This window comes from Pteronotus mesoamericanus, unplaced genomic scaffold (genome assembly GCF_021234165.1).
Source record: "Pteronotus mesoamericanus isolate MK-2021 breed Mesoamerican mustached bat unplaced genomic scaffold, CSHL_Meso_final contig_22, whole genome shotgun sequence".
Taxonomy (NCBI): Eukaryota; Metazoa; Chordata; class Mammalia; order Chiroptera; family Mormoopidae; genus Pteronotus; species Pteronotus mesoamericanus.
In genome coordinates this window covers 1,880,772-1,988,181 of record NW_026555090.1, presented here as the reverse complement: position 1 = coordinate 1,988,181, position 107,410 = coordinate 1,880,772, and the positions used below count along the sequence as shown (strand labels likewise).

Genomic DNA, 107,410 nt, shown 5'->3' with positions numbered 1-107,410 from the left:
GCCCCGCCCCCACGCCCCCACCAGCCTGGGATCCGAGCTCCTCTGCTGCCACAATGAAGTGACCACGGGTAAGAAAGTCCAGGTCCTGCACAGGCAGAACAGGGGACATCGCATCCATAAGAGGCTGCTGTGTCCTCCGAAAAGCAGTAGAAGAGAAAACTTAATCAAGGTGATGAATATTTCAACATCTACAGCACATACATTTGGTTTTCATTTTATTTTAGTTATAAAACAATTGACAAAACACTAAATGTAAAAAATCACACACAAACACAGTTTTTATTCCTTCTTTTGTTGCAGAAAATAAATAATGGTCACATATTCCTACGCTTATCTATAAAAGCATTGCTAAAAATGTCATTACCTGGATTCAACAGTATAGTTTTTTTGGCTTTTCAATTGCAAGTATCATACAGTAGACCATTTTATTTTATTAAATTTTTTAAGCACTTGGGCTCCAACAATTTTGGAAAAAGGCTGTTTGTGAGCTGAAAAATCTCACTCTAAATTATATTTTAAACAGTTAAACCAAAACAATAAGGTCTTTATTTAAGAGAACATAGATTTTTTTCATAAAAATTGCCCAAAAACCTCACAAACACCCCCATCAACATAAAAGGTTGGTCTGTCTCATAGTGATTACCAAGAAAGGAACAAAACAAAGCACGCAGGGCCCCTGGGAAATCCATCGGATTGGCGCGGCCTCTCCCAGTGCTGCTCCTCACGCTTCCAGTTTGGCCCTTGGGAGTTTCAGGAAGGAAAGCTCTTCAGTCATCCAGGCCTATGTTTCTGAAAAGGTAGGACATGGACTCCCCATTGTGAATCCGACGGATGGCCTCTGAAAGGATCATGCTGATATCCACCGTTTTAATTTTGGGGCACTGGAGCTTCTGGATTTCATGTGGAATTGTATTGGTCACCACCACCTTCGAATCAAGAGAGGAAAACCAAGAGCACCATGAAACCAAGCCACTTCCTGGTGTGATCTGAAAATCTGATCTATCCTCAAATCTCTGAGGAGGGACGTGGGTCCTCCCTTCAACGTGACTGCTACCTTTCGCTTCTTGGGTTAAGATGTGATGAACCTACACCCACCAGGGCAGCTATAGGTAAAAAGACAGACAATGACCAGTGCCGACAAGGCTGCGGAGGAACCAGAACCCTCCCGCACTGCTGGCAGGAACGTACAGTGGTCCCGCTGTGCTGGAAAGCGCTCCGGCAGTTCCTTCAGAGTTTAAATGTAGGGGTGCCGTATGACCCAGCAAGTCCACTCCCAGAGAAATGGAAACATACGTTCATACAAAAGCTTGTACGAGAAGGTTCCTAATAGCATTGTTCACAATAGTCAGGAAGTAGAAATAACCCAAATTTCCATGAACAAAGAGATAAAAATGAGTTTTTTTCATACAATTCAGCAAAAAGAAATGAAGGACTGATACACGCTACAACAGGGATAAACATTATGCTAAGTGAAAAAGCCAGGCATAAAAGAACAATATGGCATGATTCCATTCATATAAAACGTCCAGATTAGGTAAATCTATGGAGACAGAAAGTAGACAAGTAAAGTGGTTGCCCAGGGCTGAGTGGATTGAGAAGAAATGGGAAGTGGCTGCTAGTGGGCATGAGGTTTCTTTCTCGAGGGATGAAATGTTCTAAAATTGATTGTGATGATGGTTGCACAATTCTTAGAAGGTACTAAAAACCACTGAATTATATACTTTATATGGGTGAATGGTACAGTATGTGAATTATATCTCCATAAAGTTGTTATTTCCGGGTAACTCAATTGGTTGTTCCAATGCACCAAGGTTGTGAGTTCAATCCCTGGTCAGGACACATACAAGAATCAAGCAATGTATGTATAATAAATAAAACAACAAATCCATGTTTTCTTTCTCTCAAAGGTCACTAAATTAAAAATAAATAAAATAAAAAATCCCTTCCTGATAATTCTATTTTTAAAAGGCTGTGATTTTCAAAATACTTAATAAAAATGGAAACAAAAAGGAGAAAACAACCACTTTTCAACAGCTACAAATGGAAAAACATTAAAATACTCAGACTTCTTTAAAAAACAGGGAATGGGAATAATCTTTATTATTATTTATAATGTATATTCCCTACTTCCAAAATAAGGCTCAAGACAGTCTTTAAGAAAGAAGCACATGCAGAAGGAGACTGTTGAAACAGAGAGAGACGATCAGGAATCATGAGAACCAGCAGCACTAGGGACAGGAAAACCTAGCCTAACATAATTATTATGACTCATCATTTGACATTTGATCTTCCAGGTGCTGGGAAAGAATGGGAACATAAAAGGTTATGCAAGTCTCATTACCGGTAAAGGGGAGAACAGTTCCCCACCCCCACCCCCACCCCAGAAAGAAAGATCCCCCCACTGGTACCAAACAGAATTTACCGCGCCATCCACAGGGGATGAACCGCACGGCCCCCGGGGGGCAAAGCCTGCGCTGCACGCACAGCGCCTCCTGGAGGGCGCTGGGGGGTGGCCGGTGGGCTCGGCCTTTCTCACTAAATAACCATCCTCCTTGGGAAATGAAGTTTTTTAAAAATAACACTTACTGAGATATAATCACATACCATACAATTCACCCATTTTTAAAAGGTGGACAAATTATTTTGTGCAGGTAAACCAAGTACTGCCTACTTTTTCCATCAATTTTCTCTCAAACACTGAAAACATGATGCCATATTCTGCGAACAGCCCAACAGAACCATTAAAGTCTTGGGGACGTTCAGAGTTGTGTTTAAGATCCCCCCAAAGAAGCCTCTGAGCCTTAGCTCTCGCCCTTCCCCACACCCTGCTAACCACTAATGACCTCTCTGTAGGGATGCCTATTCTGGGACTTTCACTTAACTACTTTCAATTTTAAAAAGGGGAAAAAAACCCCACTTTAAACCGCGACTTTTCAACCCCAAGCACTATCTAGTGGCTCCTGCTCTGAGAGGGGAAATCAGCCTCCCTCCCCCAACTCCTCTCAACGCCCGCCGCCTAACGTGCCCCTCCTGCCGTTACTTGTTACAGGGCTCACAACTTTCTAATCCACTGCGCAACTACGTTTTGTGTGTAAGTTTATATGAAAAACCTTGCTTCCTAACCAGAGTGAACACAGGAACCCGGCGTGGCCATCGGTTACTCGCCCCAAGTGCGGTTATGCTCGTGGTGACAGAGTGCTCTCGGGGTCGCCGCACCCGCCTCAGGGGCGGCCCCCTCGCTGAAGTGCGCCTGCTGTTACACGCGCGTCTGCCGCTGCTGGGGTTACGCCTTCCCTCCAAAGGCCACTCCACTCGCAGAGGCCTGGCCCCAGCTGTGTCCTCTCCACCTCCCTCTGCTCTGCGGTCTCTAAGTGGCCCGCACACAGCACCGTGAGAGGTGCGGGGTGGACAGACCGGCGAGAGTGGCCCTGGGCCGGAAGTCTTCTCGCTCTACTTAACATGGGAATCCTGTGTTGCTAATTTTGCCTCCTGGAGTGCCTGTAATGCCATTCTAGGTGCTCAGTCCATTCTGTCCAGCTGAGAGGGGTGGTTGGACTGAGCAGAGCTATGCAAGTCTGGCCTTTGGGCTGTACTAAGGCATCCTGAACCCATCCAAGATGATGAACACAGTGCCAGGCTCCAGGAGATAAAATGCAAAGAGTAAAAATGTGAGACTTGGAAAAGTAAAAGGAGTTTAATTAATTGAAGACTGAATACCCAGGAATCTACAGAAGACACCACCTTTATTTACAGGATAATAAAAAGGTGATCTATACAACCGAGCCCCGGTACCTGGTTGGCCTCTAGAACAAGGGAGGCGCACAGAGCAGGGCTGGCCAGCCCGGGCAGCCCCCTCGGCCACGCTGGGAGCTGCAGGCAGCTTAGGAAAACCGCCCTGTGGGCTGTCCTCTCCCCGTCTCACATCACAGGCAGCCAGCTATACTAGAGAGAGAGGGGTTTGGCAGGAGGCAAACTAAGGCCTGAACCCAAATGTTCAGCCTAGTAGCTGCCTGGCCTGAAGTCACTTAACTTTTCTGGTGCACAATATCTCGTCTCTCTAAAAGGGGTGCCGAGCCCTGACCGGTGTGGCTCAGTGCCTTGGGTGTTGTCCCACGGAACAAAAGGTCACTGGCTCAATTCCCAGTCAGGGCACATGCCTGGGTTGCGAGCCAGGTCCGCGGCTGGGGGCGTGCAAGAGGCAACTGATCAATGTTTCTCTCTCATATCGATGTTTCTCTCCCTCTTTCGCCCTTCCTTCCCTTTCTCTAAGAATAAATAAAATCTTTAAAAATAAAAAATAAACGAGGTGCTGACGTGGGCCTTGCAGGGCTGTGCGGGAGCTCAGGGAGGGCACGTGCACAGTGCCGGGCGGCGCCGGCACAGGCTGCACGCCCAGCTTACGAGAGTCATTAGGCCCACTAACTATTACTACACGCAGGCTGATAGTCAATGAAACACAAATACAGTGTAACCTGCGTTTTTAGTCCACTTGTAACTGCAAGGCAGCTCCTTCTTCACCTAGGGTCTACAACTACAGATCGGGGTGCTGGCGGACAGGGCAGGGACGCCCGCCCATGGGCTGGCTGTTACCTCATCAATGGCGGACTCCTCGATCAGCCGGGGAGCATCTGAAGATAACAAGCCGTGAGTCGCCATCACGAAGATCTTGTAGGCTCCTCTTTCCTTCAGGGTCTCTGCTGCAGCCAGAAAGCTGTCAACATCATCGATGATGTCATCCTGTCAAATTATACATGGAGCAAAATGCACATAAACACTTCTGGTACAAGGCAAAAGAACTAACCTTCCGTGACACCTGCAGGCACCGCGGCCCTGCCGCCGCTCCCGCGGCGCTCCCTCCAGGCCTGCGGCAGCGAGCCGCCTGCACCCGCCACTCACAGGCGGCCTCGTCTCCGCCACGCGCGATGCTCCTGGGGCTGCCAGCTCTACATCCCTACGCCCAGCAGTGGGCCTGTACCAGGCAGGTGCTCCAAATACACCTGCGGAACGGTTTTTGCTTTTTTTTTAACCATTTTTTTTTAAAACAACATAATAAAACTGTTAGAAGATGCTTTGACTCTGGGTGTTTTTTTTCTCTTTTCTTGCTACTTGTTTTCCTTATTTTCTCCATTGTCTATATGGGAAATACTGTTTTTACATGTTTTTATAATGGGATAACACTGTTATTTTTAACAGTAAGCCCAGTTCAGTGGTTTCTGATCTAGAGACCACAGATTCCCAGTGTGCGGTCATCCCAGTCTATATTCTATGGTCTATTATACATCTGCCTGCCTGTGGCCCCTGGGGCAGGACTGCTGAAGCCCCGGGGGACGGCCAAGGGGTAAGAGCAATAGGAGCACCTCTTGTTCTAATATTTGTCTTTGACCCCATCCCTGACACAGGACTCCAAGACCCTTTTAATTTCTTGGGTGAGAGAAAGGTTTTTTGTTCTAACGAGGAGACCCTGGGTGGCCCCTGGGTAGCTCCTGAGTGGGCTGGTCCCCAGAGAGACCAAGGCCTGGTTAGAAGCTTGGGAGTTCCAGCCCCGCCCCCACTTCTCCCCAGAGGCGAGAGGGGCTGGAAATGGGTTCCTCATCCGCCAGGCCCACGTGAGGGGCTCCATGAAATCCCACCAGTAGGGGGTTCGCAGAGCTTCCAGGTGGGTAAACACAGCCACACACCGGGAGCTGACGCACCCCAGCTCCAGGGGGACAGAAGCTCCTGTGCTGGGTACCCTCCCTGACCTCATCCTGTGCCTCTTCATCTGGCCGGTCATCTGTGTCCTTTATCACAGCCTTTAACAAACCGGTAAATGCAGTAAGTGTCTCCTGACTTCTGTGAGCTGCTCTAGCACATTAATCCAACCGAGGCAGGGGCCATGCGAACCTCCGACTGGGAGGCGAGTCGTACTGAAGCTGTGGGTAACCTATAACCTGGGAAGAGCATCTGAAGTGGGGTAGGAGCAGTCTCGTGGGGCTGAGCCCTCCCCTGTGGGATCTGGTGCTTTCTCCAGGTAGACAGTGTCTAAGTTAAAGGGCAGGAGCCCAGCTGGCACTGCAGAGAACTGTCTGGAGTGGAGAGAAACGTCCCCACATCTGGCGACCGGAAGCGAAGTGCGTTGCGAGAGTCGTGAAGGGGACGCGCGGGAGGAAGAACACTGAGTCTTTCCTATGACGCCCAGGCTACCAACGGTTCCAGCCCATTAGGGTGTCAACCGCTGTCTAGGGTTGAATAAATATTCATGTATTTATGTATTTCATGTAGTAGTGAGAACATGAAACACAGCGTTTATTCTTTTATTATTATTATATTGTTTTCCATACTAACAACTGTAAACCTACTTTTGTCCCACCCTGTGTATATGTATATACATAAAATTCTTCAAATATATACTAAATATTACTATGATCAAAAAAATATACATCTATATTACTTTAAAAACACTGCTGGTAAAATGGTGCAACTACTCTGAAAAATAGTGTCACAGGTTCTTATAAAACTAAACTTGTAATTACCACAAAATGCAACACCTGCACTTCTGGTCGCTTATCCCAGAAAAATTAACTCTGTTCACACAAAAACCCACACACAAGTGTGCAGGGCGCTTTTATTTCTAACAGCAGAAAAATGGGAACAATCCAAATTTCCCTCACAGGTGAGCGGATAAAAACACCGTGGTCCTACATCCACGGAATACTGTTCAGTGTAATAAAAGGATATACTATCGATACACATAATTTGGGTGGGTCTCCAGGGAACTGTGCTAAGTGAAAAAAATCAACCTCAAAAGGCTACACAGTGTAAATTCCATTTATGAGACATCACAACTATAGAGACAGAGGACAGCTTAGTGACCACCGCAGAGTTAGGGATCAGGTGGGGAGGAGGAGGTGTGGCTCCAAAGGGGCAGCAGGAGGCGCCCCGGGATGGAGCATTTGGGCACCTGTCAACAGCGGTGGCCACTCAAAGCTGCACCCGCGGCACAGCTGCGTCCGTCTACACACATACAACCACTGGAGCAGCCGCAGGCAACTCTGTGGGGAGCGGCAATATGAACTTCTAGACCGTGTTACTACTATACTACAGTGAAGCAAGAATAAGGAAACTGGATAAAGAATATGCAAAATCTCCCTGTATTTTTTTTTGGCTACTTACTATGAATCTATAATTACTTCAAAATAAAATTTTTAAAAAATGCAGTTGCAGTAGAAAGGGGGAAAAGTGCTATTGAATTTTGTTACAACAGGTTCTGTTACTACATCTTGTTACTACAGATTTTGCTAATTAAGCAATAAATTAATAGACAGCTATTAGCCTACAGGGTAACATAGAGATTTTCTACCAAAGCTCCAAACACTGGGGCTTGGTAAACGGGTGCGACCACTTTGGGAACAATGTGGCACTAGCCAGTCATGTTGGAAACGTGGGTACTTTCAGACTGAACAAGTCCACTCACAGGCACATAGAAAGTCCCGCACATATGCAACAGAAAAAGGGTGCAAGAATGTTCAAAGCAGTATTATTTGGAAATAGAAAAAACTGTATGTTCAATACCCAGAGAACACAGAAATAAGTTATGCAACACCATACATGAAAGAGAATAATAGAGCACACAGAGAAATCTCAAAACAGTGAGAACACAGTCCAGTGTTTAGGGACACGTACTCATGGCAGAATGTAAGGGCAAGGAAGGGCATGAAAGGCAACAGTCAGGGCAGTGACGACGTCGGGGAGACGAGGGAGGAGCTAGGGGGCAGCCCGGAGTGGCCGGGCCGCGCGCTCTGTTCCGAAGCCGAGTAGTGAGTACCCGTGCGTTCCCCGTATTCTTATTTACACCGTGTAGGCATTAAATGCACTCCTCCTGGGTACCGGTTTTGTGAAGTGTGAGAGGATGCATGTCTTCAACAGTTATAACCGATTTTGTATCCCATTTTGATCACAAAACAGTTTCTCATGTTATGACAAACAGCTGCACAATAGTTCATTAACTAAGTAGTTAGCAATTTCACGATAAACTGACAATAGCAATTTTCAGTTTTTGGACCAACATAAACATTTAGTGCAAGGCACCAACTTCGATGAGACTTACCTGCCATACCACTAACTGCACACAATTAAAAAGCAAGGTTACAAAACAGAGTTGACAAACAGAACAATTAATATTAAAAGAGGGTTACATACCACAATGATGGCGATCCTGCCTCCCACGTCGCCGACCACTGTGATTGGGGGCTTTTCTTTAGGAATCAGCACTGGTCAGAATAAAGCACATGCACAGAAGTTTCTATATTAAAATGCCAAAGCCTTTAAAAAGCCAATGTCTCGTGATAAAAAGACCCAAGAAACTAGACACATGGAGGGAGCCTCCTCACTGATAAAGGGCAACCGTGAAAAGCCCAGAGCCGCCACCAAGCACTTGGCACAGAAGCAAACTCCCCCGCCCCCACGGTCAGGAGCACGGCCGGCGCTCGCATCGCTGCTCTTCAGCGCTGGGCTGCACGTGTTGCCCGGCCACGACCCAAGAAAAGGAGTAGAAGGGAGTAAAATTACTTCAGTTAGCAAATGACATGATCCTACACATGGGAAACACCAAAGAATCTACCAAAAAAACAACCGAAGCTAATATACAAATTCACCAAAGTTGCAAGGTACAAGGTCAACACACAAAAATCAATTATTTTTATATACCAACCATGAACCATCTGAAGAGGAAACTTAAAAACCAACTCATTTAAAAAGCATCAAAAAAAAAAAAAAAATGAAGTACCTAGGAATGAATTTAACCAAAGAGGTGAAAGACTTGTACATTGAAAACTATAAAACATCGTTGAATTTAAACATAAACGGAGAGACACCCCACATTTACGCATCAGAAAACTCAGGATGGGGCAGATGGCAGCGCCCCCCAGCGTGACCCAGAGAGCCGGTGCCCTCCCGACCAGAACCCCAACAGCTTCTTCTGCAGAAATGAACTGACAATAAAGTTCACGTGGAAATGCAGGAGACCCCAAATAGCCAAAATCTTTAAAAAAATGGAAGAATAAAGGTAGAGGACTCACACTTCCCCTACTTTGAAACCTATTACAAAACTTTATTATTTTTTATTTTTCAATTAACAGTTGACATTAAGCTTTATTAATCAAAACAATGTGGTACTGGCATAAAGACAGATATACACCAGTGCAACAGGATTGAGAGTCTAGACATAAACTCAAACACCTATGGTCAACTGACTTCCCCCAGCTTCACAAGCTACAATTGACATATAACACTGTGTGAATTCAATGTGTAGTCTGAGGTATTGATACAAACATACACCGCAAAACGATTACCACAGAGAGATGTGTCAACACATCCATCACCTCACACGATCATTACAATTTGTGTGTGTGTGGTAAGAATATTTAAGATCTACTCCCTTAGAAGCTTTTAAGTATATACCACAGTCTTGTTAAGTACAGTCACACTGGACCCCCAGAACTTACTCATCTTCTAACTGGAGGTCTGTACCCGTTGACCACCATCCCCCCATCTCCTCCATTCCCCAACCCCTGGCACCCACCCTGCTACTCTGTTCTGTGAGTTTGGTAGGGTTTTTTCCTTCAGATTCCACATATAAGTGAGATCATACAGTACATGTCTCTCTCTGACTTACGTCACTGAGTAGAATACCCTCTAGGTCTGTCCATGTTGTCACAAATGGCAGGCTGTCCTGTTGTGTGTGTGTTTGTTTTATGGCTGAATAACACACATTTGCTCTATCCATTCATCCATCAATGGACACTGAGAGGTGATTTTTCACAAGGGTGTCAGGACCATCCAGTGGGAAAGAAAAGTCCTTTGAACAAATGGTGCTGGAAAAATTGAATATCCACATGCAACAGAATGAAGCTGGACTCCTACTTTACACCATATACAAAAATTAACTCAAAATGGATCGAAGACCTACAAATGATAGCTCAAACTCTAAAACTCTAAGTAGAAAACATGGGAGCAAATCGTCATGACCTTGAATTGGGCAACGGATTCTTAAATACAGCACAAAAAGACAACCAATAAGTATAAAATTAAGTAAACTGAACTTCATCAAAATTAAACCCTCTTTGGGCATCAAAGCACACTATTAAGAAAGTAAAAAGACAACCTACAAAATAAGAGAAAATATTTCTACGTTATGTCTGATGTCTGGTCCAGAATATACAAAGAACTCTTACAACACAACAATGAAAAGACAAACAACCCAATTTAAAATTGACAAAGGATTGGAATAAATATTTCTTCAAAAAAGATAAACTGACAACACATGAAAAGACACTCAACGTCATTAGCCATTAGGGAAATACAAATCAAAACTACAATGAAGTACTGGTTCAAACGCACTAGGATGACGGTAAAGACTGAGCAGTGCTTTAAGCGACGTAAATCGGGTCTGCGGGAGGAGCTAGGGCTTATAGAGGTTCTTGCACTTGATGGAATGTGTAAGCACCAAAAGCCCTACGGGAAGAACTCTATGTTCATAATAAAGCTCTGTAGTTCCAGTTTCCCCTTCCCTTTAACTCCTTTTTCCCTTTTACTCCTCCGTCTCTGCTCACAGGCCAGAGGGTGCATACGTGACTTGCCACATCTGCATGCGCTGGGATTGAAACTCTTTCTTTTTCCTGAATAAAATCTTTTTGGTGATGGAACACCATATTGATACTATTTTTCAGTCAACAATGACTAATACAAAATCAGAAAATAAGCGTTGGTAAGGATATGGAGAAATTGGCACCTTTGTACACTGTTGGTAGGAATGTAAAATGGTACAGCTGCTATGAAAACTAGTTTGGTGGTTCCTCAAAAAGTTAACATAAAATTACCATATGAACCAGCAATTCTAAGCCTAGGTCCAGACCCTGGAGAAATGAAAGTATGTGTCTGCAAGAAGCCTGTATATGAATGCGCACTGCAGCGTTGCAGCCCAAAGTTAGAAACGACTCAAGTACCTGTCAACGAATGAAGGTATACACAAATTGTGGCATATCCATGCAATGAAATATCCTGCCATCAAAAGGTACGTGCATCTTTGGATGAACTTCAAAGATGCTGTAGTAAGTGAAATAAACTGGACTCAAAAGGTCACATCTCGTATGATTTCGCTTATAGTCCAGAACAGGCAAATTTATAGGGACAACGAGCGGATGAGTGGCTTCCCGGGGATGGGGGAAGGGCACACAGGGGTTGGCGACCACTTCATGGGTGGGGTGCTCTTCTGGGGTGATGAAAAGTTTGAAACTGGAAAGCAACGGAAGTTGCGCAACACTCTGAGTGTACTAAGTGCCAGTGATCGGTGCACGTCAAAACGGTTAATCCTACGTGAAGTGACTTTCACTGCTATTTTATAAAAAAAGGCCGATGTCACTGCATGGGAGACAATGGGCGAGCCTTCATAACTTAAATACCTTCCTCTAAAAAAGTAGGACTGCTCTTGATCAGGGCTTCTCAGTCCCTGCACCACTGAAACGTGGGGACAGACAACTGGCTGTGGGAACTGTCCTGTGTGTTGCAGGACGTTTTAGCAGCATCCTTGGCCTCTATTCACTAGATGCGAGTAGTGACAGCCACAACTGTGACCAAAAAAATGTCTTCAGATATTTCCAAGTGTTTTCTAGGGGACAAAATCCAAACTCACCCAGGCCCCAGCTGAGAATCACTCTTCTAAATTAAAAGGGACTAAAAACAAATGACAATTAAATGCAGTATGTGAACCTAGGCTGGTGCGGGGAGTGGGGACCGAAATGTAAAGCCGAACAAAGCAAGCTAAATCCCAACACTGAAGTAATTTTTTTCCATTTTCAACACACCGTTTCCCAAGCACTTGACCCCAACGCTGGTGACGGAGTATAATGAATGTTACAGGCCTTTAGGGAGTGAATTTGATGAAGAGCCATATAAATAGCCGTACCTCTAACTCATCAATCTCACTTTTAGAAACTCGTAATGACATAACCCAAAATATGGAAAAAGTTTTTTATCTACATGTTAATTGCAACATTACACTGGCAAAGACCAGGAGAAAACACACATACCCAGTTATACCCTGCTTGGGCAGTCTAAGCCATATTCATAAGATGGGATGTCAGTCAATAAAAACAAAAGTTTTTAATGACTTAGGGGAAAGATATGTTATAAAGCTGGGAGATGACAACAATATGCACAATTACGTAATCAGGATGAATCACAGCTCAATCGAAACAAGACAGGGAAAGACTGAAGAGGCCGACTAAAATATAACAGTGGTGTCTCTGAGTTTAGAACTGATTAATTCAGTGAATTAAGCACTGATTAGGCTTTTTATTAAAATAAAAGTGATTAAACATAAAAAATTGTTTAAAAAAGCATTCAGTTCAGTGTGAAATAAGCTGGACTAGAACAAAGACTACCTTCTTGGCCAAAGTTGGGTCAGGCTCCTGTGAGCCCCTGGCTCCGCCTGGACTAGGCCGTGGGCTTTGTCCTCAGGCTGGCCGAGCGGGGTTTCAGCGAGATTCCTGCCCTGATCTGAGCGCCCAGGCCTTCCTTCAGCGAGGACTTTGTTAGGCCAGTTTAGCGAGAATCCCCCTGCCCTGGATGTCTTCCCTCCTCTAGTGATTTCCCACCCACTGACCCCTCCCCCAACTGCTTCTTGGCTACCAGTCCCCGCCTGTCCTTGCTATATTGAGAGTTGAGCCCAGTTCTATAGTGAGATCTCCTTCCCCTCAATGTAACATTTCCTAAATAAAATCTGTTTTTACCACTTTAAAAAAATCTGTCTTTTCTCTTGCTACAACACATTCAGACCCTTAAGCATAAGGGTAGAAAAAGCTTTCCCTCACCAACACTCAAAAGCAGTATTTTTTCTAAATTGAAAAGATGTTATTAAAGCATAAGGCAAGTTCTCAAAAACAAAAACCAATTCACCCAGAAATCTTATTACCCCATTATAACGATTTCACCTTCACAGTTCTTCCTGGTCCTTGCACAAAGGTAGGTTATACACTCTCGTATTCTGCCTTATTCACATACTCTCCACAGATTACCTCGTTTCCAGACAGCCTAACTATTACAAAGGGCCGCATCATTAGATGTACTGATACAAAATCCTTTACTAAGCCCTACCCTCTGGTAAACCATTCAGACCCTTCTAATATCTTGCAATGAAAATAACACTACAGTAAATAACGTGCTTTTGTTAAACTACAAGATATGTAACTGAATGAATGAATGAATGCAGTCCTCTCAAGTGCCACAACCGAGTCTAAATAGCTGAGCACTTTCATGGCTTGACGATGATCAGACAGATGCTTCTGAAAGGCTCTACAGTCCCCAGGGCCATCGGAAGTGCGCTGGTTACCACCAGGCCAGGGAAGGCATTTTGCCAAATTCAAAAACAAAAAAGAGGTCATTCACATTTCAAAAAAAATTAAGTCAGCCTTAAAATCAAAGGGGAAAGCAAAGATGAGAGGTAGCACGCTTACTGGGGATCTCCAGGCTGGGGTGGATGGCTGCCACACTCCGGACCATGGGCGGGGAATGCCGTCCATCCACCAAGTCCGACTCGGCGTCCTGGGCTTCTCCGTGAATCACCGCAATGCCCAGGCGAAGGCGCTCTGCAAAGGACTGGGCCCTGAGGGAGAGCATGAAGACAGTTCAAAATCACATAGCACCTACCTTCTGTTAATGCTGATGGAAGAAATATTACAAGAACATAAATGAAATGTAGTTTCCAAAAGATTAATGGAAAGAAGAGAATAAAATAATCTGAGTCTTAGACTCCAGGACAAAGTGTGGATAAATACGTCCCTCTCGCCATGGGCACATCTGGGAAGCACCAGCTGCCCCTGGTCTGCTCTCACTCAACTGAGTGAGCCTGCATAGGTTAATTAACTTCCTCTAAGCCTCAGTTCCTCACTTGTAACTGCTAATTCTCTACTTAACAGCGAGAGCAAAGCACACAAGACAAAATGCATTAAAAACTCAAAGCATCTGATACTATGGAACTTCCGGCAAAGATGGAGGTTTAAGTAGATACGTTGTGCCTCCTCGTACAACCCAAAGAAGGACAACAACAAATTTAAAAACAAAAAATGAGAACTGCCAGAAAATAAAACTGTATCGAAGTCCGACAACCAAGGAATTAAAGAAGAAACATTCATCCAGACTAGTAGGAGGGCAGAGTCCAGCAGGCAGGGCGAAGAGGACGCGTGGCAAGGCGGCAGCTGGCAGACTGGGCAGGCTGCGCAACCCAGGGCTCCAGCAAGGGAACAAAGCCTCAAAACCTCTGACTGTAAACACCTCTAGGGGTTGCAGTGGTGGGAGAAACTTCCAGCCTCACAGGAGAGTCTCCGAGAGAGACCCTTGGGGTCCTAGAACATATACAAACCCACCCACAAAGGAATCAGCACCAGAAGGGCCCAATTTGCTTGTGAGTAGTGGGGGGAGTGACTGAAAGCCGGCAGAGAGAGCCAAGCAAGTGGCATTGCTCCCCCTCGGGCCCCTCCCCCACAAAGTGTCACAATGCAGTGAGCTGGGTTGCCCCGCCCTGGTGAATACCTAAGGCTCCGCCCCTTACGTCATAGCAGGAGCGCACAAAGAAATATGGCTCAAATGAAAGAGCAGATCAAAACTCCAGAAAAAGAACTACGCAACAAGGATATAACCAACCTATCAGATGTACAGTTCAAAACACTGGTAATCAGGGTCCTCACAGAAATGGTTGAGTCCGGACACAAAGTAGAGGAAGATGTGAAGGCTACACAAAGTAAAACAAAAAAAATATACAGGGAACCAACAGTGAAAGGAAGGAAACCGGGACTCAATCAACAATTTGGAGCAGAGGGAAAAAATAAACATCCAACCAGAATGGAATGAAGAAACAAGAATTCAAAAAAAATGAGGAGAGACTTAGGAACCTCTGGGATAACTTTAAATGTTTCAACATCCGAATTGTAGCGGTGCCAGAAGAAGAGGAAGAGCAAGAAATTGAAAACTTATTTGAAAAAATAATGGAGAACTTCCCCAATCTGGCCAAGGAAATAGACTTCCAGGAGATCCAGGAAGCTCAGAGAGTCCCAAAGAAGTTGGACCCAAGGAAGCACACACCAGGGCACATCCTAATTACGTTCCCCAAGATTACGGATAAGGGGGAAATCTTAAAAGCAGCAAGAGAAAAGGAGAGAGTTACCTGCAAAGGATTTCCCATAAGACTATCAGCTGATTTCTCAAAAGAAACCTTGCAGGCAAGAAGGGGCTGGAAAGAAGTATTCTAAGTCATGAAAGGCAAGGACCTACATCCAAGATTTCCCTATCCAGCAAAGCCATCATTTAGAATGGAAGGGCAGATAAAGTGCTTCCCAGGTAAGGTCAAGTTCAAGGAGTTCGTCATCACCAAGCCCTTATTATATGAAATGTTAAAGGAATGTATCTAAGAAAAAGATCAAAACTGTTAACAGTAAAATGACAACAAAATCACAAGTATCAACAACTGAACCTAAAAAACAAAAACAAAGCAAACAACTAATACAGGAACAGAATCACAGAAATGGAAGGTTATCAGCGGAGAGGGGAAGCAGGGAGAACAGGGGAAAAGCTACGGGGAATAAGAAGCATAAATGATAGGTACAACATAGACAAGGAGAGGTTAAGAATAGCATAGGAAATGCAGAAGCCAAAGAACTTATATGTACTACCCATGGGCATGCACTGGGGGGCGGGGCACGATGGAGGGAGATGGGTGCAGGGTGGAGGGGGAGAAAGGACAGGAAAACAATGAGACAACTGTAATAACATAATTAACAAAATATACTTAAAAAAACTCAAAGTATCTTGATTGATTGATTTTAGAGAGAGAGGAATGGGGGGAGAGAGACAGAAACACTGATTTGTCGATTCTTTGTATGTGCCCTGGCTGGGGACTGAACCCGCAATCTTGATGTACTGGGACAATACCCTAACCAACTTAGGGTTAGGCCAGGGCTAAAAATTTAAAGCATTAAGCATCGATTTTTAACAACTTCATTAAGGTATAACTGAGATACAATGAACATAAGTACATATTTAAACTAATTTCATAAACTCTAATATATGTACATACCTGTATAAACATTAGCAAAGCCAAGACAATGAAGTATTCATCACGGCCAACGTCTCCTGTACCCTCTGTAATTTCTCCTTGCAGCAGCCTTCTCCCATCATTCTCTTAATGTCTTCTGAAGAGCAATCCTCAATTTTGACAACACCTAACTTAACAATTTCTTCTTATGAACTGTGCCTTTGGTGTCATTTAATTTTAATAAATCTTTGCCCAAACCCAGGTCACAAAGATTTTTCTCCTGTTTCCCTCTAGGTCTTTTATAGCTCTAGGTTTTACATTTAGGTGTATGATTCATTTTTAGCTGATTTTTATATGTGCAGTGAGATAGTGCTCAAGATTCATTTTATTTTCCACCAATTATTCTAAATCATTTGTTCAAAAGACTGTTCTTTCTCCATTGAATTGTCTTTGCACCTCTGTTGAAAGTCAGTATTACAGATACATATGGGTCTATTTTTTGATTCTCTATTCTGTTCCACTGGCCTATTTTTCTATTTTTTTCCCAATACTACATACTCGTGATAGAAGTCTTAAATTTGGGTAGTATTAGACCTTCAACTTTGTTCTTTTTCGGTTGTCTTTGCCCACTGTAGGTTCTTTGCATTTCCATATGAATTTTGGAATCAGCCTGTCAGTTGCTACAAAAAAGCCTGCTGAAATTTTGATTGGGAGCTTTCAATTTTATAGACCAATGTGGGGAGAAATAGTATCTTAATATTGAGCCTTTTGACCCATGAACACAGTATTTTCCTCCATTTAGGTTTTTAATTTCTCTCAGTAATGTTTTACATCTTTCAGTGTACAATCCTTGAACATCTTAAGATTTATCCCTAAATGTTTCCCTTAAGTTGATGCTTTTTGGTTTTATTTTTCAATTCAATTTTTGACTGTTCATTGCCCGTATACAGATATATAACTGAAATTTATTTAACTTGCTAAACTGATTAGTCCTAATAGCATCTTTATAAATTTCATGTTTTTCTACATAAATAATCATACCACCTGTAAATTAGGACAGTTTTACTCCTCCCTTCCCACGTTAGATTTCTCTCTTTTGCTTTCTGTTGCTAACTGCAGCACTGCCCAGCATCTCCAGCACAGTGCTGAAGCGAGGTCAGGGGAGCAGACATCCCGTCTTGTCCCTGATCTTGGGGGAGAGCTTGCACTCTTCCGCCACTGAGTGTGAGGTTAGCTGTGGGCTTTTCATAGATGCCCTTTATCAGATAAAGTCCCCTTCTATTCTTAGTTTGCATAAAGCTGTTGTTTTTTTTTAAACCAGGAAGAGAAAGTGAATTTTGTCAAAGGCTTTTTGAGTCTACTGAGATAATCATGTGGTTATATAAGATATAGTATGTGCGTAACTTTAAATGTGTCCTTTTAAAAACTTCAAAGTAATTTATATATTTTTAGAGAGAGGAAGGGCAAGAGCAAGAGAGGGAGAGAAACATAGATGTGAGAGAGAAACATCAATTGGTTGCTTACTGTACACACCCCAACTAGGGACCGAACCCACAACCCAGGTATGTGCCCTGACCAGGAACTGAACCAGCAACTTTCCATTTTGCAGGATGATACCCAACCGGCTGAGCTACACTGGTCAAGGCAAAAAATTTCTAAGGAATTTTTAAGGAAATTTTCAGACAAAAAAAGCAGTCAAGTACAAGACAGAGACTCTCCACTGGCTTCTGCCCCATCCTAATCTCATGGAGATTGGCACCATAGAGATTAGTTCCTCCTTCACATTAAAGGTTGGCTTTGCAAACAAGCTTGTTGTCAAAAGAATCAACCTTACTCATCTTCTAAGGAAGTCTTTTCCAACTGGGATCCAGAGGTCTGCCAATTCCTAGAATAATGTTTCAATACTACTAACCTCTCCTAGAGGCCAATGCCACTGACTCTTGAACAACTCAGGTTTTAAATATGGATCCACTTATATGTGGATTTTTTTTCAATAAGCATGGTATTTTCTCTTCCTGAGGATATTCTTAATAACATTCTTTTCTCTAGCTTATTTTATTGCAACAATACAGTATATAATATACATAACATACAAAGTATGTTAATCGACTGTTTACATTATTGGTAAGCCTTCCAGTCACCAGTAGGCTACTAGCAGTTAAGTTCTGGGAGGGAGTCAAAAGTTCTATGTGGATTTTCAACTGTGCACGTGGTCAGTGTCCCTAACGCCTGTGTTGTTCAAGGACAACTGTACTTTCACGATAAATAAAATCATTATACGCACACCGATTAGTTTTTGGATACTTTATATAACTTAGTCATGTGACTTGAATTCCCACCTGAATCCAAAAAGAATCAGGACGACTCCTCCAGGTCACACTGTCTGATATGCTAACAGCTACAGAGCAATTCCAAAGCACCTCAATCTTGCTATACTGGTGGTACCATGATGAGCGTTAGTTTACATCATGGGTTAGAACACAACACAGGATTTCAGATTTTTTTCCCTACTCACTCAGTTATATTAAGAAAAGAATTTTATTGATAAGGAAACGGAGGCTTGAAGAGACTGCCTAACCTTGGTTCTTACGACTGTCACAAAGACTGGCTAAGCCCCAGGTCATGTCTATTGACTCCTAGTTTAATGATCTTCCTGCTACTCTAGAGTGTCTTTTAAAGGAACTACAACAGTTTTCTAAGGTTAGGTGCTACATGAAAAACTTGGAGGGTCCTCGCTCGTGGGGCTCAGTTGGTTGGAGTGTCATCCCCTAACCTAACGACTGTGAGATCGATTCCTGGTCAGGGCACATACCCAGGCACGTACGGAGGCAACCATTTGAAGTTTCTCTCTTACATTAATATTTCTCTTTCCCTCCCTTTCTCCCTTCCTCTCTAAAAAAAGCAATGAAAAAATGTCCTCAGATAAGGAAAAAAAATTTAAAGAATTTGGAGGAAGACACTAGAAACAATAGATAAAGAAATGGCATGTCACTTCCAGTCAAGATGGAGGTGTAGGTAAACACGCTTGCCTCTTCGCACAATCATGGCAAAAATTACAACTGAACTACAAAACAACTATCACTCAAAATCATCAGAAAATCGAACTGTACAGAAGTTCAACAACCATGGAATTAAAGAAGTCACATTCATTCATGCGGGTAGGAGGGGCAGAGACACAGAGACACAAAACAGGCAGACCTACACCCATGTGTCGTGGATAAAAATCGGGAGGGAAATCTCATGAGTGAGAGATCCCAGCCCCAGACCAGACCAGACCACCCAGCCCAGGGTTCCAGTGCCAGGAAGTTAAGTCCCCATAACTTCTGGCTGCAAAAACCAGTGAGGGGTGGGGTGACAGAATAAACTGCAGGATTCTCAGCTGTCTCCTCTTAAAGGGTCCGCAAGGGACTTAGGACTTACACAGACTCACTCCCTCTGGGCTCTAGCACCAGGGCAGCAGCTTGAAAGGCACCAGTGGCAAATGGGGAGAAAGTGAAGGGACTGGCATCAGGGCTAGTGCTGGGAGACAGCTTCCTCCCAAACAAAACTCCAGATGCCAGGCAGCGGTCACTGTCCCTTTCTGAGCCCTCCCCACACAGAGCAGCAACGCCCTGTCTGAGACTATCCCCCTGGCTGACACAGGTTACCCCACACAGGTGATTCCCCTAAGGCTCTGCCCCATCCAACTCACGGCGCACTTTTCTGCATCAGGCCACACCACCAAGACAGGGGGTCAAAAGAGCTTACCTAACACACAGAAACACACACAGGGCGCCTGCCACAATGAGGAGACAAAGAAATATGGCCCAAATGAAAGAACAGAACAAAACTCCAGAAAAAGGACTAAACGAAATGGAGATAAGCAATCTATCAGATTCAGAGTTCAAAACACTGGTTATTAGGATGCTCAAGGACCTCACGGGGTACTTCAACAGCATAAAAAAGAGCAAGGCAGAAATAAAGGTTACAGTAAGTGAAATAAATAAAAATTTACAGGGAATGAACAGTGGAAGGGATGAAACAGCATCAAATCAAAGATTTGGAACACAAGGAAGAAGAAAAATTCCATCAGAACAGCAAGAAGAAAATAGAATCTGCCCTGGGTGGTATGGCTCAGTGGACTGAGTGCTGATCTGCGAACCAAAGGGTCACCAGTTTGTTTCCTGGTCAGGGCACATGCCTGAGTTGTGCGCCAAGTCCTCAATTAGGGGTGTGTGAGAGGCAACCAATCAATGCATCTCTTGCACACCAATGTTTTTCTCCCTCTCTTTTTCCCTTCCTTCCCTTATCTCTTAAATAAATAAGTAAATAAAATCTTTAAAAGAAAATAGAATAAAAAAAAAAAAAAACAAGGATAGAGTAAGGAGCTTCTGGGTCAACTTGAAATGTACCAGCATTCAAATCATAGGGGTGCCAGAAGAAGAAGAGAGAAAGGGCAAGAAATTGAAAAGTTGAAAAAAATAATGCAAGAAAACTTCCTAATTTAGTGAATGAAACAGATGTACAAGTCAAGGAAGCACAGAAAGTCCCAAAGAAGTTGGACCCAAAGAAGGTCACCCCAAGACACATCATAATGAAAATGCCAAAGGTTAAAGATAAACAGAGAATCTTAAAAGCAGCAAGAGAAAAGCAGAGAGTTGCCTACAAAGGAGTTCCCATAAGACTATCAGCTGATTTCTCAAAAGAAACTCTGCAGGCTAGAAGGGACTGGCAGTAAGTATTCAAAGCCATGAAAACGAAGGACCTACAACCTAGATTACTCTGTCCAGCAAAGCATTTAGAATCGGAGGGCAGACAAAGTGCTTTCCAGACAAAGTAAAACTAAAGGAGTTCATTATCACCAAGCCCTTATTATATGAAATGTTAAAGGAACCTATTCAAGAAAAAGAAGATCAAAATTAGGAACATTAAAATGGCAATAAATTCACATCAACAGTTGAATCTAAAAAACAAGCTAAGCAAACAAGCAGAACAGAAACAGAATCATAGGTACAGAGATCATTTGGAGGGTTATCAGCTTGGAGGGGGAAGATGAAGAATAGGGGGAGAATAGGGGGAAAAGGTACACAGATTAAGAAGCACAAATTGTTAGGTACAAAATAGACAGCGGGATATATAATACAGTATAGGAAATGGAGAAGCCGAAGAATTTATATGCATGACCCACGGACATGAACAATGATGTGGGGACTGCTGGAAGGAATGGGGGGTACTTGGCGGAGGGGGGCAAAGGGAGAAAAACTGGGACAACTGTAATAGCATAATGAATAAAATTTTTTAAAAAAAATGCCATGTCACTGAGCCAGATAGTGCTATCTCAAACTCTGACTCTGGATGAATGCACAAATCAGGACATGAGAATAAAAGAAAACCACTGCTCCACAGCTGTGGGAGAGAGCCAGCCATGAAGCCAACTTCACTACGGTAGATGCAACTGACCACAGAGCTCTCCCCACACTTCTAATGAGGGGAGCAAACCCCCAAGCCTTAATTACATTATTTTATAACCTCATCTCTACAAAATAGCCTTTTGTAGCAAATATCTCCATCTTAAAATACTTCTTTAATGCAGTGTAACTTATGTGGACAAAATTACAGAAGGTAGGGGGGAAAAAAAAGATCGGATCCTTCACTCCAACCTACTTCATGACCTACAGGCCATAGAGGGCAACCAGCAAGCTCCAGGGGACAGGAGCAATGACTATACTGCTCACCACCTTAGAAAACTGTTGTAGGAATTTTGTCTGCCAAGCCAGGCGCAGCACCCAGCATGCAGTGGAACTCACATATGTATTAAGTGAGGACCATGTAAATGGTCAAATCAATTTCAGTCATATTGGACCAACACCCAGATCCCATAATCACGGGCACGGAAAACACTCTCAGAAGTAATTAGTTGTGCCACGACCTGCCCGCGAACGACGTGGTGCTGAGTCACCTTGGGTAAGTTTCCTTGTCTCCCTAGGTGTGCTTCCTCATCTCTGCAGAGAGATGCTGACCTCCTAGGTAGAGCAGGTCAAATGAGAAAATCTCTATGTCATAGTTCCAGCTACTATAACAGAATACCACAGACTAGGTGGCTTAAACAACAGAAATTTATTTCTCAGCTCTAGAGGCTGAAAGTCCAAAATCAAGGCGTCATCAGACCTGGTCTGCAGGTGGCCATCTTCTCACATCCTCAGAAGGTGGAGGGCACAGAGCCGGCCAGCGGCTCTCTCTGTCTCTTCTTATGAGGGCACCGGTCCCACCCCCGAGGGCTCTACCTTCATGACCTAATGACCTCCCAAAGGCCTTACCTCCTTACCATCACAGTGGCTAGGATTAGAATTTCAACCTATGAACTTTGGGTCGGGGTGCAAACATTCGGTCTACCATAGTAACACTGGACATACCACATAAGCTCCCTGAGGGCATCTTCCTAGGCCTACCCGTGGCTTAGCACAACAGTTTCTCAATAAACATCTGAATGGATAAATGACAAACATCACTGTTGTACTAGTAAATGCCAAGTAAGCCAAACAAAGGGCTACTACAATAAAAAAAAACCCACTACATCCATGCATCCACCTCAGCACCTGATGTTAGATGTGAAATGAGATTTACGGAAGTTACCAAAAGCCTGCCCAGATGGGTGAGTCAAAAGAAGAGTCATCACAGTACTTAACGGAGAAAAATGATCGAAATACACTGCTGCCACTCCTGCTTCCACCGGGGTGGAGTACTCCTCCCACAAAGAACTACTGAAGCCCTGGTTATTATATGAGGGGGCCCCCCAAATGGAATATATTGAAAAAAGTTGTGTATTTATTCTTACATATTTAAACTTCAGTCACTTTCAAAGCACCCTCCACTTGACGCCTATCGAGACTTTTTCTGCACTGCTTAAAACAGTTTTGAGCTTGTCAATTTGGATGTCTTTTAGTGCTTCTGCCATTTTTTGTTTCATCTCTTCCGCACGGGCAAAAACGTTTCCCTTTGAGGACTTTTTTTCTTCCAGGGAAGCAAAAAATGGTCTCTCGGGTGAGATCGTGCCATAGGGAAGGCGGGCGCAGCAGAGGCCGTACGGTCTTGGTCAAACACTCTCCGGCACTCAGCGTGGTGCGGACAGAGGCACTCACAAACCGCCCGTCGTGAAATGGGCAGACACAATGAGAGAGTCTTCAGTCTTCAAAAAAAAAAGTTCACTGAAGCCCAGCGCAGACTCTCCCAACAGCGCCAGCTGGTGCACTGATACAGATGGGTTTCTAGAACACTCACCTAGTGGAGGAAGCCTGTACTGCCAGAGGCCTGCCCTCCAGAACATAGTTCAGTCTTTTGGGGCTCTCCCCTAGCATATAGGAAACACACACAAGAAGACTCTAATGGTGGAGAGGAGAGGGCAGACTGGCCAGGAGCCCCAGAACTGAGGGAGTGACATGGTGGCGCGTCCTCTGGGCTTTATCTGGCATTACCCCAGACTTGGCGGGCTGGAGAAGCAAGCAACCCAGACACGGCAGTGGGCAAAACCCCAAAGAGCCTCCTCTCTCTGTCCAAAGGACCAAGAAAGGAACAACCTTGCATGTAGAAAACTTGAAGACAGTAACATCCCTACTCCAAACATCACAGAAAAAACTGCAGCTGCATCCCTTCCCCACGTGAGTAAAGACCAAGTAGAGGGTCTACACTTCCTCCCTGGCCAAGCTAGGAGGCACCACAAACCCTCAATGGGTGGTTCAAGAGAAGATCAGGTAGGGAGATGGGGCTCTCATCCCTACTCAGCAATGAAGCGCCCCACTGGCCAGGGCCAGTGGCAAGTGCCACCTGGACTTCCGGCCCCTCAGCAGTGAGGCGGTGCCTTCCTCTCGCCCCCATGGGTGGTGTCCAGGGAGGCCAGTGGAGTCACGGCTGTCACCCACCCGGTGGCAGCAACGCCGCTCTGCTCTTGGCGTTCAGGAGGAGCATGGAAGAAGTCTATACTCCCGCTTCCACCCACTTCTGATTATCTTGGTCTAATTATCACTAACGAGCTATAGTAATCAAAACAAAGCAGTACTGGCATACAGACAACAGAACAGAACTGAGGGTCCAGAAATAAATGTGAACATCTATGGTCAACTGATTTTTAACATGGTGCCAAAGCCATTGAAGGGGGAAGGAAAAGTCTTTTCAACAAGTGGCGCTGGACGACCACACTGAATAGTCACATGGAAAAGAAAGAAGCCAAACCTCTACCCACTCTGTATAAAAAATAAACTCAAAACAGCTCCACGACCTAAATATAAGAGCTAAAACTAAAACTATTAAGAGAGAACATAGGGGCAATGCATCCTTAGATATGATGCCGAAGCACAAGCAACAACACAAAAGCTAAACTGGACTTCATAAAAACTAAAATATTTTTACATCAAAGAACACTATAAAGAAAGGGGAAAGAAAACAACCTACAGGATGGGGTAAAACACTTGCCGAGCATGTATCTGATAATGGTCTAATATCTACAATATATAAATAAGTTCCACAATTCAACAATAAAAAGGCAAACAACCCAATTAAAAAAATGAGCAAAGGACTTGAGTAGACATTTCCTCAATGACACACTAACACCACAAGCACATGAAAAAATGCTCAACAACATTACTCGCTAGGGAAATCTACATCAAAACCACAATGAGATACTACTTCATACCTGTTAGGATGGCTATAATCGAAAACCAGAAAATAGTGTTGAGAATGATATGGAAAAATTAGGACCCTTGTATAATGCTGGTCAGAGTGTAAAATGGAAAACAGCTGCTCTGGAAGAGTTTGGTGGTCCCTCTTAAATGTAAATATAGAATTTCAATCCTGGGTATACGTCCACAAGAAATAAAAACATTTGTCAATGTAGAAACTTATAAATGAATAAGCATTCATAGCAGCATTATGCAAAATAGCCAAAAGGTGAAAACAACCCGAATGTCCATCAACAGATAATAAAGTATAGTATATCCATACAGTAGAGTATCATTCAGCTCTAAAAAGAAGTGAAAAGCTAACACAGGCTACAACATAAATGGCCCTCAAAAACATTACGCTAAGTGAAAGAAACCAGACACAAAAGGCCATATATGGTATGATTCCATTTATATGAAATAACCAGAATAAGCAAGTGCAGATACAGAGAGCAGACTGCTAGCTGCCAGGGGCTGGGGGAGGAGGGATGGAGGGATTCTGCAGCGCGCACAGGGTGCTCTGGAGCGAGATGGTGGCTGCACAGCACTGGGGATGCACTCAATGCCGGTGAATTGTACACTTTAAAGGGGTTAATTGCATGTTATATGATTTTTACCATAATTTTTCCTAAAGCCTATACATCAGAGAAAAATAAATTCTACATTAAATGAATTCAGCCTTTTTGTTTGAAAAAGTTGTTTGAAATGTTCATCTTCCAAAACGAGTCACGGTTTACAACGTGTTCACCAAAGGGACAGCGTGAGGCTGGCGGAGCCCCTCGGAGGACGTGCGCGAGGGCACAGCCCCGGCCGCACCAGGAGGGCGGCGCTAAGAACAGGGCAACTTCGCGGTTTACCGCAAGTGCCAACCCAATTAACGTACTAACTGTCATTCTTAATTTACCATGGGAGACTACGCATCTGTAACCCTTCCAACCCAGCGGCTCGCGGTGCGCAAGCCTTCCCCCACCTGAAAACAGTAAGAGCCCCTGGGCCCAGGCCGGAGGCGCCTCTGTCTTTCATTCCGCAGGACTCAACGATCCAGTGAGCAAAGTTATCCAATTGTGGAAAATAACGTTAAAAGAGCTTTTTTAGGAAAAAGACTTCATTTCTTCCTACATTTGATTTTGTTCTTTCCCTCCACAACAAGTGTCTTCTCCAAAAATCACTGGCATACGAAACCCTCTCAGCCCAAACACAGCAAGGACTATGGTACTGACTCATCAGTTACTCCAGGCTACATGTGACTCTCTCAGCATCGCCCCATTTGAACTCCTCAGGGTGTTTTATATTTGTAAAGTGTCACCTTTTAACACATACCAATAGGTGGTCACTGGGCTGGATACAATCCTGTTAATAAATTACTGAGTTCAAGGCAGTACACAACTACAAAGTATATTTGCCAGTGTTATAAATGCCAGATTTGAAGATGAACAACAAGCAGCCGCCAATCTGGGAGTGAGGGAAGCACTGGGCTGGGAATCCCCAGGCCTGGGTGGCTTTGGTGAAGAAATGTGACTGGTGGTCACAGATGGGGGTTGAAACAAGGGCAAAATTAATCATCACTTAACAAACGGAGTCAGCAGACAATCTTTTAAACTATCAATCCACAAAATAAAAATAAGGGACACCAGTGGGCACCGCTGAGGCTTGAGGCTGGACCCTGGACGTGGACCGGGGAGCACTCGGTCGTGAGCGCCCACCTACCTCTTTGCTGAGGCTGGAGACTTGGCTACGATCACCGCATTCCTGTAATCCGGGATCTGCGACAGACGAGAGAGGGGTCAGGGGTTACTGCTGTGACTCCACAAGGTCATTCACACCAACGCCCAACAATCAGTAAAAAAGAACAGCGCAACGGACTCCAAACTGTCACCTGGTTATCTGAAAGTTTTCCAAAAAGAGGAAAGTTCAAAGGAAGTTTCTCCTTTGGAAAATGAAGAAATGCCTATGTAGGAAAAAATACTCTCAAGGTACGAGCCTCACAGACCTCTCTCGGGAAAACGCCCGGGCTAACCGGTGACGAGCTCTTTGCTCTGTGCCAGCAGATGCTGGTGAAGGGGCATAAGAGCATTTTTACGTCATCAGGATGCTGTCATGTCATAGTGTAAAGAGCGGGTCATGCAATCTGAGCCCAAGGTAGTTGTTAAGTTCCAAATCAGTATGTCCAAACGAACGACTACTTATGTACCTCAGTCATGTAATAAAGGAACCAGCTTGAATGACGGTCAGCCGAGTGCTGTTCTCTAAGGATATTAAGAGCCCCTAAGAAAATGACTGAGCATCAGTCTGCTCTAGAGTCAATGAGGTTGAACACTTGAAGTGATCTATGCTAGTGATAATTATAACTGAAGATACATCCATAATCCACTGCTGAGAGTTTAGAAGACAGTTATTTTTAAACTGAGCAACAGTATGTTTCTGAGTTCATCTTGGCAATATTTTCAATATCTTATGTTCTTGAAATTTAATCACATCATTCAATTATATTATTTCATTCAAATATATCCCCAATTGCTTTTTTTCTCACAGTTATAAGCACTTAAAATAAGAGCCAGCACCATGTATACAATGCCTAGCCCATAGGAAGCACTAAACAGTACATACTTAGTAAACAAACAAAAAACTGATTAACCACATAGATCAGATGCTCGTATATAAAGCCCTAACTTATCCAACACTGCCAATGGGTTGGATAAAATATTTACATTTAGGCAATTTCCTTATTTTTCCTGAAAATCTTTCTAAACTGTTTTATATACTTTCTTGCCTTATCGAATGTCATCAAACAGCACCAAACCCAGCCAAGAGAAGTAATAACTGAGGAAACAGTTTTATCTTCAATAAAAACAGTTCTATTTTTCCCTCAAAAGTTAAAAGGAGAAGTTCCTTCTTTCTTTCTGCTGCATAGTATTCCATTGTGTAAAGGTACCACTCACTTACTGATGGGCACTTAGAAACGAACAAATGCACAAAAAAGAACCAGAGACATGGAAATAAAGAACAAACTGATAGGGACCAGAGGGGAGCGGGAGGGGGATAACAGAGGAAAGAAGGGGAACATGTACAAAGTACACATGGACAAGGACCATTGGGAGGGAGGGCACTGTCTCTGGGAGTGCAGGCTGGATGGGGCAGGGAGGGCAATGGCGGGGGTGGGGATGGGGACAGCCGTAACTGAACAACAATAAAAAAAAAAGTTAAAGCAGAAAAATACGTGTAAACAGAGAACAAGTTATTATGAAAAAGAACCAAAAAGAAGTCCAGGAGGTGGAAGTGGTTATGGTCCAAGTAAGAAAGGCAGTAGCTGGCTGGCTACAGACACAGCAAAGAACCAATCAGGGAGAGCAGCCAGGAAATTTTCCCACGGCAAGGGGTGTAAGAACGCAAGACTTAAAAACATTTCTTTAAAGTTAAACAATATACAGACTACATCCAAAATTTTCATGTAACAGTTCTCAAGGGGACAGGGGGTGATAGAAGGAATGAAATACCAAATTACAGGTAAAAAAATTCACAGAGAATGAAAGAGACCCACTGAGTATCTAGAGAGATGAATGGAAAAAAGATACACCCCAGGCACATACTGCTGAAATTCCAAAACCACAGCAAAAATATAGAAAGAACACTGTTTTAGATGGGGAGAATCCCCCCGAAAAAATCCCCACACGATAAGATGCTCCATCACACTGGAAATCAAGGGAGTAAAAAAATTCAAACAATGTAGTGTTGCTTTATCCATTAAATTAGCAAAGTCAAGACATGAGGAAACAGGTACTATCATAAGCACTGCTACTGCAAGTGTAAATTAATACAGACCGTTTGGATAACTGCAATTTTTATGATATCTATTAAATATTAAGTTTTCACAAAACTGCAATTTTTGCATTGTCTATTTTAAAATTTTTATATGTACATATTTTTCAATCAAGCAATTCCACTTTTTAATTATCTCACAAAAACATTCATATAAGTATTCAGAAAGATTAATACAAAAATTTCCAATGCAGCATTACTTAAAATAAATGTTTTGAAAATAAAATATTTCAATTTAAACAGTGAAAAATTAAAATAACTTAATCAAGAGGGAAATGGTAGAAAAAATGAGTTCATTTAAATTTGTGCTTTAAACATCTAAACATGTAACTATTTAAATTAATTAAGCCTCAATAAAATGAAAGATTCCTTTCTCCACTCACACAAGGCACATTTCAAGAGCTCAACAGTCACTAGCCAGGTGGTAAGTGGCCACCACACTGAAGAGCAGATAAGGCATTTCCATTGTCACAGAAAGTTCTACTGGACATAACTGTTCTAAACTAAGGAACACATACTATGTAGAAATTATAAAGAAGAGGTACACCTTTGTATTTTAACATGGAAAGGCCTCTAGATGCCAGCATGGGAAAGAAAGGAAAGATCAAGAGACCCCAAATCAATGCCCACGACTCCGTGCATACAGCAGCGCCTTTCACCCGGAGCGCCGCAGCACGCGGGCGCGCCCCGAGTCCGTGAGTCATGCGCTACCTGACTCCGGCCAGGGCCACCGACCTCTTTTCCCTTAGATTGTCAAATAAAACATGACCACAGCCACACAACAACAGCTATCCAGTGTGAATGAATCAAAAGTGAACCTATTTTTTTTTTTGTCAGATCAGCAAAAAATAGAACATTTTCTGGTGTGCCTATGAACTTCGGTAATTAGTTCATGTGCGCCATGAGATGAAAAGGCTGAAAGTCACTGATACGTACAGACAAGGAGGGGGACGCAAAGAGAAAGCTGGGAGGACGGCGGACACAGAGCGAGCTAGTACCAAGGCCTACCTCTGCAGGGGGCCGGGGACCGCGGTGGCGGTGCAGGGAGGCTGGGCCTTTATCGCTGCTGTCGGAATTACTGCACAGAAATGCAGTTCCCTACACTGCCAATGTAAACAGAAATTTTCACTTTTAGAAAAAGATTACTTATTATCAAGGGGCGAGGGAAAACACACCACATCAAGGAAGTCTGACGTCCAAACTCTGCCAGAAGTTCTTTCTGAACCATTCAGGGGAGGCATCATCGGGCCACTCGGGGAACCACAAAGAACCCCACTGGCCTACACCCCACCCTCCTTTGCAAATACCCCCCGGTCCCTGGTTTGCCATGGCCTGCCGTACCTCATTTCTGTGTTAATGAGAGTGGCCTGATATAAAAACAGTGAGAATATGTGCGGGTCTGGGGGCGGGGGGGCGGAATGTAACTCAATCAGTAACAGAACTCCAGAGGTTCCTATTTTAAAAATTGATGAGATAGGATGAGATTTCTTCACGCACAGTAAAAATACACTTGCAGCCCTCCTCTTCACAATTTCCTTAAAAAACCATGGTATATACAGGCTAATTAAGTCCTGGTACAAGCTGTAATGTTAGTGAACCTCAAAAGCATAATGTTAAGTGGAAGGTGCCAAACACAAAGTCACAGACTTGATGATTCCACTTAAATGAGCTGCCCAGAAGAGACAAATCCACCAAGACAGAAAGCAGACTAGCGGTTGCCAGGGGCTTGTCGAAGGGAAGAATGGGGACTGAGTACTTACTTAAATGAGCACGGGGTGCTCTGGAGTAGGAAGTGTTAGACCTAGACAGAGCCGCAGGTTGCACAACATTGTGACTGTACTAAATGCCTAACAGTTTGTGTTAAAATGATGAATTTTATGTTATGTGAATTTAGAAAATGAGAGAGATATGTGAAACAAATACTAATCTATGGCTAGAACTGAGAATTAAAAAACAATGCCTACAGCTCACAAAGAAACAAACAAAACCACTAAAGACAAAACCACTTTTGCAAAGAAAAAAACACTTAAGGGATATTCAACTTCGGAAGTCATCAGAGATATATCCATCAAAGTGACAAGATACCATATCATAGTCATTCAACTGGCAAAAAATTTTAATACTGATAATATAAGTATTGAAGCAAAAATGGATCCACCAGATATCTAACTGTTGGTGGGAATGTAAGTTGGCAACTGCTTTGGAAAAATTAAACATTCACGCACCATACAACCTCGCAATCCAGCCCTGGGTACAGAACCTATATCCCATCCGCTAACGAAGCACAGGAGTGAAGCGCTCACAGTAGTGCTCTCAGGAGCTCTAGTTCAACAGCACAAACCTTATGGGTCAACTGTGAAAAGGGCTGCACTGCAAGTACCTCTCAGCAGTCAAAACGGATGAACCGGGACGCACACAATATGGACGAATCTTACTAATGTTAACATCAAACGAAAAACTCCCCAAAGGCTACACAGTTTGATTCTCTTTGATAAAGTTTAAAAATATGTATTTTGTGTGTTTTTATCTTTGAACAACATATACCATTTATATCTATCTATCTATATATATGAATGAGATAACTATATAAAAAGGAAATTGGTTAACTGCTGAGACTTTATAATGGATTTAAATTTTTTAATATTTTATAATGGATTTTGACATTTAAAAAAATAGATAAATAAAATAAATCTGAATTTTTTTTAAAAAAAGGGAAATTGGGAGAAAGATTCAGGACGATGTTTCCCCAGGAGGGAGGAGGCAGGGAGGGAACAGACGAGGACCACACAAGTGACTGTAAGTTACGACGATGACTCTAGTTTACTTGCTGGGTGGCAGGATCACGGATGCTGACTACGACATATGGACAGACAGGGAGTTACGGTAGGTAGATGGGTACATAAAAGAAGGCCAGGACCACACATGGACCAGTGATGAGAGTGAGTTGTCATGATCATGACTAGTTCACTTCAGGTGCCTGAGGTCCAAAAGGAAGAAAAGCAATCTTAAGAGCTTGGCAAATGAAGTTAAGTTAAAGACTGGGAATTTTAAAATATAGTGAGTTACATTTCTAAAGTAAGTAGTATTTGAAGCAGAATATATCAAGTTTTAATCCTTTATGGACAGCCCAAGGACATGGAAATGTCTTTTAACCTTAGACCGAATGTTAAGTACAAAAGTTTGAGCCAGCTCACCTCTTCTTGTATATACTGTAATAAGAAAGGAGATGCTCTTAAATTATCAACAGGAATGTTGAAGAAGCCCTGAATTTCCTTCTGGTGTAAGTCCATAGTAATTAGATGAGTTAGACCTTTGAAAATAAAGCAGAGACAAACACATAGTTTAATAACCAGTTGCACTGTATGAAGTACTATATAAAATAGGATACTATATATAATAAATTACTATTAAAAATTGCTCTCCGCATAAAAATTCAGAATCTGTGTATCTCAGGTATTTCAGTATGAGATTATGAAGTAACAGACAATTTGTGTGTCGGTCCCAGCCCCTGGCATCTGGCACAGAGCTCCTACAGCCCTGGTGACTTCCTGAGTGACAAGAGCATGAGGAGCATCTCTTGTTCTAACGGGGAAACTGTGTGTGCGACTGTGCGTGCTCCTGGGTGGCTCCTGGGAGGGCCGGTCCCCAGAGAGACCAAGCCCTGATTAGAGGCTTGGGCGTTTCAGCCCCTCTGCCTCTCTCCGGAGAGGGGAGAAGGGTTAGAAACGGTCAATTATGTCTATGAGGAAGCCTCCCTAAAACCCCGACAGCAACAGTTTGGGAGGCCTTCCCAGCTGGTGAGCAGGTGGAGGCGCCGGCAAGAGCGGCACGGGCACACCGCCAGGGCAGGGAAGCTCCGTGCCCCTTAGAGCCACACAGCTGGCCCTGCCCATCTCTGCCGTCCGGATGTTCATCCGTATCATGTACCCTATCTTTTTATAATAAACTGGTTTTCTCAAGTTCTATGAGCTGCTCTAGCAAATTGATCAAGCCCGAGAAGGGGATAGTGGGAACTTCAGGTCTATAGCCAACTGGTCAGAAGCACCGGTGGCAACCTAAACTTGCAACTGGCACCTGAGGGGGGGAGGCGGCAGATTTGTGAGACTGAGCCCTGAATCTGGGGAATTTGCCTCTATCTCTAGGTAGATAGTGTCAGAATTAAATTACAGGCCAGCCAGCTGATGTCATGGAGAACTGCTAGGTTTAGGGAAAAGCTACACATTTGGTGACCAAAAGTGTCAGAAGTGAAGTGTTCTGCATGAGTAGTAAAGGAGACACATAGGGAACTAGAGGACGGGGTTTTGCCCAACTCAAGAGGGAAAGACTGGGTCGTTCTTCTTACACAGAAATGCATGATTTTCACATCAGTTTAAAGTCTTAAAATAGCTAAGGTAACAGTAACAGAGAAATAACTCTGATAATTACTTTACAGCAAATTATATCTCCTTGAAGTTTCCCTAATAGGCATGGCAAAGCCACATTAAGACAAATACTGTCTTAAGATATTAAGGCCAACTATACAGGCCTGTAATTGGAAAAAATGAAGAACGTTCACCCATTGGTTCAGTAAAGGATATTTGAAACAATCACTATAAAAGCATAAAAAATTTCAATGGGAAAAATTTAAAAAGCAAAACTTTCCCAAAAGAACAGGAAAGTAAGCCTAATGTTAGGCCCAGGAGCACAGCTGGAAGGGATGCGCAGAGCCTTCTGGAGGTACAGCGGGCGGCCGGCCCCCCTCAGCGTGCTGCCCGCCACCATTCTCAGTGGGCCGTGCTCATGAGGTCGCAGGGGTGTGGGTTTTGTCCAACTTTTTTATTTTTGCCTTCACTGAAATGCTGCAGTAGAAAATTTATTCTACAGTAAGTGTCTACTAAAATGTAGTGATGATGAGGACTTTTTATTCTTTTCTTTCTGTGCAGATGCTGTGGTATGTGCCTTGTATAATCATAGACACACATGCGCACACACAATAACAACTCTGAAGATGATTTAGAAACAAGAGGGAGACACTTACAATGTTACCTGAAAAGACACAACACAAAATAATACACATGGTTCACAAAATATGCCAACCTGTCTGGGGAAAGGGAAAAGGCTAAAATAAAAGTAGATGCTGTGTTAAACGTCAGTTCCAAATGACTCTTCCCTCTTTAAAAAAATGACTTAATATGATTATAATTTGTAATTTCAATATAATTTTGGAAAAGATTTTATTTATTTATTTTTAGAGCGAGGGGAAGAGAGGGAGAAAGACAGGCAGAGAAAGATCAATCAGTGGCCTCTCACATGCCACCATACAGGGACCTGGTCTACAACCCAGGCATGTGCCCCAACTGGGAATCAAACCTGCGACCTTTCGGTTTGCAGGACAACACCCAGCCCATTGAGCCACACCAGTCAGGGCTTCAGTATAATTTTTAAACAAAGAATTTAGGAAAAAAAATAAGTCATTCTCGATATCTTTGTGTTTTGGGGAGCTGGGAACAGGAGAGAATTCTATATATTCTTCTCTCATAAATTAGTTAACTTTAAACACTGTATCACTATTTTTACTCTGTTCAGCATTCTGATTTAGTTTTTTAAATGCTTTACAATTTCTAAGGTAAAAATAAAACTCCCAGGTTCCTAATCATTAAATCTGCCATTCTTACCAGCTTTGCACATCATTGAAGCCAGTAGCTTAGAAACAATGGAGCCTCTTTTTCTCATCTTGCACTGTTTGCTGTAAGGGAAGTAGGGAATCACGCCGATAATGCTTTTGGCACAAGAGGTTTTACACGCGTACACCATAATCAGGAGCTCCATGATGGTGGTGTTCACATCCCTGTAATGCAAGAGACAGAAACCCCAGCGAAGAATGTAAGACACTTGATAGCGTCTCTGTTCCAACAAAGTGTCAGCCACGTGGTACCCATGCCTCTACCAAGACTTAGGGCTCAAGGCACAACAAACAAGCAGTAAGTTCTTCTGTCCTCCACCAGCTCCCCCAACGTCCCCTCCCAGCCAGCGGCCCTTCCTCCTTTCCCGGTGAGAAGAGAGCGGCCGTGTGCGCGCGCACCTGAGGAGGCCTCCTGCCCTCAGCCGCCAGTGAGAGATGAATTTTCCACACCAAAGTTACTCTAAAATTAGCCCCCAGTTACACACGAGTCCTCTCCCCTCTTGCTTTCTGGAAGCTGTTACTCTAGCAAGTCTCCCTCTGTTGCCTCCGTTACCAATTTTTTACTACATTCCCCAGGCTCATATCCATCAGGCTTCACTGCATATACTGTTATTTCTTCCATTAAAAGTAAGGGCCATGGCCGCCTCCTCCCTGCCCCATTTCCTCCATGTGGCTGAATCACAGGCCCACTCCCAGGCCCTCCCCCCAGAGCCATCGGCGGCGGCACATGCGGCTGCTCGGCCGGCCCCGCTGCCCTGGGCTCGCCCGCAGCCGGGGCGCCCGTGTCCCCCTCCTGCACTGCTTGGCTTCTTGTGCTGGTTGTTCCTCTCCCCAGCTTCGGCCCTAACACGCGTTCACCGGTCCCCTTCTTCTATCTCCCTCACCCTTTGGGCTTCTCCTCCAATTTCATAGCTTTATAAATACTGGAGACTCTCACATTCATAGCTCCAGTCCAAGCTCCTCAACCCCAGCCTAACAAACTCAACCACCACTTGACAATTCCACCGGGATGTCCACTGAGACATCTCAGAACTTAACATACTCCGATCTAAACTGCTCTCTGCCCCGAGAGCCTACTTCCACATAAAAGCCTTTGCTGTCATCTCAGCTGTGGCAACGCTCTTCCTGTCATTTACTCAGGACAAACGCCTCAGAGGCCCCCTTCACTGCTCTCCTAGCCAGAAGGCTACAGCACCTCATCAGGCCGCTACCGCGCCCGGGCTTTGCCACTCTCGCCCCTCCGCCAGGGGCCTGTGACAGCCTGCCAGCACAGGTCTCCCTGTCCCGCACCCACAGAGTCCCCCTGAAGTCCCCTCTCCACACGGTATCCATCTGGATATTAAAATGACAGTCAGTTCATGCACCACTCCGCTCAAGTCCAGAAGTGGTCCCCCATTTTGCCCACGGCTGTCACAGCTCCCCAGACCCTCACGATGGCCTGCACTGCTCTGCCGCCCACGCCCCCTCCACGCCCCCTCCGGCCCCCCTCAGTGCGGCCAGGCCCGAAGATGCCCGAGCTGCCTCCCGCCCCGGGGCCTGCCCCCGGCGGCTCCTGGCTCTCCGCCCCAGCGGCCGCCGGGCACCCCCCGACCTGCCCCCAGGCTTTGTCAACTGTCAGCTTTGAATGAGGCCACCCTGGCCACCCGCTCTCCCATCACCACCGTCACTCCTTGCCGCGCGGCTGGGTTCTGTTTTCCCCATAGCACTCATCGCCTCTGACAAACTAGATAATCTACTTATTTATTATGTAACTTGCAAGTCTTAGATGTAGAGGGTGGGGCAAAAGTGGGTTTATAGTTGTGAGTACATGAAACACAGAACTTATTCTTGTATTATTACCTATTAATGACTGTATTAGTTTCCATACAAACTGTAAACCTACTTTTGCCCACTCTGTATACTCCATGAGAACAAGGGTCTTTATGTTTTAATCTTTAATGTATCTCACACACCTGTAACAGTGACTAGCATATTCAATAAATATCTGTTAATCAGTGAATGAGTAGGAAGACAGATCATTTGGGTGAGTAGGTGTTCTGTTAAGATCTAACACCAAGCCTGACATCTGAAGAGTTAAGGATGACTTTCAGAAAAGTGTTCTACGTGAAAGGGTGAGAATAGAGAAACCAACTGTGAGTACTGTTACACCCGAGTTCCTAAGCTATGCTCCCAGCAGCGCCATTTTTCTATGAGCTGGTACAAAGCCTTCCATCACCAAATTCAAATGATGAACTTGTGTGGATTACTGGAAAAGTTAACAAACAGAATTTTCTTAATTTAAAAATGTTCTTACACTTTCAGTGCCTACCACTGCTCTGGGCTAAAATCAAGTACAAGATGTATCTGATAATACCAAATCTCAATGTTAACTATCTCACAGTATTTATTCTTTTTTAAAGGTTTTACTTATTTTTAGAGAGAGGAGAAGGGAGGAAGAAAGACAGGGAGAGAAACATCGATGTGCAAGAGAGACACGTGATCAGTTGCCTCTCATACGTGCCCCTGACTAGGAACTGAATCGGCAACCTTTTGCTTTGAAGGACAATGCCCAGCCCACTGGGCCACATCGGTCAGAGCTCTTACAGGGTTTTCTGAAGAGCCCATGGACGCCCAGGCTTTCTGCAACCTGGACAAGAGTAGGAATGGCTGACTCAGCACAAGCCTGCCTCACAGCTCAGAACAGTGCAAACTGAGACATGCACAGAAAATTAGAGAGATGATTTTGGCTAGACGAATAAAAAATGGGCAAAAGGCAGGAAAAGAATGGTAAGTGTTAAACAAAAATAAATAAAAGGAGATAAACAGATGGACTAAAAAATGGGAAGGGTTACGAGAGTCATCCTCCTGAAGCCCTGAATTCTAAGTCTGGTTTGGCCTTTGGTGTCTACTTATCCCCTTGGGTAACATATACCACCTCTGTGCATTTATCTAAATGGACTCACACTTAGGTCTGGGGAGGTAAAAGTAGTGCAAACACCCAGGAGCCGGAAGCGACATAAGTTGTTCTGTGCTCTGCAATTTCCCTACCGCGATGCTGGAGAGTGAGTGGATTCCATCATCAAGAGCCTCTGCTCTGATACAGAAGCCCCATGCCCCTATCTCAGTTTCTCTCTCTGTGGTTTGTTACCTGCAGCCAACCATGGTAGGAAAATATTAAATGGAAAATTCTAGAAACAGACAATTCCTAAGTTTTAAATTGTGCACCATTCTGCAGAGCATGATGAAATCTCTTGCTGTCCTGCTCCATCCCACCTGGGACATTAATCCTCCCTTGCCTGGCACATCCGTGCTCTATAAGACATCTGCCCATTAGTCACCTAGTAAGCCATCGTGGTCATCAGATAAGTTAAGGCAGGGGGCGGGGAGGGAGAGGGAGAGAGAGGTCCACGACATCACAGAACTTTTATTACAGTTTTATAATTAATTATTCTATTTTATTATTGTTGTTGCTAATCTCTTATTGTGCCTAATTTAACTTTTTCACAGATATGTGTGTATGTAAAAGAAAGACACAGTGTATAAAGGATTCGGTACTACCCGCAGCTTTAGGTATCCACTGGGGGCCTTGGAGTGGGTCCCCATGGACTCCTAGGGGTCTGCTGTACCTGGTTACTGGTGCCCTTCAAGAGCACTAACACATAGAAGTCAGCAGTCAAGTCAGAAAAATTAGCAGAGTAAGATACCAATTTTACAACTATCTTAATTCTTTCTGTCTAGCCAACTATTATTCTAAACACTCATGCCCAAATAGAAACCCAGAAAGCAACACTCTCCTGTTAGATTAGGACCTACTTTGAAACAGTTTGAATGATGAAAACATCTTTTCCCCTCACGGACTCTTGAATTTGTACTCTTGTTTCTGGAAAGAAAAGGAAAAGGAGGTGAAGTGTGAAGTAGGTATATAATTTATGTCTTTAAAAATACATAAAAAATTTGCAACATTTTTCAATGTTATAAAATATGGAAAAAGAAACTGTTATAAAATAGATCAGTTTTAGATGCTACAAAAGGAAAATAAACATACTATCATTAGTCACACTTTTTTAACATGGTTACATATCTTTAAGACGGAACTACATTTCTGATTTGAAACCAGTAAACCTACCTTTCTCCCCTCTTGTATATAAAAGCAGTTAAGTGCTGTACCACTCTGAGCTTAGTATCTTTATAGGAAATTATACAGTCATTCACTCAACCAGCAACTATTAAAAAAATATTAGGCACAAAATGTTATAATAAAGCTGTAAGAGTAATGATAAATAAGGTCCAATATTCCCACTCAAAAAATTTGTGATCAGCCACAAGGAAACAATTAGACAAACCCAGAAGAGAACAAGACAGCCTCTTCTAAAAGTCAATGTCATGGGAACAAAAAGGAGGAGAGGTTGTTGGAGGAGGGGTTAGAAGAAACTGAAGAGATACAGAAACATAGTGCTTAACTCATGAATTACAAAAAAAAAAAAAAAAAAAAGCTATAAAAGGCTCTTCAGGACAACCCGGGGATTTTAAATAAAAACTGGATATTAAATGAGTACAGAATTATCAAGTATCTTTACATGTGGCACTGGCAGTGTATTTACATACTGTCAAGTCCTTACTCTTCGGAGATGCGCCACTCACACAGCAAGATGCTGCCTGTTGGATCTTGGTGGCAGACAGTATACACTGGGGCTCACTGTGCTATTCTTTCAACTTTTAATGTTTGAACATTTTCATTTAAAATATTGGAAAAATAAAATAGATTCTTATAAAGGAGCATGGTACCATGGAGTCAGAGATCTGGAATCGAGTCTTGCCCCTGCCACTTCTGAGATCTCCTACCTAACATCATCCCTTAACTCACTTCTTCAAAATCTGATAACAGGAGGGAATGCACAAATGCTTGTTCCCTCCTTCCTTTACAACAGGCACCAAGTATTTTCCATCCTATCAGTCATGGACCCACAGCATGGACCAACCTCTTCCAGAATATTCCACCACTAGCTCTTCCCTTAACCCTCCCTTCCAGACTAAACAAAGGACAATATTCCATTCCCTTTAGCAACAGAATCTTCTCCAAACTCTCTCTGCTTATTTTCTTCAATTACACTTTTTTCCTACTGAAGCCACATGAGGGCAACTTGGAGGACACAAAAGAGGAGGCAGTAACAGAGAAATAAATAGGGGAAGAGCAAAGTTGTGCCTATTCATCAGTCTATTTTAAGTTCCATAATATTTAAGTACTTGACAAAATCCTACAGTGGAAAATGAGAAGGAACTAATATTTACTGAGGACCTACTTTGTACCAAGAACTGTGTTAAGCACACAAATTACCCATTTAATCCTCAAACAGCCCTAATTATTTGCAGTTTAGAAAGACTAAATAACTTGCCGAGGATAAGTTGTCTGACTCTCAAGTCCATGCAAGCTGCCCATCGCCCCACTAGAATACTGAAATCACAAAGGTTAAATAATACATGCTTTTTTCCAACTTGAGATGTTTATGCAATGGCATAAATCAATGAGCAAGATGCGCGTCTATCTAACCCATGGCAGCTTACATAGAGGTAAAGATAACCACCAGTGGTAGTATTGTGGACACACAGGATTTACTCATCCTGTCTAAGGTGATTTAAATTCATCCAACTGAGATAATGTTTCCATTCATTTGACCAGCGGTTCATATATCCATGTTGTTTTCAGTAAATGAGGTCTAAGAACCGGCACCCCAGCCCCCAGACATGCCTTGCTCCCGGGTTCTGTACCGAGCTGGCATTTGTGGGGCCTGAAACACCACTCACCGCCCACCTAGTTTTCTTGACTTCCTGCTGATATAACCAACTGAACACTTAGTCTAATTTTTTCAATATGACACTGAGTCTAATTTTTTCAATAAGGAAGATGAAGGACTGAGCCAATATGTCATATTCGACGCAAAGATCAATGTTACGCACGTCAAAGAGAGCTCACCTCGGTTAGGTTCCTGGTAAACCAGCACTTTGCCCATTTCCACCCCCAGCCGCCTAGAGAAGAGAAAGGGGGGGAAAGGCTGAAAAGGTAATAGAATAGACTCAACATCTTTACTATTTAAGGATGACTCATAAATTGATTAAAATAAAAGAGAGGTATTCTCATCATAAAAGTTAAAGTCGGTATTAAATTATACTGTCACTCCGTGCCCTAACCCCTCACCCTCACCACGGGCCTCCCTAGGGAGGCCCTCACAGGCCTGCTCTGCCCGCCTCACACCCTGCTCCTTGCGCCCTCCACCGCCCCGCCACCTTCCTGAGATGCGCCAAGGGCACCTGCTGCACAGTTGGGGGCTCTGAGCCTGCGGTTCCCCCGGCCTGGACGGCTCTGCCCCGGGATCTTCTTTCAGTGACTCATTCCAGTTTCTCCGTTCACCCACCACCCCCTTAGTAAAAGGCACCTGAGCATCCAAGCTAAAACAGAACCTACCCCATCGTTCCTTTCTTTGTTTTTTTCATAGCACTGATCACTATCTGAAATTATCTTGCTCATTTTGTTGACTTGCTTCTTGTTTGGATCCCTACTCGATGTAAGAAGGAAGGATTTTGACTAGCTGTTCACTGCTAATCCCCAATGTCTAAGTCAAGACCTAAAATAACTAAAATTATGTTGAGCTATAATCTATAAACTATTTCTATATAGCATCCTCTTCACTGTTCTGTATATGCGAATATTCTATACATATGCAGCACTTAACACCACCCCGGCACTCACGGGACACTCGTAACGTCAGCTGGAAGAATGCAACGCATAGGGCGTCACAACAGTTTACACAAAGGTTGGCCCTTAATATATACAGATGATATGCAGATTAACTATCTGCTTGCAAGTCTAACAATCAGTGCTAATCTGATTATCAAATTAAAACATCACGTAATACAGATTTTAACAGTATGATTACAACTCACTCAGCAATTTTCTTTGAAAGTTCCATACATGATGAATTAGAATTTGCTGAAAACAACACCAGACCTCCTTTGGTTATGTTCATCTTGGTTTCTAATTCAGCGGGCGCCACACAAAACATCAAAACCTTCTTGGTTTTCCAATTCTCAGAACCTAGAGGGATATAAAATACATCAAGAACTGCCACATGATATTAAATACACCTGAATGGAATGAATGGATTTCTTTTACATAGCAAATGACTTCAGAGGAAGGAAATTAGTTTTTATCATAATGGAGTCTTTTATATTAAATATATATGAACAAATAAAAAGTCCATTTAGACTTTAGGGTTCCAAATTCATGGAAGTATGTTATCACATGATTGAATTAGTTGTCATGAGCACTGGGAATAAACAATAAACTTACAAGAAAGGTGGAGCGGAAGAGCTCAGAGTTTACTTTGTGCTGCTTAAAGTCAATTATGGACAACCTCCTTTTATTCTCTGACAACCAAATTCCTCCTGGATCAACACACAGAAAAATGGCAGAGCCATTAGCAAGGACATGGACTGACCCTTAAACAGTAAGTAAATGACCCATCTATGCCCAGCTTTGCCTGTCATATCTGTTTACCATAAAAGCAACCTCCCCCTGGCCTCGCAGCGGCCTCTCACATCATGTCTAGGTCATGATCTAAAGGTCATGTCTAAAACTGACCTTGTAACCTGCATGTTCCTCAACAGGAACACAAGGTTGACTATATAATCCCTTTGCAGGAAAGTGAAGTGACCGTGCAAACAACAGGCAACAGTGCCCAAACACACACCCAGGGAGCTGAGGTTCTAATCCCACTGGCCATCAGCGTGCCTTCTTCCTTACTCTCTCGGGGCCGAGTGGATGTGACAGTGACAATCCAGTGAGCCATGGGGGTGGGAGCCCTTTCGCAGCAAACCCCTGCATCTGGGCAGCCACTTGTTCCCTAGGGATGGCTCTGGGGAGGCTGATGGAGATTATCAAAGGGATGAAGCTGCGCAGATCTTTTTGGTTATTCTTAAATTTTAATTACACAAATAATATACAAACACATTCTCCTTGGAAAAAAACAGAAATGTGATAGTTAAAGCCACAGTCACCAGCCCCAACCCCAGGTTCCTCCCCACCTTCCTCCCCAGTTCTTTACTTAAAGTTTGGTAGAGACATCATCAGGCCTTTTTTACACATTCACACACATGACCCTCATAAAATTATATGAATAAAAAATACATTTCTAACAGAAAAAGGTGTACAAATCTACCTATAACATGTTTTTCATTAAAAACAACTTCTGACAAGCCCGGTTAGGAGCTAGAGACCCCTCGTGTTCCTTGGAACTGCCACCAGCACTCTAGGGCGCACGTCTGCCAAATTTTGCAGGCCACTGTCCTGAACAGGCCTCCCTGAACCCGCGTGCATGTCTCTGCAGTGACTGCAAGAAGGGAACCACTGAGTCACAGGGCTGGTGCAACGTATGGTCCCGCCAGAGGCTGGGGGGTGCATCTCCACACAGAGCGCACCTCTTCAGGGATATTCCACCCTGGGAAATGTGCGGCATTACAATGGATTTACCTGAAGCCCGTGAATTACAAACACAAATGTGTGCACAACTGACCAAAGCCCTAAAGAGACCAAGGAGGACCGATGGTGTCTACCATGGCAAATAGCTTTGGGCTCTCAGGGCCTCGCTTCCCTAATGACCATGAAAAGGAACAGCGGCCATAGCAAAAGGGCCATGGCCACGTGCAGCCTATCTGCTGCACGAGCTGTGCCCGATGCACGCCCAGGGACGAGGTCATGAGGAGGCTGTCATTCAAAACACAGTAGAGACCGCAGAAACGAAGGACATTTCTGAAGTCTTTCCAAGCTGCATGTGAAACCGCACAACTGCGTGAGCTGGGCCATTCACAACAAGGTGGTCAGGAACTGGGCTCGTGAAGCCCGGAAGGACCAAACTCCCCCACCTCGATTCAGACCTGTGGATGCTGCCCCGCAACCTCCACCAAAGCCCAGGTGAGAAGCTAAGTCCATAAGGACTGAAGAAAAATTCTCTGGAAAAAAATTAAGTGGAAATTATACAGAGAGAAGAGAAGGAAGGAAGGAAAGGGGCGGAGGGGAAAAGCGTTGAAGCAGGATCAGCACACCATAGCCTGCAGGCCACATCAGGTTCCTCCAAAGATTATTTCTGTAAATAAAACTGGAATGGAACACAGTTGCACTCACGGTTTACAAGTTGTCTATGGATACAGTGGTAGAGTTGAGTACTGGCTAAATTATTTATTACCTGGCCCTCTACAGAAAAAGTTTGCTCACCCTTGCTTTACAGCATAGTGTAGGGCAGAGCGGCTGTTACAAAGAACAGAAATAACCTATTTAATTACCAACACTAAAGAGTTGGAAGAGACCTTAGGTGTGTTCTAATACCACCTCCCAACCAATATGCATCTGTATTTACAAACAGATGGTACAAGTCTGGAAAGGAAACAAAAACAAAACTCATTCTCCTATACTTATAAAGACAGGCTTTGGAATCAAAGGTGTGTGGGCACTTTGGCTACCACTTCCCTAACTCACTGTGCCCTGCACTAAGTTACTTAACTTCTCTAGCCTCTTAACCTCTCAGCCTCACGTCTTTCATACATACACCTGCAGATATTGGCCTTACCCAGTTACTGTAAAACTCATCTCTACGTAGCACCTGACACAGTGCCCCGCACATATAATAGGCTTGGTAAATGGGAGCTATGTATGAATCAACTTACAATATTTCAGGTACCTACCAAACAAGTACAGTAATGTGCATGAGGTCACCATCTTTTTACATTCCCCCAACCTTCAAATAAAAGCTTCTTAAAGTTTGATAGTGTTTTTAAGAGGACTTGGGACACTTAGAACAAGAGTATCTAAGGGGTAGGACGGGATCTTAGAGGTAGTTTGACCCAATTACAGTCTCTGGCCAAGGAGCTACTCCAAAGATGCATGAAGAACCCCAGAAATCCGCTGCCCACATCCTGAGGGGCCCATCCACTTCAAGTTCTTCCTTCAAACACACTCATATTCCTCTCCCTGCAGCCTCCACCCATGGGTCCTGTCCTTTCCTTGAAGACTTACAGGAAACCTCAAATTCCTTCGCCACAGGACAGTCCTCACCCTATCTCAAGGCCGCGCTCTAGTCTCTGCATATTCCTTCCCAGCAGCTCCTTGCCTCAGCCCTTCCTTACCCGCTCTGGTCGCCACGCCCTTCATCGCTCTGACTGTGGTCTCTGAGCTTCCGGCCTTCACACTTTAGGTTTCTATTATAGAAACCTAACGTAACCTACCCCACCCACCCTCAAAGTGGCACAGGCAGGGAATCCAACTGGAAATGTTTATCAGTGGTTTTTTTCTGTGACTATTCATTTCATAAGCTGTTCAAACATAAGGGCTGTACCTAGTTTTAGTTCTTTCTCCTGCTAGAAATTCAAGTTGTGCTCTTTAACCAAGCCTCAAAAAAGGGGAGTTTTAAAAGTTATCCCCAGAAACATGACAGTCACCAGGCTGGGGCAAGCAAAAGTTCATCAGAATGGGCTTTAGTGTGAAATGGGCTGTAAAGCGAACGCTCCCAGACTTCTGGCCAAAGTGGCAGAGTAGGTAAACTCTGCTCCTCTCCTCTCACGACCACATCAACATTACAACTGAATTACAGAACGGCCATCAGTGAGAGCCACTAGATTAACTTAACAGAATTCCTATAACAAAGGTTATAAAGAAAAAGCCACATGGAGACTGGTAGGAGTGGGGGAAGACACAGACGGCGCATGTCCCAAACCCACAAGGTGGCGAGTAAGAATCTGGAGGGCTCTCTTAACTGTGGAGGTGCCCCCTGCGGAGCACCGGGTCCCAGCTCCACACTCAACCTGAGGCACAGGCGCTGGGAAGAGAAGCTACCAAAACATCTGGCTGAAAACCAGCGGGGACTGCATCCAGGAAAAAGAAATGGCTGCTAGAGATCAAGGTGCTTCTCTAAAAGGGAATGCACACAGGCTCACTTGCTTACAAACCTACTCTAAGCTTCAGTGCAAGGGCAGCAATTTGAAAAGCTCTGGGAACAAATATGGGAAGGAACTAAATTGACTAACATCAAGGTGGGTGCTGGAGGGGCAGGGGTGGAGGCAGCAGGGAAGTGCTGGCAAACACCATTGTTTCTTTGTTAACTTCTCTTCCAGCGGAGCCAGTAGGCGCAGGCTGGCACCAAATCAGTGCTTTCCATTAACCAGGCTACCATCATTCCCTACCCACTGGTGATTCCCTGAGACCCCGTCCCGCCCAAATCACTAGCCCAGCCCTGGTCTCTTTCAGCAGCTCCTCCACACAAGTGGCTGGCTCAGCTCCCACCATGGACCCCCTCAAAATCTTTGAAAGAGCCACAAACCTCAAAGCAGCAGCAACAAACCTTGGTGTGCCTTTCAGTACTTGCTAAAGCAGCCCCAAAGCTAACACAAGCAGCAACAGGTCTGAACTTTCATTGTAGCTCCCATCCGGGGGTCCCAAGCCAAGCACAAGCTGTGGCCAGTCTTCACCTAGAATGTAGCCTCAACTACGTATGCACTGAAAGAGTCTTCAAAAAAAATTCACTGAAGCCAAACACAGCCTCTTACAACAATGCCAGCTGGTACACCAATTTTTAAAAAAGAAACAGATGGGTTCCTAGAACACTCACTCAGCAGGGGAACCCTGTGCTACAAGGGGCCCACTCTCCAGCAGCTAATTCTGGGTTCTTTTGGATCCCCCACCCCCATATGTATACAATTACTGGCCTATGCTTTAAAACATAATGCTTTGTTACAGACCCAACCTGTCCATTTCTCTGATGGGTTGAGTAAGTATTCCCTGTCTTAAATGGAAAAACAAAACAAAACAACACCTCCCAACAAACAAAAGCCCTGGAACAGAAGGCATCACAGGTGAAATTTACCAAACATTCAAAGAAGTAATACCTATCCTTCTCAAACTATTCAAAACAATTTAAGAGGGAAGACTCCCAAACTTATTTTACATTGCAAGTATTATCCTGAAACCAAAACCAGACAGACACACTACAAAAGAAGAAAATTATAAGCTACTATCTCTGACGAACACAGATGCAAATATCCTCAATGAAGTATTAGCAAACCAAATTTAGCAATAAATTAAAAAGATCATACACCACGATCAAGTGGGATTAACTCTCAGAATGCAAGACTGGTTCAATATCCACAAATGAGTTAACATAATATGCCATATGAACAAAATGATGGATAAAAATCATATGAATGTATCAATAGATGCAGAAAAAGCATCTGACAGAATCCAGCATCCATTTATAACCAAAACTCTCAGCAGGCTAGGGGTAGAGAAAACATATCTCAACCTAATAAAAGCAATAGACAACCCCACAGCTAGTATCATACTCAACACTGAAAAACTGAAAGCTTTTTCTTTAAGGTCAGGAACAAGACACTTTTATTGAACACAGTATAGAAAGTCCTAGCCACAGCCAACAGACAAAAAGAAAGAAAAGGCTTCTAAACTGGAAAGAAGTAAAATTGTCATTTGCAGATGATACAACACTGTAGAGAGAACCCTAAATATTCCACCGGAACACTATTAGAACTAATAAATAAATTCAGTAAAGTAGCAGAATACAAAATTAACATTCAGAAATCAGTTGCATTCTTTTAATACACCAATAATGAATCGTCACAAAGAGAAGTTAAGAAAATAATCCTTTCGGCAATTGCATCAAAAAGAACAAAATACTTAAAAATAAATTCAAACAACCAGGTAAAAGACCTGGACTTGGAAAACTGTAAGACACTGAAGTAGATACAAATAAATGAAATGAATATACCATGTTCATAGGTAGAAAGAATATCATTAAAATGTCCACATTACCCAAAGCAATAGGATTCAATGCAATCCCTTTCAAAACACCAATGGCATTTTTCACAGAACTAGGACAGATAATCCTGAATTTATATGGAACCACAAAAGACCCCAAATAGCCACAACAATATTGAGAAAGAAGAACAAAGTTGGATGTATCACACTACTTGATACCAAATTATACTACAAGGCTACAGTAATCAAACAGCATGGTACTGGCATAAAAACAGGCACATATAAATCAATGGAACTGAATAAAGAGCTCAGAAATAAAACCCACACCTATATGGTCAACTAATATAAGACAAAGGAGGCAAGAACATACAATGGGGGTAAAGACAGTCTCTTCAATAAATGGTGTTGGGAAAACTGGACAAAAATGAAACTAGACCACTTTCTTACACCATATACAAAAATAAACTCAAAATGGATTAATGACTTAAATATAAGACCTGAAACCATAAAATTCCTAGAAACCCTCTGACATCACTCTTGGTGATATTTTTTGGATGTCTCCTAAGCAAGCGAAACAAAAGAAAGTACAAATGGGACTATTAAACAGTTTTTGAAATAAAAACCATCAACAACATGAAGACAACCTACTTGAATGGGAGAAGGTATTTACATCCAATAATGGGTTAATATACAAATATGGAACTTAGACAACAACAACAACAAAAATCCAATTTAAAAAATGGACACAGGGCCTCAGTAGATATTTCTACAAAGAGAACATACAGATGGCCAATATGAAAAGGTGTTCAATGTCTCCAATTATCAGAGAAATACAAATTAAAACTAATATAAGATATCATCTCACACTTATCAGAATGGCTATCGACAATAAATCAATAAACAAGTGTTGGCAAAGATGTGGAGAAAAGGGAAACTCTGTGCACTGTTGTTGGGATTGTAAATTGGGGCAGACACTAGGGAAAACAGTTTGGAGGTTGCTCGAAAAATTTTAGAAGTCAGGTCCTGGCTGGTGTGGCTCAGTGGATCGAGTGCTGACCTGTGAACCAAAGGGTCACCGGACTGATTCCCAGTCAGGGCACAGGCCAGATCCCAAGCAGGGGAAGCATGAGAGGCAACCACACATTGGTGTTTCTCTCCCTCTCTTTCTCCCTCCCTTCCCCTCTCTTGAAAAATAAATAAAATCTTTTTTTAACTCTTATTATTTTAAGATTTTTTAATCACGTTTATTGTCACAGTTGTCTCAATTTTCCCCCTTTACCACCCTCCACCCATTCCCCCCACCCTAAAATCTTTAAAAAAAAAAAATTAAAAGGTCAGAGAGAAAAACCAACACCGTATGATTCACTTATATGTGAAATCTAAAAAAAACAAAACAAACAAACTCACAGATGCAAAGAACGAATCAATGGGTACCGGATGGGAAGAGGTTAAGGGGAGGAGGGTGGAAAAGGTGAAAGGGATTAAGATGTACAAACTGCCAGTTATTCAAACGGTCACAGGGATGTAAAGTGCAACACAGAAAATATAGTCAACAATATTAGAACAACTGTGTCAGATGGGTACTAGACTATGGGCAAGATCTCTGTGTGAGGATATGTCTAATCACTACAGTGCACACCTTAAACTAATATAAAATTATAAGTCAACTGTAATTAAAAAATGAATTTTTAAAAAAGAATCACACACAAAAAAGAGAACACTCCCATTTTTCTCATAAACTAGAATTACTTTGACATTTTTCTAAATTTACTTTTTAAAAAATGTTTATTTATTTATTTTTAGACAGAGGGGAAGGGAGAAAGGGAGGAAAAGAAGCATCACTGTGTGGCTGCCTCTCATGTGCCCCACTACAGGGGACCTGGGGCAACCCAGGCGTGTGCCCTGAGAACTGAACTGGTGACCCTTTGGTTCACAGGCGAGCACTCAATCCACTGAGCCACATCAGCCAGGGCTAAATTTACTTTACTTTAAAAAAAATTTTTTTTACTGATTTTTGAGAGAGAGGGATAAAAGGAGACACATCGCTTTGCTATTCCACTTATTTATGCATGCATGGGTTGACTCTCGTACCCTGACCAGGGATGGAACCCACAACCTTGGTGTTTCGGGACAATGCTCTCTAATCAGCTGGGCTACGTGGACAGGGCCTAAATTTACTTTAGAATGTGAGAGTTATAACACATGTGAAAACACAGAAAATTTCAGCACCTTTCAAAAAGCTAATCATACTCCTGTTTGAATGAGATTTGACAATCTGTTAGGTCTACAATGAAAAACTACTTGCTTTTGGACATGCTAACAAATTCAGAACATGTCATCCATATTTCAATAAAGGGAAGCTATTATTAAAGTGTGTTGCTGTTGGAGGAACCCAAGAGTTAAAAATTTTTGGCTTTAAGTTACAGTTAACAGGCTTAGTGATTAATGCTAGGTAGAACGCTGTTGTTCCAGGAACTAAAGTGTGTGACCGGACCTACCCTGACTCCAGGAGGCCTACAAGCAATTCAACCTTCGTGCCGGGAGGACCGCAAGCCATCAGGATGCAATCTAAGCCACTGTGCTCCAGGGAGGGAAAGTCTGCTCACCAGGACTCGGATAAAGAATCGCGCTGGTCAGGTGAAGGGATGCTGGGAAAATCGCAGACTGCAGCTTTTACCTGATTAACCATTTTCCCTGAATCCCAAACCCCTTACCTACTTTCTTCCTGAATTGCAAACCCCTTTTTATAAAAAAGGGGCAGCTTGAGATGAAAGAGTTTTTTAGGTCATAATCTACGGTCTTCACAGATCACCGGCCATATGAATAAACTGTCGATAAAGATTCGATCCTCATCTCTACTTATTGGTTCTGGTAGTGACGTCAGCACGAATGCTGACTTTGCTGGTTCCGTATTCAGGCGCCTCCTTCCAGGACAGCTTCAGGACGCTCTGGTAAGTCGGGGTACTTGGCAGGGAGTCCCCCTGGCTGCCCAGACTGGGGGGCCCCAGGGTGCAGACCTAGAGACTCCCCAGCAGCTGCCAAGTGATTTCACTTGGGGACTCTACTTCTTTGACTCCTGGCAATCCCCAGCACCTTCCCTGTCACACCAAATCACTGGCTTCTGGTTCAGGAATCCAGTCTCAGGTTACAATTTAGAACAGTCATCAGGAATGAAGGTGCAATCTGGTTTATGTGATACTACAGAGCTCTGTCTGGAAGAATGGGGTGGGGGAGATCGTCCTGGGAAAACAGCCCTTTGGGGCAAATTTAGGCTGACTAGTTGACCTGTGCCTATAAACGTGACTAAAAAGAAAATTATTTTTTATCGTAATACCTCTTGGCTTATGTATAAGCTGGACTCAGGAGGACGCTGGCCACTGAACAGGTCTTTAAATTACTATACTATACTGCAATTAGAGTTTTGTCAATTATCCGGGAAATGGAATGAAATACCTTATGTACAGGCCCTTATGACTTTGCATAATAAAGATGTAGGATTAAAAGGAACAGATTAATGTCCAAGAGAAAAAGATATTTGCCTGCGGCAGGTGGCAGCAGCTCAGGAGAGGGACCAGGAATGTCAGGGTGTTCGGCTGCTGTGAGCACCGTCAGGGTTCCCACTGCCCCTCCAGCCCTGGGGGGCATCTTCCTTACTCAGCTGAGGGAGCCAGAGCAGGTCAGCCTGAACTAGTCTCCCTGTCCCAACAAATTCAGTGGAGGACAAGCCTCTACAGGGGCAGGACAATCATATTGCAAGGGAAAAGGGCACTGGAAAAATTAGTATCCCAAGTGAGGGAAAAGGAGGTCAGAGCCGGAGAACTCAAAAAACTAACAGTGGGGGGACAAACAGACCTTTTTGATTGATAGCAGAACAACATATTCTGTGGTCAATAGACCTCTAGCTGAACTGTAACTAAAATTTCGGGAAGCCCTGAAAGCCAGTTTTCTTTGAAGCCATTAGAATGTGCTCTAGGAGATGTGGATTTCCTCTTCTGGGAAGGGATTTGTTATCAACTCTGTGCTCAAATCACTTTCTTGAATAACAACAGCTCCACCTAAGGTCCCTCCAGAGCATGCCCAGCAGTTCCTTAGGTAACCGCAGGAAGGAGGAGGAAAGCAGCGCTGGCTAGAAGAAATTGAGAATCAGGTAAACCCCGCTGCGTGGGCTGCTGGAAGGCCGGGGCTAAGCGAGCCTCCGCCGTGAAAGCCGACCTCAGACCAGGGACAGGGACTCCCGATAGGAGGCCGTACCCGGGCGAAAGGAGACCCTGGAGGGGATGTGCCCGATAATTCAGAAGTTTCAGGCATATGGGCTCATTCGGCCCTGCCACCCCCTGTACAATACATGACTGAAGGGCCATAAATGACACTGTACAGAACAGTACACCCGGGCACAGCCTCTGGTATTCAGTTCTGGACTTAAAAGATGGTTGGTTTGTTTTTTTGCATTCTGGTTGACCAAGACTCTCAATGGTTGTTTGTATTTGAATGGCAGGACCCGGTATCTCGGGTCAAGGCTCAGTACTGCTGGACAGTCTTACAAGGGTTCAAGAATTCCCCCATGATTTTCAGAGACCCTGACCCAGGACTTAAAAGATCTAAAACTAGAAGGAGGAACTCTGTTACAATAGGTACATGCATCATTTAACTAATAGGACAGCTACCTGGAACCATGCGGCATCCTGTGGCTGTAAAGGATCGGCACGGAAGGCCCAGATTTGCCAACAAGCAGCAAGGTTTCTTGGGCTCCTGCTTGAACCTGGCAAAAGGAGTCTTACTGGACTTGTCAAAGAAACTAGATCACACTGTCCGGGGGTAGCCAGCCTGCTGGAGAGCAGTGGCAGCCACCCGTGAGCTTTTACAGGACGCCTACAAGTCTCCCTTGGGACAGCCTCTCACCGTGTATGCACCCCACCCTGTGCTGAGCCTGCTGGAGCAGAGAGGGAAGTCGTGGCTCAAGGCTGGAAGAAGGGGCAGGTACCAAGCCACTCCCCACTGCCCGTTAAACCCTTCCCCCCTTCTCCCGGAGCCCGCCTCAGCCGTGCCAATGCATGACCGCGCTGAAATAACTGACGATGTTTACTCTAGCAGAATTGATTTAAAAGAGAGCGAACGTGTATCTGGAAGGAAAGAGGACTATTAACTTCCAATACAAAGGAAATTAAGCATGCAATGGAAATTTTAAATTATTAGAGGCTGGTCAGGTACCTTTACAGGGAGCAGTTACGACCCCGGGCGTCAGAAAGAGGACACCTAAGTGGCTAGAGGAAACCACCTGCTGGTTGAACAGTGAAAGAGGCTGCCAGAGGGGCGTCCATATGCCTTTGGTACCCATCCAAGACTTGCCATAATTCGACCCTGAATATTCGACTGCAGACAGAGAAAGCTAAGAGCTGGGGTCTGAACCACCTATATTAAACCATGGCTCGCAGGTCCTGGAGCTTCCAAAGGCCCGTGTGCCAGAACAATCCGAAGACAGATCCCCATCAGAAAGAAGAAGGGAAACAATACCAAGGGCAGTGCCTGTTTGAAGACTGGCAGACAGACTTTGCCCAGACACTGAGGGTCCAAGGATGGAAATATTTGTTCATCTTTGTTTATGCATTTTCAGGATGAGGAGAGGCTTATCCGACTAGAACTGAGAAATCCTCGAAGTAGTGAAAGACTTACTGCGGGAAATAAGTCCTCCCTTTGGCCTACCCAGCAGCGTCCAGAGAGATACTGGAGTTGCTTTTGTTTCAGAAATTATATGGAAGGTTTAGAAAATGTTTAGGAATCAAGGGGAGACTCCACACAGCATGGAGACTTCAGGCTTCTGGAGAGGTAAAGATGAATCACACCTTGAAGAAAAATGTGCCCAACCGTGGCTAGTGTTGCTCAGTGGATTGAGCTCCAACTTGCAAATCAAAGGGTTGCTGGTTCAATTCCCAGTGCAGAGCTCATGCCTGGGTTACGGGCCAGGTCCCCGGTATGGGGCACGCAATTGGCAACCACACATTGATGTTTCTCTCCCTTCCCCTCTCTAAACATAAATAAATAAAACTTTAAAATAAAAAATTAAAAAAAGGGAAATGTAGCCAAACTGTGCCAAGAAACTCATCTCCATTGGGATCAAGTTTACCTGTTGCCCTGCTCAGGATAAGGGTGGCTCCTGAAAATGGGATTTAATCGAGTCCTTGCACAATTGTGTACGGGCAGCCATTTCAGGCTATGATTGGGGTGGGAGATATATATGTCTGCAAGTCAAGAAGTGAAGTTGAAGGATTACATACGAGGACGTTTAAGTCAGACTTCAGCTGTGATTAATGGCCTTAGCTGTGTTAGGGACCTCTCCCCCACAGGTTCGCTACATTCCTTTGAGCCTGGAGATAAGGTGCCACTCAAGACCTGGAACACAGGACCCCTAGAGAGCCAACTGGAAGACAAGTGGACTGGGCCTTGGGACGTACTCCCCGTCACCCCCACCTTGGTGACACTGGCTGGAGTAATACCTGGATTCATCAAACCAAAGAAAGCACCGGAGGAACAATGGACCACAGAGCTACAAGACCTGAAAGTTATCTTTCAAAAACAGTAACTTTCTTTTGGCTACTTTGTGTTTAACCCCATGTTATGAAGAACTTACTCCTTTCAAGTAAGATGAAAATATTTGGGTATACTTAGCAAAAAAGTGTTGTAAATATCTTTGACCTTTGTGTTACAGGAGGAACCTATGTTGAACTTCCACTTCATGTCTTGTAGGTTTTTGTACTCCCCTGGAAAGCCTCAAAATTATACTTTGTTTCAGTGTATCGATAAGGCGATTACCTACTTACATATTTGTAATTGTGGACCAGTGGGAACTGTAGAGGACAGAGAAATGTCTTCCTTAGAAGTCATTAATGCAGCTCCAGCTGGAGAGTGTGCAACTTTTGTCAACTGTGCTTAAAAACTTTTACACTTTCAGCAGATGTGGAGATGAACTGCAACACCACTAATACACGTTATGCCTTTTATCATGTTAAATTGTCTGCAGGATAGTTTCTAATATGTGGGAGGACTGTTTATTCCTATGTTCCAGCAAACATTCCAAGGACCATGCTCTCTAGGAAGATCGACAGTGTTTATGCCTCAGAAGCCCCACTGCACCGGGCCTCTCAACAGGAACTCTCCCTTGGCCTGATGGTAACAGTGACTTGCACCTTTTTAGCCCAGCTGATTATATATCTTTGACTATATGTGTAATGCCAGTCATGGTAACCGCTTTGAACGCAGAAATAAGCAGATTAGCCTGCATGATGGTAAAAACTTTTGAGTGCCACCTGTCAAGCTTTTAGGGCCACCAGTCAAGACCTAGGACAGGTTAGAGAAGTGGTATTAGAAAATCGCACAGCTGTGGGCTACCTCCTAAGACATAATCACAAATATGAAGAATTTAAAGGACTCCGCTGCTTCAACCTGACGAATAATTCACAGCTCACAGAGCATAAAGTAAAGCAAGTGAATGAAATGGTGTCCAAGATAAAATGAAGAGAGGGATTCTTTGGTACTGACTTGTTAAACTAACCTCCTGGCTAACTAGTATTCCTGGTCTTGGAGAGGCATATGCTGTTTTCATTCTTTTTATCGTTTTCAGTATCATAACTTGTTGTTGCATACAGTGTGTCTCCTTACATGGATGTGTAATTACGTGTATTCTTAAACCCCCATAAGAGACTTTCTAATGCTAAAATACATGCTCCACAGCAAAATGATTACTTCCATACGAAACTAATCTCACAGAAAATAGTTAAGACTAATATTGGGGGAGTGATGAGGAAACAGAAGAGTTAAAAATTTTTAGCCTTAAGTTATAGTTAACAGGCTTAATGATTACTGCAGGTAGAAAGCTGTTGTTCCAGGAACTAAAGTGTGTGACCGGCCCGATCCGACTCCAGAAGGTCTGCAAGCAATTCAACCTTCGTGCCCCAGGAAGACCGCAAGCCATCAGGATGGTATCTGAGCCACTGTGCTCCAGGGAGGGAAAGTCCGCTCACCAGGACGCAGACAGAGAATCGCTGGTCAACCAATGAAGGGATGCTGGGAAAATGGCCAGACTGCAGCTTTTACATGATGAACATTTTTCCCTGAATCCCAAACCCCTTACCCATCCTTTTCTTCTCCTTATAAAAAGGGTTGGCTCAACTGAGATGTAAAAGTTTTTGAGGGTACATAACCTGCTATCTTCTCAGATCGCTAGTGATCTGAATAAATAGCCCATAAACATTCAATCCTTAGTCTCTACTCATTGGTCCTGGTGGTGACAGGCAGCACAAACACCACCTTTTTTTGTTCATTGCTTTCCCGCTCAAGTGTCCCAGTATAAACACCGTCTATCTAAAGATGGCTGGAGTAAGAACGTGAAGACTTGAGTTCGCCTTCCATGGTTACTAGTTACTAGGCCTTGGGCAGGTCACTTTGCTTTAAAGGCTTCAGCTTTCCCTTCATGACAAGAAATAGACACTTGTTAAAACAGCTTCCCCCATCAGAATTTAAGGTCAGCAGATTATTTTTTATTCTTTTATTCTCTGCTGTATATCCAGTGCCTAGAATAGCACCTGGCACATGGCAGAGGCCCAATAAAATGTTTGTTAAATAACAACTGTCCGTTGAATAAAGCCTGACTTCAGAGTTGCAATGACTAACAAATGGAATTGAAAGCACCTTTGCAAGTGGAGGCATCATAAAGAATTACTTTTATTAGTAATGTACCTCAAATAAAATTTGTCTTTTATATCGGTGTGAGATAGAATTGTAAAACCTACACTGAGTACCTTGCACGCCTCCGTGACCCCAGGCGCCCTGCTCTTCTCCCCCGAGAACGTTTTCTCCCGGCTCACGTCATTTTCCGAGCGCTCGGAATCCTTACGCTCAGGGAGGCGGGCGCTGCGCGCGCAGTAGCCCCAGTCTGAACACGGCTGCGTGAGGCTCGGGGACGGCAACACTCCTCTCCGCGGCAGACGCGACCCCATCCCCGAGTCCCCGCGTCGGTCCGCCTCCCGGGCAGGCGGCTGTGCACGTGACACAGGCCGCACAGCCCGCGCCGCCGCGGCTCCACCGGACGGACGCCCCGCTGAACTCTGCGCTTCAGGCAGTGGGATCTGATTACTGTCCAGATTTTGAAAAATGTCTATTGTAAAATATGCCTTGTTTGGAAAGCAATTTCTATCAAGTGCATAAGAAAGAACACGTAACTTTGGTTCAAAATCCCAAGGAAAGAAAAAGCTATATGCTCAAAAATAGTCACTGCAAAATTTGAGAAGGAACACTGGACATAAAAAAAAGGTTCCATTATACGGTAATTAAGTAAAACTAAATATACAATCAATATTTTTAAAAAGTATCTGGGACTATGCAAAAGAAGAGAGTAAGAACAGAACTGTGTCTCCTCTAATCAAAACTGTGTAATACTGGTATAATCCAGGGCAGGACAGGAATACAGACAAGAAAGATATGGTTTAGTGGGGTTCAAAATGTGGGTGAATTATTTTTATTTGTGCATTTAAATTTTTAAACATTAGAAATCACACTCCCTCACGCCGCAAATGCTCATTCCACGTTGCCTTATTCCTTACAAACGCTAAACACTCACACTGCGCCAACATTAAAACAATCTTTATCATCAATGTTAATATACTGGGGGAAAACCTTTCAAAGCAGAATATCGAAAAACTGCACCAAGGTCCTCTCTCAGCTGCTGCTGCGTGAATTGAGGGGAACAGAAACATCGCTGGGCGCGGGGTGGGGGGCGGCGGCGGCAAAGCAAGCGCCGCGATCCGCACGGCCCAATTAAAATCAGGGGCTCTGTCAGCCTGGGGATCGACGATGGCTGGGTTGGAGCTTGTTTTCCGAGCGGCCTGGACGCAGGTCCCATAATTGGGGCTCAACTCCCAACGACGCCCAGAGAGGGGAATCCCGCCGGCCGCGCGCCGCACCCGGGCCCTGCGACCCAGAGACCAGAGAGGAGGGAGGAGGGGGCGGCTGCGGGCGCGAGGCCGGGTTCTCCCGGTCGCACCCACCCGTCCCTTGCACCTGCGCCCCGCAACGCCCGCGCCGCCACTCGCCGCTGGCCCCCGCCCTGCCTACCTGGCCCCGACCCCAGGCCCGGCCTAGCCGCAGCCTCCGCTGCCTGCCGAAGGAAGAAAGAACCGAGCCTCCAAACGGCGTCTCAATGAGCAAAATGGCGACCACCCGCGAGAGGACAGCGTCGGCGCCGACGGCGCGGTCTGTGGGCGGGGCCGAGGGCGGGGTGGGAGGCGGGGCCAGGACCTGTGTCTGAGGAGACACCGGGCTAAGGTCTGTGGGCGTGGCCCACGGAGGGAGGAGCGGCCCCCGCCCACCTAGCCCGAGAGAGGGAGCCAGTCCTGGCGGAGAGGTGGCGGGTGGACGGGGCTGAGCCTCTCCGCCCGGTAATGCCACTGTACCCCGAGCTGCTGTGAAAGTGAGAGGCTGGTTTCGAGGAACACTGAGTATCATGTGTGAAATTACAGATGTCTGGGTTCAAGTCTTCACTGGCCGGTAGCCTTGGGCAAAGTCACTTCACCTCTCTGAGCCTCAGTTGCCTCATTTGGAAAATGGAGGTGATAGTACCACCCATCTCATGGGGTTATGAGGATTAAGTGAGACAACATTCGCAAAGGCTTGAGCAGTTCCTGGCATACAGTAAACGCTTTGCTGTTATTATTGTTTGCTTTGCTGCCTTTCTTTTAAAATATTATAGAGGAATTGTGTTTTGGTACCCATTGACTGAATTCTTTATAATTTAGTATGTTTTTCCTTTATTATAGTTACAACAGCAAACACATGTAGCACAATGTGTCAGGACACTTCCTCTTAAGTGCTTACCACTTATTAACTGTAACGAGTATAAAGTAGGTATTATCATCTCCATTTTAATAGTGTTGGGAATTGAGACCCTGACATTAAATGACTTGCCCGGTGACAAAGGACAAGAATTTCAGTCCAGGCTGCCTGCATCAACTTCTGCACTAAGCTAACCCCTGTACCGCACAGCAATTCCCATTCTGTTTTGGATTTTTCAAAAAAGTAAGACATAAACTATTTCATCGGTGGTTGTGCAGCTAGCTACAGGCAGCCAGTCCCCAAACTCCAACCTTCCTTGCAGCAGGGAAATACAAGCATCTCAATTTACGAATTATAAATTAGGTGATACATCATGAAATAGAGTCGTTTGAGACATTTCTTTTGCCAGACAACTTTACAGGGACACACCTCTGCAAAAAGTAAGGCCCACGAGCCCATTGATAAATTCGCTTCACAAAACTGAATCCTCCCCCGCACTGGACGCTTGTTGTGTTTCCTTCGCTCCCCGCGCACTCTCCTCTAACCCGGGACGCACCCGCGCCCGCTCCCTGCTTTTACCGGTGTCGGCTCAGTCCTTCCCACCGTGTGTTGGCACGTGACTGAGTCGGACCAACCACGGGAGCTCTGCCTCTCAGATCACTGATTCGCTGAAAGGATAAGCGGCTGGGTCAATTAAGCGTGAGAAACGCCCTCGCCTGCTGGAGACTGGCTCTCCTGTTTGCTGGCGGGAATACCCGGAGGGGAACCCTCGAGAGATGCTGAGAGAAGCAGAGAGGGCGAGGGACATAAACGGCCCTTCGAGTTTACCCTGAATCTGAAGTCAGTAGGCACTTGGACTTCTCAATTATGGGCGCCAGTAAAGTCCTCGCTGCCACCTTCTGAAGCCAGTCTGGATTGGATTTGTATCACTTGCCGAAGACTGCGTGTTCTCTCCCTTCTGACTTATTCTTTCTACCCGCGTGTTCCTCCATCTCTGAACTGCAAGGCCTTTCCTCATGCTGTTCCTGCCTCCGGGAATGCACCTCCTCCTGCAGTCCTCTCCCTCCTTAACTCCTACTTTAACTACATCTAAGCTGAATTGTCATTCTCAGGCCTTCCCAAAACCACTCCTGTCCCTCCCCTCAAAAGCCTATTTTATGTACTTGTCCCTCATTAAGCTTATTATGTTTGGTAATTATTGCTCATTATGTATTTATTTTAATGATTATTTTAGAAATATCCCCATAGGCTGTAAACCCTTGCTAGTAGGCCCTTTGTCTGTTCTGCTGATCACTGTTGCCCAGCACCCAGCACAGTGCCTGGCTAAGTACAGTGCTCAAGAAGTGTCTGTAAAATGGGCGACCCTAGAATTACCCACCTTGGTGAAAAGAAGGTGGGCAGCAGCACCGAATTATTCAGGTGTACCTCATTTTACTGTGTTTTTCTTCATTGGGCTTTGCAGGTGGAGGTGGAGGTTGGTTGTTCCTTTACAAACTGAAGCTTTGTGGCAGCCCTGCAGAGAGCAAGTCTATCAGTGCCATTTTCCCAACACCATTTGCTCACTTCATGTCTCTGCCACATTTTGGTAATTCTTGCAAATTCAAACTTTTTCATCATTATATCTGTTATGGGGTGTGTGATCTTTGATATTACTATTGTAATTGTTTTGGGGCCCAATAAACCATACCCATATAAGACAGTGGACTTGATCAAGAAATGTGTGTGTTCCAACTGCACCACCTACCAGCCATTCTCCGTCTCTCTTCTTCTCCTTGGGCCTCCCTATTCCCTGAGACACAGCAATATTGAAATTAGGCCAATTATTAACCCTATAATGACCTGTAAGTGTTCAAGCAAAAGAAGAGTCACACAACTATAACTTTAAATTAAATACCAAAAATTATTAAACTTAGTGTGGAAGGCATGTTGAAAGCCAAGAGAGGCCCAAAGCCAGATCTCTTATGCCAAAAAGTTAACCAAGACGTAAATGCAAAGGAAAAGTTCTTGAAGGAAATTAGAAGTACTACACCAGAGAACACATGAAGATAAGAATGAGAAACAGCCTGTTGCTGCTATGGAGAAAGTTTTGGTGGTCTGAATAGGAAAGTAAACCAGCCACAACATTCCCTGAAGCCAAAGCTTGATCCAGACTGAGGTTCTAACTCTCTTCAAATCTATGAAGACTGAGAGAGGTGAGGGAGCTGCAGAAGGAGAGCTGGAAGCTGGCAGAGGCTGGTTCATGAGGTTCAAGGAAAGAAAGCCTCTTACCCTGGCTGGTGTGGTTCAGTGGATTGAGTACCAACCTGTGAACCAAAGGGTTGCTGGTTTGAGTCCCGGTCTAGAGCACATGCCTGGGCTGTGGGCTGGGTCCCCAGTGTGGGGGGTGCACAAGAGGCAACCACACAGTGATGTCTCTTTCTCTCCTTTCCCCTCTCTAAAAAGAAATAAATAATCTTTTTAAGAAAAAGAAAGAAGCCATCTCTGTAACATAAAAGTGCAAGGTAAAGCAGCAAATACCGATGCAGGAGCTGCAGCAAGTCAGAAGGAAGATCTAGCTAAGACGATTAATGAAGGTGGCTACACTAAACAACATATTTTCAGTGTAGACAAAGAAGTCTTTTATTGGAAGAAGCTGCCATCTTGGACTTTGATAGCCAGAGTGGAGAACACACTGCCTGACTATGAAAGTCCAGTGCCTGCAAAGCTTCATTGGACAGGCTGACTCTTGTGAGGGGCAAATGCAGCTGGTGACTTCAAGTAGAAGCCAATGCTCATTTTCTATTCCAAACATCCGGGGACCCTTAAGAGTTATGCTAAATCTACTTTGCTGTGCTCTATAAGATGTGTGACAGTGCATCTGTTTACAACAAGGTTTACCGAATCTTTTAAGCCCACTATCATGATCTGCTCAGAAGAAAAAACCCCTTTCAACGTGTTGCTGCTCACTGACGACGGAGCTGGGCAGCCGAGAGCTCTGATGGAGGGAGGTGTGCGATGGCGTTCGTGCTGTTTTCATGCCTGTTAACCCAGCACCCACGTCGCAGCCCAGGGATCAAGGATTAATTTTGACTTTCAAGTCTTATTATTTAAGAAATACATTTTGTAAAGCTACAGCTGCCATAGATAGTGGTGGATCTGAGCAAAGTAAACTGAAAACCTTTGGAAAGGAGTCACCCTTGTAGATGTGATTAAGAACATTTGTGATTCATGGGAAGAGGTCAGAATACCAACTTTAACAGGAGTTCGGAAGAGATCGCTAAAACCCATCATGGATGACTTTGAGGGATTCAAGACTTCAGTGGAGGAAGTAACTGCAGATGTGACAGAAATAGCCAGAGAAGGAGAATTAGAAATAGAGCCTGAAGGGCTGACTAAACTGCTGCCATCTTACAACAAACTTTAATGGACAGTGTCGGTTCTTATGGACGAGCAAAGAAAGTGGTTTCTCGAGAGGGAATCTCCTCCAATTGAAGATGCTGTGAAGATTGTTGAAATGACAACGAGGGATTTAGAACATTGCAATACATAAACTTGGTTATAGAGCAGCGGCAGGGTTTGGGAGAATGGACTCCACTTTTGAAAGAAGTCCTACTGTGCTACAGTAGAACTGGATGCTACAGAGAAATCATTATGAAAGGAAGAGTCAATTAATGCAGCAAACTTCATTGTTGTTTTAAGATGTTGCCAAAACCACTCGAGCCTTTGGCGACCGCCTCTGATCAGTCAGCAGCCATTGGCACCGAAGCAAGCCCCTCCACCAGCAAAAACAACAAAAGGGTTACCACTTGCTGAAGGCTCAGGTGAGGGTTAGCACTTTCTTAGCAATTAAGTATTTTTTAATTAAGACATGTACATTGTTTTTTAGACATAACGTTCTTTCACACTCAGTGGACCATGGATAGTGTAAGCATAACCTTTATATGCACAGAAAAAATAAAAATTTCCTGAGACTTGCTTTATTGTGATACCCTCTTTATTGTGATACCCTCTTTATTGTGGTGTTCTAGAACCTAACCTACAATATCTCTGTGGTATGCCTGTGTAGTATTTGCCCCACCCAGAGACAATGTTTCTGAAATTTTACAGTCGGCTCTCGTGAGCCAATATGAGTTAGCTCCTGTGTATCACTGCTTCCAGGGTTTTGCAGCGAAATGGCTGGTTTCTCCTCAGTTTCCCCTCTCTACAGGCACTTAGTTTGTAGCTCCCTTTGTTCTGTAATATCAGATACCACTTCTCCACCCACCTTCCATTCTCCAAAAACTTTTATTTTGATTTAAAATTTTTATTACTTTATTTTTAGAGAGGGAAAGGGAGGGAGAAAGGGAGAGAAACATCAATGTGAACATCGATTGGTTGCCTCTTGTATAACTCCGACCAGGGATCAAATCCAAAACCTAAGCATACACCCCGGCCTGGAATTGAATGCGACCCTTCGCCCTTTGGGACGATGCTAAACCAACTGAGCCACATTGGTCAAGGTCAAAGACTCTTTTGAAATCCATCCTAGGCTGATGTCTCATCGTCTTCCCCTTTTTTTATCCTTGGGATTCAGGCCGTGGGAGCGAGCAGGGTGGACATCCAGGCCAGGCGACCCACCGGTGACCGCAGCCCCAGCCACCACCAGGCTGCAGCTGGAGGGACACCGCCCAGATGAGCCCAATCAAGCCACAGAAAACTGAGAGGTAATAAGTTTTTGTTTCCAGACACTGAATTTGGAGATTTCTTGTTAAACATGTATGGATAATGAGCAAGAAAGGAGCAGAACCAGGATTTAAAGCCTGTGATTGGTGCCACTCCAGGGCAGTTTTGGGTCAGTCCCTTGCCCAGCATGCTAATCCCTTGCGCATTTGCAGATACACAGTCTTTGCCTCTTAAGGAAGTGTCCGCTTGCCTGCCCACACTACTGACCCTATTCAAGGGCCACACGCCTGCACATAGAATATGAATCACGATGCCGAGGCCTAAGATATGTCCCTTTAACATTTTTTAAATTTAATTTTAATTTTGTTATTATTATTTCTTATCCTCACTCGAAGACATGGTTATTGATTTTAGAGAGAGGGGAAGGGAGCGAGAGAGAGAGGGACAGAAACACCGATGTGAGAGACATCGGTCGGTTGCCTCTCCTGTGCACCCCGACCAGGAACAAAACCCACAACCCGGGCATGCGCCCTGACTGGAAATCAAACCCATGGCCCTTCAGTTTATGAGACGCCTCTCCACCCAACTAAGCCATACCAGCCAGAGCTTAACATTTTTTTAAAGGAAGGAAAAGAACCTTTGCTATAGTTTTCTGGAAGTTTTATTTGGCAGGATAGGACAGAAGACACCTCTCCTCCAAATGATTATTTAAATGAAAATGCAGAGACTTGGCTGTCAGTCTCCAAGACCAGGGTCTGAATTCTGTCTCCTCTTTGCAGAAATGACCTAGGACAGATCTCTTCCCCTAAAAAAAAAAAATGGGCGCTAAGATCGCTAAGATTAGTAGCCAGGTGGGAATTTGGGATGGGGAATAAACTTTCTGTGGAGTCTATGAGAGAGAGACCACTAGAGGCAGCTCTTTTGCTCTCCACCCTCACTTCTCTAGCCATGGAGAATAAATAGCAAGTGTAGGAAATGGAGAAGCCAAAGAACTTATATGTAGGACCCATGGACATGAACTAAGCGGGGGGGGGGGCAATGCTGGAAGGAGCGGGGTGCAGGGTGGGAAGCGATAAAGGGGAGAAAAAAATGGGACAACTGTAATCGCATAATCAATAAAATATACTTAAAAAAAAAGAATAAATAACAAAATTTTGGCTTTCCCCCAAGTAGGGGAGGACGGCAGTTTGTCTGGCCGTGGGAGGCTGCAGAGGCCAGGGCCTGGTCACCATCAAGGGGACCTTGGAAGTTTCCACCACTGAATCCTTTCCCTCATCCTCTGGATTTTATCCTTTTTCTATTTACCCCCAAAATGAAAGGAGCCTCATTGTCTTGTGTGATTATTAATATTTACAAGTTATGAAAAAACAAAGATAAATTTAAAAGGTATTTGCCATTATCTCACCATGAAGAGACAACCACTCTTGACATTTTTTCACCTCCTCCTTTTCTCAATTTATTGCAGACATAGTTCCACATTAGCGAACATAGGTCAGTGTTATCAGTGCTGCCATTGTGCAGTGGGCCAAAGACTGCAGACGTGGGAACCAGACAACCTGAGCCCACATTTCTCCTCCTCTTCTCACCAGCCATGTGATCTCCAGCAAATTCTTTTTCCTCTTCACACTGGCTTCCTCACCTGTAAGACGGAAATGATCGCAGCCATCTAGCTACCTCATAGGGTTGTCATGGTGACCAAGTGAGTTATCACCAGGCACACGGGTGCCAACCACTGTCTATGAGCTACACTTACGATATCATTTTTAACAAATCTCTAAGTCTGAACATTTTTACTAACCTACACAACCTGACTTTGCACTTTTGCCCAAGTATTTTTTTCACGCTAAATTTCTGGAAGTAAACCTATTTGATCAAAGGGTATGCCTTTTTGAAATTGTGTTCCCCAGAAATTTTATACCAATTTACATTGTCACCAGATAGGTGAAGAGTGCCATTTCTCTTCGTCCTCACCAACACTAGGTACTGTCCATTTTTTTTAAAGGTTTATTTATTTCTTTTTAGAGAGAGGGAAAAGGAGAGAAAAAGAGAGGGAGAGAAACATCAATGTGTGGTTGCCTCTCATGCACCCCCTACTGGGGACCTGACCCACAACCTAGGCATGTGCCCTGATTGGGAATCAAACCAGCAACCCTTTGGTTCACAAGCTGGCACTCAATCCACTGAACCACACCAGCTAGGATGATACTGTCCATTTTCTAATACGACCAAGTGAATGGTCAGCATTTCTTGGGCTTTTTTCCCCGCCACCATGTAAATTTTGCTTGAATCAGTAGGAAACAATAAAATATGTAGTGGGCCAAACAGAAGTTAACAGCATTTTTTCCTATTAAACAGTTTTAAAAGAGCGTGAATCAAATGCAATTCTATTGAACATCTTGAAATATGTTTTGAACTAAAGTACATTGCTTGAGGAGCATTTTCTTCAAGAGTGTTTACAACTCAGGATGTTTAAACATACGAATGTACAAAATGATCTTATTTGTATCATTACTTTTATGTTTTGTCTTGTTTCCAATTGCGCATCAAACAGAACCCCTTCTCCAATAAAGTCCCATGGAAAAGAATGGTTCTTTTTTCTTTCTGGCTTGAGGCAACTCTAATTTATTACACATTCACTTAAAGTTTCATTGTCTTATCAGAGCAGTTTTCCATGCACTTTAGTGAAATTGATTAATTTGATTACACATCCTTATAATTCATATAGATATCTCCATATTCATAATATATTCTCATATTGATATATTATCTGTATTTTAAATATAGTAAACGGGGGGGGGTCCATAAAATAATTTAATTTACATTTGATTCTTCCTATTTTCCTCTGGGAATTACAAACATGTAATAAAATTATTTAGGTTCTAATAATGGAGGTTAAGAAAAACTTTATTTTGCATAATGAGTCAAACAATTTTTAAATTGCCAAAATGTATAGGCCCTGGTCAGGTAGCTCAGCTGGCTAGAGCGTCATCCCAATACACCAAGGTTATGGGTTTGATCCCTGGTCAGGGCACATACAAGAATCAACCATCCCCAGTTGGTGTGGCTCAGTTGGCTGGGCGTCATTCTGCAAACCAAAAGGTTCCTGGTCAGGACACATACTCTGGGTTGCAGGTTTGGTCCCCGGTCAGGACGCATACAGAAAGTAACCAATCAGTGTTTCTTCCTCCCTTCCCCTCTCTCTAGAATCAAAAATAAAAATTTAAAGAATCAACCAATCGCCCTGACCAGTGTGGCTCAGTTGCTTGGGCATTGTCCCGCAAAATCAAATGGTCGCCAGTTCAGTTCCCAGTCAGGGGGCACAGGCCTGGGTTGTGGGCCAGGTCCCCAGTTGGGGGCATGTAAGAGGCAGCCTATCACTGTTTCTCCTTTTGTTTCCCTCTTTTCCCCTCTCTCTAAGATAAATAAATAAAATATTTTTTTAAAAAAGAATGAGCCAATGAATGAACAAATAAGTGGAACAATAATGTTTCTCTCTCTTTCTCAAATCAATAAATAAAATAAAATGCCAAGAAACTCCTAAGCCTGACTTATATTTATGTGGTTAAACTAGTTTCAAGAAAATAATTAAAGATGAAATTTTAAGGTTACATGTATATATAATTGAATATGTATACTGCTTATATTGGAGAAGACTTAGGACTTGCTCTTTTCCCTGTGACAAAATTATTCTTAAAAGTATTTTACTTTTTCAATTAACTTGACATACACTATTAAATTAGTTTCAGGTATACAACATAAGGATTAGACATTTATATAACTTACAAAGTGATCACTCCATTAAGTCTAGTACCTGTATGACACCGTAGTTAACACATTATTGACTGCATTTTGTGTGCTGTACTTTACATCACCATGGCTATATTTATAACTGCCAATTTGTAGTCCTTAATCTTTTCCCTCCTGGGCTTTTAAAAGTATGTGTCCACCTCAAGCAGCCTGTAGCCACCCTGGCCACCTTGCTGGCTGATTTCTTCATCTCCACTCATTCGCTGAACAAACACTATTGATTGAGTACCGAGTGCATACCAGGCCCAGTTAGAGACCTGGGCTACTCCACAGGATGACCAAGCACCTACCTCACGAGATGACCAAGGGACAGAGGAGCCACTGCATGCATGCTCAGTACTTAGCAAAGTGCCCCCTTTCATACCCAATAAACTATCCAATGTAATTGACATCTTAATAAGTAAATATAGACTATACATTTTATAAATACATAAGTGATATTATCCCTATGTATGACATTCATTATTATTATACATATGATAATATTGCATATCATTAGCATTTTTAGCCATAGGACCTTAGAAGTCACTTCTCTCCGACCCTCAGTCCTTCATCTGTAAATGGGCTAATGCCACCTGCCTCGTAGCACTGTCGAGAGGACGAAAGGATGGAGTGGAACAATGTGTCCCTGGCGCCCCGCAGTAATGCCAGCCCTGGCGAGGTGGGGGCCCCCAGGGCAGCTCCGCGCTGACAGCCCAGACGCAGGCCTCCGCGCTTTGCCGACTTCCCGTCCCGGGCAGCGCTCCCTGCCGGCCAACGCTGCGCTGCGCCACTGCAGCGCCCACTGGAGCCTTTTTCTTTTTTCTTTTTTTTTTCATTTTATTATTCGAAAATTTGGCGTTGAGGGCTGGTGAGCCCCCAGGAAGCTGCCCCCTGAACATTAAGGGCCCTCACAATTAATGCCAGGCATGCCTCAGGCTTTCAGCCTGGAGTCACAGCAGGCACCCCCCCCAAGCCATGGTCCCCCCCCCCCCCGCCCGCTCACCCCTCCGACCCTCCCCCACCTCCGTGGCGGGCCCCTTTGCCGGAACGTCTTCCCCTTCCCTAGAGGCCCCTCCCAGAGCAGCACCACGTAGTGGTGCGGAGACTGGCCACTCATTCATATTTTGTATTTGGTTAAGATAGCAGCAAACAGAAAGGTTTTGTCCCCCATTCCCATTCTGTGATAAAGGTTTGTGTTAGTTAAACCAGCTAACAATAAGGAGTGGGGACTGACTGGCTTATGTAACTAAAAGCCCAGGGTAAACCTTCAGGTACAGCTGGATTCTGTGCTCAGCTACCACCAGGGTTTTGTGCTTTTGTCTTTATGCACCTAAAGTTCCCTCTGCTGTCGTCTTCTTTTGTGGTTTCATTCTCAGGCAAGCTATCCCACTGTAGTGGCGACAGGCTGCCAGCTCTTGCAGGCTCATACAGACCTCCAGGCTTGTGGCCTCGCTGGGACCAAGGTCCTGGCTGGTCCAGATTCCTTTTCAATCTCAGATGAAGGACTCTGATGTCACACGTGCACACAGACATCACACACGCCCTCAGATCCCACATGTACCTGCAGACATCACACACACTCAAAGGTCCCCTGTGTGGATGGCACACACACTTCAGCATGACAAGTGCCATCGTACGTTGCACACTCAATATTCACAGATGTAACTCAATATTCACATGAATGTCTCTCACACACTTGGATCTTTCTCACTTAGATGTGGTAGTCATGCAAATGTCCCCCCTCAGAGGACAAACTCATTCAAATTTAACTTATATGCCCCTTTTTTCAGGCACACGCATACGCCTTACATAAGGCAGGGTGCTGCTCTAAGCCTGGTGTGTGACAAAATGACGCACTCGCATTCTTCTAAAATAGTGCAGTCTTTCTAAGGGTTAAACACATTAAAATTTTTAAGTTTGCCTCCTATCAAAAGACACAGACTGAGAGAAAAATATTCACAATATGTATATCTGGCAAAGGAGTTATGTATAAAGCATTATTTTCTTTGAGTGGGGGGAGGCAGGGAGAAAGGGAGGGAGAGAAACATCGATTAGTTTCCTCTGGTACACACCTCCACCAGGGACCAAACTCACAACCCAGGCACCTGCCCTGACTAGGAACCAAACTGGCGACCTTTCACTTGGTAGGAAGATGCCCAACTAACTGAGCCACGCCAGTGAGGAGCTATAAAGCACTATAAAAAATCGATCCTCAGGTTCACTTCACATGCAATAGGTTGGCCATAATAAAACTGATTTAAAGAAACAGAAAACAGCCCTGGCCAGGTGACTTAGTTAGTTAGAGTGTTGTCCTGTACATACACACACACACATACACAGACACACACACAAGGGTTGTGGGTTCAATTTTATTCCTGCTCAGGGCACATACCTAGCGATCGATCCTCTGTCAGGACACGTCAGAGAAGCAACTGATTGATGTTTCTTTCTCTCCCTCTCTCATTCTCTCTCTCCCCCCAAGCCCCCACTTTCCTCTCTCTCTATAACCAATAAACATACTCTCAACTAAAGATTTTTTTTTAAAAAAGAAAGAGAAAATAACGAGTGTTGGCGAGGACGTGGAAAAATCAGAACTCTCATGCACTGTTGGTGGGAGTGTAAAATGGTGCAGCCACTCTGAAAAATGGTTTGGCGGTTCTGCAAAAAAAGTTAAACATAAGGTTACCATATGACTCACCAGTTCCGCTCCTAGGAATCTACCCAGAAGAATTGAAAACAAGTGTTGAAATAAACACTCATATACAAATGTGAACAGCAGCACTATTCACAGTCAACAAAGGTGGAAAACACCCAAATGTCCCATCAACAGATGAATGGATAAACAAAATGTGGTCTCTGCATACAAAGCAGATCACTATAATCTAATCATCTATATACTACTAAATACTAATCATCTATAAAAAGGAACTATGATACATGCTACAACATGGATGAAACTCAGAAACATTATCCTAAGTGAAAGAAGCCCCATATTATATGACTATATTTATATGAAATATTAAATATCCAGGATAGCTAAATTCACAGAGACAGCAAGCAGATGGGTGCTTGCCGGAAGCTGGGAAGAGGGAGGATGGGTCATGGCCGCTTAATGGTCATGTAGTTTCACTTTCGAATGATAAAAATATCTTGAAGTGAAACAGAGGTGCTGGTTGCACAATATTGTAAAAGTACTAAATGTTACTGAATCGCGCTTTTTAAAGTGGTTAATGAACACATATACGTTATTGAATTTCACCTCAAAAAGTCAATAGCAAGAAAGCAAAGAACCCAATTTTCAAAATAGGCAAATGATTTAGACAGATGCTAAAATAAAGGAGAGATATATGTGGCAAAAAAAAAAAGCACATGAAAAGTTTGATATAATTAGCCTTCAGAAAAGTGTAAATAAAAGCCACAATGATAGATCACTATATATGCATTAAAATGATTAAAGTTAAGACTGACAATTCCGAATGTGGATGCGGGTGTGGAGAAGCCAGAACCCTCACATGTTGCAGGTGGGGATCTAAAATGGTACAACCACTTTGGAAAATAGTTCAGTGATTTCTTATAACGTTAAACATAAAATTACTAGAAGACCCACCAATCCCACTCCTAAGTATTTACCCAAGAGAAATTTTTTAAAAAGTCCATCAAAAAGCCTTGTATATCACCTCACACCTGTCAGAATGGCTATCGTCAATAAATCACCAACCAACCAGCGCTGGCAAGGGTGGGAAGAAAAGGGAACCCTAATGCACTGTTGGTGGGAATGCAGACTGGAAAGCAATAGAGAGGGTCTTCAGAATTCAAAAACATAACTGCCTTATAATCCAGTGATTCAACTTTTGGTGTATTGCTGAAGAAACCCTAAACACTAATTCAAAAAAATATATGCACCTCTACGTTCATTGCAGCACTGTTTACAATTGCCAAGACCTGGAAGCAACCCAATAGACAGGTGGATAAAAAAGCTGTGGTACACATATAGAATGGACTATTACTCAGCCATAAAAAATAATGAAATCTTCCCATTTGCAACAGCATAAATGGGCCTAGAGGGTATTATGTTAAGTGAAATAAGCCAGTCAGAAGAAGACAAATAACTTTTGGTCAAGATGGCAGTATAGGTAAACATGCCTCAACTCCTCACAAATACATCAAAATTACAACTAAAATATATAACAACTATCACTCAGAACCATCAGATATTGAGTTGAATGGAAGTCTGACAATTATGGAATTAAAGAAACCACATCCATCCAGACAGGTAGGAGGGCAGACACATGGAATGGGATGGTCCCACGTCCATGTGTGGTGGATAAAAATTCGGGAGGGATCTCTCAGGAGTGAGAAGTCCCAGTCCCACACCAGGCCCCCCAGCCCAGGGTTCCAGTGCCAGGAAGTAAAGTCCCCGCAACGTCTGGCAGCAAAAACCAGTGGGGACTGAGTCAGTGGAAGAAACTTCTGGAGTCCCAGGCAGTTCCTCTTAAAGAACCTGCACATGGACTTACTCAGACTCATTCCCTCTGAGCTCCAGCAATGGGGTAGAAGCTTGAGACACACCCATTGCATACAAGGAGAAACTGAAGTATCAGGCATCAAGACGAGAGCTGGGGGACAGCCTTCTGCCAGATAGAAAGGGAGGCAGAAACCATTGTCCCTTTTCCGAACCCTCCCCCTACAGAGCCACAGAGACAGCAGTCCAAGGCCATATCTGAGACTCCATCAACCTGCCTGACATTGTTTGCCTCACCTTGGAGATCTCCCAGACTTTATCCCACCCAACTTACAGGCCCGCCCAAGCTGTTAACAGAGACTTTTCCATATGAATGGCTGGTCTTGGCTCATGCTTCACAACTTCCTAAATCTTCTCAAACAAGCAACAGCCGGCCTCAGGGAGCCTCCAGCCCCCTTACCTCTTGCTAAGTGGCCCCGGGCCATCACTAGCAGCAGCCAGCCTAGGGTCACAGCTTGGCTTCACCTGGGAATCTCCAAGTGCAGCCCAGGTAGCAGCCATCTCAGATTGCTTTATAGCCCAGGCAGGGTGGGCTCGGGCAAAACACAGGTGGGAGCTGACGTTGTCCTGCACCACCCGGGAAGCCCCAGAGCCCGTGCACCCAGTGGTCAGCTACAGAGCACAGTGGAGCACCGCCACCCTGAACCTGCACAGCTGATCCTCCGTGGAGGGCGGAGGTTGGTGCTCAGTGGTCACAGCCAGTCCTTGTACCTGATTGGCCTGGGTAACTCCTCCATTGACCTACCAACAGCATTCAAGGCTCAACTACAAGAAGGTGTATTCTGCCCATACAAAGAGCGTACCTCAAGTACCCAGCTTGGGTGTTAGGGGAGGCTATGCCACTGGGCCCCACAGGACACGTACTACATTAGGCTACACTACCAAGACAGGGAGTCATAGCAGCCCTACCTAGTACATAGAAACAAACACAGGGAGGCTGCCAAAATGAGGAGACAAAGAAACATGGTCCAGATGAAAGGACAGATCAAAACTCCAGAAAAAGAGCTAAACAAAAGGGAGATAAACAATCTGTCAGATGCAGAACTCAAAACACTGTTTTAAGGATGCTCAAGGAACTTAGTGAGGACCTCAACAGCATAAAAAGTGATCCAGTCAGAAACAAAGGACACACTAATTGAAATAAAGAACAGTTTACAAGGAAAGAACAGTAAAGTGGATGAAGCTGGAATCAAGTCAATGATTTGGGACATAAAGAAGCGAAAAACAACCATGCAGAACAATAAGCAGCAAAAAAAAAAATCCAAAAAATCAAGCATGGTGTAAGTATCCACTGGAAGAACTTCAAGCACTCCAGCATTCTCATCAGAGAGGTGCCAGAAGGAAAAAAGGAAGAGCAAGAAATTGGAAACCTATTTGAAAAAATAAGGAAAGAAAACTTCCCTAATTTGATGAAGGAAATAGACATGCAAGTCCAGGAAGCACAGAGAGTCCCAAACAAGTTGTATGCAAACAGGCCCCCACCAAGGTACATCATAATGAAAATGCCAAAGGTTAAAGATAAAGAGAGAATCTTAAAAGCAGCAAGAGAAAAGCAGAGAGTTACCTACAGGGGAGTTTCCATAAGATTCTCAGCTGATTTCTCAAAAGAAACTTTGCAGGCCAGAAGGGATTGACAAGAAATATTCAAGGCCATGATAAGCAGGGACCTATAGCCAAGATTGCTCTACCCAGCAAAGCTGTCATTTAGAATCGAAGGGCAGATAAAGAGCTTCCCAGACAAGGTAAAGCTAAAGTAGTTCATCATCACCAAACTATTATTATATGAAATGTTAAAAGGACTTATTTAAGAAAAAGAAGATCAAAACTATTAACAATAAAATGGCGGTAAGTACTTATCTATCAACAATTGAATCTAAAAAACAAACTGAACAAGAAGATCAGAGACAGAATCATGAAAATAGAGAGCGTTCTGATGGTTGCTAGGTGGGAGGGGAGTGTGGAGGAGGGCAAAGGGGCAAAAATTAGGACAACTGTAATAGCATAATCAATAAAATATAATTTATAAAAAAGATTTTGCGAGTGAAGGGAGACACATGAGAAAGACTACATACTGTGTGATTCCCTGGACAGGAAGTCGTGGGAGAGGTAACACTCATCTTTAAGGACAGAAGGCAGATCAATGGCTGCTTCCCCCAAACCTTCCTCTCCTTCCCCTGGTCCCTGCCTTTCCATGGGCCTGGCTGGCATGTCATGCCTCTCAGTGCCAAAGAGAAGTAAAGGTCTCGTGCTGGGGAAGTGGGTGAGGAGGGAAGATTTGCAGAACTAGACCACAGTAGGGGCAGGATTTGAGCAGGCAGAGAAGGGGCAGACCCAGGGCTGAAGGCATGGCTGGAACTGCAGGAACCACCTCCTCAACCCACTGTCCAGCGTGTGAATCAGTTAGGACACAGCTATGGATAACAGAAAACAAAATAACTGTGGCTTACATAAGACAAAAGTTTATTTCTCTCTCATATATGGCAGCTACATAAAGTCTCAGGGACCCAGGCAGGCTTCTATTAGCTCACCATCCCTAAATGTTAGGCCTCATCCTCATGATTCAAAATAGCTGCCAGAGCTCCAGTCTTTATGACAGCATGTCAGGCCAACGGCTGAAGGAGAAGTCCAAGGAAGGACCTCTTCCTTTTAAGGGTACTTTCTGAGAGTCCCAACACTTCTACATACATCTTGCTAAAATTCAGCCCCATGGCCACAGCCAGTTCAGAGGAAGCTGGGAAATGAACTCCTTGCTGAGTTCTTTGCTGCCCCCTACAGCATTAGCAGTGGTTCTTAAACTTGGGTCAGTATCTTAATCTAGTCACCTAAAAAGATTGTTGAAACACACAATGCTTGGCCCAACTCGGAGTTTCTGATTCAGAAAAGCTGTGGTGGAGTCTAAGGATCTGTACTTCTAACATGTTTCCATGGGAGCCAATGCTGTTGTCCCGTGGTCACATTTGAGAACCACTGTTCAGGAACTGTGATCCGAAGGAGGAAGGACAGCGTGGATGTCCGGGAGCTGCCAGCCGTCTCCATGTCATCGGGGGAGGGGACTTAAGCCACGTCCCACGAAGGACCACTAACAGCACTGGGACCTTCTTTCAAGTCTTTGCCGTTAGACGTTCACTCCACATTCCCTACCAAATATATAAAAACATACCCCCATATCACAGAAAATGTAAGTCTTGCTACAAAATAAAATTTGAAAAAATTTTTATGACTTTGCTTCTGAAATCACTTGGCCACAAATGTAATCATCTTTCATCTTACTTTATGGGGCATTCTTGCAAAGTGAGAAAATCCCACATTTTCCCACTGTCCGGAAAATGTTATGAATGTTAGATACAACAAAAAAGAGGTGGATGGTTTTGTGGGCATTACATTAAACATTTATTAATATTTGTTTCTGCAAGTTTTAAAAAAAATTTTGAATGTCATAAAAAATGTGTTAGTTCTGAAATATAAATGGAGGCAATTGAAACAGTCCCAAGCCCTGGGCTTGGTGCCGAAAGATCTTGCCGAGTAAAGCAGAGCTCTCCCTGGAAGCCAAGGCACCGGCCCTGCAGACGCCCTCCCGCCTGCACATCACTGCAGGGCTGTCCCCTGGGAGGGAGCAACTGGCCCAGACCAGAGGCCGCGGCCCGAGCAGGGACCAAGACAGAGGCTGCAGGGAAACGGGCTCCATCTCAGCCTTAGCAAGCTGGTCAGAGCTGCTTACGGGAGGCCTGGCCTCTCAGGGGGCACCCCTGTGGAGGGCAGTAAAGATTGCTCTGTAGGCCAGGCTGGGCTGGGTTCTGCTGCAGTAAGAAATGAACCCCAAGTTTTTGTTGCCTTACACCAGCAAAGAATCCTTTCTCACACTATGTGCCCACACTAGGTCACGGGGAGCTCCACTCCGCACCAGCCCTACCCAATGGCCCAGCCTGAAGAAGCAGCCCCTACAAGGCGCATGGCCCGTCTCACACGGAGGGGAAGGGAACTTTGCTAATCACTCACGGACCCTTAAAGGTTCTGCGGGGAAGTGACACGTGTCACTTTTGCTCACATCTGACCGAACTCTACTCAGGGTCCTTTGGGTGCGTTTTCAACCAGGCCTGGACTTTCGGGCCTCCGTGTTCATCTCTGCAATATCCAACTTTAGCAAGGGTCCTGCTAAGTCGGTGTGGCGGGGGTGGCCCACCCTCAATGCCTGGCTGATGGCCCCCTATTAACTAACAGTCCTCCCAGCCGCCAGCCCCCAGGTCAGCCCCCCTGATCAGTCACCAGGCCTGCCTTCAGCAGGACCCCAGGTAGGGGGGTGACCCTGCTGTTTCCTCTCGGTACCTTTCCATCCACTCACCCCCACTTTTCCTCGTTGTATTCGGAGTTGAGCCCAATCTCTCTCCCAGGGCAAGACCCCATTGCAACGGCCCTACGCTTATCCCGATTGCCTCTCTTGAATAAAGCCCGCCCACTGTGTTCACAGAATAAATCACTATTTAACAACACTACCGGCCAGAGGAAATCACGTGCCAAGCCCGCTGTGGCTGAAGCAGGGAGGGGCGTTCCGTCGTGAGGGTGGCGAGGGTGGCCGAGCAGCTCGCTAGTCCCTGCGCAGACCAAGGCCCCTCCGCGGGCATCGGTCCGCCACAGACCCCGCTGAGAGCGGCGCGCCGGCGCCCGGTCCCTCGCCAGCGCAGCCTGGAGCGTGGCGCGGGCGAGCCACTTCAGGCGTCACAGAGGCAGGCAGCGGCAGAGCCAGCAGCCTCTTCTCTCTCACCCACCTTTAACGGCGCCGCGCCCCGGTTCCCACAGCGGCGCGTTCACTTCCGTTACATGGGCACCTGACTCAACGCGGGTGCGGGCGAGGCGGCGGGGGTGGGGGGGCGCGGGCCTTGGATCTCAAAATTCTTCTGTTGGGGCAGCCCGTGTAGAAGAGGAAGGTAATCTGCCTCAGATTCAAAAGTTAGTTTAAGTGCGAATCTTGATTAGTTTTTAAAAATTGTTCTTATCATGGATGCATCTGGAAAGAAACCTGCAATGGCTTCCAGGTTCCGTCGCTAGTCTGGACTCACCCTTCCTCCTCTCCCAGCAGCGCTGAAAGGCGATGCCAACTCCCCCTTGGGTATGGAAATCGGGAAAGTATTAGAAGGGGCACAACAGGTGCCGCAGAAATGCCCAACGATCACCGTCACTGTTTCTCACCGCCTCCTGACCTTGCTGCCCTCCTATGGGCTCCTGCAGTGACGACAATGCTGACTTCAGTCCCCCGAGTGTCCTCGTGGGCACACTGAGAAATTAGGCCTCCCAGTGTCCTTATAGTGGGGCTCTGTGACTCTGCGCTGGGCTGTGTACGTGACTTACACCGTTCTGAGGCTTGGCCCATAAAATCTCCCAAACTCACAATGTCAAAGCAAAACCAGAGCCAGAGTTAAAGCGGCAAAGACAGGCTGTGCTCAGGAGCTGTTGCGACAGGGGAAACAGACCTCAGGGCAGGCCTGGGCTCAGCACTGGACCAACGAGGAAGAGCGGGAACTCACAGCCAAGGAGCAGGGTGGACAGGGAACACTGAGAGGAAACGTCAGGGGTCAGGGAGGGTTCCGGCTGAACGCGCCAAAATGGAGTCTCGCTACAGGCAGGCCAGGGCGAAGGACATCACTTGGGGGATAGTGGGGGACAAGGAATTTAGTCACATATCAAGGGTAATCAGCGTGGAGGATGGGGAGTTCTGGCTACACTGATTCTGCAGGACCCTTGCTGCAGCTGGGCTCTGGGGGACATGTCCGAGAGCGGGGCCGAGCAACAGGGCCGAGCTGGGCTCAGAGGAGAGGAGGCTGACTGAAGTTTGGTCAAGGGTAAAGTCTGTGACAACAATCTTCCATTCAATCTTCCATTGCGTCCTTATTTTTTTTTAAGTTTTTTTATTTATTGATTTGAGAGAGAGAGAGAGAAAGGCAAAGAGAAACATCAAGTTGCTGTTCCACTTATTTATGCATTTATGGGTTATTTCTTGTATGTGCCCTGACCAGGAATCGAACCCACAACCTTGGCGTATCAGGACGATGGTCTAACCAACTGAGCTACCCTGCCAGGGCCCAGCATCCTTATTTTTAAACACCAGCTATAAAGAGTATTGTGGGAAGAGTTGGGGAAACTTGCAAACGGACTGGATGTGAGGTGATATTACAGAACTTTATTTTTTCTTGCATGTGGTAATGTCCTTTTGGTTATGTAGGACACGTCTTTAATGCCAGGAATGGGATTCAGGTCAGGGCTGACCATCAAACTCACAATATACAAGGGCTCATCCAGCACCTAGTTTTCTTGGAAAGGGTATTGAACAGGGATACAGCAGAAGCCTGATAGAGAACTTGGACCCTCGCATACAGATGCCCCTGTCCTGAATCACTGCCTGTGGGGCATGATCTAGTGGCCGGTGACTTCGGCAAAGGGAAGTCACTGATGTTGGAGGAGGTTGTCGAGAGGACAGGACCACAGTGTGACCACCCAGCTGAGCCCAGGCCATTGGAGGCTCCTCACCCGCTCCCTTGTCCAGCCTGAGAGAGCAGGGGGTTGCTGAGACAGTGTACACACATGCTGGCTCCACGCACGTGTGCCGCCTCTCTGTGAACTTTTAAGGTTCTGGTGGGGCAGGCGCAGAGAAGTACTCAGCTTGCGGCACCCCAGACAAGCCACACATGTAAGTTCCCTTGCTTATTGACCCTGCCACCTGCCAACCTGGAGTGGCTTGCCTGCCTGAGGGCCAGGACAAGTGGTCCTGCAAGCCAGGCTTGGAATAGAACGCGAGCCACTCAAAGAGAGAGGAAGGGGCAGTCCTGCCCCATCCATCTCCTCTTACCAGGCAGTGGGCCTCCCCCTGCCCCCGCTCACCAATCAACGTGTACTGATTGCACAGCCAGGTCAAGTTCTGAATTTGCCAACTTCCCTCCTTCAAGGCCAGGTGGGCAGGTTCTGTGTTCCACTGGTGTGACCACTGGCTGCTGTCTCTGTCTCCTCCATGGCCTAGAGGACTTCATAGCACACGTAGAAGCCCTCACTGAATTCACCGAGTAAGCCCTAAATGATAGGCAGAACACCTGTCCTTAATGAACACTAGAGTGTATCAATGAGAAAAAGCTGTCCCCCAAGAGAGGATGAACTTGGCTATTATTACTGCCTCGCCAGGAGGCCTCTGTGCCACTTTCTAAACAGAATGTTGTGTGTTCAGATCTGATGAGCCTTCTAATACATCATCTTTATTAAATCACATGGCGACACAAGTAAATACCCTGAGGGACTCCGCCCCAGGATATTAATAAAGGATTTAATAAATCAGTGGTTTAAATCATGGGGCTCTTGGTGGAAAACATTATTTATTTTGGGAATCATTGTCTCAGCTGCGTTTTCTCCTGCATGTGCATATCGCTGTGTTATCTGCCTCCGGTACAGCCACAGAGCCACCAAAGGGAGCCACCTCCATGCTAGGGAAAGCCCTTGCTGACCACTCGGGGCTCACCACGAAGGGCGGGTAAGCATTGCAGGAGCTGGGCACAAGGGCGGAATGTTGGTGGAGTCCTTGAGAGGACGTGACCACCAGTTGACCCTAGAACTGGCCCCCAATAATTGGAGACCAATAATTGGCATCCAGTGGGAACCCCATCTACCTTCAGACCAAAACCAATTTCTGGGAGCTGGAGAAGGGATTCACAGTTTGGCTATGAAAGCTTTCCCTGTGGTCATGATGACTGCAACGTCTTTTGAAGTGGTTTAACAAAAAAGTAAAAAAAGACAGAAAATAAATAAGACAGAATGTTAACAATTATTGAATCTAGGAAATGAGAAAGTGAATTTATCAAACTACTCTCCAGTGCTTCTGTGCCTGAAATTTTTCATAACAGGAAATCAACGTCGGAGGATCTGAAATGGAGGTATTTACCTCTTGCTATTGTTTCCTGTACGGCTTACCAGTCCGTTAATTCTGCCGGTGTAAAGCCCCCTGCTGTCCAGGCTTAGCACAGATTCCTCCTGTTCCGTACAGCCCCGCCCCCTTGTCGCTCCGTCTCTCCCTCCAGTCCCAAGGCTCACCCTGGAAGCACGTGCCGTCAGACTCCTTCTGCTGCCGTCCTTTGGTTGAAGCGTGTAGAAATAAACCAATACAAACTGTCTTAAATAAAAAGAAAGAGAGTTGGCGGGGGTGGGGGTGGGGTGGTGGCACAGAGAGAAAGAAAGGAAAGAAGGAAGAAGAAAAACTTTTCCTATATAACTAAATAGTCCTACATTCTATTTCAGGTAAGTTTTGACCCAGAGGTCAAAAGATGAGACCAGTCTCTCTCTCTCTCTCTCTCTCTCTCTCTCACACACACACACACACACACACGCACGCACGCACACACTTGGCTAGTCTTCCTAACTGTTGCTCCCTTTTGCACACAGGTGATTAGACAGACGGTGGTCTGTCTCCTAGGAGAAAGATGATCAGCAGCCTTTGTCCTAGCATTCTCAGCAAAAGTACCAAGGCTTACTCTGATTGGCCGCGTTTAGTCACATGCCCACCCCTGAACCAATCACTCAAGCCAGGGGATGTCAGCACTGATTAGCCTGTGCTGAGTCACATGCTTCACACGGTAGAGGCAGCACAGACAGAGACCCAAGTAAAGGGGCAGGAACGGGGTGTGGCGGGACTCTGGAGGAGGGGTTCCGGGTTTCTGTGAGAGACGAGAATACTGAGGGGAGTGACTTGTTTGGTGAGCTGGTCCCAAACCCCTCCAGAGGGCATTCGAGTATTATCTGGCTCTGAGGGTTTATTCGTCCTGTACGTCTCTCACGGGATGTTGTGGACACTGAAGATGCTAGCGGGTTGGCTGAAAGCGTTAGTGAACCAGCTTCCCTCGTGCTCCGCATAGCCCACGTCAAGAGCCAGCACTGCGTGGGCATTGTAGTTCACAGAGTGACTACAAGGCGAAGATGGAGAGGCAAGAAACAGCTCTCCAGTCATTTTTTGTGTTAACACTCTAAAAGTTGTTTATTTGTGGATTTTGAGAAAGAGAGAGAGAAACATCGATTTGTTACTCCACTTACTGACACATTCATTGGTTGATTCTTGTATGCACTTTGACCAGGGATCGAACCTGCTACCTGGGTGCATGGGGAAGACGTGTAACTGCCCACGGCATTCCGTATGTATTTGTGCATTCTGCTGTCGATGGGCATTTGTAATTTTGCAATGACGACTAGTGTGCTACGAACATTTTACATGCCTTTGGTGGATACGTGTACACGCGCGCGCACACACACACACACATTTTTGTTGGGTGTGTGCTTACGGCCGGGATTGTTGGGCCACAGGTTGCAGGCGTCTGGTTGCTATGAACAGACGCTGCCTAGTTGCTTGCCATGTGGGTGAGCCTGCTTACACATCCCAGCTTCACCAGGTATTTTCTGTCTTTTCCATTTTAGCCCTTCGAGTAGGTGAGATTTTGTTTGTGTTTTTTAAAACAGCTTTATTGAGGTATAATTTACATACTGTAAAATTCACCTGTTTTTATGTGTACAATTCAATGATTTTTAGTAAATTTGAAGAATTGTTACCATCATGAATCAATTTCAGAACATTTCCATCACTCCAAAAAGCTCTCTCATGCTTATTTTAGGTTGGTTTATTTGTTTTTTTCTTTTTTTAATCCTCACTCTAGGATTTTTTTTTTTTTTAATTTTCATTGCGTTTTAGAGAGGGAGGAAGGGAGAGAGGAAGGGAGAGAGAAACATTGATGTGAGAGAGAAACATCAATTGGGTTTTCTCCCATATGCGCCTAGATGGGGGATCGCACGAGTCTGGACCAAACCTGCAAGCTAGGCTCGTGCCCCGACAGGGAATCGCGTCCGCGCCGCTTCACTTACAGGATGGTGCTCCAACCGACTGGGCCACGCTGGCCAGGGCCATTTTAGGTTTGTTTCTAACCTCATTTTTCCCCAACACTCGAGGCACCCACTTGGTTCCAGACAATTTGCTGAGCAACATGAGTGATTTTTAAAAATCATTCTGAACTTGTCCCTGCAGGTCAGAGGGAGACAGACAGGTAACCCAATTTCTGTGGTTGGGGAAGGCACAGAGCAGCGTGGCCTGTGAGGCCACCCAGGAAGAGTGGAGGGTTTCCGGAGCTTTAACTGAAAGCGGAGGAGCGGCTGGCGGGGACGGTGGGGGACAGCAGAGGAAAAGCTCAGCTTGGGCGTCGCAAGGAAAAATGTCCCTCCACAGAAGAGCCCAGTTTTCCGGCCTTGCTTGGGCCTCCCCTCCTCTAGGAGAGCTTTCCTGACCGTGGACAGGGTTAGAGGGTTTCCTTTTTTACCCCCCAAACCTCCTGGACTTCAGTACAAGTCTGTCTTCCCACCCGGACAGAGGGCTCTTTAGGACACTGATCTTGGTCCTCTGCACTACTGTATTCCCGGGGGCGGGGGGGATGGCGGGTGTCCCCGGGCGGAGGTGGTGTTGCCAGGGTGTGGCACAGAGTCCAGCACATAGATGCCAGGATCAGCTTCCTGGGCTGGCACACAAAGCAACACAAACTGGGGCCTGAAAACAGCACAAGTTCTGGAGGTGCAGCAAAGTCAGCGATCGAGGTGTGGGCGGGGCCTTCCCTCTCTCCCTGTGGCCTCTAGGGAAGGGCCCTTCCTTCCCTTCTGGCTCTGCCTGTCCCTGGTGTCCCTCAATTTCGAGCTGCATCCCCTCAGCTCCGGCCTTGTCTGTCTCGGTATCTCTTCTCCTTGTGTTTCCGTCTCTGTTTCTCTTCTCCTCTTTGTTTAAGGACACCAGTGATATTAGATTTAAGGCTCACCCTATCCCATTATGACTTTATCTTAACTAAATATACCTGCAAAGACAGCATTTCATTTTTCTTTTTAAATGTATATATATTTTATTGATGATGTTATTACAGGTTGTCTCATTTTTTTCTCCCCTTTATTCCCCTCTGCCCTGCATACCCCCCCACACCAGCATTCCCCCCCTTAGTTCATGCCCATGGGTCGTACATGTGAGTTCTTTGCCTTCTCCATTCCCTATACTGTTTTTAACCTCCCCCTGTCTATTTTGTACCTACTATTTATGCTGCTTATTCCCTGTACCTTTTTCCCCATTCTCCTCCCTCCCTCTCCCCTCTGATCTCCATTTCTGTGATTCTGTTCCTGTTCTAGTTGTTTGCTTAGGGTTTTTTTTTTAGGTTCATTAGCTGACAGTTGTGAGTTTGTTGTCATTTTACTGTTCATAGTTTTTGATCTTCTTCTTTTTCTTAAATAAGTCCCTTTCACATTTCATATAATAAGGGCTTAGTGATGATGAACTCCTTGAACTTGACTTTATCTGGGACTTTAGCTGCCCTTCCATTCTGAATGATAGTGTTACTGGATAGAGTAATTTTGGGTGTAGGTCCTTGTCTTTCATGACTTTGAATACTTCTTTCTAGCCCCTTCTTGCCTACAAGGTTTCTTTTGAGAAATCAGCTGACAGTCTTATAGGAACTCCTTTGTAGGTAACTGTCTCCCCTTCTCTTGCTGCTTTTAGGATTCTGTCCTTATCCGTAATCTTGGGGAATGTAATTAGCATGTACCTTGGTGTGTGCTTCCTTGGGTCCAACTTCTTTGGGACTCTCTAAGCTCCCTGGATCTCCTGGAAGTCTATTTCTTTGGCCAGATTGGGGGTGTTCTCTTTCTTTATTTTTTCAAATAAGTTTTCAATTTCTTGCTCTTCCCCTTCTCCTTCTGGCACCTCTATGACTCGGATGTTGGAACGTTTAAAGTTGTCCCAGAGGTTCCTAATCCTCTTCTCATTTTTTTTGAATTCTTGTTTCTTCATTCTGTTCTGGTTGGATGTTTATTTTTTCCTTCTGCTCCAAATCATTGATTTGTGTCCCAGTTTCCTTCCCTTTACTGTTGGTTCCCTGTATATTTTTCTTTATTTCACTTTGTGTAGCCTTCACTTTTTCCTCAATTTTGTGACCATACTCAACCATTTATTTCTGTGAGCATCCAGGTTACCAGTGTTTTGAACTGTGTATCTGATAGGTTGGCTACCTTGTCATTGGTTAGTTCTATTTTTGGAGCTTTGATCTGTTCTTTCTTTTGGGCACACCTGTTATGTTGGAAGGGGCAGAGCCTTAGTACTCACCAGGGCGGGGCAACGCAGGTCGCTGAGTTGTGACATTGTGTGGCAGGGAGGGGTCCAAGAGGGAACAATGCCACTTGCTAGGCTCTCTCTGCCAGCTTTCGGTCACTTCCCCTGCTACCCACAAGCGAATTGGGCCCTTCTGGTGCTGATTCTCGGGTGGATGGGTTTGTGTACATTCTAGGACCCTGTGGGTCCCTACAACAGACTCTCCTGTGAGGCTGGGAGTTTCTCCTGCTGCCTCATCCCCCACAGTTTTTTACAGCCAGAGGTTTTGAGGCTTTCGTTTCCTAGGCTGGAACCCTGGGTTGCACGGTCTGTCCCGCTCCCCACCTGTTCCTCCCGGTTTATCCAGACGCAAATGTGGGACCTCCTGGTCCGCCAGCCACCGCCTTGCCCTGTGTCCTCCCCGCCTGCTGCCCATCTCCGCCCCTCCTACTGGTCTGGGTGAATGTTCCTTCTTTAACTCCTTGGTTGTGGGACTTACATACAGTTTGATTTTCAAGCAGTTCTGGTTATTTTTTGTTTTTAAATTTGTCGTTGTCCTCCTTTTGGCGGTTTGAGGAAGCAAAGTGTATCTACCTCCACCTCCACCTTGGCTGGAAGTCTGCATTTCTAAATAAAGTTCCATTTTGGCTCCAGGTGGACATGGTTGGGGGCGGGGGATGACTCTCTTCAACCCAGCACCACGCTCAACAGGAGTTTGCGGGAAGAACCTGCCGTTTTCCGAGCTCCGAGCTGGTGCTTGCCCTGGAGCCTGCCACTGGCTTTGCTGGGACTTCGACAGGGCAGAAGCATTCCAGGGACTGTTAGATTGTGTGTGCTGCTCACAGTGGTCCCCTGGGTGTTCAGTTTGAGTTTTCTCCTAGGATCAGCCCCCTGTGGGTGCTTCCGGACCAGCTCTGCAGCAAGGGCCAGGCCCTGGGGGCAGTAAGTTACTACATGTCAGCTTCCCTCTCCTTTTCATTTCAAATACGTTTTTAAAAAAAATACTAAAATACCCTGGCCAGGTGGCTCAGTTGGTTGGAGCATAGTCTGTACGTCAAAATGTTGCAGCTTCGATCCCTGTTTGAGGCATAAATGGAAGTCAACCGATTAATGTTTCTCTCTCACCGACATTTCTGGCTGGCTGTCTGTCTGTCTCCCTCAAATCAGTGAACATATCCTTGGGCAAGGATTTTTTAAAAAATGCCAATAGTGCATGATGATTTTTATAAACTTAAAAAAAATTCGTTGATGCAAAGGTTTTATTAATTTCACAGACAATGCATGGTGATATTTTTTAAACATATTTTAAAACTTTTTTTTTGTTTCCTTTTTCATTTCAAATATTTAAAAGTACACAAGTAATGCCTGGTGATTCTTTTAAAACTTTTTTTAACTTATAAATGAAGACAAGTGCAAGGAAACAGCACAAAGAGACAGCTAGTTGCCTGCCCCATGTCTGTTCTCTCAGGGCCAACCCCCCGATTTTCAGCTGTCGAGGAGGCTCCTGGATCAGAGACCCTGCTTCCTGCTTTCTCGCTTCCCTGTGGCCAGGTGGCCACATGACAACGATCTGGCCAATGGGATGAAACAGAGTTCCGTGACAGTTTTCTCAAAAGACAGTCCCTAGGGGCTCTTTGTCTTCCCTGCTACTTAGAAAGAGGATGTGCTGCTGAAGCGCCGCCTTGGAGCGTGAGGGCAAGGACACACCCGGGGGATGGGAGAGCGGAGAGCTAACCAGCCCGAATCCTGCGTCTGTGGCGACACCACAGCAGCCCTGGGCTCTCCACACTCCAGTGCACGAGATACCAGCTCCTATCTTGTTCCAGGCATTTGAAAGAGATTCCTGTGGTTGCTGTTAACAAAGTCCCACAAACTAGATGGCTTAAAGCAACACACACTTACTTAGTGTGTATGTATATATGCATATATGAGTGTATGTATTTAACTGCAATGAAACATTTTTGTATTTTTTAAATTAGGTAACATTGCTTAATAATATTATATAAATTTCAGGTGTACAACATTATAACCCAATATCTGTATACAGTATGGCTGTGCTCACCGCCAAAGACAAGTTTTTAATCTGTCATTATACATTCGACCCCCTTTACACATTTCACCCCCCCCCCCCGCTTTTGGTAACCACCAATCTGTTGCTTATATCTATGAGTTTGTTTTTATTTTGTTTGTTCATTTCTTTTTTGTTTTATATTCTGCATATGAGTGAAACTATATGGTCTTTGTCCTTTTATTTTTGAGTTCATCTGACTTGCTTCAGTTAACACAGTACCCTCAAGATCCACCGAGGTTGTCATAAATGCCAATATTTCATTTTTTGCCGCTGAGCCTTATTTCATTATATACACCACACCTTCCTTACCCATTCATTCATCAGTGGATACAGGTTGCTTCCAGACCTTGGCCATTGTGAATAACGCTGCGGTGAACATAGGGGTACATGTATCTTTTCAAATTAGTGCCTTGCATTTCTTTGGATGAATACCCACTAGTGGAATTGCTGGGTAATATATTCGTTTTATTTCATTTTTTGAGGAACCCCCACACTGTTTTCCCTAATCTGCACCAACTAACAATCTCACCAACAGTGTACGAGGGTTTCCTTTTCTTCACACGCTCACTAACACTTGTTATTGCTTGTTTTTTTAATAATAACCGTCCTCATGGGTGTGAGGTGATATCTCATTGTCGTTTTGATTAGCATTGCTCTAGTAATCAATGATGTTGAACACCTTCTCCTGTGTCTGTTGGCCACCCGTTTGTCTTCCTTGGCAGAGTGTCGATTCAGATCTTCGCCCGTTTTTAAATCAGGCAACCCACAATTACCACTCACAGTTCTGGGGGCCAGAGTTTGAAACCAGTATTGCTGGGCCAGAATCAAGGTGTCAGCGGGGCCTCATTTTGTCCAGAGACTTTAAGGAGAATCAGCTCCCTCCGGCCTCCAGGGCCTGCTGGCTGCCAGCTTCCTTGGGTTATGGCTGCAACACTCCTGTCTCTGCTTTTGTCTTCACATGGCCTTCTCCTCTGTCTGTGTCAAATCTCCTTCTGCTGCCGCTTACATGGATAGACTCAGATAGGTGACTGCACTTAGGGTCCACCCAGATCAGCCAGGATCATCTCATCGCAAGGACTTTACCTTAATCACTTCTTTGATGACCCTTTTCCCCAACATGGCAATATTTATGGGTTCCGGGATTAGGACCTGATACCTTTGAGGGACATCATCCAGCCTGCCACACCGCTGTGATTCATGTCCCTATTACTTCATTTAGGTTGAAAAGAAATTCTAGTAAATAGAGAGGGAGACTTGTCAAGGAACGTTCTGGCCAGCATTATTTGTTATAGCAAAAAAAAAAAAAAAAGGCAAATGACCTCAATGATGAGTTGATATAGGAGAATGGACAAATAAATTATAATATGATATACTATACAATAAGAAAAATGGATGGGCTACTGCTATATTCATCAACATGGATAAATCTATTGCAGAACTATATACTGAACTCTGTGCTAGGGATTGAGGGTCAAGGGATGAATTGGACCCAGCCCTTTCCCAGAGAAGCCCCCGAACCAGTGATGGACAGAGACCAAGAGCCAATCATAGCAGCACGATGCGTACACAGCAGCAACATGCCCTGGGGCCTCTGGCTGCGCTGAGGAAGGACGAGTCAGCCTCACGTGGGAGGACGGAGAAAGCTCCCCGAGGAGGACAGCGAAGGACGACCAGAGGGGCACGGAGGGAAGGGCTTTCCTGGTGGAGGCAAGGCCGAGCGCAAAGCTCAGAGATGTAAGAAAACTAAGGGAAAAGAAGGAGTCGCAGTCAGGGAACTGTCATGCTCAGACAAGAGGAATCCTAACAGAAGGGCTTTACTGGCTCAGGTGACAGGCATTTCAGGAATGGTTTGATCGGGCTCTGCTCTTCTCTCGGCTCTGCCTGTCTCCGTGCGTCAGCCTCTTCCACAAACAGGTTTGCTCCCTGGCTGCCGGCAGTCACCAGGCCAGCAACCTTCCCCATCCAATCCATGGCGCAGAAAGTGTCTTCCACAACCACGGACAACAGTCCTGAGCTTTGAGCTTAGCACAGAGCGGCCACCGCCCAGGTGTCCCTCCCCGTTGGCCATCCGTGTCCCTCCCCCAGCGCGGCCGTTCTCCGTGCTGCTCTGCGCCGTGCTAATGGCACAGGTGCGTGCGGAAGCCAATATTACCACGCTTTTGGCTCGCTACTCCTCTTCTTTTTCTTACCTGATCTAAAAGAAAACTTCGTAAAGCAACAGTTATAAGTCTATGCGGATGAGCACACAATGTATAAAGACGTAATTTGTGACAATAACAGTATAAAGGAGGGGAAGAACGAAGCTATATAGGAGCAGAGGTTTTGATAAACTTTTGAAATGAACATTAGTCTTGAAAGCAAGTGTGCTAAGTGAAAAAATTCAGACACAAAAGGCAACACACTTTATGATTTACCTTACGTGTATTGTCCAGAATAGGCAAATTGGTAGAGACAGAAAACAGGTGAGTGGTTGCCAGAGGCAGGGCTGGGACGGATGTGGGGAGAGAGGAATGAGGTGTAACGACTAACTTTTGGGGGGAGGGATGAAAATGTTGTGAAATTGGATAGTGGGGAAGGTTGCACAACTTTATAAACATCCTAAAAATCACTGAACTACAGATTTTAAAATAATGAGTTTTATGGCATTTAAATTACACCTAAATTTCTAAAGACAGTGCCATCCTGCCTGTGGCAGTAGGAATGTATTCTGGTGCAAGTAACAGAAAAGCCAAACACTCGGAGCGGCTTCACCCAGGTGTTCACTCTGAGCGCCTCTCCGAGGGGCAGTGCTGCGCCCAGTGCGATGTGGAAAAATGGCCTGAAAATCGAGCTGTGGTGCAGGCTGCCGTTCTGGGGTCTGGCGTGGAGAATCTGACTGTTTAAGTCTCTGGGCGATGCTGTTATTGCCGGTCCTAGGACCGCACTACCTGTAGCAAGGTAGTTGTGGTTACCCGTCGCCACGTAGGTACTTATTGCCATGTAGCCAACTCGCAGAAAAGGTAGATGCATAAAACAACAACGTTATACTATGTATCATGGTTCTGTGAGTTGCCTGGGCTCAGCTGCTTTGTTCTCCTGCCCAGTCTCTCAGGCGGTTGCAGTTAGACGGTGGCTGGGCTGGAGTTCCCCAAGGGCTACTGACCGTGGCTCGCTGGTCTGACACCTGGGCTGCATGGCGGAAACCACGGGGGGCTATGCAGGACTGACCTGTCCCCTTGTAGGCTTTCCTCATGGCCAGCTTGGGTAGCTCAGGACGGTCTGACTTCTGACATTGGCAGCTAGCTTTTCCCAGAACAAATATTCTAAGGGACAGGAAGCAGAAGCTTCAAGGTTCTTTTTTTGGTTTTAATCCTCACCCAACAATATTTTTCATTTTTCATTTTAGAGAAAGAGGGAAGAAGGGAGAGGGAGAGAGAGAAACATTGATGTGAGAAACATTGATTGATGGCTTCCTTTAAGCGCCCCGACTGGGGATTGAACCTGCAACTCAGGTATGCGCCCTGACTGGGAATCAAACCCGCAACCTTTTAGTGTATGGGAGGATGCTGCAACGCACTGAGCCACTGGCCCGGGCAGCAGCAAGGCTCTGAGCCCAGAAATTGGCCCGTTATCACTTTCTTGGTATTCTGATGGTCAAAGCAGTCAGGGGGCCCACTCAGATTCAAGGGAAGATAAAACCCTTTGGTAGGAAGAATTTTTAAATGGCTTGGGGCTATCGTTAATCCTCCAAAAAGGCTCAGAGAGATTCCTCGGGAAGCAGTCGGAGGTACACTGCTGCCTGGGTCCTCGCACCATTGTGACAGTTTGAGTCCTTGCCACCGGGTCTCGCTGCAGCCGCAGCCTGCGGGATCCTGGTATGCCGTCCTGGCTGCACTGTTTTTATGTTGCAATTTGGGGATATCAGAATACTGTCTCCCCACCGCCGCCATCCTCCAGGACGCCCTTCTGAGTTCTAGTTTGGACCTGTAGACATAGTTTTAACTCCTGAGATGCTGCAGGCCATCCCCCAGCGTGGGAGCCGCAGCGCTCAGAGAAGCTGGAGTGATGCTTGGGCCAGGCAGCTCTCCTCTGCCCTCTGGCTGCATGACCTCAGTGACTGGAACTCTCTGAGTTTCTTCATTTGTAAAGGAAAACAGTCACTTGGAAAAGATGCGGTGAGGAAGAGCAGGTATTGTAGAGAAGGTGAGTGGAAGGATCCACGGGGATGTCCCTCTGAGCAGAGAAGGGAAGTGTAGGAGAAGGTTTAGAGGCAGCATAGGGTCTCCTCTTAGCCCCCATTCGCCTCTGACCTTTTACACAGCTGAGGATGCCAAGGACTTCTTCAAAAGGAAAAGGGAGTTCCCCACCAAAGCAGCGGAGAAAACCCAGGCCACCCTGCCAGCCCTGCAGGAGAGGCTGCCCTGAAGCGGGCTGCTGTGGAGACCGGGGAGCCAGAGGCTCAGCAGCGCGCAGCCCTCGGCTGCCCCGGCCTGAGAGCTGGTCCCAGACATGGGGCAGAGGGACCCCACCTCGGGGCCTACGACGTTGGCGGCGGGTGGGGGAAGAGAAGGGCTTTGTGTTTAATGTTAATCAATGTTCCAGCTGGGAGGAAAAAAATTAAAGACATGGCAGATAAAAGCATTTGGCACATATTAGACACTCAGTAAAGAATAGCTATGAGAAAAAATTGAAAAATAAAGCCGGTGCTGACAGATTGAAAAGAAAAATAAGGATTGGAGGTGCGGATGGGATGATAAGTCAGGCCTACCTTTCCAAAGCAATTGGTGATATTTCATAAGATCTGCACAGCCGGCCCTGGCTGGCATGGCTCAGTGGGCTGAGCACCGGCCTGTACGCCAAAAGGTCACTGGTTTGGCTCCCAGTCAGGGCACATGCCTGGGTTGCCGGCCAGGTCCCCAGTAGGGGATGCACAAGAGGCAACAACACATTGATATTTCTCTCCTTCTCCTTCCCTTCCCTTCCCCTCTCTCTAAAACAATTAATAAATATAAAATCTTTAAAAACTTTTTTTTAATTTTTTTTAAAATTTATTTACTTTTTAAATACATTTGTCTCTGCCCCCCCCCCACCTCTTTCCCTTGCCCCCTCCCACCTTCCCTCCCTCAGCTCTTCCCCTTTGGTTTTGTCCATGAGTCCTTGCTATATGTTCCTTGACTTTCTCCTTCCCTTCCCTTTCCCTGCCCCCCCTTCCCTCTTGTCTCTGTTGATTTCTTTTCCTTTCAGTGTTGCTGGTCATATTTTCCTTGCATCTTTGCATTGTTGGTTAGGTTCCGCTTATAGGTGAGATCATATGGTATTTGTCTTTCGCCCCTGGCTTATTTCGCTTAGCACGATGCTCTCCAGTTCCATCCATGCTGTCGCAAAGTTTAGTACTTCTTTTTTTCTTTCTGCTGCGTAGTATTCCATTGTGTATATGTACCATAATTTTTTGATCCAATCATCTACTGATGGGCATTTCGGTTGCTTCCAACACTTGGCCATTGTAAATTGTGCTGCTATGAACATTGGGGTGCATAGGTTCTTTTGTATTGGCGTTTTGGTGTTCTCAGGGTATAGTCCCAGCAGGGGAATCGCTGGATCAAAAGGCAGTTCCATTTTCAGCTTTCTGAGGAAATTCCACACTGCTTTCCATAGTGGCTGCACCAGTCTGCATTCCCACCAACAGTGTACTAGAGTTCCCTTTTCTCCACAGCCGCGCCAGCACCTGTTGTTTGTGGATCTGTTTATGATGGCCATTCTGACCGGTGTGAGGTGGTACCTCATGGTGGTTTTGATCTGCATTTCTCTGATGGCTAGTGATGCTGAGCATCCTTTCAAACACCTCTGGGCCCTCTGTATCTCCTTAGAAAAGCATCTGCCCAGGTCTTTTGCCCATTTTTTGATTGGATCGTTTGTCTTCTTGGAGTAGAGTTGAGTGAGTTCTTTATATATCTTGGAGATCAAACCTCTATCTGATGTATCATAAGCAAATATATTTTCCCATACGGTTGGCTCCCTTTTCATTTTGCTGATGTTTTCTTTTGCCGTGCAGAAGCTTCTTATTTTGATGAGGTCCCACTTGTTTATTCTTTCCTTTATGTCCCTTGCTTTAGGAGACATATCAGTGAAAAAATTGCTGCGTGGGATATCTGAGAGTTTCCTGCCAATGTTCTCCTCTAGGACTTTGATGGTGTTGCGACTTATATTTTAAGTCTTTTATCCATCTTGAGTTTATTTTTGTGTGTGGTGTCAGCTGATGATCCAATTTCAATTTTTTGCATGTAGCCGTCCAGCTCTCCCAACACCATTTGTTGAAGAGGCTGTTATTGCTCCATTTTATGCTTCTGCCCCCTTTGTCGAATATTAGATGTCCATAGAGACCTGGGCTTATTTCCAGGCTTTCTATTCTGTTCCACTGGTCTATGGGTCTGTTCTTGTGCCAGTACCAGATTGTTTTGAGTATGGTGGCTTTGTAGTAGAGTTTGATGTCCGGTATTGTGATCCCTCCTACTTTGTGTTTCTTTCTCAGAATTGCTGCGGCTATTCGGGGTCGTTTATGGTTCCATATAAATTTTTGAAATGTCTCTTCTATTTCTGTGAAATACGTCATTGGTATCTTAATAGGCATTGCATTGAATCTATAAATTGCTTTGGGTAGTATGGACATTTTAAGGATATTAATTCTTCCAATCCATGAGCACAGTATATGCTTCCATTTATTTGTGTCTTCCTTAATTTCTTTTTTCAATGTTGTATAGTTTTCTGCATACAGGTCTTTTGTGTCTTTGGTTAAATTTATCCCTAGGTACTTTATCTTTTTTCGTGCTATATCGAATGGTATATTTTTTCTGATTTCTTCTTCTTCTATTGCATTGCTGGTGTACAAAAACGCCTTTGATTTCTGAATGTTGACTTTGTATCCTGCTGTTTTGCCAAATTCACTTATTAGGTTGAGGAGTTTTTTGGTAGAGGCTACAGGGTTCTCTATGTACACTATCATGTCATCTGCAAACAATGATAGCTTTACTTCCTCCTTTCCTATCTGGATGCCTTTTATCTCTTTCTCATGTCTGACCGCTGTGGCTAGGACTTCCAATACGATGTTGAAAAGAAGTGGTGAAAGCGGACATCCTTGTCGTGTTCCCAATCTTAGTGGGAAAGCTTTCAGTTTTTGCCCATTGAGTATGATATTAGCTGTAGGTTTTTCATATATGGCCTTTATTATGTTGAGGAATGCCCCATTTATTCCCATTTTGCTGAGTGTTTTGATCATAAATGGGTGCTGTACCTTATCCAATGCTTTTTCTGCATCTATCGAGATGATCATGTGGTGTTTGTCTTTTCTTTTATTTATGTGATGTATTACGTTTATTGACTTGCGTATATTGAACCATCCCTGCATCCTTAGGATGAATCCCACTTGATCATGGTGGATAATATTTTTAATGTATTGCTGGATGCGGTTTGCCAATATTTTGTGGAGGACTTTAGCATCTATGTTCATCAGCGAAATTGGCCTGCAGTTTTCTTTCTTTGTAGGGTCTTTATCTGGTTTTGGGATCAGGGTGATGCTGGCCTCATAGAAGGAGTCTGGGAGTCTTCCTTCTTCTTGGATTTTTTGGAATAGTCTGAGAAGGACAGGGGTTAGCTCTTCCTTAAATGTTTTGTAAAATTCTCCTGGGAAACCGTCGGGCCCTGGGCTTTTGTGTGCTGGGAGTTTCTTGATTACGGCTTCAATTTCTCCAGCTGTTATTGGTCTGTTCAAGCTTTCTGTTTCTTCCTCCTTCAGTGTTGGAAGATTATACTTTTCTAAAAATTTGTCCATTTCATCCAGATTTTCAAATTTCTTGGCATATAATTGTTCATAATAGTTTCTGATTATCATTTGTATTTCTGTGGTATCCGTTGTTATTTCTCCTCTTTCATTTCTGATATTATTAATTTGGGTTCTTTCCCTTTTTTTCTTGATGAGTCTGCTTAAAGGCTTGTCAATTTTATTTAACTTTTCAAAGAACCAGCTTCTGGATTGGTTGATCCTCTGAATTGTTCTTTTTGTCTCTATGTCATTCAGTTCTGCTCTAATCTTGACTATTTCCTTCCTTCTACTTGCTCTGGGATTTATTTGTTGTTGTTTCTCCAGTTCTTGAAGTTGTAGTGTCAGGTCTTTTATTTGAAATGTTTCTATCTTTTTTAGGTAAGCCTGTATTGCTATGAACTTCCCTCTCAGGACCGCCTTTGCTGTGTCCCATAGGTTTTGAACAGTTGTCTGTTCATTTTCATTTGTTTCCAGAAATTTTTTGATTTCTTCTCTTATCTCATTATTGACCCATTCATTGTTTAATAGTCTACTGTTTAGTCTCCATGAGTTTGCAAGTTTTTGAAGTTTCTCTTTGAGGTTGATTTCGAGTTTCAAGGCCTTGTGGTCTGAGAAAAAGTTTGGTATTATTTCAATTTTCCTGAATTTGCTGAGGCTTGCTTTGTGTCCTATCATGTGGTCTATCTTTGAAAAACTGCCATGAGCATTTGAAAAGAATGTGTATTTTTCTTCTTTGGGATGTAAAGTTCTATATATGTCAGTTAAGTCTCTTTGATTCAGTGTGTCATTCAGCGCCACGATATGTTTATTAATGTTTTGTTTGGAAGATCTGTCCATTTTTGACAGTGGGGTGTTGAAATCCCCAACTATCAGTGTGTTGCTGTCTATATCTTTTTTGAAGTCATCCAACAATTTCCTGATAAACTTGGGGGCTCCTATATTGGGAGCATATAAGTTTACAATGTTGATGTCTTCTTGATAGATTCTTCCTTTAAATATGATAAAGTGCCGCTCTGGGTCTCTCTTTATGGCCTTTGCTTTGAAATCTACTTTGTCTGATACAAGTATGGCAACGCCAGCCTTTTTCTCATGTCCATTTGCTTGGAATATTATTTTCCATCCCTTTACTTTCAATCTGTGTAGGTCTTTGCTCTGAGGTGGGTCTCTTGTAGGCAGCATATGTGTGGGTCATGTTTTCTTATCCATTCAGCTACCCTGTGTCTTTTGATTGGGGCATTTAGTCCATTCACATTGAGAGATATTACTGATAGAAACTTACTCATCTTTTCTCTTTGTACTTGTGTTCCTCTCTGTCTCATTCTTTTCCTTCATCTGCTTAAACCAGTCCCCTTAGCATATCTTGGAGTGCTGGTTTGGTAGAGATGCATTCTTTTAGCTTTCTTTTGTCTGGGAAACTCCGTATTTCTCCTTCTATTTTAATGGAGAGCCTAGCTGGGTAGAGCAGCCTTGGCTGTAGACCCTTGCTTTTCATGACTTGGAATATTTGTTGTCATTCCCTTCTGGCTTGTAGTGTTTCTGTTGAGAAGTCAGCTCCTAGGCGTATCGGGGCCCCCTTGTATGTTACTTTCTCCTTCTCCCTTGCTGCCTTGAGGATTCTCTCTTTGTCTCTGACATTTGCCATTTTAATGATGATGTGTCTTGGAGTGGACCTCCTTGGGTCCCTCTTGAGTGGGGTCCTCTGTGCCTCCTGGATCCATGAGAGCCTTTCTCTCCTCAAATTAGGGAAATTTTCCATCATTACTTTTTCGAGGAGGTTCTCTATCCCTTGCTCCTCTTCTTCTCCTTCTTGTATCCCTATTATATGGATATTATTGCGTTTCAGGTTGTCCTGCATTTCCCTAAATGCTTCTTCATTCTTTTTGAGCCGTTTTTCCATTTCTTGTTCTTTCTGGGAGCTTTTTTCTACCTTGTCCTCCATCTCACTGATTCAATCCTCGGCTTCATCCAGACTGCTTTGGATTCCTTCTACTGTGTTCTTCAGTTCAGAAATGGTATTCTTCATATCCTCTTGTGTCTTCTTGATAGTTTCTATGTCCTTTTCCAGGCTGATATAGTTTGCTGTAAGATCCTGATAGTTTCTCTGCAGTTTCTCATAGTTATCTTTGAGCTGGCTGAGCTCATTGAACTTCCTTAGAACCATTGTTTTGAATTCCATATCTGATAGTTCCCTTGCCTCTATTTCATTGAGCTCTCTCTGCGGGGAGTCCCCGCTTCCACTCATTTGAGGGGAACTTCTTTTTCTTCCCATTTTTGTGAGAGTCTGTTAAGTATTTTTGTCCTTCACTTTTCTTTCTCGGCTTGCCTCTGATGATGTCAGTTGTTGACCCTATAGGGCCTTGGGTTGTTTGTTTGAGCCTTTCAGGAGTCTAATGCCTGTGTCTGACTCCTGCTTGGAGCAGCTTTGTGACCCCTTCGGTCAGGGCTGGGCTATTTTTTGGGATCTCTCTGCGCTCTCATGCGGGCTCCTTGAGCGCATTTCCAGCGCGGCAGGGTCCCCCACCTGCCTGGGCTCGCATGTGCTTGCCCCAGACCAGGGGGCTTATTCGCGACCTCGCGTACTCATCTGGCCTCCCTCGCACGCGAGCTTCGGGGCACTGGTCAGTTTAGAGTCTTCTATTGTGTGTTTTCCCCGCTTTTGGCTCTTTGGGTGTGTTGCTTGCCCTCCCCAAATGGGGACTACGGAAATGGGAGGAAATCAGCTCTAGGACTCTCCGGTTAATCCTGTTTCTGGTCTCTCCTCCAGGGACTCTGGGCAGCTCTACTTATTTTGTGGGCCGCTCCACAATCGCGGCGGGTAGGTCAATTTACGTCTGCCCTTGCCCCTCTGTGCGCTCCCTCGCAGGCCGTATGGGTGCCAGTCTATGTGAGGCCTTGCCGGCAGGTGCAAGCGTTCGCCAGTCCGCGTGGGTCACACACACGCTCGCCAACCCTCGCCGGTCACTCGTCGCAAATGTGCGCGCCAGCTCTGGGTGTTTTGGGGGTGTCTGTGTTTGCTTTTCAACTTTTGGCTCTTTGGGGGTGTGGCCTCTTCCCGCACAATGGAGACTACGGCAAGGAGAAGGAGTCGGGACTCCCCGGTTCCTCCTCCCGTTCTTTCCCCAGCGCCTCCATCTCCGGTCTCTCCTCAGGGCTCTCCCAGCCAGTCTGCACTCAGCCCCGTAGCTCACACGCGTACAAGCTGTGTGCGGAGCGCACAAAAGGCAGGTTAATTGATTCCCTTATGCCTGAGCGAGATGATAGCTGCAGAGTGGGAAGTGCGTTATCACCCGGGCTCCACTGGCCGCCGTGTCAGTTCTCTTCACAAAGTTTTCCTCCCCAGTCTTTTCCCAGGCACCAGCCCACCCTGCTGCCGCCTCTACCCAGCGATCAAGGAGGGTGGCTGCTGCTGCAACTTTTGCGTTTGCCCTTTAAATGTCTTTTTGCATCCCCAGCCACCTGTCTCTGGCAGAGAGCACCCCTAAGCTTTTTGGGGTTGCGTTTTGTCTGTATTTTCTCGGCTTTAGCTGCTGTAGTTTAGGGGTCACTGTTTATGATTCAGACCCCATTCTTCTCGGGGGGAGCTAACTGACCCTTTCAATGTCCCTCTGGTGCCAGTGCCCGTGGGCACCCAGCCCACCCTCTCGAGCCTCCACCGCACTTCTCACCCGTTGGGATGTGTGAGAGTAGAATCCACTGTCCGCGGCACCAAGGCTCCTCTCCCACTATCGTTCCACTGCTTTCCAGGTGATTACTCCATTATTTAGTTGCAATTCCAGTTTGGTTTTGGGAGGAGGTCAGCGTGACTCCCTTTCACTCCTCCGCCATCTTTCCAATCTGCAAAATCTTAAAAAAAAATTCTTAAAAAAGATTTCCAGGCAAGATGGAGGTATAGGTAGATACACTTTTGTCTCCATAAACCACCAAAAGAAGGACAACAAAAAATTTAAAAACAAAAATTAACCAGAACTTCCAGAAAATCAAAATGTATGGGATCCCCACAACCAAGGAGCTTAAGAAAAAACATTCACCCAGACCGGTAGGCAGAGTGGAGACATACGGCTGTGGTGGAGGAAGCGCGGCCTGGCGGCGGCTGGAGCACCCGAGCTGTGGTGGAGCTGCCGAGCGAGACAGACAGTGCAACCCAGGGTTCCAGCGCAGGAAAAGAAAGCCTCAAAACCTCTGGCTGTAAAAACCTATGGGGGTTGCAGTGGCGGGAGAAACCACCAGCCTCACAGGAGAGTCTGTTGTAGGGACCCACAGGGTCATAGAAGGTAAACAAACCCATCCACCCGAGAATCAGCACCAGAAGGGCCCAATTTGCTTGTGGGCAGTGGGGGAAGTGGCTGAAAGTTGTCCGAGAGAGCCAAGCAAGTGGCATTGTTCCTCCTCGGACCCCTCCCCCACACACAGCGTTACAATTCCGCAACCTGTGTTGCCCCACCCTGGTGAACACCTAAGGCTCCACCCCTTAACAACGTAGCAGGAGCAGTGAGACAAAGAAATATGGCCCAAAAGAAAGAACAGGTCAAAGCTCCAAAAATAGAACTAAGCAATGAACAGATAGCCAACCTAGCAGATGTACAGTTCAAAACACTGGCAATCTGGATGCTCACTGAATTGGTTAAATATGGTCACAAAATGGAGGAAAAAGTGAAGGCTATGCAAAGTGAAATAAGAAAATATACAGGGAACCAACAGTAAAGGGAATAAAACCAGGACTCAATCAACAATTTGGAGCAGAAGGAAAAAATAAACATTCAACCGGAACAGAACGAAGAAACGAGAATTCAAAAAAATGAGGAGAGGCTTAGGAACCTCTGGGACAGCTTTAAACATTCCAACGTCCTGATCACAGCGGTGCCAGAAGGAGAAGGGGAAGAGCAAGAAATTGAAAACTTATTTGAAAAAATAATGAAGGAGAACACCCCCAATCTGGCCAAGGAAATAGACTTCCAGGAGGTCCAGGAAGCTCAGAGAGTCCCAAAGAAGTTGGACCCAAGGAAGCACACACCAAGGCACATGCTAAATACATTCCCCAAGATTACAGATAAGGACAGAATCCTAAAAGCAGCAAGAGAAGGGGAGACAGTTACCTACAAAGGAGTTCCTATAAGACTGTCAGCTGATTTCTCAAAAGAAACCTTGCAGGCAAGAAGGGGCTGGAAAGAGGTATTCAAAGTCATGAAAGACAAGGACCTACATCCAAGATTACTCTATTCAGCAAAGCTATCATTTCGAGTGGAAGGGCAGATAAAGTGCTTCCCAGACAAGGTAAAGGTAAAGGAGTTCATCATCACCAAGCCGTTATTATATGAAATGTGAAAGGAACTTATCTAAGAAAAAGAAGATCAAAAACTATGAACAGTAAAATGACAACAAACTCACGATTATCAACAACTGCACCTAAAAATAAAAACCAAAAAGACAAACTAAGTAAACAACTAGAACAGGAACAGAGATCAGAGGCAAGAGGGGAGAATGAGGAGAAAGGTACAGGGAATAAGAATCATAAATAATAGGTACAAAATACACAGGGGGAGGTTAAGAATAGTGTAGGAAATGGAGAAACCAAATAACGCATATGGACGGCCCATGGCATGAACTAAGGGGGTGGGGATGCTGGTGGGAGGGGGTGTGCAGGGTGGAGGGGAATGAAGGGGAGAAAAGATGGAACTGTAATAGCATAATCAATTATATATATATAAATTTTATTCAGCCAAAACTGATGACAACGGTGGTAAATAATCTCTCAAATGCTCCAGAGACTAATAGCTTTCCAGTTTCTTTTATTTATGTGAAATTAGGGGGAATTTGTGGATAGCATGAAGGTAGGAGAAGGAAAGGCAGAGCAGGGATACAGGGTAGTAAAGATCACATGCTCCCTTGAGGGTGTTTACCACTTAATTCAAAGGGGCGTTAACCTAGATGCAGAAAACCAGTGGAGAGGGCTTTCTTAAGGCAAAGGCAAAACTTTTACTAAAGAAGTTATAGGCCTGGGCATGACTACCCGCTGTGATCTGCCCGCTTGGGAATTTATCAGATCACCTTGTGAGGTTACTTTCTGGAGAACCCCCCCTTTTTTGTCCACAAGACCTTGCAAAGGCAGAAGGAAATCTCGTCCCCTTCTATCGTCGTGGAGGTTCACCAGCGCCTCTGTGTCTGCATGTCGTGTTGAGCTAGAGGCAACCAGGGCACTGTGGGCTCAAGAGAAACTTCTGCCTCACTTGACTACCTAGGAGAACCTAAATTACGGTCTGTTCCCATAATAACAGATTGTCACAGATAACTTTCATAGCTACCTATAGGGCTGGGAAAGCTTTTAATCACTAAACATCTGCTCTTCTTATCATCCTGCAAGGAACTTAGTAGCCCCTAAAGTGCCTTACTTCATCCTTAACTCAGAATGACAGATATACTACATCCTGTCTAGGAACCTCCCATGCATGTGGGGTCTCTGACTCTCTCATGTATGTGGGGTTCCCATGCACATGTATGTATTAAATTTGGTTATTTTCTCTTATTAAAATATCTTACACCACTACCACACTCACAACACGTCAGACCCCTTGGAGGCTAATTACCCTCAAGAGAGCACATAATCTTGTTAGATCTCCTGTACTCCGATCCTCACCTTGCTTCCTCCCACCTTCACTTAATTTTCCTTATATATCCCCCTTAATTCCAAATACATAAAAGAAACTCCAAACTGTCATTCCAGAGCATTTGAGACCTTACTTCCTGGCATTGTTGCCAGTTTGGGCTCAAATAAATTCTTACAAACATTCTCTACAGATCGGGACATTCTTACGTCAACATGCTCAAAGTAAAGGAAGAAGAAGAAAATGTCTTTGCTTATTTGATTTTTATTAAAAGATTTCATTTATTTATTTTTAGAGAGAGGAGCAGGGAGGAAGAGAGGGAGAGAAACATCAATGTGTGGTTGCCTCTCACGCAACCCCTAACGGGGCCCTGGCCCCAGGCCAGGCATGTGCTCTGACTGGGAATCAAACCAGCGACCCTTTGGTTCGCAGGTCGGCGCTCCAGCCACTGAGCCACACCAGCCGGGGCTCTTTGCTTATTTTAAACTGTGAGAATTAAACCTATTATTTTTAATTCATGCTTGTCTTTACAATTGTCATCCAGTGGTCCTTGGCACCAACTCAATGGTAACAGGAATCCAGCGTGGCGTGCGGTGAAGAAGGACACTTTATTCAGTGCAAAAGAGCTCAAATACAGCACAGCGCTGCAACGGGCACAGCTACGAGGCAGCTCTCTGCTCCTCTCTGTTTGGGAAGACGTCTTTGGTGTTTCAGCTCAGCCGGGGAAATGAAGTCTTCAGTGGAAAGGGAAATTGGGCTCCCAGAGCCAGAGGAGAAATGGCTTATATTGACAGAAGTTCCCTGATTGGTCCATTCTCACGCAAATAAAAACTCCAAATCCGCAGTTTTATTGGTCCAATGGAGCTAGCCTGATTGGTCGGTGAAGACAGAGCTGTGCAGCTCCGCTGGATGGGGAAAGCCTCAGTCCTATTGGTTCAAACAGGACCCCAGGAGCTCCTTTATACCGGCTGGCTAAGGAGGCAGGGACACAGTGAGGGCAGGCGGTTCGACGCAGAAGGAGGTAGTTCAGTGCAGGCTTCTCCGGAAAGCGCGGTTTGTGGGCGAAGCCCCTGTGTAGAAATGGTTGCTAGGCTTTGTTTTTTTAAATTTGAGCCCAGTTAGCCAACAGACGCCCTTAGTAGGTATCTTCTTTCTCAGGGTCCATTGACTTCCTGCTCGATACTCTAAATTACAAAGCCCCACAGTGAGGGGTGGGGGGTGGGGACACAGGGGAGCTGGAGAAGGAGGGGAGTCACTAGGCAAAGTCATTCTGAGTCTATACGTTGTAGCGTGTGACGCTCCTGGAAGTAGCAGTGCTTCTTCTCTGACTTCTACCGATTCCTACTTTCTCACAGTCTTTCCCAGGAATTTTCTGAATCAGGGTTTTTGGGGTTTTTTTTAAAGATGTTACTTATTTATTTAGAGAGAGGGGAAAGGAGGAAGAGAGGGAGAGAAACACCGATGTGTGAGGAATACATCAATCGGCTGCCTCTTGCACGCCCCTCAACGGGGGGCCTGTCCTGTAACCCAGGCATGTGCCCCGACTGCAAATTGAATGGGGGGGCCTTTTGGTTTGCAGACCAGCCCCCAATGCACTGAGCCACACCTGCCAGGGCCTGAGTCAGTTTTGAATCACACTGGCCACAGTTACCCCCTTTTGAAAATCGCTTGACATTGTAAGAGGTCAAGTGTTGGAGTGCAATGAGGACTGAAAGGTCAGAAGCTGTTGAAGAACAAACGATTCAGTGACACAGTAAGGAAGCTTATCCAAGGGGGGACCATTTCGACAGGTATAGGCACCCCTGTGGGTGAGAGACACTGGGCTCGAGTCTGACTACGGCGAGGGCAAGCGGGGACTGACAGCCAAGGAGCAGGCTGGGGGTCCGTGGGCGGCGGATGAGGGCGGAAACACCGGGGCTGGGACCCGAAAAGCCGGTGCCCGGGCTGCCTGTCGCCTACCAGACCCAACAAGCAGAGACACGGATTGAATCCTTACGGGCGCTTCACTCAGAGGGCCGGCGTAGAAGACGGCGGGTTTCTACCCTAAGAGACCGTCTTAAATTCCTTTTAAACCAACCCTTTTTATAAGGAGAAGGAAAGTGGAGGTAAGGGGTGTGGAATTCAGGGGAAAAGTTAATCAGGTAAAAAGCTGCAGCATTCTTTCATCTGTGCCCCGGGGCAGTGGTCTTTATCTGTGCCCGGGGTGGTGGACATCTCACCCTGGAGCACAGTGGCTCAGATGCCATCTTGATGGCTTGCGGTCCTCCCGGGGCACAAAGGTGGAACGGCTTGTGGTCTGCTGGAGTCAAGGTGGGTCACATCTTCAGTTCCTGAAACAATAGCTTCCTACATGCATTGATTACTAAGCCTATTAGCTATTACCTGAAACTAAAATTTTTCCAACATTTGAGCCCCCCATCATTTCCCCACTGTCAGTTTAAACTATGTTATTTCTATAAGATCAGTTTTATATGGAAGTACTCATTTTGTGGCTGGGCCTCTATCTTAGCATTAGACTGCTCAGTAGGGGGCTCAGGAATACATTTAATTGCAGATCCATATAAGGGGGCACATTGTATGCAACCACAAGCTATGATAAAGCATGAGGCACTTTTTAGCACAGTTGACCAGTTACACACTCCCGCTGCGGCGACATTAGTGACTTTTAAGGAAAACACTTCCCTGTTTCAGAGTTCCCACAGGTTCCCAATGATAAATGTTGGAGGTTATTTTCTTATTGATATGCTGAAGCAAAGTATAATTTCCAAGCCTTTCCAGGGGAGTATAAAGAGCTAAAAGACATATACTGAAAGTCTGTTCAACATACCTTCCTCCTGCAAGACAAAATTCAGAGATATTCAGAACATTTTTGCTAAATATACCCAAATATTTGTATCTCATTTGAAAGGAACAAGTTCTCTATAACATAGGGTTAAACAAGAAGTACTGAAACAATATAAATCATTGTTTTAAAAGATGACTTTCAGGTTTTCTTGAGGCTCAGTGGTCCATTGTTCTTCCGGTGCTTTCTTTATTCTGATGTGATGAGTCCAGGGTTTTATTTCTGCCAACTTCACCACAGTGAGGGGGTGGTGAGGAGCACGTCCCAAGGTCTGGTCCACTTTTCTCCTGGCTGGCTCTCTGGAGAGGCTGTCGACCAGGTCTTGAGCAGCATCTTATCTCCAGGCTCCAAGGAATGTAGCGACCCTGTCGGGGAGAGGTCTCTAACACAAGCAAGGTCATTACTTACAGCTAAGGTCTGACTTAAATGTTGTACATTTTCTTTTCCTCCACTTCTAGATCTATATACATATCTCCCACCCCAATCATAGCCTGAAATGGCCACCTGTACACAACTTCTTAAGGACTCCGTTAAATCCCACTGCAAGGAGCCACCCTTATCCTGAGCAGGGCAACAGGTAAAGCTTGATCCCAATGGAGGTGAGTTTCTTGACACAACTTGGTTATTTTTTCCCACAAGGTGCAATTCATTTTCTCTACCTCCCCAGAAGCCTGAGGTCTCCATGCCATTGTGGAGTCTCCACTTGATTCCTAAACATTTACTAAACCTTCTGTGTAATCTCTGAAACAAAAGCAACTCCATTATTGCTCTGGATGCTGCCGGGCAGGCCAAAGCGAGAGATTATTTCCCTCAGTAAGTCTTTCGCCACCTTGAGGATCTCCCCTTCGAGTTGGGTAGGCTTCTACGCATGCTGGAAAGGTGTCAGCGAAGACTAGCAAATACTTCCACCCTTGGACCCTTGGCATCAGGGTAACCTCTATTTGCCAGTTCTCAGATGGGCTCTGTCCTTAGTATTGTTTCCCTTCTTTCTTGTGATGGGGATCTGCCTTGGGGTTGTTCTTCCGGCACACAACACATCTAACAATTATTTTTCATACGGCTTTAGAAATTCCAGGACCTGTGAGCCACAGTTTAATATACGCGGTGATGAGTCCCTTCCACAGCGATTGGTCTCATGCAAATGCTTCATGACTGGCCCTACTAAATGTCCAGGAAGCAGAGCAACTCCTTCTCATTCTTTCTCCATCCACTGTCAGCTCCTTCTTATCAAAACCCTGGCTCTCAGCTTTCTCTACGTCTGGAGTCAAACATTCAGGGTCAGATTGTGAGAAGTCTAGAACTGGCACCAAAGGCACTACAGATGTTCTTTAAGCAGCCCCTTTGGTTGCTCGATCAGCCAGGTTGTTTCCTCACGCCACTGCAGTGCCCGCTTTCTGATGTCCTGAGCAGTGCATAACCGCCACCTGGAAAGGTACCTGAACAGCCTCTAATAATTTTAAAATTCCTGCTGCATGCTTTTTTAATCTCCTTTTTATTGGCAGTTAATGGTTCTTTTTCCTTCCAGTGGAACTATGTCATTGCAAAATTAGAAAAATGTACCTTGAGCTGATACACACATTCACTCTCTTTCCGTGCGGCAATTCCAGGGCCTTCATCAGTGCAATCAGTTTAGCTTCCTGAGCAGGGGTTCCCGGCGCCGAGGCCGTGACCTCTACTATTCCCCCAGAATCACAACTGCGCACCCAGCCTTTCTGTTTCCTTTGTCTGTATAACTGCTTCCATCTGCGTAGAGAGTCCACCTGCCTCCTCTAGAGGAAGGACCTGCAAGTGAATTCTGCTGGAATAAACCTTCATCAGGTATCTCAGCACAATCACGTATCAGCGCTGCCGAGTCAGGCTCCGGGAGAAGGGAGGCAGGGTTTCACTAACTGACAGTTTTGAGGGAGGCGTTGGGATTGTCAAGAAGAATAGCTTGGTACCTGCCCCTTCTTCCAGCGGTGAGTCACAAATTTCCCTTTTGCTCCAGCCAGCTCAGCACGTGGCTGTCCCAGGGAAGACTTTCAGCTTCCTGTCAGAGCTCACAGGGGGCTGTCACAGCTCTCGAGCAGGCTGGCCCCCCCTGGGCAGTGTGATCTAGTTTCTTTGACAAGTATGCGATGGGTTGCGCAATGTTGCTAAGCATCTGGGCAAGGACGCGGGCGGGGGGCGGGCAATGCCCTGCCGGTAATGAGCGTGTACCTGGAAGGGCTTTAGCAGGTTTGGAAGCCCCAAGGCTGGTGCAGAAGGCAGGTGCTCCTTCAGGGATTCAAAAGCCTGGGTGCACTCCTTTGTCCATTCCAAAGGGCCATATTCTGGTCCTTTCAGAGTTTTTCCATTTTAACAGATCTGATGTAGAAAATGGAGCATGTGCCCAATCATATCCAGCAAGCTAGCCCTCCAGCCCTAATCCCACTGGAAGTTTTTGCAAAGGGTATTGCTCTGCCCTGGTAGGAGCTTTTCCTCACCGAACTTGGTTCCCCGACAGGTTTGAGATGGCAAAACCAGTTCAGGCTCACTTTCCCGGTGCCCTCAAGAGTCAGGAGGAAGGCCCCCAGAGCTGGAGGGGCCGTGGGAGCTCTGCCCGTGCTCACAGCAGCCGTAACGTCTAGATCCACCCAGGCCCTCTCCTCTGAGCTTCTGCTGTCTTTCACAGGCAAATTCCCTTTTCTCTGGACCATGAATCTAGTTCCTTTCAATTCTGCATCCTGCATATGTAAGTTCATTAAAGTTTCTAGGCAAGGCATTTTGTCCCACTTCCCTGATCTTTGACTAAACAACTCTAGTTACAGTATAATACAGGAATTTAAAGACCCATTCAGCGGCCGGAGCTCTCCCGAGTCTAGATGATACAATACATAAGCCAAACAGTATTACAATAAAAACCACTTTGTTTTTAGTCATAGGTTTATCAGCATATGTCGACCAATCAGCCAAAATTTGCCCCAAAGGGTTGTTTCCCAAACCAGAAGACACCTTTTTACCAGAAAAGGCTCTGTAAATCAGAAGGCACCTTCGTTCCTGATCATCTAATTTGTGACCCAGGATTGTTACCTGAACCAGAAAGCTCAATGATTCAATCAAAAAGTGAATATTGCGGGAGGTGCTGAGAGTCGGAGAAGGAGGGTCCCCAAGTGAAATCACTTGGCAGCTGCCAGGGAGTCTCCAAATCCACAGCCCAGGGCCCCCAGTCCAGGCAGCCAGCGGGGCTCCCTGCCACATGCCCAGACTTCCTGGAGAGTCCCAGAGTCTGTCCCAAGGCGGAGTCCCCAGAATATGAAACTGGAAAAACCGGTGTCCAGGCTGCCTGTCACCTACCAGACCCAATAAGCAGAGACACGGATTGAATCCTTACGGGCGCTTCACTCAGAGGGCCGGCGTAGAAGACGGCGGGTTTCTACCCTAAGAGACCGTCTTAAATTCCTTTTAAACCAACCCTTTTTATAAGGAGAAGGAAAGTGGAGGTAAGGGGTGTGGAATTCAGGGGAAAAGTTAATCAGGTAAAAAGCTGCAGCATTCTTTCATCTGTGCCCAGGGCGGTGGTCTTTATCTGTGCCCGGGGCGGTGGTCTTTCATCTGTGCCCGGGGCGGTGGACATCTCACCCTGGAGCACAGTGGCTCAGATGCCATCTTGATGGCTTGCGGTCCTCCCGGGGCACAAAGGTGGAACGGCTTGTGGTCTGCTGGAGTCAAGGTGGGTCACATCTTCAGTTCCTGAAACAATAGCTTCCTACATGCATGGATTACTAAGCCTATTAGCTATTACCTGAAACTAAAATTTTTCCAACATTTGAACCCCCATCAGGAACTGGGATCCTGTCTAGACTAGTCCAGGGTGATCAGACATCACCCAGGTGGTGGAGCATGAGGAATCCAACCTGATATGCAGGGTCAGAGGTTCTGGTCAAACTGACTTAGCAGCATCCTTGCTAAAATTGGACAATGCAGAGACAAACATGAAAGTCTAAAATTCAGGCTGTAACACAGGAGCTCCAAACCGGGAAGCTGTTTAAATGTTCATGATATTCCAGGAGAAAACCCCACCCGGTGGGCTAGCAGATATGAACATGCCTGCTGTCCACTGGAGCACATCACAGCGGGTGCTCCAATGGTGGTGGGTGGGTGCCAGAGAGACCACACCTCTGCTAGCCTGAGGCTTGTTATAAGGGTCCCAGACAAAGGAAGCACAGGTCCTACAGGTGACTCTACACTACGTTACCTCTGTAGCTATGTGCAGAAAGAAAAGGTCAAGAAGCAGTTGCAGGACAAGAAGCTGCTCAGAAAAGGACCTAAGGAGAGAGTTACAATCCATTCCCAAAAACAGTACACGTTCCTTCTGGCCAGGAGCCCCCTGGCCAGCCCTGTCACAGGTGGTGGGAGAGCCATATATTGACCCCACATAGGCTTCACAGGTGGTGGGAGAGCCGTATATTGACCCCACATAGGGCATCCCTGGCGGGGGGGGCTCAGTTGGTTGGAGCATTGTCTCATACACCAAAACGTCGAGGATTAGATTCTGGGTCAGAGCACATGCCTGGGTTGCAGGTTCCACCCCCAAGGCTCATACTAGAGTCAACTGATCAATATTTCTCTCCCTCTTTCTAAAATCAATAAGCATGGCCCTGGTGGTGTGGCTCAATGGATAGAGTGCCTCCCTGAGAACAAAAAGGTTGCCGGATCGATTCCCAGTCAGGACACAGGCCTGGGTTGTGGGCCAGGTCCCCCAGTTGGGGGCATGTGAAAGGCAACCAATTGATGTGTCTCTCACACGTTGATGTTTCTCTCCCTCTCTTTCTCCCTCCCTTCCCCTCTCTCTAAGAAGTAAATAAATGAAGTCTTTTAAAAAAATAATAAAATCAATAAGCACGTTCTCTGGTGAGGATTAAAAAAAAAAAAAGAGTTCAGGAGAGCCTGAGTAGAATTTGGTCAAGGAGAGACTCTTTGTCAGCTCTTTCCCTATATTGTGCAGTCTCTTGGCTTTTGTTATTGTTATTGTTTACATTCTAATATTTATTGAACCCTTGTTATGCGTCAGGCATAACGTTCAGTGTTTTAGATCTGTTGATCCTCCTGACAGCCATGCCAGGCAGACCTAATTATGTCCAATTCAAAAACGATATATATGAAACTCAAAAAGTGAAGTTTCTGGCATAGGATTCCACATGCACAGAGTAATAGTGTTGAAGTT

General features: G+C 45.1%; 1 protein-coding gene across 3 annotated transcripts; it reads right to left on the bottom strand.

Annotated features, from left to right (window-relative positions):
- Positions 1-253: 253 nt before the first annotated feature.
- On the bottom strand, positions 254-57,228 carry PRPSAP2 (phosphoribosyl pyrophosphate synthetase associated protein 2). Of its 3 annotated transcripts, XM_054571147.1 has the most exons (12): positions 57,126-57,228; positions 41,556-41,650; positions 41,150-41,300; positions 40,182-40,234; positions 38,024-38,090; positions 34,224-34,396; positions 31,764-31,879; positions 26,461-26,516; positions 13,491-13,639; positions 8,179-8,249; positions 4,591-4,737; positions 254-926 (listed from the first exon to the last, which is right to left on the bottom strand). In XM_054571147.1, the coding sequence occupies exons 3-12, from the start codon at positions 41,266-41,268 to the stop codon at positions 768-770; spliced, it is 1,110 nt and encodes a 369-aa protein (XP_054427122.1). In that variant the 5' UTR covers positions 41,269-41,300; positions 41,556-41,650; positions 57,126-57,228; the 3' UTR covers positions 254-767. The 3 variants fall into 3 exon arrangements, with proteins under 3 accessions (XP_054427122.1, XP_054427123.1, XP_054427124.1); XM_054571148.1 differs by lacking the exon at positions 41,556-41,650; XM_054571149.1 differs by lacking the exons at positions 40,182-40,234; positions 41,556-41,650; positions 57,126-57,228 and having other exon boundaries at positions 41,150-41,206.
- Positions 57,229-107,410: the final 50,182 nt, after the last annotated feature.

Bases quoted from the DNA above. Each gene is read 5' to 3' on its own strand.
- PRPSAP2 (XM_054571147.1), bottom strand. From the start codon at position 41,268: ATGTTTTGTGTGGCGCCCGCTGAATTAGAAACCAAGATGAACATAACC. The intron at 31,880-34,223 runs GTAAGAATGGCA...TTATTTTCAAAG, and splicing joins TTCAATGATGTGCAAAGCTG to GTCTAACTCATCTAATTACT. The intron at 13,640-26,460 runs GTAGGTGGGCGC...GCTCTCCCTCAG, and splicing joins TCTCCAGCCTCAGCAAAGAG to GGCCCAGTCCTTTGCAGAGC.